This window comes from Lissotriton helveticus, chromosome 10 (genome assembly GCF_964261635.1).
Source record: "Lissotriton helveticus chromosome 10, aLisHel1.1, whole genome shotgun sequence".
Classification (NCBI taxonomy): Eukaryota; Metazoa; Chordata; class Amphibia; order Caudata; family Salamandridae; genus Lissotriton; species Lissotriton helveticus.
The window spans coordinates 253,680,711-253,824,889 of NC_136071.1; the positions used below are offsets into that span (position 1 = coordinate 253,680,711).

The 144,179-nt window shown below is 45.5% G+C and overlaps 1 protein-coding gene across 3 annotated transcripts; it reads left to right on the forward strand.

The window, feature by feature from the left end:
- The first annotated feature begins 58,226 nt into the window (after window positions 1–58,226).
- Window positions 58,227–119,015, forward strand: LOC144786223 (xin actin-binding repeat-containing protein 1-like). 3 transcript variants are annotated; one of them, XM_078665251.1, is made up of 4 exons: window positions 58,227–58,753; window positions 92,471–92,622; window positions 96,920–96,973; window positions 109,644–119,015. In XM_078665251.1, exon 4 carries the CDS (start codon window positions 109,654–109,656, stop codon window positions 117,367–117,369), a length of 7,716 nt encoding a protein of 2,571 aa, XP_078521377.1. In that variant the 5' UTR covers window positions 58,227–58,753; window positions 92,471–92,622; window positions 96,920–96,973; window positions 109,644–109,653; the 3' UTR covers window positions 117,370–119,015. The 3 variants fall into 3 exon arrangements, with proteins under 3 accessions (XP_078521377.1, XP_078521378.1, XP_078521379.1); XM_078665252.1 differs by having other exon boundaries at window positions 58,227–58,741; XM_078665253.1 differs by lacking the exons at window positions 58,227–58,753; window positions 92,471–92,622 and having other exon boundaries at window positions 96,929–96,973; window positions 109,649–119,015.
- Window positions 119,016–144,179: the final 25,164 nt, after the last annotated feature.

A 144,179-nucleotide genomic window follows, 5' to 3' on the forward strand; every position in this document is an offset into this window, starting at 1 on the left:
AGCGCGAATATCGCTGAAAACTAACGCCTGCTCAGACCACTTCTTAACCTTTATATCCAAGGGGAGTTGGATATTCAGGTTAAGACCCTATTGGCGTTAATGCCTGAATATCGCTGGATTTCCAGCGATATATATACGCATTAAGCCACTATCGCCGGATATTTTATCGCATTTGAGATAAATGTTGCTAATAGCACGTTATCTCTGTGATAAAATACGGCGATGCACGGCGATAAAAAAATTGTCGTTAAGCTTATTTAGCGATAAATATCACTAGTTGTTGATAATATGCCCCAGTGTTCTTTCTCCCTCAACTGAGTTATGTGAAGATCTTTCTGATTTCTTTTTTAAGAAAATTCAAGCCATTTACCAGCAACGTCCTGTGCAGGTCCCTCCTGGCTATGGTGCTTTACTTTTTACTCCACTTACTAGGTTTGACCCTATTTCTTTAGATGACTCAGCGGTGGGGTAAATCGTAAATTTGGTTCCCCTCTGGACCCTTGGCCTCCCACTAATTTAAATTTTACTACTTCTGTGTTTAACCACGTCCTTAATAAGCTGATGAATGACTCTGGAATTGGCACTGGTTCCTAATAGTTGGAAGCAAGCTTTATTATTTCTTCTGTTAAAAAACACATCTGCTGACCCAAAGGTCTTAGGTAACTTTAGACTGATTTCTCTTCTTCCCACAGTTGCTAACCTTTTGGCAAAAACTGTCAACAGACCGCTATCACATTTCCTAGAGTCTAAACTCCTTTTGCATGACTCCCAATCGAATGTTCGTGCAGGCTACAGTACTGAGTATGCCCTACTTGAGGAATCAGAATGCATAAAGGAAAATCTTGACCTGAGCTCCCTTGTCATGGTTAAGCTACTGGATTTGACTTTGGCGCTTAATACTGTTTCCCATGCAATTTTGACAGATAGACTCGAGGGGATTGAAAATAGAGATCAGGCTCTGTTGTGGCTGAAATCTTTCATTAAATATCGCTCTCAAGCAGTCTTCCTCCCACCTTTTGCTTCCTCATCGAAACCACTTGAGTGTTGCATGCCTCAGGGTTCGGCGCTCATCCCCACACTTTTTAATATCTACCTTAAGCCATCAGCTGAAGCAGTGGAGGCTTTTGGGGTGCGGATGGTCTCCTATGCAGATGACACACAACTCTTTCTGGCTTTTAATGCAACCCAGAGTTCTTTCAAGCTCTGTTTGAAGACAGTGATGGAATGGATGAATGTAAGACGTCTTAAGCTTAATTCAGGAAAAATTTAGATTTTCTTCTTTGGCACCAAGGATTCTCCAGATTCTAGTATCAGTGGCTACCTGAACTGGGTGCTCCTCCCCCTGGCACCTTCAGTTAGAAACCTAGGGGCAAAATTCAATTTGAATCTTACTTTTGAGCCGCAAATCAAGTCTATCTCCGCTACTTCTTTTGCTACTCTTAGGTCACTTCGAAGGATGCTTCATCTAATTCTGGAGAACTTTTGTAAAATGATTGACCATGGCTTGGTAACATCCAAATTGGACTATGCCACCAGTCTGTATTTGGGTCAACCAGCTTACCTAATTCAATGGTTACAAACAATCCAGAACTCCACCTCATGCCTAATCTTAAAGATTCCTCTACGCACTCCAGTGTCCCATCAACTTTGCCATCTCCACTGGCTCCCAGTCAAGAAGATCTCATTTAAAGCGCTCATCTTTGCCTTGAGGGCCTTTATTCATAAAAAGTCTCACTACCTTAGGAAAAGATTTTGGTCTACCGCCAAGCCAGAACCCTAAGATCTAATAACCTCAATTATTTCAAGTACCCTACATTCGTAAGGATAGAAGGACCGGTTGATCTTTCATTTACCTGGCTTCCAAGTTATGGAATGCTCTGCCTCTCAGCTTGCAGTACAGTCTCTCTGAACCTGCTTTCAGCAAGAATCTTAAAACTCTGCTTTTTGACTCCTGTGGAGTGGGCATCTAATGCCGTGTTATTGTATTTTTCTTTTTCTGGAGCTTGCCACTAGCACCGGGACGGAAGGCAGCTGTGCGCTTCACAAGTGTATTGTATTGTATTGTATTCTATTCTAATCTATTCTATCACTGCTGTATGGTACTGGGCCATTGAGCAAGGGGTCACAGGAGAGTTTGCTGAATTTGTATGTCTATCTGTAGCAATAGAAATGGTTCATTGTCTCCGGTGCAGTAACTCTTAGAAACAAGACAAGTGCAGGGATTTCTGTATTTTCCTTTGGACCAGTGCAGTGTTCTAAAACGGCCCATGTAAAGTCCATTGAGTGTTGAAGAGAAAATATCTTTACGAGATGGAAAGGAAAAATCCCCAGAGCGGGTGGGGAGTAGGAAAAAGGTTTTCTCCAAGGGGAAAACATATTTTCTCTTTGGAGAAAAAACTAAACACGTTAGCAATTTGCACAAACGACACTTGTTTGGCTTGATTTGTGTATTAACGCAGGTAAAAGTGGTAGACAAAAATGTCTTACAGCATCATGTCTGGAAGCCTGTCACTTTTGCAGGTTTACATGCATTTTCTGGCACACCTTTGTGAATGGCACAAATAAGTAGGGACCCCACTGTGAATGTTTCTAAAAAAAGGCCATAGTATCCCATTATCCTTCTCTAGGGCTTTTGTTACCACAAGATTAGGTCATTCCAGGGAGAGGGCAGAAAATACTTGAATGTGTTCTTGAGAAATAACGTGAAAATGAGGACTTAAATCTACAACCATGCGAAATTTCAGTCCTAGTGTGTTTTGAATAATTTTTAGGTAAATCCTGGGCAGCGCATGCTCTGCGAGGCATGCAGTATTGAGGTACGGCATAGAAAGTCTGCTCATTTCTCACCTATCTTTTCAATTGCCTCCTGTTACTATCCTTCTAAAATCGTTACTTTTCATTTGTGAATAGACTTAGTAGTCCCTCCTTGGTACCGCCTTGTCTGCGTTTGTAACCTTCCATAACAACTGGACTTTTTACTTGTGTTGTTATACAATCTGCTTTATAAGTCGGTGAGCACTATTTTCTTTAATGATCTTCCCCTATTCCACCCACAACATCGCAGCAGGTTACCAGCTTTATATTATTTTTATTTAAATTATAGTGCGGTCAGCTTTAACTATGGCGGCCGTGCTTATGTAAATATTCAATTTACAGGATAGGAGGCTTTCAGTGTGGTGGCACACTTATTTCATTATTTGATTTACAGTGCGGGCCGCTTTCACCTTGGCAGCCGTGCTTATTTATTTATTTAATTAACAGCGCAGGCCCCTTTCACTGTATCGGGCGCGCTACAGAACCTTTTAAATTAATTATTTTTTTCCGCTTTGGGTGAAAGCGCACCATACAAGCTTTCACTTCAATATTGGCCGCGCCATTTTCTTTAGACGCTGCTCTCTGTAACCTGCATACAGTGAGCTGTGTCTAAAGAAAGGGGCGTGACCGCCATTAGAGTAGTCTCGCTTTTGCAAGAGTTTGAGCTATTGCCATTAAAAATTACAATGCCTTTTATATATGTGCTGCTTTAAAAAACAGATAAATAAAAGGCTTTGCCATTTACAATTCCAATAGCTTAAACGCTCACAAATGCAAGACTTATTGCACTGAAAATTATTGTTCTTTGAGATTTGAGTCCATTGACAAAAAGTTGGTTTTATCTTTCTTTAGTAAATCTATATCTGGTTCCCACCTTCTTTCTGTGCTGTGAAAATGAACTCAATTCAGGGCCTTTAAGTTCTGAATATACATTACAGCTGTTGATGTCTTTCCTGCAAAATCGAAAAGAAATGTAAATTATTGTTATTGTATTGCTTTGTATGCAATTTGATCTGGGTACTTTGTTTTTTTTAGGAAAACGAATCTGCTGGCAGAAAGGTTTCGGAAATAAGAGTTCAGGCTCTTCCAGAAGCATTAAGTGGGTTGACGAATCGAAAGCACTGTAAGTCTCTTACAATTAGCTGTACATTGGACATTTTACTACTGCGTTATCACAGATTATGGTACAAACACAGATTTCTGTGAAAGTAATTCATTTGTACAGAAATGCTTTTTTGCGTTTAACCGATTGCAAAACTTTCAGAAGTCGGTAAATACAGTTTTAAACAAATCTACTCCTTCTAGTTCCTAATACACAACAAATCCTAGAGAGGTTTGATTGTAATCATACGGCGATAATTGACTATTGCGGGAATTGTCTAAAATTACAGCGGGCCTCTTGCATCCCATTGTTAAAATATGTGAAAGACTTTATGAAAGACCTCGGGCACCCAGAATACTACAACAACCCTGGTACCATAATTTCGGTCACGAAAAATCATTTAAAAATAAATTGTTTGATGCTCCTTGAGACAAACAGATTCTCAACTGAAATATTAAAGCCAACGGTACTGGCGAATCAAATGATGTTAACTACTAACAGTATTCAGCCGTAACTTTAAAAATTCGTAGGTGGCTATGATAGAATGGTGTTAACAAGCTTTAGACTGGGGATTTTTCACAGGTTACCCAGTTTCCCCATTATGAATGATTGGGCTAGAACCATGAGTATGTGATCAATCAATCAATCAATCAATCAGGGGTTTGTAAAGCACGCTACTCACTGGGGGGGGGGGGGGGGCAGCTCCAGATCAGTCGAAGAGCCAAGTCTTGAGGCTCTTCCTGAAGGTGTGCAGCGTGGGGGAGCATCTGATGTTGACTGGGAGCTCGTTCCAGGTCTTTCCTGTGACGTAGGAGAAAGCTGTTCCACCTGCTCTGGTTCTGCAGATGCGTGGGGTCTCTGCCAGGGTGAGGTCAGCGGAGCGGAGGTTCCTTTTGGGTACGTGGAAGGGGACTCTTTCGTTGAGGTATTTGGGTCCGATGTTGTGGAGGGATTTGTAGGCGTAGGTGAGTAGCTTGAAGATTACTCTCTTCTCGATGGGGAGCCAGTGGAGGTCTCGTAGGTGCTGGGTCATGTGCTTGTGTCGTGGGGTTCCAAGGACGAGTCTGGCTGCGATGTTCTGGATGATTTGGAGCTTCTGTAGCAGGGTTTTGCTGATTCCGGCATAGAGGGTGTTACCGTAGTCCAGTCTGCTGCTTATGAGTGCCTGGGTGACTATCTTTCTTCATTCTGGGTGAATCCACTTTAAGGTCATGCAGTGGATGCAGAGGCAGTTGAAGCAGGTGGAGGCGATGGAGCTGATCTGGCGGGTCAAGGTGAGGGAGGAGTCTAGAATGATGCCGAGGTTCCTGGCGCGGTCCGTAGGGGTGGGTTAGCTTCCGAAGGCAAAGGGCCACCAGGAGCTGTCCCACGTGGTAGGGGAGGGTCAGAGGACGAGGACCTCTTTCTTCTCCATGGGCAGCAGCTGTCGCTCATCTAGGCTGTGACGTCTTTCATTCCTTCTTGGAAACCTAGTCTGGTGTCTTCGGGGTTCTTTGTGAGAGAGAGGATGAGCTGGGTGTCGTCTGCGTAAGATACAATGCTGAGCCCATGCTGTCTGACGATGGCGGCGCGGGGGGCCATGTAGATGTTGAAGAGCGTGGGGCTGAGCGAGGGTCCTTGGGGTACTCCACAGTTGATCTCAGTAGGTTCAGAGAGGAAGGGAGGGAGCCTGAACCTTTGGGTTCTGCTGGAGAGAAAGGAGCGGATCCAGTCGAGGGCGGTTTTTCGTATACCGGTGTTGTGGAGTCTGGCTGCGAGAGTGCAGTGTGAAACGGCGTTGAAGGCGGCCGAGCGGTCTAGTAGGATGAGGGCTGCCATATGGCCCTGGTCGAGTAGAATGCGAATATAATTGGCGGCGACGAGGAGGGGGATCTCGGTGTTGTGGTTACTGCGAAATCCAGACTGGGAGGCGTTGAGGGTGGCGTTCTCTTCGATGAAGGTGGTCAGCTGGGCGTTGATGAATCTTTTGGTGACTTTGTCTGCGAAGGGAAGGAGACAGATGGGCCGGTAGTTTTTGAGGTCCGTCGGGTTGGCCAAGGGTTTTTTGAGGAGTTGCTTGATCTCTGCCCGCTTCCAGTCATCGGGTAAGATGCCGGATTCGAGGGAGGCATTCATGGTCCAGCCTAGTTTGGGTGCTATGGCAGCAGTGGCTCTGTGGTAGATGTGCGGTGGGCAGGGGTCCGTGGGGGCTACTGAGTGGTGTTCTTCATGGTTATGGTGGTGTCTTCAGTGTGACAGGTTTCCAGGTGGTGATGGTTGGCTGGTTGTCGGTGGTGGAAAGGGGGGTGGTGTCCGAAGTCTATTCGCTGAAGTTGTCATAGAGGGCCTTGATTTTCAGGTGGAATTAGAAACTGAGCTTGTTGCAGAGGTCCTGAGATGGTGTGAAGTCCGTGGCTTCACTGGGGGGTTCGGTAAACTGCTGTAGGATGTTGAAAAGTTCCTTTGCGTTACTTTCATTGGTGTGGATTTTGTTCCTGATAAAGGTCTACTTGGTGGTCCTTAGGCGCTGGTGGTTATTATTCATGGCGTTCCTGTAGTTGTTCTGGTCTTCTGTGGTTTTCCTGTTCCACCAGAGTTTTTCGAGGTGTCTGCAGGAGCTCTTGGCTTCTTGGAGGTCGGTGGTGGACCATATGGCCTTCAGGGGGCGTTGTTTGACGGGGTGGCGGAGGGGTGCGAGCTGGTCGGTGCAGTTGGAGATCCAGCAGTGAAGTTCTTTGGCTGTGGAGTTGGCATCAGTCGTGGCGGAGGGGGAGTCTTGGAGGAGGGTGGTGTTGAGGTGTTCCTCTGTGATCTTGCTCCAATTCCTTTGAGGTGGGGCGAGTACGGGTGCGGTGGTGGTGTTGAAGGTGAAATGTAGGCAGTGGTGGTCTGTCCAGTGAGGTTGCATGGTGTGGCTGAAGTGGATATTAGTCCCTCCTGCGAAGATGGGGTTGAGGGTGTGTCCGGCTCTGTGGGTGGGGCTGGTGATGAGCTGCTTCAGTCCAAGGTTGGCGAGGTTGTTAAGGAGAGTGGTGGGGTCTGGGTCGCTGTGGTTGTTGAGGTGGAAGTTCAGGTCCCCGAGGAGGATGTACTCAATTGAGGTGATGGCATGGGGTGCGATGAGGTCAGCAATGGTGGTGAAGAGAGGGCGCGTGGTCCGGGGGTCTGTAGGTGAGAGTGCCGCGCAGTGTGTTCCTAGGGCTGGTCTGGATCTGGAAGTGGAGGTGTTCTGTGTATGAGAGGGGGTCGCTCGTGCTGGAGGTGGAGAGCCGGAGAGCGCTCTTGAATACGATGGCTAGTCCTCCTCCTGGGCGGTGGGGGCAGTCCTTTCTCTGGATCTTGTATCCTTCGGGGAAGGCGGTGGCGATTTCGGGGCAGAGTTGCCGTTGGTCCAGGTTTCTATGAGGAAAGCGAGGTCGGGCGAGAGCGTGTCGAGCAGGTCCCAAATCTCTACGCCGTGCCTGTGTAGGGAGCGCACGTTGAGGAGGATGCAAGTCAGCATTTTGGGAGTGCGGGCGTCCAGCGAGGTTTTGGCCATCTGGTGGACGTTGTCGACAGAGAAGGATTGTCGGCAATGTCGACAGGAGAACCGCCCATGGGTGGTGGTCGGTGTAGTAATTGGCAGTCGCTGTTTCTTCCGGGGTTGAGTGCGTGGAGGGCGGTGGAGTTGTAGCGGTAAAGGCTCATAGATCCAGGGTTCCTGGCGCTGGCCGCGGTCAAGTTGCGGACGATGATAAATATTTGCAAACAACAATGCATGTTCTTTTATTCTGTAAATTTTATTCAGTACCAAGAAAGAGGTGGATTCTACCAATTTTAAGACTGCTTGGCCACAGACAATGTTGTCCTGCATTTTTAGTATTACAATTTTTAAAGAACGAATATTTTACAAGTTCAATAGCTTTATTATTAAAAAGTGTAATCAAATACAGGAACATTATTTCTATATGAATTTTCTGTAAAATGCTATTTACAGTAGGGTTTTTAACTGTTGTTACTGGCAGTATTTGTAATGATTTTTACAATTGTATTGTTTACAATGTTGTGTGATATCATATGGTTGCAAACATTGAATGAAGTTATTTTGTAATTGAATTGACGATTGCCATGGAGTTTGAATGCTATGATAATTGAACATAAAATGGTAAACATGTACATATTCAAAGTGCAAAGTGATACACAGCTCATGCTAGACTAACACAGTATACTGAAATCCCTGCATCACCGCAGTGCTGGAGATTTGTCCTTTAATCAGCTGAGCTCCACTCACTGTATGTCCTCAGGGTTTTTTAGACAGGTGGGTACTTTTTATACCATGTGCCAAACCCAGTTTGGCTGAACCAATCCTTAGACTAAGGGGCATATTAGCAGGGGCTGGCGATATAATTATTGCCGCTTTAGCGTCCGTTTTTGGGCGATAAGCGGCGATAATTATATCGCAATATCATCAAGGACACGCTAGAGCGTGTTTCTTTGATGTAGAGCCCGATTTTTCACAGCCTCGCCTTGCATCGCTAATGAGATGCAAAGAAGGCGTGGCTGTGAAAACAGCACATCAAAATTTCGCGAAGGCAACTTCGCGATATTAACAAGGAGGTGCAGCGATAAAAACAATCGCGCTACCTCTGCCTTAAAACTGGAATTTAACATCTGTTGAATTCCAGACTAAGGCATACTAATAATGGTAGGTGGATTATGCTGATACAACCACAGGGTCGTATCAGCAATGTTATCGCTGTTTTCCATGGAACATCGCTAGAAAACCAGCGATGTTCCATGTTAAACACCGCTATCGCTGAAATATTATCGCCATAGCGCTATGTATTGTTAATATAGCGTTATCATGGCGATAATTTTCAGCGATAGCCGGCGATAATATTTCTACCGCTATGTGGGGCCAGCGATAATTGTCGCTGGCCCTTGTTAATATGCCCCCTGGTGAGCTGTCAATCTCTGGCTGTGATCGAGTCACTTACTGGTTGGTTTTGTCTAGACGCTTCTTAGAAAGCAGTTGTTGTGCTCTGTAAATGGCAATCATTAATTCATTGCACCCTTCTTGGCGACCCCTGGAGTAGCCCTGCCACTACAGCTCCCTCACTGTTGTGCGATACGGCACCCCAGCCAGCCAAGATGCCCATTGTAGGACTCAGCTGTCTCTCAGTGAGTCGTCAGCCAGACTTTTGACAAGTGTGTGTGAAGCATGCAGCTAAATCCTGTTCTACGTCACGTGCCCCTCAGTGTCTAGGCAGCTTTGTATAAAGCTGGCACTGATGCTATTCAAACGGGCATCCCACCTCGCTGTAGTGGTGAAAAAACCTAGCATTGTATACAGCTGTCCTGAAAGACCCTTTAGCATTGACCGGCTGCGCAATTTAACACCCTCCATAGGCAGCAGAACCCCAGTCTGCCCAGCCGAGCATCCCTCTGAGACTGGTAGGCTTTGCAACAATGCCTGCAGAGGCGGCTGGTGACATTTATAAGTGGTGAGGCATAAAAGTTCAGGATGAGTGCCCTGTGGTGAGCGGGAACACCGAGTGAGCCAGACCATCATTAGGGGTGGTTTGGGGGGGTTCTCTGCCTATAAACATTTTGAAAAAAGAGTGGGCAAAAGGTGCATGTTCAAGCAAATTTGAGAAAGCAAGAAGTTTAATAGGGATTTATGAAATTGTAGTTGTGACGTGAACAGCGAGATTTCATATGATAATGACTTAGGTAGCTGCTTATTCAGTATAACCAAAGAACTGAATGTTGAACTGCAGGCACACTGAATTCAATCCTGTATTGAAACACTTATGTTTTTTGACAAAATAAGCCCTGCAGGCAATCAACTTGCATCCTAAAATTATCCTTACAGCTAACTTGCATGTTTGCAATATTACTTGTACTTAGTACATTATCTTCAAGAACGCCCCTCAAGAACGCCATCCGCGAACACCACCAGCTGATCCGCTCCACCAAAAGGTCATCCTTCAAAGAACGGCTGGACAACAACGCCCACAACAGCAAGGAACTCTTCATCATCGTGAAAGAGCTCTCCAACCCCAACGCCAGCAACAACGACATCACGCCATCACAAGACCTCTGCAACTCCCTCGCCACGTTCTTCCACCGCAAGATCGCCGATATACACAACAGCTTCGGCCCTCTGACCACAGACCCTACCACCGAACCAGCGCCCCATACCACCATCCTCCGCACCTGGACCCCCGTCAGCACGGAAGACACCACCCACACAATGAACACCATCCACTCCGGCTCCCCAACCGACCCCTGTCCACACCACATCTTCAACAAAGCGGACTCCATCATCGCACCCCAACTCCGAGACATCATCAACAACTCCTTCGCATCCGCCACTTTTCCGGAGAGCTGGAAGCACACGGAGATCAACGCCCTCCTGAAGAAACCCACCGCAGACCCCACCAACCTCAAGAACTTCCGCCCCATCTCGCTCCTCCCCTTCCCCGCAAAAGTCATTGAGAACACCGTCAACAAGCAGCTGACCGCCTTCTTCGAGACGAACAGCTCCCTCGATCCATCACAGTCTGGATTCCGAGCGAACCACAGCACCGAGACCGCCCTCATCGCAGCCACCGACGACATCAGGACCCTGCTGGATAACGGGGAAACCGCCGCCCTCATCCTCCTCGACCTATCGGCTGCCTTCGACACGGTCTGCCACCGCACCCTGACAACCCGCCTCCACCACGCCGGAATCCAAGGAAAGGCCCTGGAATGGATAACCTCCTTCCTCTCCGACAGAACCCAAAGAGTCCGTCTCCCGCCCTTCCGCGCAACAGCCACCAAGATCATCTGCAGCGTACCCCAAGGCTCCTCGCTCAGCCCCACTCTCTTCAATGTCTACATGAGCCCCCTCGCAGCCATCGCACGCAAGCACAACCTCAACATCATCTCCTAGGCCGACGATACCCAACTGATTCTCTCCCTCACCAACGACCCCGCCACCGCCAAGGCCAGCTTCCATGAAGGAATGAAAGACGTTGCAGAATGGATGAAGCTCAGCCGGCTAACACTGAACTCAGACAAGACAGAAGTCCTCATCCTCGGCCCATCCATCTCCGCCTGGGACGACTCCTGGTGGCCCCCGGCTCTGGGCACCCCCCCCCAAGCCCACGGACCACGCACTCAACCTGGGTTTCATCCTCGACTCCTCCCTCACGATGACCAGGCAAGTCAACGCCGTCACCTCTCCCTGCTTCAACACCCTCCGCATGCTCCGAAAGATCTTCTGCTGGATCCCCACTGGAACCAGGAAAACGGTCACCCAGGCCCTCGTCACCAGCCGGCTGGACTACGGGAACGCTCTCTACGCAGGGACCACTGCCAAACTTCAGAAAAGACTCCAGCGCATACAAAACGCATCTGCTCGACTCGTCCTGGACATCCCCTGACACAGCCACATCTCCGCCCACCTGAGAGACCTGTCAGCAAGAGGATCACGTTCAGACTCCTCACCCACGCACACAAAGCTCTCCACAACATGGGTCCCGAATAACTCAACAACCGCCTCTTGTTATACACACCTACCCGCCAGCTCCGCTCCGCCAGCCGCGCCCTCGCCGCCGTTCCACGTATCTGCAGAACCACCACCGGAGGAAGATACTTCACCTACCTAGCAGCCAAGACGTGGAACACCCTCCCCACCCACCTACGGCTGACCCAGGACCATCTCGCCTTCAGGAAGCACCTCAAGACCTGGTTTGTCAAACAGTAGCGGACCCCCCCCCCCCCCAGCGCCTTGAGACCCTCGCGGGTGAGTAGTGCGCTCTATAAATTTCGTGATTGATTGATTATCTTCCCACCCCCTTTTTTGTTTAAAAAGAGCCATATTGGACTCCAGCCTTTAATGTTCTTAAGAAACAAATATATGACCTCACTCATATGTCTGTCCCCACACCATCTTCAATTTAAAGTCTATATTTAGAAACTAATTATCTATCAACAAAAAGGTAGAGCCTGGAAAGTCAAGGCAAGGTGTCGCCCATTATTATAGTTTTTTGCCATTTTAGCTCTCACGCTAAACATTCAATCAAAATAAGTGTATTTAGTGCAAGTTGTCTCATAATTGCTGCATATGGCAACCATGGACGTAAAGGTATAAAATGGATCCATTATCAAAGAGCATGTTTTAGATCTCAGCAGTCAGAATTAAATATCTACTGCTTCTAAACTGTGTAAGCAAAAAGGAGAATCGGTCACTGTTTGTTTATCTTAATGATCGATAGCAAAGCTGTTGTACTGATTCAGATAACACTTCACCCTGTTTTAATTGACTCCCATTTTCTTTGAACCTTTGTTCAAGTGAAGGAACAAGAAAAGAATCGTAAGGACCTAGCCCCAAGGAGGGCCGCATAAACATGAGCAAACATAAACACGTGCACGCACTTTAAAGAGTTAGATTGCATAGCCCTGTCGACAAGCAGGCAAACCAGGGGCATAGCTATCACTGCACCCTGATGAATGCTGTATTCTACTACCCCAACAGCAGTCAAATGGGATACTTTTCTTGTTTGCAACAGGGCAGGGCCCGTTATATATATCCTTGCTACGCGACTGATGCACACTGCACACATGTGTGTGCGCACTTTAAAGAGTCAGTCTAAGTAGCCTTGTTCTATCTAATAATACCCACATCAGTGAAGTCCATGTTATACTTTGACAGAGGGATTAAAATTAAAGGTTGGTTTTAGCTGTCTCAGAGCATTCTCCGTTAAAAGTTTTCCGTCGAACTGTTTCATTCTTTTCAGGCCTTTAAAAGATTACAGCTTGCTTTACCACGCAGTCTGTGGAGAATGCAATAATTGCAAATAAAGGATTTTTATCAAGGGAAAGCAGATGTTCGAGGAGCCGCAGGGAGACGAGGACAACAGGACAATGGTGGGATGAATGCAAAAGAATGTCCGAGACATGGAAGGATGTGGAGGGGACGAATGCTACAGTAACATGCAAGAAGCTGTGGGCGCCCTAGCTGAACACCACCCACTGAAACACGAGCCGGAAACAAAGGGAAAAAAATAGTCTCACACAACGAGCACATAAAGAACCAAAGCGTAAACATACAGTACTTTGGCTGTGCTCCGTGGGAGGAAACAAAAGACAAAAAGGAGGGACAAAGAGGAACGATTCACCACTAGCAAGCAAGCATTTTGGAAGGGCAATCCAAGGGATAAATAAACAGTAATGGGCAGGATTGAAGCCCCCAAAGTGTATAGACACAGGTCTCGAAGGCTCAGCCTATAAAGTACCTATTTGACTTCTGTTGGGGTAGAATAATACAGTAATCCTCAGAGCTCTGGTGCAACTTCACCTGCTGCACCAGTGGTAGATATGCCCCTGGTGTGTGTGCTTGTCGACAGGGCTACGAATCTGATTCTTTAACATGCGCATGCATGCTTATGTTTACTCGCATTTATGGGACCCTCCTTGGGGCTAGGTTTCTCACGGTCCTTTTCATGTTTCTTTACTGTGACATATGTTCAAAGAAAATGGGAGTCAAATAAAAGGGGTGAAGTGTTATCTTAATCAGTACAATAGCTTTACTATGGAGCTCTAATCAGTAGAACCAGAGATATTGAATTTTAAAGTTGTTAGTGAAAATAGCACTAGGAAGCAGAAAGCGCCACTCATGGTTATCTAGTCCCATTGCACAAGCGGAAAATCACAAGTTCAGGCCTACCGCGATAGAGTGCAGGTCAGTGACAGGGACCAGGCCAGTCCCTCAGAAGAGTTACCTTTTCAAAGACCAGCGCAAAGGGTTCCGTTTGCATCGGAGGATGCCACAAAGAGGTGGTTTTTGGTGCTAAAAGCAGGTGGAGCATCACAGAGAGTCGTTGCTGTAGAGCGAAGACCCAGTCATCCTGAAACTTGGCATCAGTGGTCGCTACACGCTGTTGTTGCTGTTGCGAGAAGTGCAGGTCTCGCATTGCTGCTGGTGGTGGATGGTAACTGTTGGCACGAAGAGCAGATGTCACCGAAGCGTTGCAGGGGCGGTCATTGCGGGTGGCAGAGCTTTGGCACTAACAGCTCCATTCAGGTTGTGAAGACCCCAAGCTCCAGGATTTTCACCTTCTTCTTGTGGAGGAGTTCTCACTGATACCAAGCATGGCTCCAGGACCTGGAAGGTCCTCTCAGGTCACAGACTTCAGGTCCAGCCCTCCTCTGAACTTCCACAGGTTCATCAGGTGTTCTAAGGAGGTGCCTTGGGGTGCCACATTTATGCCTGTCACCAGCTAGTGGGTGGAGGTGACTCCAGGGCTTTCACTAACCAATGGGGTTAAAGTTCCCAGGGGAAAGGCCTAGCCACTTTTTCAGCAGTTTCTGTTTGCCCTACTGCAAACAATTCCACAGTGCACCTAACTCTCAAAATCCATACTGGGTAAACCCTTCTCACCTTGTGAGAGCCTCTGTGCCCACCCAGAAGTGTGGCCAGGGTAAGGACCCATCCCCTGCTCTGTGGTTACTGAAAACTGGCTTTGGTGTAGTCCTCCCCCACTGGGTTTGGTGCCAGCCTGACTATAAGGGCAAAGGCTGTAACCTTTCCATGTGCCACCTAACACTCACTTGTGTCAGGGAATAAATAAGGTTCTTGGACCCACCTCCAAATGGTCTTCCTGCCAGGGAAATTAAACAACTTCCCACTCCCAGGCTATTGTTCCTTCTCTGGGAGCAGTTTTCACACCTCCTTCACACCTAATTCAGGCCATGTTCCTACTGGACAGTTGCTGGATAGCTAATGCTAATCTGTCTTCAGTGGCTTCAAGCAGGGTAAAGGCAACATTCTAAAAGATATATTTCCCATATATTTCATAATAATCTGACTATACCGTTAGATTGGATTTTTAGTTTATATGAAAAATAAGCTTTTGAACGGATTCTGTAGCTGGTACAGGTCAAACGTTATATAAGTGTATAATATATCATTTGACTTTTCCTATGCTCCAGTTTCAGCCTAATCAGTGACAATGTCATTATGAGCGTAGACAATAGAGGAACATTTATAATACCACACATGTTCCACTCTTAAATGTAATGCATCCTACCTTATGGCCAGCAAGGTGTACATAGGGGTGACTTATTTAATATTGAAAGTCAGGTTTTCCTACCTGTTAAAATTGATATTTTGACGGGTCTGTGCACCAGAGTTCAATCTGCTGCTGTCAGGCTGCACATGGTAGGCAAGACGCCATATTTTCCTTGTCATGCTAGTGCACTGCACAATAAGTGCTGCAGTCCACAGGTAACTGTGTAAATGGATGTTATTTCTACACCATAAACTATGGCTTTACAGGAGAGTTACATAGGCCAGTCGTGTATTAAACAATATTTACATGTTTTAGGTTATCACAGCACATATACCGGGCACGGGACAACAGTGCCCCAGTTTGCAGAGTCTAAAAACCATCAATAAAATTCAGCAAAACATGGGGATGATCACACAAAAATGTACTTTTTCTCACAACACTTTCTCCTTAAAAGCTTTTGCTTTTTCTGTACAAAAACGATGCTGCAGCATTTCCTGAATGTTACACTGTCCTTAAAACCATGAAAATGTTTACAGACCTGGAACGTCTGCAAGGGAATAAATGCATTGTTTGTTGGGCACAGAGTTCCGTGGTATGATGGTGTGCAGTCTTTCTAGGGTTGTATTTGGAGGCGGCAGGCTCTCGAGCTGTGGTATCCCAATATGACACATCCACGTGTGCCTCTATGAAGCTACTCATATGGCTTGACTGCACCAATAATCATGTGTGCATGGCTCCTATGTTTCAGCATAAAGAGTGTAGGGTCACAGAACGTCTCTCTTAAGTTGAGGCAATTCTTGTAGTCTTCCTGGAGTATTAAGGACAGTGGGCACAAATCACACACACAAATAACAAACACAAAACCCAATCTTGTTGCTTGTGTCACAGTGGTGCCCCCTATTAGTGCCACCACAGGTGGCCATGTAGCTAGAGTTGCAAGTTCAGCCAAGCCTGCATTAACATAAGATAAATCATTGGCAGTAATATTAAGAGAGTGTACAGAAGCGGGGGGAGTGGGGTGGGAGGGTAGTGAAGAAATGTAGTCATCATTTTATTGAAACTTTTACAAACAATTAATATATTATTCTGAGCCATACCACGTCCCTTTGTATTTTTTTTCCTCTTTTTGTCTTTTTACTGTTTTGTTACCTTCTACTAGTTAGGAGACTACAGGCTTGTGTAGTTTAGAAGTCACAACTTGTTATGATTTTCAAAATACAAAATGTAGTGTCTATGATGAATACTTTCGTGTTCAGGGTCGGATTGGCCCACAGGGAGAGTCAGGCAGTGCCTATTGGGCTGGTCTCACGGTCAGTGTGTGAGGCATTTTTTGTGGCTATTTGTGGGGCCTTTTTAATGCCTGCTGGGCCAGTTTTTACTGCTAATTTTCCTGATATTAAAACAAACATTGCCTGCAGAAAGCTCAAATCCTTTCAGTCTTCCAGACCTTGCTAAAACTGTTACACGGTGTGTCTTTACAAATTCAAAACTTCCCCCAATGGCAAACATGGACAGCTTTTTTTGCTGTCTAAGTATTTTACGAATGGGGCCACTTTTGTTTTAGTGCCCGGCCTATTTTTTCTGACCTAGTCTGACATTGCGCGTGTATCTGTGTTCCTCCTAGATATTTTTTTGTATATGAAAACCTAATAAAAACTCATAAATAAAAAGACGATATTGAGCGAGTGCCGTGTCATGCCCGCCTGTGCTGTGTCATACACGCTCGAATTATAACGCGGGCCAAAGGAAAGGCAGCATGAGAAACAGGCCTCTTTTACCATGACGGTCATCTCATGTTTATAAATAGCTAGTGTCCGCGTGCCCCATTTAGGCTGCGTGTTTGGACTGTTTTCAAGATGAGAACTGTATGACTTGCAGTCGCTCACCTGGTCAGAAATGGCAGTTTGTTCTGGGACGCTGGCGAGGCCAGTTCCCTTGACTTGGTTCCAGGCATATCTTGTTCACATAATGACGCACACTAGGTCTGCAGTGAGTAAGACACACGTGTCTGTGAGGACACTGTGGAAGCTGAAAATCTGGTCATACTATGTGCACTTATGAACGACTGGGCTGCAATAGGCTAGGATTCTGAGTGGCCCAGAAAAGTGTGTGGTATTCACCCCCTTTGGGAAATACCAGTACCGCTGGCTAAGGGAAGTACCCCATTATTCGAGTTTTCCTCTAGGAAATGAGGAAATTACATTACCAAATTCAGAATGTATTAGAATGTACCTGATAAATTTTGGTAGGGCAGACCTTCCAAAATTTGCTGTGGAAAATTTGCGGGGTTGTAAAATGATCACATTACTCAGAATAATTCACATCTATACAGAAAGTCCTGCTTGCACAGGGACTAGGATTTACCACATGGGCATAATACGGACCTTGGTTTGTTGATTTACCACTTACTCCATTGAAACTCTATGACTGCTTTACTGCTTTTAGAATTCATTTTCTGTTTTTGACTACACTTTTTTATTGTTTTGTGTTGTTTTCTGATAGAAGTGAAAAATGCAATAGCAGAGCCGGGTCTACATCCAATCTCCTAACTGAAAGACAATGTCGTAGAGAATCAAGAAAAATAAAAAAAACGTATATAAGAATTATTAGCATAGATATTGCCGTTAACATTATTTTCCAATGTATCATGCAGGAAAGCAGCATTTGTTAAATCCAACACAGGGGAATATAATGCCAAAACTGCATAACACTATAAAACATCACTAAAACTGTTTAAACTGAGCTAGTCATCAAAATATATCATTATGTTTCATGAGACTGGCTAAGAATTTACTCCTAACATTTTGAGAAAAACAGTTTTAATTCCTTCCTGAAAAGGTTACACTTATCCTGTCTTGCTAGTATTCTAGGATTTCTAATCCCACTTTTATCATTGAAGTGCATGTTCATCTTGCACCTTCTTATTTTTAAATCTCCCATATTGAGACCTGGTGTGTGTTTTTGCCCAGGACTTTAAAAGCAAATCTTCTGATTAAGATAATCTTGCATCTCTATAATATGAACACAAAGTAAGCCCAGAATTAAAGACCACTGATGATACATAACTGATTGGTCAGAATAAAAGAGGAACTTCTTTTATTATAAAAAGTGTACAATGCTTGCTTATTTTCTGTTGAGTGCAATGCAGTATATTTGATAAAAACTATTTTTCTCAGGTAGTTAGATAGGTTGGTGTCAATAAAATGGTGTACCTGTGCTTCCACGCAAGGCAAAATCTCAGGGCCCAATTAACAGCGAAACATTTGTCTGTATGCGTACATTTATTAACCAAATTTACCTTCTTTTTCGCCTGCTGAGGAATTCACAGAACAATTTCTTGCAGGCTCAACTGCATTTCTAGTACATATTGAAGGAAGCTGGCTCTGTATATACTATACCAAAGAAAGATATAGTGTGCACAGAGTCCAGTGGAACCCCGGAGGCTTACAGAGGCTTAAGTAGATAATACTAAAAGGTCTGTTTGTGGTAGGGCGGTAGAGCAGTTTTGCTTATCAGAGGGCTGTGTTAAGAATTTGTTGTACACACTAAGGCAAGAAATGATTACACACACTCAAAGATTGAATCCAAAACCAATTGTTTGGTATAAAAAAGTAATTACTTTGCTATTTTATTTTAAAACCAAGAGAAGCTCAGTTGCAGGTAAGTAACAGTTTCAAGATCCGCAGTAATACTTTTCAAGATGCAGTAGGAATTGTTTTGCAAGGCAGTAAGAATGCTTTACAGTAATAGAAATACTTTTGTATTGTCAACCAGAAACAGTAGAACTTAGCAGTTGTAAAACATTGACTTTAAAGTACAATAGGAGAAAATGCAATGCAATCCTATGGGAGGAAAACAGGTATATGCATTAACAGGTAGGTACACAACTTACTCTTCCAGTCTTCTGGGGTTTAGACCAACACTGGGCAAGGTTCAGTTTAAGGTAGATACAGCACCACCAGCGGTGCGGTGGCGACATGGTGCAGAGGTCACTGAGTTAAATGTTAATCAATGGAGACGGGGGCACTGAACAAGGTGCAGATTGCAGGTAGGCACCAGCGGTTTCAGGGCACAGGCCCAAGGATTAAGGTAAGCACCCGGGGAGGGGGGGGGCACAAGGCAGTACCAAAGCTACACCACCAGCGGCTCAGGGGTGGCCTGGTGCAGGGTGCAAATCAGCGTCAGACAACCAATGCAAACAAATGGAGGATCTCAGTTGCACAAACAGGATGCCGGCTCAGGCCAGGAGGCTGAATGAAGGTGACCATTGGCTGGACAAGTAAGTTGTGATGCAGGGCAAGGCCTGACCACTGCCGGCTGGGCTCCCCAAGGTTGGGAGCCTGAGGATACGGGGTGCCTTATGGTGTCAGATTTTAATTACGAGAGCATGTTGAGGTCTAGGGGACCCTTGGTGTTGAGGCTGCAGGCGACTTTGTGGGGTCCAGGCGAGGTCAGCCACCGATGGAGTAGAGGTCTAGATTGCCAGTGAGACGTCACTGGACAGGTATGCCACTCAGACTCAGGCCATCGGAGTAAGGTGCAGAGTTGGCAGAGGTTGCGGATCCTCCTGGATCTGGAGTAGTTAGAGTGTTCTGGACAGGGCCACTTTCCTTGGGAGATCTGGTCTTTGTTGAGGAGTGGCAGTCTTCCTGGGGTTCTTGGAAATTGCTGGCCACAGGACAGGCGTCGTCTTCCCTGCAGGCTCTTCAAGCTGGAGACTGGCCCGTAAGGCTGGGGCCAAGTCAGTCGTCACCTACAAGCTTTGCTGCACAGCGTCTTCTTTGTCCTTCTTCTTTGTAGGGTGCAGGAATCTGAGTATCAAGATTCAGGGATGCCCCTACATATAGAATTTAGGGGTGTTACAGGTATTGGCAGGTAGTAGCCAATGGGCTACTTAGTATTTAGGGGGACTACAACCTTTGTATGTCCCCTCCCTTTGGGCAGAGGGCATCCCCTAGCCTGATTGGGTAGAACTCTTTCATTCAAGGTGGAGGATTTCCAAAGAAGGGGGGTCTCCTCGGAGGGCAGAGAGGGGACATACCTCTCCTGACAAGTAATTTTCCCACCGACCTTGCCGCCAACAGTTGGGCTTGGTCAGGGGTGCGGGCATCTCCACTAGCTGGAGAGGCCTTAGTCAGCAGAGCAAAGGGCCAGACACCTTTGAGCCTCACTGCCCTGAATGCTGTTCCTACTTGGGTGTAGGTGAGAAGCACCTCTACCCCAACCAAGCTTTGTCCCTGACCAACGAGAGCACAAGGGCTCCCACCTCAGGGGGTCAGAAACATGTCTGTGGGTGGCAGACTGGTGCAGACCAGTCAGCTGCACACTAGAAAGTTGGCTGCTTTTCAGGGAGCATCTCTAAGATGCCCTCTGAGGGCATTTTGAATCAGTGGGGATTTATTATGCTGAGGAGTTTGATGCCAAACTCTTTAGTATACAGTAAAGCCATCATGGAGCTGTAGAGTTCATGACAAACTCCCAGCCCATTTACTTAATATGGTTCCACCGAACTTACATGGCTGTGAATGGGCACAGACACTATAGGGGCACCTTGCTCATACAGCTATGCCCTCACCTGTGGTATAGTGCACCCTGCCACTAGAGGGGTGAATTACCTATACCACAGGCAGTGGTTTGTGGGCATGGCACCCATGTGTGGGTGCCATGTCGACTTAAGTTTTGTCTGCACAAAAACACACAGTCTGCAATGGCAGTGGGCATGGGTTTGGTGTTTGGGGAGGGGTCTCTGAGGGTGGTGCAATACGTGTTGTAGCCCTTAGAGACCCTCTCTGGTCACAGGGTCCTTGGTACCAGTGGTACATTTTTACAAGGGACGTACATGTAGGCCAGAGGTGCGGCAATTGTGAAAACAAAGGTACCCTTTTTTAGAAAGAACACCGGCACTGGGAACCTGATTGGCAGGGTCCCAGTGCACACTCAGTGAAAAGGCTTCACAAATCTGGAGAAAAGTGTGGGGGGAAAGGAACTGCAACAAAAACCGACTTTCCTACACATATTTCTTCTCCATGAATGCAGAGAAAGCCTCAATAGTAAATCCCAATCCAAGGGTAGGAAGTGGGTGGTTCAAGGTGCAGTTTACCTTGGAAGTTTGGGAACACTAAACATTTGTGAGCATTTTGAAACTCCTCCCTAACCCCCATTAGCACCCTAGAAATGGTCAGAGATATACTCCAGCCAAGGGCTAAAGTTACTCCCTTCTAGAATAGCAGAGGGTAATTGATTACCCCCAGATTTGCTGGAATATATGGGAACTGGCTTTTTTCTATGGGGACAATATTTTTTCCATGCATATTTTTTAATTAACATTTCCACAGTCAGCTTGGCTCCTCCTGTGTGGAGTTCTCCTTCATGGAGAACTCCACACAAGGGAATAGAAGCCTTAGAAAATGTCACATAACATTCCCAGAAGTAGGCCTGGAAGCCTGCACTTGCTGCATCTTTCCAGGGATATTTCTACACACGTACGAATCATTGGCTTTTTATAATGCATGTGAAGTAGAGTACTGACACCCTCCACTGGTATGAGTAGCGATAGAAAACACATGAAATGCATGTGAGAGAGGGCCTATGGAGAGATGAGGGGCATTGGCGGAGCATGTTAGTGAGGGACTTCATGGAAAAGGTGTTTTTTGAAGGGAGGGGGGTCACCAACATAGATTGTCACACTGTGCGCCACCAGTTCTATAGCCAGTCCTGCACAAGATCCTTGAGAGGGAAGTGAGTTGAGCAGCGCGGCGAGGAACTGTCTCCTGCTGTTTGTTGGTATCATTTATCCTGTGATGACTTTTTAAATTGAGCCCCTGTTCTTTCTTGGCTCCATGACTATGGAAGTGCCTTCCCAGTGTGTTCTTGTGGTTTGAATGGTCTGCCATTTATTGAAGTATTATCCTTCTACCTGTGTCTGGTACTCTTTTGTAACATGCACACGTCACTTTTCTCTTGTAACACACTGTTTGCTACCTCTTACATTTTGTTTGCTTTAGATACTTGCACATGTGCCACCATTGCCTACGTAACGTGTGTTCTTGTGTTTGAGTGTCTGCCATTTTTTGCAGCATTATTCCTCTACTTGTACTTAGTACGCCTTTGTAACTTGCACACATGTCACTTTTTTCCTCCTGTAATGTACCGTTTGCTACCTCTTGCTCACAATTGTCACTTTTACCTCATTTAACTTAACGTTTGCTTTTGTAATTTGTTCACATGTAATTTTCTCCTCATGTATCATTAACGTTCCTATTGTGAAGCGCTCTGACCCCTTCGTGTAAAGTCCGCGCTATATAAAAACGCATAAAATAAAATAAAATAAAATAAAAATAAAATAGTGATGTGGGCCTGCTTCTCTCTGCTCGCCGGCCCATATAGACATGCGTTCTCATCCTGCCTGCATCACAGTGACTTCTTTGTAGGCAGGCGATGGAAGCATATGGCAAATGTGCTGTCCTGTCAGTGCTGGCCCAACAACACAAGACAACTTGAAGGTTGGCTCTGTTTCACCACTACTTGCTTGTGACCAATTATTACAGGCACATACTGTTGACATTTTTCTTATTACGGATGTCTAACACGATCGTTAAAAGCTATTAAATGGCACACTTTTACAAGTAGATTACTATGTTCCTTGCCTTATATATCAAATTTAGTTCCAATAGATGAGACCAAAAATACAATTTTGCAGTTTTTGCCCTGGTCATAATTTATTGTTGCAACAAAAAAAGGGGGATTATTAAATGAATATCACTGATTTTGTTGAAGAGGACACATATTCCAAATATTTGACTCATGACATAAACATACTGGGCTTCGTAAACTACATTAGAAAAGCTTGTTTGGTCATGTCATTAAATTAACTGTGGTGCGCATCTGTCCTGTGTGGTGTCTGCTTTTTGTTTCTGAAGGAGTTCCAAAGGCCTTCATTGTTGGGGGTCTGCTTTGGCATGTCTCATGTGTTTATGACTGGGTCGAGGACGGAGGACGTAGAGGTAATGTCCTGGTTACTTACCGGTAATCCTCATTACTCTTAGTCCTACTCTTCCTCAACCAACACAGTCATACTTCCCACCCGCCCTCCAGGTATCAGGCCTTTGTGAGCATGGTATTTTCAGGAAGTGCTAAGGTGTGGCTAGTGTCTTATAAAGCTTAGCAGGAGAGTGGGTGGAGTTAGTAAGCGTTTCCTGTTTTGTTTCCTGTCTGGGATTGGATACTACCTCATGTTTTTATGACTGGGTCGAGGACGAGTAGGACTAAGAGTAATTAGAAATACCAGTAATTAAACAGGACAACACCCTTTTCACTTGGCATAGGTGAACTAGTAAATACTGATACTTAGGAAAACAAATGTGCAAGATAGATGAGTAGCTTGATGTCATATGTAACAACTTTAATCAATCCTGACATTTAATCCAACACACTTTTGCTTTCTAGATCTTGTATTTTTTGTTTTGACATTATAGCCAGGGCGTATACATCCCAGAAAGTCAAGCTACTCCCTGATGACCATGGCTGGTTGAAGGTAGGGCTGGGCGTAGTTTGTGAAGTAACGCTACGCGAAGTGCACTTCGCACTACGCAACTGCGTAGTACCCTGTTTGCACTGTGCAAGATGCCGTTTTCAATTATTGCACAGTGCGGACAGGCATCCGGCACTGTGCAATCATTGAAAACTACATCTTGCAAAGTGCGAGCTGTAGTTTTTTGTAGTTTTCTGCCGCTCAAGTAGATTTTTATTCGAGCGGCAGCTTTCTCAACGTGGACTGGTAGTTTCTCATCGCGAGCGATGACCACTCGCAATGACCTCCTCCCGTTGAGAATCTCGCCGGAAGGTTTATTTTCCACGCTCGCGATCGGCAACTTGATGAGGAAAATGTCTTGCCGGGATGTCATTTTGCTTGCTCGCGGTTGCCAACTTGACGTTGAGGACCGCGAGCAGGCAAAAAATGACCGCTGCACTACGCTACGCTATGCGTGTTTGCACTGTGCAGTTCGCGTAGTGCAAAGTAGTGCAAACTTCACAAACTACGTGAGCGTAGCGTAGTGCTTTGCCCAGGGTTAGTTAAAGGTGGCACACAAAATATGAAGACTTAAGTGACTTTAAATAACTTGTATCATAAGGAATAAAATACACCCCGGAAAATGTTAAATGGATATTGCAAGTCAACTTTGAGTACTGTTACTTTATAGTGGCACTCGACGTGGCATTTCTATACGGTCTCAGAAATCCTTGTTGACCAGCAATACACGTGTAATGTATCCTTGGATGTACTTAACCCCATATATTATTTTTTTTACAGTGAATTCTACAGTTGATGTTCCGCACATATATTTACCATTGTTTATTGCAATTCTTTTATTGTTTTTTTGTGACACATGGTGGTATGACTCCTCTCAATCACCTCAAAGTGCTATGGTGGGTTGAGGTATATACATTGATGTTAAAGCTCTTCGATGCAAGGCCAGTCAAGATGATGAAGGTGTGTGGCTGTTCGACACTTCCGTTAGTCCTTAGTGATGTATGGCACAGATGGGCATATTCACAAGAAAATGTTGGAGCATGGAGCTGTGCCAACTTTGGTAGTGCCATGCTCCGACATTTTCAAAATGCAGGGAAGTGCCATATTCACAAGAATCAGGTGCACCCATGTGATTCCCCTAAACTTGCTTAAAAAAATGCTGCCTAGCGCCAGTGCTGGCACCCTGCAGCCATGTTGCAAGGGTCGATTGTTTATGTGCAGGAAGGGACACCTTCCTGCTCATAAACAATCAATAATGTCCATTTGCGGGCGTGGCTAGCAGCCAAGAAGAATGGCGGCTCACTAGTAAGGCTCCTGACCCCCGCCTTATATCCTTCACAGATCCGGATGCCTACTGTGTAAAAAACCTATGCGAGGTGGAGTACCGGTCCCTGAACATATCGGCAGCAAGACAGAGCTCCGCGATACCAGGGAAAAGCTCCGTAATCGGGCGGCCAAGGCTGGGCTGCACCAACATGGTGGCGGCGTGAGCAGCGGAAGAGGCTGTGAGACCCCCCCCGGAGGACGCAGACTCATCAGACCTCCTGGGAGGTGACAGTAGGGATAGCGGGGCACAGAGCAACCTGGAATCGGGCTCCCGGGGTCTCCGCTGCTATTGTAGTGACCTGGAGGTGGGGTGGGAAGTGGTGGAGAGCCACAAAGAACTGAAATTGAGGCCCCGGCGTTGGGGGCCTGCTGGGCCCGTCTGATTAGCGCCCTACTGGTGGGCCCTGGAAAAGTCAGATCAGACCTGGCCTGCTGCTCGCTTGTTCCCTAGTGCAGCTCATGGCACCCGCAAGTGATATCCATCCACGTCTGGGGGTGGGCTGCACTATTGTGGCCTAACTGACATGGACTCCTGGTTAAGGACCCCCCCACTCCCCAGGCTTGCTGAAATTGTATCACTGAGTGTGTGAGGTGCGGCGTTCTGACAGACAGTGCGGGACCGGCATCCCATGTACAAACGGAGCCGGGTGGAGCCTGAGGGGTGGTTTGATGGCCTGAGGAAAGTGGAATCCTGCCGGCGACCCCTACATCAGTGATTTGGCTGAACGCACGGGGTGAGAGAGGAGACCAGTCGTCAGACCCTGTTCCCTGGGTTCTACCGGCCACTTGCCTCCTGTGCAAGAGCCCTACCGGCCACCGGAGGGATGACAAATATCCAGATAAAAGAAGGTGCAACTCGCAGTGTACGAGCCCGCCACGTAAACGCGGGGCGGGGGGTTGGAAGTGGCCATGTCGCTGGTGGCTAGACTCCGGGAAACCCGACAGGCCACTAGTGGCACTGATATTTCCCCCGGGCAGGTGCAGAGACTATCAGGGCTGGTTTTGGGGGCTGTACGTGACTCGCCACACCAAGCCCGACAATGGCGAGCTGCAAAGGGCCCAAAGCGTCGGCTCAAAACAAGCTGGCCAAATTCGCCTTGAACAAAGCAGGTGAGGGGCAGGACACAGATTAAATGGAAGCTCCAGAGAAACAAGGTAACCCCCAACCTCAGCAAGACCTCACACTCCATGATATAATGGAAGCAATCACTGGGGTTCGTAGCTCCTTGGAAGCCCTCATTGACTCTGTGAATATTGAAGTGTCACTTCTCTGTGCAGATCTTGATGAAAAGGACGCTAAAGTAAAAGATCTGGGGGACACAACAGCTGACTTACACAAAGATACTTCCCAGCTCTAACAGCAAGTAAGCAAACTTCAAGACCAACACACCGCGATAGAAAAACAATTGGATGAGTATGAAGGCAGAGCGCGTAGAAACAATATACGCATCCTAGGTGTCCTGGAGCCGGCGAAGTGGCCATCGGCAGACCTCTTTGTGGAGGATTTGATCCTGAAACACCTACAGCCTAAGAGGCTGTCGAGCTACTTTTCCATTGAGAGGGCCCATCGAGTTCCGAGGGGGGGGGGGTGGGGTGACCGAGGCCAGGGCCACCCCCCCCCCGACCACGCATTGCAAGTGACTTCAACTATAGGGACCGCAACACAATTCTTCAAACAGCACGGACTAATCCTCTGCTCGAACTGGACAATAGTGTGGTCACTTTTTTTTCCGACTTTACCGCCAAGGTCCAAGTCCAGCGCCACATTTTTCTGGCAGTGAAAAAGGAGCTCTGAGACAGAGACGTAAATTATGCCATGCTCTTTTCAGCAAAGCTTCGTGTAGAATTGGAGGGTAAGACGTGGTTCTTCTCCTCACCAGACGACGCCTGGGACTGGTTGGAGGGTTGGCGCAGAGTTGAAAAACCATGTCGAGAACGCAACGGAGGACACAGGTCGAACAGATCCACCCAGGGCACGGAGCAGGGCAATGATCCATCCCAGGCAGGGATGGGAGAGACGACGCGGAGCTGAGCAGAAGGGTCTTTGGAACTGGGACTGAGACGTACTGGTCGCAGATAAGTGGCCTAATAGAGGCGGGGGGACAGGGGGGACTTCCGAGACTTTCCTCTTAGCCAAGGGCTAGGGTAAGCAGGGATGTTGAGTTTAAACCGTCTGCATGAGTATAGTTGTGCACTAAAGAGACAAGCTCTGAACTGGGAGGACCTGGATGCCAATCCTCAGACATTTTGAAACACAATATAATGTTTGCTTTGGGCGAGGGAGGGAGGGCTGCTTGCCAGCACCTAGGAGTATTTTGGGGGGAAATAGGCACTCTGCCTGGTTGGGGTGTGGGTAGTTCTAAATCCACTGGCAGGGGGACAGGGAGGGGGAGGGGCAGGAGTTGTGGAAGGAGAGTTTGGGGAAGCAAAGTTGTTTGAGTTTACAAGTCACAGAGTATATAGGGGCATATTCTCAATGAGCTATCGCCGAGTTAATGGCACTTTATCGCAGCCAAAGTCGCAATAAATATATCACCCATTTCACAAGCTGGTGCTAACAGCCCATTGCACTAGTTTACCTGTGATAGCAGCCACAAAAAACATTGCTACAGATGACCCCCGCAACTATCGCTAATGAGATGCAGAGTAGGCATTCCCGAGCAAAAAGCTACGACAACACCCCTCCGCAACATTCTGAACGACCAGCCAGATCGGCTATAAGATCACAAAACATGCGATAAGGCGCGTTAGCAGCAGGAAACTAACACCTGCTCTGACCTGGTGTAAAGTCGGACCACAGCCTGCACCACAAAGGGGAGCCCCGCCCAGAGCCACACCTAAAGAACAACAGATGCCATGTAGCTTCTGAACATGCAGCCCAGACACACAAGAGGGCCAAAACACCCACCTCCACCACCCCAGGACCACCCCTTACCCCCTGGACCCCCACTGACCCCCCCCACCCCAGACCAACACAGAGGCAGCGCAGGCAAAGACAGCGACCCTCCGAAAATGCACCAACCTCACAGACCCAACACCAGAGAATGTCAGTGCCCACTACAGGCTCAAAAGGACAACTCTCCTCCGCATCCTGACCTCCATTGTACACAGGCTGATGGTACGACCACAGCGGACTACCAACATCCTACCTAAGACCAAGCTGCTGGCCGTGATGCACCTGTGGCCACTCGTACCTCCCAACCAACAGCCGCCAGAGTTGGAGGAGTCACACAGCCAGCCCAATCCAAGTCCCTCACAACAGTCATGTATGACACCATCAGCTTGGTACCCCAATACCTATACTTCCCACACACTGGGCAGGAACAGCCGGAGAACAAGCAAGGTGTCTACCCCACAGCTGGCTTCCCACTCTTGTCAGTGGGCAATTGACTGCACACATGTCCGATTTGTGCCCCCTGGCAACACTGCACACCATAAGCGCAACAGAAAGCACACGTAACCCACCAATGTCCAGGCAATATTGGACCACCGAAGAATCCCCACCAACGTCGCCGCCAACACCCCAGGCTGTGTGCATGATTCCTACACCTTCCGACAGTCCATCAACAGCCTGCCCTTCCAGGATGGCACCCACGGAAATGCACTGCTCGTTGGCCAATACCAAATGAACACACCATACACCTCAACTCCACAATCGTGCAAATCACAACTCTGGGGATGCACACCTCACAAGCTCACATACAACATGTACAAGGACCGTTGAATATGAATGTACACAATGCCAAGTGTGGTGTGGTTGTGCTGGACAGACTGCATCATGCAGACCACACACATATCCATGTCAACAGACCCATCTGGTGTATGGAGTGTAGTGGACAGTGGAGGCAACCATGTCACCCCAGGCAGTGGGTGAGATCAAGGAAAACTAGCTGTTACGTTCCCCCTGTAAGCGTGAGCAGAGTGGGCTGGCCCCGCGTACACAAGGCCAGCTTAGGGGTGTGAATAAAAGGCACGTAACTCTGGGCGTGGTCCTCTTCCGGAATGCCGAGTGTCTCTGCCAGGGCGGCGCCTCTCACCCCGGCATGAGGCCGACGCCGTTCGCGCTGGTGCCTGTGATCCTGTGCGCCTGCTGCACCCTGGACCGCTTGTCCCCAAAACCTTCATGCCGCCCCTGTGCACCCAAGCCTCAATGCCCACCTTCCGACACCGGCGTGTGTCAAAGAGGGCCCACCACGTGCCAGTGCAAGCTCCAGGCCCGAGGCCCACGACCTTGGCAGCCTCCTCGGACCATCACGGCCTCCGCGACAGGCCCACAGAACTACATTCTCGTTGACGTACTCAACCGGCATACACCGCGGGCAAGTAGGACACACAATTGGAACTGAGTCTTGATTACACCATGGCAGGGAACATCATTTAAGGCTGAGATTAAGTCACTAAACTCCTTTCAACGTGGTGCCACCAAGTCTAGGCATAGCATCACAACTACACATGTCTGTGGGCCCACGCGGACTACTGCTTCCGGGCCACACTAAGCTCGAGTAGGTCACACATTTGGAACTGAGTCTTGATCATGCAATGGCCAGGTACACATGGCAATGCAGACTTTACATCACTTTACCCCCTTCGATGTGGTGACACCAAGTCTATGTATAGCACCACATCCACACGTTTCTGTGGCCCCTTGCTGGAAACGCCTACCGCCTAGACTGCGGTCAAATTGGTCGCACCATTGGAATTGAGCATCGATTTTCCCATGGCAGAGTACATATTGCATGCAAGGAGAGGTGGAAGAGGATGACGCGTTGCAGTCAGGAGCAAAAAAGGATCATTGTTACGGAGGTGATCGAACACTACCGACAACTGCCCTGATGTCACTAACTCTGTGCATCGCGAGCCAACGACACATGGCTGTGGGCTACTGCTGACCGCTGCCGCTGGCCTACTCTGCGGTCCAGTAGGTCACACATTTGGGACTGAGTCTTGATTTAGCAATGACTGAGTTCATATCAGTGTACCGGCATCATCGCAGACTGCATCCCCACTCAGCCCCGGTGCCACTATGTCTGTTCCCCGACATTCCTGGACACTCACTGGTCGTACATTGGTGGTGTCTGAGTCTATGGACTAGGGGGTAATTTCATCCTCATGTAGCTGATACCGAAATTGTACTGGCAACGAGGCTGTCGCTTTCCAGCCCATTATTTGCTGCTTTCAGATCAAATCAAACCTTCCACATCATGCCCTGGAGGACACCTTCCACTGTCCCCCACAACCCTCCGCCACATTCACCTTTAAAAAAAATATTTTAATTGAAAAATTGCATGACAGACAACACCGCTGTTCCTTATACAATACACATTGCAAGTTACATTTATCACCGTACTGAGGACCAAGGCCGAATTAACATACATCTTAAACACTGTTTTCCCCATCCCTTTGCCTTCGTAATTCCAATTCTACCACAGGCAATACGCAAATCTCCCCCTATATAAATTCCACCGGGACCATTTCCTGTCCCACATCTTCGGGCACCCCCTAGCAACAAACACTTCTTTCTCAGCTATCATGCATCTATCAAGCTCTTTCTGCCAGACCGCCACTACAGGAGGCATCGCTCCATCCCAGTCCCTCGCAATTTCCCTCTTGAGTAATGTGAAACCTAACGTCACGAACTGCTGCTCCGTCTCAGTAAGGTCAGTAGCTTCCCATATATTGAGCAGGCCCAATCGTGGCGTCAAAGTAAGGGTTTTCCCTAGTGCGGATTGTAAATGTAAATGTATTGCAACTTATATAGCGCACGTATCACCCGAAGGCATCAAGGCGCTTGCCTTGGGAACCCGTCCTGGCTATTCCCTGTGAGATAACCCCTACTGGGTATCCCCAGGGTGAAAGCCAGGCATCCCGCAGCCAGTGGGCCGCCGTAGTGGAGATTAAGCAACTATTGCCCAGAGTTGCAGCGTGGGACCCCATGATTAGAATAGGCACCGAGGCAAGAATTATCGAGTCCGTGGACATTTTTGGGCTCAGGATTGCATACGTGTTGTGATTCTGTCCCATTGTCTTCGCACCAGCGGGCAATCCCATATCATATGATAAAAGGTGGCCGACTGTCGGCAGCCCTTCAGACACAGATCATCTGTCAGGTCCCAGTTACCCCTGTCAAATATGAGCGGTGTAAAATACGAAGTTGAATAAGTCGAAATCTAAGTGTGATGGCAGCCTCTCTAGATGACATTAGCGCCTGTCTCCAAGGTCCCCCTCCCAACGCTCCTTAAGCTTCCCGAAGGAATCAGGCATATTATTACTGAGTTTCTTATAAGTCAGGGAGATCGCCTTGGAGTGCAACTGCCCATCCAGCAGACGATCTTTGAGAGGGGACGATTCAGGTATATCCTCACAGTTGGGGAGCGCCGTCTGCAAAGCATGGCGGATTTGTAGATATCGAAAGACCTCACTCTGTGCCAACCGATAGGTCTTCTGTAGCTCCTCAAACCGGAGAATCTTACCCTTTTTGATCAGGTCGTGAACTGGTGAAATACCAATCATATCCCACCTGTCGAATCCCGGGTGATGGGAAAGTATACCGAGTTTCTGCGAGTACCATAGTGGCGTCGCTTTAGTAAACACGCCTGTCCAGCCTAAACGGGAATTAGCCAACTTCCAGATCTGCACCGTGTGTTGAGTGGGACCTATATAATGCTGCCTCCTAGTATGGGAGTAAAGAGCCCCAAGATAACTGGATGGATCCATCTGATACCTATCCAGGGCACATGCCGGGTCATCCGGCGGGGCGTATCGCCACCTATTTACAGTCACCAATTGCGAGGCCCAATAATACAGCCGTATATCAGGCAATGCGATGCCCCCATCATACAATTCTTTCATTAATTTCTGAAGCGCAACCCTCAGGGCCTTACCATCCCAGAGTAGTGTACGTACCTCCCGTTCTACTGCAGCGAAGTAAGTATCTGGAACCCTATGCGGGCAATTCTGAAGAATATATAAAACTCGTGGAAAGGCCAGCTTCTTAAAAAGAGCAGCGCGACCCACCAGTGACAATGGCAGTGGCTTCCAATGCTTGATATCGGCCCGCAGCCTTGCCAGCGGGGGCGCCAAATTGCGACTAAAAAAGAGAGCCGGATCCTGTGTGATGCCACATTCACCTTTGACATCGATGAGGACCTGCCCAGTCCGCATGGCCCTTCTCAGTGCACCCCAAGTCACCGTCCCGTGGCAGGGTGCCTGTGCCAGTCACTGTGCATCCGGGGCCACTAACTCTGTGCAGCTCAAGTCAGGGAGCCTGTTTGATTCAATATTTGATGGCCTCTGAGACGATGGCCTTGGGGGCGTTAATGTCATGTGTCCGCTGCCTCCGGCTTCAACTGCGATCCACCAGGGCTAACACATCAAATCGAGTCCTGACCGGACGGACATGGCATCACCGCAGGAGGCACACCACCATCACCAGGAACACCTCCAACCGCCATCTGCCAGAGTCAAAATAGTGGTCCTGACAGACTAACGGATTTGCTCGCACCTGTCGTGGATGCCATCATCTGTATGTAACCCTGCTAAGCACTCCAGGTGCCCCTAACTCAGTTCACCGAAACCCATGGACCATCACTGATTGAGTTTTGTGCTGTGGAGAGGTTGCGCAGCAATGTCACCTCAGGCAGTGTGGGAGACCTGGGAGTTGAACTGGAAGATTATGCAGGTCTAACACACTCAACTGCATCTGCATTAGGAATGTCCCAAAGGGACACAATACAAGCCATTTTCTTCACATGGGTGCGTTCAGCTCTAGTGCCCGTACCTCAGTGCACTACAACTCATGGACACTTCGGTTTGTATATTGGGTGACCTCTGAACTTGCTCCGGTACCCTCCATGTTGCTCAGCAGTTGACTCTGGTTTGCAGGTTTCTATGTTTCCGTTGCACTGGTGTCCACTGTTCAGATTGTTGCCAGCACTGAACACTCCGTGTGGGCTGGCTTACACTCACCACACACACATCAAGCACAGGCGTCACTGTACATGTGGCACTGCCAATAAAGGGGCCGGGCGCACATGCCCGTAGCAAGTTCGACATGATATCTGCGTGTGTCTCTGTGGTCTTGTTGTATGCATGAGGGCCACGGGCCCTAACACATTACTATGTGCTGTGTACAGCGGATGCAACCATGTCACCGCAGGCAGCGGGTTGGAGCTTGGAGATGCAGCTTTGTCGATAACCACTCAATTTGTAAGGGGAGTAGACTGGGCTGTCGTACGTAGAGCAAATGTGGGTGTGTGACTGATGTTTGTGTGCCCATGGGCGTGGTTATGTACTGGGTATGTGCATCTGCATGTGTCAATGGCAGTGTGGGTCTCCTCTGTGGGGTGTAGGGGGTCCCTGAAAGATAATGGACACCCAAGTCTGTGATCTAGTTCGCCTACCATGGGTTCGGACACCACCTGCACCTGTTCAGCCACCTCCTTTTGGCGTTCTGACACCTGGCATCTGGGTGCCATGTGTGGCTCGGTGAAGTGTTGTGAGCCAGTCGTGCTTGCGGGTGCTTCCTGCTGTGTGCTCTGTTGCAGGGTCTGTGTTCTCCTCTGCGAGTTCGGCTGCCCTGGTACTGGTGGTGGGTTGCGTGGGATGTGCATGAGCTGTTGCATGGCGTCGTTGTCGAAGGTGTGGAGGTCCTCCCGGCATCACTGATGTGTGGTCTTCTGTGCTCTGCTGTTGGTGTTGTGTGTCCCTCCGCAATCTGAAGGGGAGATGCATGTTGACATTGTGTTGACATGTATGTTGGCGCATTGTTCTTGTTTACATGCAGGCTGTATGACAATGTACATTGTGACTGTTTGGGAGTTTGTGGGACCATGTACATTTGGACTACATGACGGATGTGAGGTTGTACGCATACATTTCCATTTCACAGTTTCCAGCTCTGTCAGACGTAGTAGGCCTGTTTCTGCATATGTGCGGACCCAGTTGTGTCCTCTGTTATGCAGAGTTGTGTTTGCGCATTGTACCACATTGTCGTCAATGTGGATGTGCTGTTCATGATATGTGTGGGTGCTGGAGTGTGCTATGGGGAACATGGACATGATCCTGGGTCATTGTGGGTGTGCAGTGTGCTACACCTCATTGTGAATGTGTGCCACTGTGCCCATCTCCCCTGTCCGCCCAGTCCCTGGTCGTTACTCACCCTGTGGATGTTGTGTAAGGTCCTCCCGAGCTGTGTCTGCACTCCCGACTGATGACTGTGGCCTCCGTTTCCTCGTGTGGCGCCGGACTCCCGCCTCCTGTTGCTGTTGCTGCCTTCCTGTTGGCAGCAGCTTTGTGCCTGGTTTAGATTTTCACATCATGCCAGCGCCTCATGGCATCCTCCATTGGCCTCCTAGACACTCCGACTGCATTCCCGGAAGTCTAATTGTGAGCCAGTTGATGGTAGTGTTCGGTGACGCTGATCTGGTTTTCCTGCGGACTGCACCCCGTCTTCCTTTCCCTCTTCTCCCTGGCCTTCCCCGACCCTGTTGTTCATTACTGGTGGTCTGTGGGGGTTGTGAGGTTTGCGTCGGCCTCTGCACTTGGTCAGGGTGCATCCATGTTGCTACGCACTTTGGATTGTTTCTGGTGTGTTGTATTTGTAGCTTTTATAGTGCATTTTCCTGCCTGACGCGTGGGATTTGCAGACCTGTAGCTGTTATTTTTCTGATTTCAGTATCGCGATTCGCCTCAGCGCAGCTTTTTTTGAGTTCGTGTTTCGCATTTTTGCGGCATGGCGTGATTTTAACGCGGTTAGTTGACACGTTATCTGAAGAATATCGCATGTGATCTCGGTATACCTGCCGCTGGCGCTTGGTAAGGAGGTATTGGTAGACCTTGGGAAGACATTAGCTGACCTCCCTATGGGCACCTTGATCTTGGGCAGGGACTTTAACATGATAATGGATGACCAGAGGGATAGACACCCACCACGACCATCAACACAACCCCATACATGTATGGGAGAGTTTGCTACAGCTATGGGACTAATTGACGTGTGGCGCTCATTGCAGCCAGAGGGAACCCAATACACCTACTATTCTAATGCACACAAGAGCACATCCCGCATTGACTACTTTTTCACACATTCTGCATCAATCGGCCATTCCTGGAACCCCCACGCGCTACCGAGGGGTATCTCAGACCACTCCCCGGTGTGGGTTGACCTCACGTATTTTAGCCGCCGACCCCGGGCCACCATAGTCCTCATCCCCTGGCTGCTTAAAATCCCTGATTTCAAAGAGGAGCTACTCACACAGACCATTATTTATTTCAAAGAAAACGTAGGGCCAGTGGACTTGGCGCAGACCATATGGGAGGCCTTCAAGGTGGTATTAAAGGGACAAGTCCTAGCACTAAAAGTGGGGTATACAAAAAAAAAGACACCAGCAGATCACACAACTAGAATGTGAACTCCGGCAGTCGGAGGAGGAAAGTATCAACACTCCATCGGAGGTGGCTACACATCGCCTGAAGCTCAAACAATCGAAATATAGGATGTTGGTGAGGAAACATATGAGGGCCAAGCTCCTCCATACTCAGCATAGGCTGTATGAACTGGGGGATAGGGCGGGTAAGCTACTGGCATGGTTAGAGAAGAGGGAACAGGGAGAGAGATGGGTGCCCAGGCTGGCTTCTCAAAGACGGGACGCAGGTCACGGACCCAAAAGAAATGACGGACGTATTTGCTGGTCAAACGGAACAAATGTACACCCCCTCAACCACACACATGGCGGCGGACTTCTGCCAGCTCTTATCGGATAGTAATCTGCCTATACTCTCTGATACTGACAGAGACGCTCTGGACGAAGAACTGACGGACGATGAAATCCCAAAGGCAATAAGCAAAATCCAGTCGGGGAAAGAACATGGGGCCCAATGGGATACCCATAACATTTCTACGCCTCATTTGCTGGCTATGTATGATGAAAGCTACGAGAAAGGAATTCTGCTGGATGAACAGCGGCTAGCATTGATAGTTGTTATTCGTAAGCCGGGGAAACCCGCTGAGGAATGCGGCTCGTATTGACTGATTTCTTTAATCAATGCGGAAGAAAAATCCTAGCGAAATTGCTGGCCCTACGCTTGGTCGCGGTCATTCCATAACCGGTCCACCCGGACCAGTCTGGCTTTATGCCGGGGATAAGTACGGCGCTGAACATTCGGCGCCTTCATAATGTGCTCGCACGCCGAGCGTTTATAGAGGAAGACACAGTGGTACTTTCTCTTGAAGCTTCAATGGCATTCGACTCTATCGAATGGCCATATCTATTTGAAGTCCTGAGATGCCTGGACTTCGACCCGAAATTTCTGGGTCGGGTGCAGCTGCTGTTGACGGGCCTGCGAGGCCAAGTGCGGATAAATAATTATACGTCTCGAATATTCTCATTAAAAAGGGGCGCTTTGCAGTGGTTGACAAATAAGAGGAAATTAATACTGAAGACAGGAGTGTCGGTAAAAAGAGGAACAGTGGATAATGCTGGAATGCATAGAGATGACCTAGTACGCTGCGAACCACGCAGCCGATTTGTTGAAAGTGCAAGGGAAGTTGAGGGAGGGGGGTTTACAAATTAAAAGGGATGTTAAGAAAACGAAAACTGCAATACCATGTATACCTATGATCCTTATGTACAATGCAGAATATAATGCAAGACATAATGAATACAAATATTGTACTACTAAATGACTGACGCAGAAAATAAAAATATTTACAAAATAAAAAATAAAAAAGGGGCGCTCAGCATGGTTGTCCCCTGTCCCCCTTAATCTTCTCCTTAATGTTGGAACCACTAGCTTCCTGGGTGAGAAGAGATGTCACGCTGCGGGGGTTGAAATGGGCGGAAGGGCATGATGACCGAATATCACTATATGCCAACGATATCCTACTGTATCTTGCTTCCCCTTATAAGTCCATACATTGTGTGTTGAACATAATCACAAACTTTGGTAAATACTCAGGGTATGCGATTAATTGGAGTAAGTCTGTACTATTTGTCCTTCGGGGCCCGGTTCCCCGGCTCCCCTTAGGATGGAGAGTAGAGGTTGCCCTCGAGGGCTTTCGGGACATGGGAGTCTTCATAACTCCAGGCTCCCAACTCTTCTACGATCACAATCTGGCCGCTCCCTTAACCAGGCTGCGCAATGATGGCAAGCATTGGAGGTCCCTGCTCCTCTCTCTAGTGAGCCGAGCCACTCTATTTAAGATGCTGGCCCTTCCACATTTCCTTTACATCCTTCAGAACTGTCCCCATAAGGTCCCAGATGCATATTTCTCGGGAGTGGAAGTGAGGTCAGGCCACTACCATGGGACGGTGGATCCCTTCGCATAGCAATGAGGAAGCTACTAAGGGATGGTATGATGGGGGAATTGCCCTCCCTGACATAAGGCTCTATTATTGGGCATTGCAGCTAACGGTGGTGAACCATTGGGTGTATCGCTCCCATATTGATCCGGCCTACCTGCTGGATAGATATCAAATGGGTAGTGAGGGATACATGGGGGCATTGTACTCGAAGGCCTGGAAAGGACAGTATCTCAGAGGTCACAACACTCCTGAGGCAGAAGCCGGGAGCACGCTCGAATTAAAAAAAATTATTTGTTGGAACTTTAAAATTGTTTTACCTGTTCTTCACTTTCACCCTGCGCACTCTCCCGCCCTAATCACTGCAAAACCGCCGCGCAGCCGATATTAACGCGGCCACGGCACCGTGATTTTCGCCGCCATTCTTCTTCCTGAGCCCACAGGCCATGCCCACGGCCCTGAGGCCACGCCCCCTCTTGAACCTCCTACATAAGCCGCGCTGATTGACAAAGCCCGCAGTCAGAGATCACAACACTCCTGAGGCGGAAGCCGGGAGCACGCTCGAATTTTAAAAATGTATTTGTTGGAACTTTAAAATTGTTTTATCTGTTCTTCACTTTCACCCTGCGCACTCTCCCGCCCTAATCACTGCAAAACCGCCGCGCAGCCGATATTAACGTTGCCACGGCACTGTGATTTTCGCCGCCATTCTTCTTCCTGAGCCCACAGGCCACGCCCACGGCCCTGAGGCCACGCCCCCTCCTCTCATATAAAAACAATGTGCCTTCACCGGATGCCAGCGGACGTGCGCAACCTGCGCGCTGAAGGCGCGCCAAAGGCAAGCCCGTCTGCGCCCGTCCGCGGCCTGCCGGGGCAAGGGGCCACCCCCCTTGTCCAGTCGCCCCACCGGGTCAGAAAATATAGCCCAATCTCCCTCCTCCAGTTAAGAAAGGATGCTGCCCCACCATGTCACCACTCCTGGGATCTATCCATACAACACCCCACTTGCACTCAGTGCGGATTCTATCTATCACCTCATGCAAAAATGGAACCCATACAATACTCCATGTTCTTGCTTAATTGTAGATCCCTTCCCAAGCACACCCTGGAAATCTCTTTACTGATAGAGGATGCAAACCCAGACATCCTCTTCCTCACAGAGACTTGGCTGCATGAACAAGCAGTACCTGACCTGGTGCAAACTCTCCCACAAGGATACCAAATGTTCCGCCGTGACCGCAAAACAGGAATCGGTGGTGGACTAGCAGTGATCTACAAGATAGGCTATGAAATCACTAGCACCCCCACCCGTGTCCCAGACAGTGAATGCCTTCCCTCCACTATAAAATTCAGTCCCACTAACACGTTCTCAGGCATGCTTATATATCGCCCACCCGGGATGCAAGGACAATTCCTCTCTAACCTTGCCCCAACAGTTGCAAACTTTGCTCTCAGCTCTGCTAACTTCACGCTCCTGGGCGACCTGAACACCCACCTTGATGACCCTAATGACTCAAACGCCAGAGAATTATCCTCTAGTCTAGGTGCCCTCGAACTACAGCAACTAGTCCTTGGGCCCACCCATCAAAAAGGCCATCTTCTGGATCCTATATTCAGTAATTGCCCGAACCTACAAGTTGGAAACCCTTCTCCCCTCCCCTGGAGAGATCACTTCCTTATTCCTCTCACATGGACCCTTCCCAATCACCCCTTACCAAAACCCACGACTGTCCAAAAGTCACGTAATTGGTCCAAACTTCCCCAGCCGCTATGGCTGAAGAACCTTGATTCGACCAAACCTACCAAAACCTCCAACCCTATAGAGGGCAACGAGAATTATAACATCTGGATCACCAAATCTCTAGATCTGGTACTCCCATTCAAATGTACCAACCCCAAACGGGGGAACGCGACCGCCCCGTGGTACACCACTGATCTACGAGACGCCAAACGAAATTGTAAGAGAATTGAGAGGAAATGGCGCCTCGACTACTTACCAACGGGAAAAACAGCCTACAGGGCAGCAATCAAAAGTTACAAAACTAGTATTAAACTAGCGCAGGCAAAGTATTTTGAGGAAAAAATTGACAAGGCAGCCTCTAAGCCCAAGGAGATATATCGGATAGCAAAATCTCTCCTTCAACTACCAGAGACATCCAAGGAGCACTGCAACACTCAAGCTCACTGCGATGAGCTAGCGGACTTCTTCTATCGTAAAATAGAAATCATTAACTCCTCTTTTACGCAAAACGCCCCTCCGACTAGCTGCCCCCCAGACACAGATCTCGCGTCAGTATCACCCGCCACCCTCACATATATCCCGCCCCTGGACCTCAGTCATTTAGAGAGTATCATGCAGCAGGTCAAATCAGGATCACCCACTGACCCGCCCCCCCCTCCCCCCGCGAGCTATCATCCCGATCACTAGTTAGATCTCACCCACTATTCGGGACCTGCTTAATTCCTCTCTCCATGTTGGCATCGTCCCGCCCCCATGGAAGCGAGCAATGGTCAAGGCCCTATTAAAGAAACCAAGCCTTGATCAAAACAACCCCTCCAACTATAGACCTATCTCTCTGTTACCCTGGCTTAGCAAATTATTAGAAAAGTATGTCAATTCAGTCGTGACACATTTTTTGGAATCAAATGCCATACTTGATTCCTCACAGACGGGCTTCCGGCCCCTCCATGGAACAAAAACAGCCTTGGTTGCAGTGACGGAGGAGGCAAGAAGGATCCTGGATAGCGGTGGGTCATCGGCCATCGTTCTCCTCGACCTTAGTGCCACCTTCGACACTGTAAATCACAACATCCTTCTTCACCGTCTCAGTAGAATAAGCATCTCGGGAACGGCAATCACTTGGCTGAGATCCTTTCTCACAGATCGTTCTTTTCAGATATTCGAGAAAGATTTAACTTCTGCCAGCAAACCTCTGAATTGTGGGGTGCCCCAGGGCTCCTCCCTGAGCCCCACCCTTTTTAACGTTTACCTTAGCCCACTGGCTGATGTCGTCCGCCCTTTTGGAGTGAAAATTATCACCTATGCGGACGACACACAGCTAGTGGTAGCACTGGATCGCCCTCTCAATTCCCACCACAGCCTACACAAATGTTTGGAAGCAGTCGCCGCCTGGATGACGGCCTCCTGCTTAAAACTAAACGGGGAGAAAACAGAGATTATGCTCCTGGGAAATACCATCACCAAATCCATTGATTCCATCTGGCCCCCCTGTCTAGGCTGTCCCCCCGTACCCAAAGAACAAATCAAAAGCCTCGGCATTTGGCTGGACAGAACACTCAATTTTAACTACCAGGCAACCAAACTTTCCGCCACTTGCTTCGGGCTCCTGAGGCTACTACGTAAGATCCTCCCCCTTCTTCCTCTCCACTCAAGACGGATTATGGTCCAAGGGCTGATTCTATCTCGCCTTGACTGCGGAAATGCCCTATACCTCGGGGCCCCACAGTCCACGCTTAACAGACTCCAAATTGTCCAAAACTGTGCCGCCAGGACTCTTCTCAATATTCCCCGACGAGTCTCAGTCAAAGCCCGACTGAAAGACCTTCACTGGCTCCCTGTAAAATCGAGGATTGAATTCAAGGCCATGTGTATTGCCCATCGCTCCTATTGGGGAACAGGCCCCAATATCAATCGTCCCCTTGTAAAAGCTTACCATCCCAATCGACACCTCAGATCCGGGACATCCTATCTCACCACAGTGCTTCGAATCAAGAAAGCGAGGTGTGGAGGCCGTTCACTCTCCTACAACCTAGCCAAGATCTGGAACACGCTCCCCCTCACAAACAGATCAGAGCCTAAACTACTGACCTTCCGAAAGCTCCTTAAAACCTGGCTTTTTAATAAACCGATATAAGATGTAGCGTACTCTCCCTTAGCCCAACCTCTGCAGCACTGGGACGCCCCAGGGTAGCCATCGCGCTATATAAATTATCTTTTTCATTTCATTTATTTCATTTCATCTCTGCCCCACAGCCCACACAGTCGCAATCTGGCACCAGGCTAACTCCTGTTTAGGTTGGTCGAATATATTGACTAAGGCCACGCCACTGTGGTTCACCCAACGGCTTGGACTATTATGTCATCAGCCAGGGTTTGATAAGTGGGACATCATTGGTATCTCCACTATAGGGGCCCGGGTGAAGAAGGGTGCAATCCTTAAGTTTGGGGAATTGAGAGAAAAATACGGTATGGCTCCAGGGGAGGTATTTAGATACCTGCAGATTCGGCATGTCCTTACCACAGCCCTTCCTGACATGAGCAACATAACAGAGTCGTCCTCCTTGTAGGATCCGTTACTAGATGGCCCGTTGCTTAATAAAGCCATATCACATTTTCCACAAACTCCGTGAGAAATGGAAGGTGGATCCTCGGGCCCATTGACGACGAAGAATGGCAGGCGGCGTTAATGTCCCCGAGGGAAGCAGCCCTCACCCTTCGTTTCCGACTAACGAACTCCAAATCTGGCATAGATCTTATATCACGGGGGTAACACTGGCGAAGATAGGCTCAAGGTCTGATGCACTCTGCCTATGTGGCTGCCAGGAAGATGCAACTTTTTACCATATGATTTGGGACTGTCCAGTTGTACGACCCATATGGGAGGGTGCCACAAGACATATCGGAGATGCACTGGGGAAAGGACTCACCCTTACAGCACAACTGGGCCTTCTAAATATGTGGGAACAGACAGACCTTACGGTAGTGGAACAGCAACTAACCATACTGGGCTACACTTTAGTTAAGCGTGAGATTGCGCAACAGTGGGGGGTTGCAGATAGGCTTTCTCATCGGGTGTGGCTAAGGGAGTTAGATAAATGTATGGTAGCGGAAAAGGAGGTATTCAAATCGAGAGGGTGTCCTAAGAAATGGGACAGAAAATGGGGCAAATAGAATTTATATAGAGGTGACTTGTGTGTTTCCCGTTCTGTGGAAATGGAACAACAACACACAGGAGAGCGGCCTTGGGAAGCGCCGAGACTGCACTGGCTTATTTTCCTTAATGGTTTTATATATTGTATAACCTGCCCAAATGTTGACCAAATGCTGTATGTGACTTTTATCACTGTGAAATTAATAAAAATATATTTTTAAATTAATAATGGTGATTTGCACCTTCTATGGAAAGAGCAAAAAACAAGGAGAAATTAATAATTTCTCCTCGTTGCACCATTCTAACGCCTGGTATTGTATGGCCCTGCCTCAGCCTTGTAAATCTGGGGCAACATCAAAAAGCAATGGGTGTTGCGGTGATACGCCCACAGCAACACCCATTGCAGGCCCCTGCGGCCTGCGGACTGCAGCGGAAAGGGGTATATTTACATTAAGTGGCTTAGCACTACCTTGTAAGTATGGAAAAGACTGCTCTACAGGGCGTACTATTGACAACTTAGTCACTACACCTTTATGAATGGAAATAGAGGGTTCCTACATGATGGGGAAGTTCTTAAATGTAGAAAAATAAAAAGGTGGTGGAAGGTGAAAGGTTTTGTTTTTTTCAGTGCATAAGGAAAGTACGACTGGAGGGTGCCCAACGAGTATAGAGTTGAGATGGTCTTGTAGAGGACTCAGTAGGATATGTAAGTACCGATATCGATAGTGATATAGAATGAGAGAAGCATGCCATCTTGGCAATGATGCAACACTTTTTTCACCTGTCACTATCAGGGTTTGAAGGTGGTTGACACTTCTGCAGCTCGGTTGCAGACCATCAGAGCGACAGAGGAAAGTGCATCCTCATCGGCTGGCAGTCTGAGCATGGCCCATCGCGCCACAGAAGATTCAGCACCACTTGGCACACCATGAATTGGCTTGACCCCAAATCTATGTGAAAAGAAAGCAGTAAATTACCATAATTTCCAAGTGTGTTCACCTTCTGCAGGTCACAGGTTCAAAATCCAGTGAACCCATATCAGTTGTAGTTTCTTCTGAAGTCGATAAAATGAGTACCAAAGAAAAAGGTAAAAGTAAAGCCAAATAATAATGACCCAAGAAACAAGTTAGGTTTTAGTGCACTCTTGATTAAATTAAAATATTAATGCCTGCCCTTTATTCTTGATAGGCTAATAATAGTTGTGTTTTAGGTCACCTACCTGAGGTGGGACTGTTTAAGTTTTCATGAAAAAACAGAAAGAGGCATAAACCCCGCTCCTCAGTAACCATGCAAGAACACAGATTTAATAACCTTAAAAGCCTTTTATGTTAAAGTACCCCCTCCACCAGTCTCCAGATATTTACAAGGAAAATGTGCAATTACTGGTAAATTGATGTAGCTTGATTGATAGAAAAAATTACCACAAACGAAGTGAAGAATTCCTCTGAAACAAGAAGCATTTAGCATGCATATGATAAAAATCGCTAATCAGTCCATATCTAGACCCGGGCCTCATAAATCATCATGTTCATAGAAACAGTATGTGTCAGGTTAATGCAGTACTAGCTGATCCAGTCACTCGACTGATTAGGCAATGTTTTATATTCAAAATTGCCTGTCATTACTCATATTGATTCGACTCTAAATGGTTATTAAAATATTGGTATTTACTTTGGAGAGAAGAACAACGATAGTTATCCAGTATTGGGGTATCTTTCATAGATTCACATGCCTGAATCATTCCCCGTCGTCGAGGCGGGAGTCCCACGGTAAAAATATATACCATAGCAGTGCCTAAAAATTTCTTGTAGTAGGCTGGAAAAAACTAAAAGGCCTAACTAGGCCCAAAACTTAGCAGCCTATCTACCTCATTATGTAAAAAGACCTGAAAAAATAGTCTCAGCCAATCAGCATGATCTCACCCTCTAGAACCTTCCCAGCCCAGGCAGTTCTCCTCAGATTTTCACCGCACTTCGTGTGTAAGGGAGTCTCCCTGAGTGCCTACTCAGTTTTGTCTCTTTTTTCTTCAAAAATGTCTGAAAAGAAGGCTCTTTTCAAGGCTTGTGGAACCTGTAATAAGAAGAGGGTCCATGTGGACGACCAGCACTCCGACTGCATCTATTGTCTACACCCCTCACATGTTGTTAAGGATTGTAGAATTTGCCGTACCTTCCCTACTAAAACTATCAGGGATAGAGAGGCAATGGTTCTTTTATGGTTAAAATCATCTTCTACAGATGATGAGGACAAGGCCTCTACCTCCAGCAAGAGAGCCAGATCCAGGGAGAGCTCTTCTCGTGAGAGAAAGAAAAAATCTAAACCCTCTCAGAGATCCTCAGAACCCTCAAGGAGCACCTCGTCTCCATCAAGACCGTCCACTGTGAGTACAGCCCAGACTAAAACTATTTCTCTGGTGTCTCCTCATACTACGACTTTCAATTCTGCTTCCTCAACCTCTTCTGCTACGGTCACCACTTCGGCTATTACTTCTCCTTTGGTGTCTGCAAAAATTTCGTCGGTGTCTATAAAGACTCCGTCGACGAAAAGCCTCTTGCCGTTGACATCCTCGTCGACTATCCCGTCGACGACGGCTCCGTCGACGAAGAACCCTTCAGTCACGTCGACGAAGGCCCCGCCGACGAAGACGACTAGCTCGTCGACGAAGACATCATCGACGGCCTCGTCCATGAGGGACTCGTCGACGAAGACACCATCGACGGCCCAGTCGACGAGGGTCTCGTTGACGAAGACACCATCGACGTAGACACCATCGACGGCCCCGCCGATGAAGGTTTCGTCGACGAAGACACCATCGACGGCCTCGTCGACGAGGGACTCGTCGACGAAGACACCATCGACGGCCCCATTGACGAAGGTTTGGTCAACGAAGAATCCGTCGACAACCTCGTCGACGATGACATCAGTATCGGCAGTACCGTCGACGACAGCTCCGTCAACGGTAACACCATCGACAATTCCATCGACGGCAATTCCAGTGACGACACCGCATTCAATAACAAGCTTGTCATCATCGTCTTCTGCAAAAGCTCTAGAATCAGCTCCACTTTTGCTTCATACACCTCCAACGAGAGTGCAGTATACCCGTTTCCAAATGAAAACTTATCAGAGACAGGACTACTCTCACATTTCTCCACTTTTACCTTCTCACATTTTGGAGACATATGTGGAGGATGATTCTGATGACGAAGAGGAAGATGAAGGCCCTTTTGGGGTTGCCCGTCACCCCTTAACAGTTGAACATTAAGTATCAAGAAGAGGAGGAGGACGATGAGCAGGAGCCTTACGGCCACGTGGACTTCTCAACGCCACATCATTCGCATGATTCAAGACCTCCACGTTCGGAGGACTAAAGTCATCTGCCACCTACTTTGATACAGGACTTTCAAGCCATATTGCCAGACTATCGCCAGAGATTTCCTCTGACTCCAGTTACACCTTTTGTGCCGCCTGTGCCGGTTGAGATGCCAAGGCCTCCTTCTCCGCAAATCTCTTTGTCGCCAAGGCAGGATACAAATCCTATTCTCCAAGGTGACACGGATACCTCTTCTTCTGACGAGGCTGATGGCAGGGAAGAGGGTGAGTTGCCAGATGTTACACCTACGGATCCGTGGGATGATTATGTCATTCCCATGCCTTCACCGCCTACACCGCACCCGTCAGATTCTCCGCCTGAGGATATTGGCGGATTTGACAACATTATGCAACGTGCGGCTACCAGGTTTGAATTGCCTGTCACAGTGGAGCAGTCTGACTGCTTTTTGCACGACTTTAAGGACGGATATCGGAAAATGACCAGGGCTATCCCAATAATTGACTACATATGGAAGGAGGGCCAGAACATCATGAAGACACCCGCTTCCATTCCGGCAGTCCTTCCAAGAATTGAGAAGAAGTATCGCGCGCCACTTGATACTCCATCTTGTTTAATAGGACACCATCGGCCGGACTCGGTCATTTCTCAAGCGGCGCAACAAAGGTCCAAGAACCCTTCAGCTCCGATTTCAACGCCACCTGACAAGGAATGTATTTTAAAGAACAATGGTCCCTATTTTGGAAGGAAAAATAGAGGAACACAATAATCATACGCTTAAATGTATCGTATGTCTTTTGTCCAGCCGGACAAGAATTTATTTTCATATAGGTTCAATTAATTGTGATTCAAAACATTAAATAACAAGTGGGCACATCCGTGACCCACAGAACATAAGACAAACCAACGAAAAACAGAATGGCCAAAGGCAGGGTATAAGATGTGTCTGTATGTTTGTAATCATTTATGACAGACTTAGATAACCAATTACACACCATTGATCATTACAATATTATAAAATCATATTGCATATGGTGTTTTTAGTGTCGACGACGTTTCGATGCTATTCACAACAGTATAAAGCATCATCTTCAGGACAAAAGATAAATCATTGTTGTCTTAAACTTAATCACATGTATAGCCTATATCGCATTACTGTATCAACATTAGCAAGGGAATAAACAGGGGGAAGGAAAGATACAAAAAATTAGAAATAAGTAAAACTGAATTGCTAGACATCTGATAGGTGACTTTAGTGAGGGTGAAGGATATCTGCTTTTGAACTGGGATCTAATCACGCAGTCCTCGTGTGGCTTTTAAGCTGGGATCTAATCGCACAGTACTAGTGTGGCGCAGTGGTTTATAGTTTAAATCCGGCAGTGGAGATTGAAGCCGTGATTGCAGTGAAGGCGGCGAGGTTTAAAAATGATGGGGGAACCAGTGGGATAGCAGCGTATCATTCATGAGTGGTGAATCACAAGTGGCGGTGGAGGACGACGCGATGCAAGTGCGGTGAAATTTAAAAAACACAACAACTGATAGTGCCTTGGATTTATTAATAATCGAAGCAAGCATTAATGTTACGTTACTACTGTTGGCCATGTACTATTCGGTCCGATACAGAATTTAGAACAATCCTAACGTTTGAAGGAACAGGTAGATGTACCGGTAATGGAACGCACATTGCGATCCGTAACTAGCGACGGCAGCCACTAGATCTGGGGTGACAGAAGGTCTATATTAAAAACGGCATATAGATGCGATTATTTAGAATGTGCTTGAAGCGGCGCAGTGAAAGGTCATTTACCATTATTAGGCCGTCGGCCTTCCTCGAAAAATTTAATTCTTGATATCGATATGAGTCAGTGCCGGATCGCACTTGGGGCTTTGGGTTAGATAATATTTCCACTGGGTGCCAAGTTGCACCTCCTAAAATACAAAGCATTCAATACTTAGGTTAGATCTCCTGATTTTTAAACTAAAGGGGATGCTTACAAACATGGTCTGCCAGTGTTACTTACTTGAATAACGGCGGAGGGACAGGGCACGGAAGCTCCTGCTCGCGCTGAATAGTGGGTGACCTGAAGTGGAGACTCCAAGTTTGTTTTATGTTTTTGGAGCCAAAATTGGGTAATGGAAAGAGGCAAAGGACTGGCAGCCTCGAGGTCCAGGGGCAGTGGCCATCGTGGAACGGCAAATTTGCTATCTACGGTGGCGGCCATCTTGGAACACCAAAGAGAAGTGGGAAACAGTGAAAGTAACTGTGGTACTATAGGCGCATGTGGCAAAAACCAGTGAAAGTGGTGGTGTGTTAAAAACGGCGCAAGTGACATAGATTATGCAATTTTTAACATGATTTTCTACAACACATTGAGTCACATGTTTCATTAGGATCTGGTTTCTGTACTTGAAGGAGTATCACTGAATGTCTGCTATAACAAAGAGGTCCAGTCCTCAATACGATTGAGTCCATTCCTAATGCTATTAGTCCTCAGAATCCAGTGAAGTTCCTCCTTGTTTAGTAACGTTGAGACATCAGCACCCCTAGGGGGGGGGTTTATCATAGTTATGACAGTCCACCTAAGATCTCTCTCATTGTGTCCTTTTTCAGTATAGTGATCTACAAGAGGGGCGTTGGCTGTCTTGCAGCGTATCCGACTCCGATGTTGTCCAATCCTTAGTTTGATCTTCTGTGTAGTTTGACCTACATAGATGAGATTACAGGGACATAGAATTGCATATACCACATTGGGCGAATTACAGTTGGAAAAATATTTTCTTAGAAATTTAATGTTGCCATATTCAAAGCATTTCCCTTCTATGGTTGAGTCGCAGCAGATGCAGCTGTCACATTTGGCATGCCCTGAAAGAGTTGGAAAACCCCATGCATCATTGAGTGTGGTCTTTACTGATTGTTGTGGTAGGGAAGCACGAACTAAGTGGTCTTTTATGTTCTTGGCCCTCTTAAAAGCAAACATTGGATGCTCGAGATTCAGCAGGCCGGCGTTTAGGACCGGCCAGTGTTTTAACACACTTTTTTTAATAGCATTAGATGCTGGAGTGAATGTGGTCACACATATTAGCCTGTCTTGGGGTTGTTTAGATTTTGGTTCAAGGAGGGTTTCCCTGGGGCAGTACCATGCTCGTTTCAGAGACCTACGTACCAATTTGCGTTGGTATCCTCTATTCCTGAGTTTTTTGCTCAGAACTTTTGCCTCTGTGAAGTAATGTTTCTTGAAATAACAGTTTCTCCTGATGCGTAGAAACTGCGAAAACGGGAGAGAGTCGCGTAAGGCACGAGGGTGATGGCTGGCATAGTTGAGCAGGGTGTTTCTCTCTGTGGGTTTGTGGTGTAGATTTGTTAAAAGGCAACCCTCAATGTGTTTTATTTCTAGGTCTAGGAATGGTAGTGAGTCTTTGCTGGAGATAAGTGTGTATTTCAATCCTGCACTGTTGTTATTAAGCCAGTGGTGGAACTGTGTAAGGCTGTTTAGGGGTCCTGACCATAGTAAAAAGATGTCGTCAATATATCGTTTCCACATGGCTATGCCACTGTGGAAAGGATTTGAGACATCCAAGATGTGGAATGTCTCCAGATGGTCCATGTACAGAATGGCCAGGTTTGGAGCAAAAATAGCTCCCATTGAGGTGCCCCTTACCTGGCCATAGAACTGACCTTCAAATAGAAAAAGGTTTTTTGTCAGACAGATCTCTAACAATTGGAGAATAAATATAGATGGAACATTATGTGGTCGGGGCGTGTCTCAAGAATTTTTTCAATGACACGTAATGATTCATACTGAGGAATGTTCGTATAGAGTGATTCCACATCCAGCGTACACATGGTGCTGGATGTGGGATCAAACGGGAGGTCCTCTATGATGTTGATCATGTCCATTGTGTCTTTTATGTAGCATGTGGTTGAAGCTACAAATGGTTTTATAAAGAAATCGATGTAATGCCCAAGGGGTTCAAGTACCGAGCCACATCCAGAGACAATTGGGCGTCCCGGACAAGGAAGGCAGGAGACTGGATGCAATACGAAAGAAGTTCTCTGCAAACGCAGCAGCCGCCATTAAGGCAGCTAATTCGTTAGCAATTCTGGACCGTTATGACAGACAAATGTGGTCAGATCTGTCAGAATTCCTTGATCTGATCCCGGAGGATCGCCAACAGGAGGCACGCAAAATCGTGCTTGAGGGAGAAAGGGCTGCATCGGAGATCATTGATTGTGCCCTTGATGTATCTAACACCAATTTTCGACAATTGGCGGGAGCAGCAGTCCTCAGACGTCAAGGTTGACTCAAGGCTACCTCTTTCCGACCTGAGGTCCAAACGAAGATTTTGGACATGGCGTACGATGGGGACTCACTCTTTGGCAAGCACATTGATGATGCTTTGCTGGCTATCAAAACGGATACGGACACTGCCAAATCATTAGGTACCCTACAGTACAGAAGGGGATCCTTTAGAGGAGCGCGAGGCCGTGGTTACTCCTCCAGAGGGAATTATTCCAACCAGCAAAATCGACAGTACCAGCCTCAGTACAAGCAGCCGTACTATCAATCATCCTACAGACAGCCTGCTTCTGGTGGTTTCTCTCGCCAGGGAGGGAAATGGCGCTCGAACAATCAAGGGCGTGATTCCAACAAGCGCCAATGAGCTTTGCCGGACGTCAGTCATTCATCCTCCCCTGCCCGTGGGCGCCAAGATTTCCGCCTTTTATCAACAGTGGCGGAGCATAACTTCGGATCAGTGGGTCCTGGATCTTGTCAGGAATGGACACACTCTGGAGTTTTTGCAAAAACCACCAACAGTGCCGCCCAGGGGTCCCCCTCCCTCTCATCTTCCCTTATTGTTCAAAGAGGCCTTAAAGATGCTACACAAGAATGCGATAAAACGAGTTCCCTCTACTCAGAAAGGGAAGGGATTTTATTCTTGCTTCTTCCTCGTAGAGAAAAATTAAGGAGAGTGGCGGCCAATTTTGGATCTGCGCAAGCTCAACAAATATCTGAAGAAACAGAGCTTTTGCATGGTAACACTAACAGATATTCTGAATTGTCTCAACAAAGGGGACTTTATGGCTTCTCTGGACCTGGAAGACGCCTACTTCCACATCCCTATCCATCCAAAACACCGCAAATACCTGAGGTTTGCAGTGGCTGGCGTCCATTTTCAATTCAAGGTGCTCCCATTCGGCCTGAAATCAGCACCGAGGATATTTACCAAGTGTTTGGCCCCGGTAGCGGCCATGCTGAGGTCTCAGGGAGTGCAAGTTTTCCCGTACCTCGACGACTGGCTCCTAAGAGGACCATCAAAGGACTCCACAAAAGAAGCGGTCAAGAGTGCCCTTTCTCTGTTCTCCAATCTGGGACTGACCCTCAATGCGAACAAATCTCAACTCCAACCCCAGCAGGAATTAACCTTTCTGGGAGCGGTGTTGGACACACACCAGTGCAAGGCGTTCTTGACTCAGGAGCGGCAAACCAAACTGTTAAACCTGGCAAAACAGATATTTGCAAGACGGTCTCTTTCGGTCCGAACATTTGCTTCCCTTCTAGGGATGTGCTCATCTGCAATCAGTCTCATCCCCATGGCAAGACTCAGAATGAGGCCACAGCAGGAAGAATTACATCGGCAGTGGAAGCAAGCGGACGGGTCATTCGACGACCGCATAAAAGTTACATCCAAGATGAAGCAAGCCCTTCTTTGGTGGTCAAAGAAACACAATTTGTCACCAGGCCTCACATTTCTCCACGACATACCAGAGTTCACCCTGACAACGGATGCTTCCATGGAAGGTTGGGGAGGTCACCTCCAGGACCTTCAGATTCAAGGGCGGTGGTCTCATCAGTATCAGCAGAAACATATCAACAGCCTGGAGCTGAGAGCCATTTTTCTGTCCCTACAAGCCTTCCTTCCACGGATTGCGAATTCCTCAGTCCTGGTGCGCACAGACAACACCACCAGCATGTACTATATAAACAAGCAGGGGGGAACAAAATCTCTCTCCCTCTCGCTGGAGGCTCAGGAGATGCGGGAGTGGGTCTTACACCACGGCATATCCCTCGGAGCAGAACATGTGCAAGGTTTCCAGAACTCTCGAGCCGACAACCTCAGCAGGACTTTCACAAGCAGTCATGAATGGGAACTCGAGCAACAGCAAGTGGAGAGAATCTTTCAAATATGGGGAACACCAACTCTGGATCTGTTTGCTACGCAGCAGAACCGCAAATGCCTGTTTTTACGCCAGCAGGTTTCCTCAACAGGGATCATGGGGAAATGCCCTTTTAATGAGATGGTCCGGAATATTTGCATACGCTTATCCTCCGATCCCACTCATTCCGAAGATACTGCAGAAGATGAAGAGGGAACATTGCACTCTCATCCTCATTGCTCCCCGTTGGTCAAGACAGTATTGGTTTCAGGAACTCCTTCAGCTCTCCCAGTAGCCTCCACTTCGTCTCAAGCCGACAGTGTCGATGTTAATGAGAGATGGAGGCCAGATCCGACACCCGGACCCTCAATCGCTGCACTTGCACGCCTGGCTCCTGACTTCCTAGAGTTCAAGGATCTTAACATCTCTCCAGCTTGCAGGGCGATTCTATCACAAGCTCGTGCGCAAAGTACCATCAGGACATATCATTTTAAGTTGAAGCAATTTTGTTCTTGGTGTGGAGAAAATAATGTTCATCCACTCCAGGCTCCACCTGAGGACATCCTTACTTATTTACTGTCTTTAGCTAAAGCAGGTCTGGTTTTCTCGTCCATTAAGGTACATCTGGCGGCGATGTCCAGATTCAGAAAGAGTTCCAACAAACCATCATTATGTTCATCCTCATTGGTCAAACAATTCCTTAAAGGTTTATTCCGAGCTTTTCCTCCAGTTCGGCCCCCCCCCCTCCGGAGTGGGACCTCAATATTGTTCTATCCCAACTGTTAAAGAGGCCTTTTGAACCCATTCACAGGGCGGAGCTGAAGTTCTTAACTCGGAAAGTGGCTATTTTACTAGCTCTTACTTCCGCCCGCAGAGTCAGTGAGATACAAGCCTTCACGATTACACATCCTTTCTTACAATTATCTAAAGACTTTATGACGCTTAGAACTAATCCAAAGTTCATCCCGAAGGTACCGACCCAATTCCACATCAATCAGCCTGTCAAGCTCAGAACCTTTTTCCCGGATCCTAAAACTCCGGCAGAAAAGGTATTACATTCCTTAGATGTGAAACGATGCCTTAAGTTTTATCTTCAAAAAACAAAGGACATACGCAAATCTAGTCAGCTTCTTGTTGCTTATGGCCAAGCCACTATGGGTCAAGCTGTAACAAAGGCGACTATAGCTAGATGGTTGTCATCTACAATTCTCTTCTGTCACGAAAAAGCTAACAAACCTTTAACAAGAAAGGTTAAAGCACTTTCCACCAGAACGATGTCAGCGTCGACGGCCCTTTTCGCTGGAGTGACGCTGGAGAACATTTGCCGAGCTGCTACGTGGAAAAGTGTGCACACTTTTACGAAGCACTACTGTCTGCAGTTGGCAACTCATGATGACACAGCGGTTGGAGAGGCGGTGCTGCGGCATCTCCTTCACTAAGGTTAGATTTCTTACATATGTATTTCATTACAATGTTCTAATATTTTCAAATGCTGTCCTACTCTATATTGTACTATATGAAGGTTTTTTAATGCATATGTTATGTTAACATGTTTGTGCTCTATACCTTCCAGGTTGTGTGGGGATGGTTACGTTTTATTTTGTTTCCCACCTTCCTCTAACAACAGACATGATGTCACTGCTTGATACTCTGATTCAGGCATGTGAATCTATGAAAGATACCCCAATACTGGATAAGAAAACAAGTTACTTACCTGTAACTACAGTTATCCAGTATTGGTATCTTTCATAGATTCACATGCACCCACCCTCCTCCCCGGCAGGGCAGTTCTTTTTTATGGATACTTACTTCTCACTTGTGCTGGGAAAATCTGAGGAGAACTGCCTGGGCTGGGAAGGTTCTAGAGGGTGAGGTCAGCTGATTGGCTGAGACTATTTTTTCAGGTCTTTTTACATAATGAGGTAGATAGGCTGCTAAGTTTTGGACCTAGTTAGGTCTTTTAGGGCCAGATGTAGGTAATCCCCGATTACGGATTCTTAAATACCGAATCATACCGATTCGGTATTTAAGAACTGGCTTTGGGATGTAGGTATATTTACCGAATTAATTACCGAATCGGTATGATTCGGTAATTAATGAATCGGTATTTACCGAGTCTGTAACTGCCATTGTTTCCTATGGGCCTTGAGGCCCATAGGAATCAATGTCAATTTACCGAATCGGTAAATACCGATTCGGTAATTGTGGGAAATATTGAAGGGTGGCAGGGTGTCACCTTGACACCCTGTTGCACCCCTAAATTGTGCATGGGTGCACATGTTGCTGACATACATGCCCTTAGGGCATGTATGTCTGCAACATGGCACTGTTTAAAAAGCAAAAAAAATGCTTTTTAAATGGTTTTCTTAATTTACCACCAACTAATAGTTGGTGGTAAATTAAGAATTCGTAAACCCTTGTAGCACTGAAAACAGTGCTACCTACATCTCAAATTACAGAATCGGTAATTTGACCAATTCGGTTCTTTACCGAATCGGTAAAATTACAGAATCGGTAAACTTACCGATTCTGTAATTTTACATGCTCCTACATACCAATGTCCAAATACCGGTCGGAAACGGCCGAAAATCGGTATTTTCGGCCGTTTCCGACCGGTATTTGGACACCTACATCTGGCCCTTAGTCTTTTCCAGCCTACTACAAGAAATTTGTAGGCACTGCTATGGTATATATTTTTACCGTGGGACTCCCGCCTCGACGACGGGGAATGATTCAGGCATGTGAATCTATGAAAGATACCAATACTGGATAACTGTAGTTACAGGTAAGTAACTTGTTTTCTTCTCTAAGCAAATTTGGTCCTGAGGCATGGCAGTTTTGAGGGTGGATGCCAACGGCAGATTTAGTGATGATGTATTATTCAAACAGCCACTAGGTGTAGCTCATTCGAACTGCTAACATAGAATATAAAGCCAAGAGATTGTAAAATGCATTTTGACTGGTCAACTGCTGTTCGTAACCAGGCCACATAAATAGGGAATGACATCTTCAGAATATTGTGCTCTCAAGTCTCCATAGATATTCCCTCCATATTTGTTAAAAAAGCGCTTACCATCTATTTATTCAAAGCGAGGTGAACATCATAATCCCACTGGAACTGTCAAACTTGTAGAGCCCTCAGCGTTCATCATTGTTTTAAAAAATGCTCCAATAAACTTCATTTTCCACAGCTGGGCTTGAATATATAATTTACATTACTGCCTTGCACCTTAATGTGTAAAATCAACAAATAATGGATGGAATGCTTAATGAGTCAAACATTCTCTCCCAGTCAAGAGATCCCATTGTTCTTTCGCCCACTACGCCACCCCAGTTTGGACCCAGCCATATGCAAATCGTCTTGACCCTGTGCCTCATGGGAACAATCCAGACCGAACTGCCAAGCCAGGTCCTCCCTAGACTGGAAACAAGCATCCTGGGACCGGTTTCGGGTATGTCACCCTTCATCAGCCAGGCTAGCTTGATTCCAGTGGCACAGTGAGCAATGGACCCTCGTCTGGGCATACCCGTCCCACTTGGGCGAAAAGTGTAACTGCAAAAAATGGTGGACGGAATGCTGAATGATTCAAACATTCTCCAAAAGTCAAGGCATCTGGGTTAAATCTATCGTTCTTTTGCCCACTACGCCACCCCAATTTGGACCCAGCCATATGCAAATCAGTCTTGACCCTGTGCCTCATGGGAACAGTCCAGACCGAACTGCCAAACCTGGTCCTCCCTGGACTGGAAAAAAGCATCCTGGGACCTTCAGACAAAGTATTGTGTTATTGTTTTAAGCAGAAACAACCCATGGCATGATGCCACAGAAAACAAAGTGACTGTTGCTATGCAAGTGTAGAAAATTTAAATTCTCCTGTATAGCTGAATAGAAAAAGTCCCGCCAAAAAAGAAAAAATGAACATCTCTCATCTATTGTATGTCAATATAACAGGTTTTTATGTTCCTACAAAAATGTATATTTAGCTTGATGGAATGGAGTAGTTGATATTCTGGACACAAAATTACGTAGGTCAATATAAAATATGGATAAAATGATAGAGCTCCATCAGAGGAGGAAGCTGCCACCAGAGCCAGAACTTCTCCCACAAGCAGTCACACTGAGAGCCCTACTTTCCAAGAGTTCTCAAGGCCCAGTCATCCCTGACTCCCAAAGGCACCCAACATATCAAATTCCTCTTTGGCCATCAAATCACAGCCATCTGCGTTGACCTACCTGAGGTATTCCCACCTACTTTCTTCCAAAGATACTTCATCATACTGCCCCTCTCTTCACATTTCTCTGTATACTACCTTCCACAAAGCACCTCCCATCCATCCATCCATTCCCCCAGGTTGCTTCCAAATGTATCCGTCCACCAAGGCACTTCCCTGTCTGCAACAGAGAAACCCTTACCCTCCTCGGCCTCTTCCAGGAAGGTGAGAGGAGATCCAGGGAGCTTGCTGAATGGGATAGCACTGGAAGACAAGGATTTGAAAAGTATTTTACAGTCAGTCAGTGTGTGTGTGTGTGCCTCTCTGTTTGCACCTGCCTGCCTGTGAGTGTTGTAGAGTGTGTTTTTATGTGCATGTGTCTATGACTATGTGTTTGTACATGTGTGTGTACTCAGTCATGAGGCATGTTTGTGAGTTCTGCTGCCCACTGCCAGTGGCAAAATGCTGTCCTTGGCACAATGGTGGTAAATAGTTGCACTTGCGCACAGCGGCAGTCATGTGATTATGCCCATTATCTACCACTTGTAAAATACTGACTCTCACATAATAGCCATAATGTACGCAATTTATTGGCAATCAAGGCAAAATTGTATCATTTCTTAGCAGTATGTGGGCATCCATAGCATGATGCCCACAACTTATAGGATGCTGGCCCTGCCATAATGGTGGTAATTCTTGGCAAGTTGTAGTCATGCCCACTTCTGGTAAACTCCTTACATAATAAAGGTATTTCAAGGCAATGCGTGAGTACCCATTTTAGTTCTAGGAGAATAGTGGTAATGTGCGGTATATTGTGGGCATCCCTGTTATGACGGTGTGAATTTCAGACATAATGTGGGCCCTGGCGTATGGCAGTTAAATCAAAGGGCAGCCTCTCTCTCTGGCACAATGTTGGTTCTGACAGACTAGTTGTCATTCTTGATATACTTTATCCATTCATGGTACAGTGGTGCACACCCATGGCATAATTGTGGTCTTGGAAGTATGTTGGTCATTTCGCTGGTATAATGGTGACATCCATTGTACAATGGTGTACAACCGTGGCATAATGTTTTCTCTTCTCAGAGTCTTCTATGACCAGACTTGAAGAATAGACAAGTTAAACATGTGGAACGTATGCAAGTGTATACACTACTGTACAAGCTTAGCTAACTCTCTCTCTAAAACCTAGGGCAAGATACATCTCTGCTAGAGAGGGGATGGGCAAGACTAAACCCACTGCATTTGTAAATGAGTGTATTGGATTTAGAGTTGTGTGGTGATTGAGGACTTAAAGAGACTGAGTGAATATATGTTTGGAATCAATCAATGATTACTTTTAGTGATTGTTAGTTGAAGTTGAGCAATTCAATTAGCATGTGTTACTCTACAGCAGTGATCAATGACGCATTGCCTCCCCACAGTTCAGAAACAGTTTAATACTCCTGGCTCAGCTGAAGGGTTGGTCGATGAGCCCTTGTCCTGCTGTTCAGATTTCAGATCCAGCCAGACAGAGCTGCACTTTGGATTCAGCCACCTGTGCAACACGTCAGTCAATTAATCAATCAATCAGGGTTCTTGTAAAGTGTGACTACTCACCCGTTAGGGTTTGAAGGTGCTGGGGGTGGTGGATTTGCGGTTCATTCAAAGAGCCAGGTTTTGAGGTCCTTCCTGAACTGAGGCCGAGACGGTGATTGCCTGAGATGTAGAGGCAGGGACTTCCAGGAATTCGCAGCGAGGTAGGAGAAGGATCTTCCTCAAGTCGGGGATTCTGGATCTGTGGGATGGTCTCAGAGAGGCATTGTGAAAGGAGTGGGCTTGTAGTTTATACTCTTTTATTTCCACATTTAGGCACCAAAAAGGTGTCATCACTTTTGGTATCACTTCTTGCACTTTCTCAAGAAATTCAAAACATCCCATGAGGCGATAACATACCCAGTGAGGAAGTTGGTCTCGAAATTAACTGTATGTTTGAAATATTGACATGTGGCCTAAATTGGCCTTGTCATTACTTACTATGAAGGTAAATTCCCTTTCCACCGCATAACTTGAGGTTGTCAAAATATATAATACGCAATTTCAAAATTCACCTGCAACAATATTCACAACAAGATATCAACTTGCATAAAATTGTGAAGGTAAGCAGAAATACGGCAATGGGGGTGTAAGAGGGTTATCTGCTTAATAACAATTAGTGTAAATGGGTACATTTCACACTATTGTAGTTTCTCAGCAAGCAGTGGGCATTATCTCCAGCAGGGTCTTGGAGCCCAAGCCTATGACGTCACATCTGAAACCTTCATGACAGTGACTCAGGAAGGAGTTCCCACCCCATCACCTAACGTGCTTAAAAGAAACATTGACCTCACGGAAGTGGCAAGGCCCCTGCTCACCATTCCAGACTCTTTTAAGATACTCCAGCGTCACCTCCCGCCAGTGTGTCTAAAAGATGGCCTTTGACTCAGCCTGCAGGAATTGTCGTTCCAAGGGGCCCTATAAATAGAGCGCTGGCCGGGGCTCCTGACACAGCGCGCAGCTCCCAGTGACAGAGCCAGCTGTCGGGAGCCAGAGAGAGACCAGGGACAGACAGAGGACACGGGGCTGAACGAGAGGCCTTCACTGCAGACAACAGAGCGGGCAGGGCTCCTCAACTGCCAGCAACAGGACTGGCCAAGGATTCTAGACTGCGGAGGACAGAGCGGCTAGGGCTCCTATACCTCGAGGACAGAAGAGGACAGGGCTCCTAGACTGCGGAGGACAGAGCGGACAGAGCTCCTCAACTGCCAACGACAGGACAGTCCCAGGCTGCAACACTGCGGAGGACAGAGCGGGGTAAGGGCTCCTCAACTGCCAACGACAGGACAGGCCAATAATCCTACGCCACGAGGAGAGAAGAGGCCAGGGCGCCTAGACTGCGTAGGACAGAGCGGGACAGGCCCAACCCAAGGAGGACAGAACTGGGAAGGGGTCTTCACTCTGACAATCCTCACGGATACTAAAAGCATCAAAGCAAGGAATACCCCACCTAAACCCGAAGAGCAGGCACCGGCTTTCCAGGTAGCTTCTTCTGTATGTAAAAGCGTCTGATGTGTGTGAAGTGTGAGGAACAATGTACTAGAAACCCATGCGCGTGATAGAATTTGATACATTTATTGTAACCCGAGGTGTTTGAAGAATGTTTTCTTTGATGAAACCCATCAAATGCTTAGTGTCCATAATCCTAAAAAAAAATCTAAAAAAAAGGCTTGTGAAAGGTGAATAACTTTATGTGCAGTGTAGTGCAGTCTGGCTTTTTGTAGCAGTGATTAGAATCGATGTGTGTGTTTTTTGCAGTATGCTTGTGTTATTTGTGAAACTATTTCATCAGTGTCCAGTGTGTATTGTTATTTCGTTGGTCCCTTAAACAAGAAGATTATTCTCGCCCAACCTTAGTGATCATTTAAATAAGACACTGGATGAGGAGTGCCCTCTCCGGATTATAATCAGAATTTCTTCTTGTTCACATGGCTTTCAACATCAAACAGTAAATATAATCAAAACCATAGGGCAGTAAAATGTATTCATGAAATATATTCATCAATACATTCTTAATTATGCCCACCCTTTATTAGGTTGTCATTTTGACCCTGTGTTACCTTGCACACGTGCTAGAACCCTTTAAATCTAAAAATAGCAGTTTGTGGTAGATACAGAGGCAGCTGTAGCTTAAGTTACAGGAATGCTGAGAAGAGACCAGTCTTGAAGGACTGAGGAAATAGAATTTTAACTTCGACATTCCAAACCAGAAAGTCTGACCTAAAAACGGACTGGTCTGTTGAACAGGTTGGTGGCTTTTAAAGGAGGGTGCATGTGCGGCACGGACACACATGTAGCAAGTGAGCTTGACTTGGGCTGGACTCTACTCCAGCCGTACTGGCAATTCAGAAGCTCAGACCAAATCTATGACGGAATTCTGCATGAGTTTTTCACGCATGCCTTAGGAACTCCGTCATTTGAACGAATGCGTCTTTGGCAAGTATTTGTTCTGCACGCAAGTCGTTTTAACGACTTGCCTGTGGGGCGCGCTGGATATTGGAATAGTTTAATTTACTAATCCAACTCCAGTCTGTGCGACAGTAGGGAAGGTGTTGGACTTTAATTTCAACACCACTCCAACATTGCTCCCCCCTAAAGCAAGTGATGCAGACCGAATGTGTGCTAAAGATAAAATGTGTTCTGTTGCCGGCATTGTGAAGGTACAACGTTCGTCCGGCTTCGTCCTACAGGGCATTTTCCGCACAGACCTGTTGGAAACTCTCAGTGTCTGGGAATGACTGCCAGCGCCACAGGCCTTCTAGAAAATGGATACCCAGGAAATCTCCTGATGACTATTGCCATCTCTCCCCTCTCTCTGCCACCCATCTCTAGTGGCAGAATCACCATCCAGTAATGACAGCATCCAGTTTACCAGATGGGCCAGTTCTGAGCACAGGCACTTACTTGAGTGAAGATTGTTTACACTGTGTATGCTAACAACTGAACCACCCATTGACTTAGTGGAGAGTGGAGACTGGACAGTGCTAAATTGTGTCAATGCTTGCAGTTGGTGGTCACCAGTGCTAATCTTTGGAGACTGTAACTTACTTTTCATCATCAGACATTGACACAGAGCAAGAGAGAGAAGGCGGAAAAGGAGGAAGAAATATGAAAAACTAAAAACTGAGAAAGCAGGGATGAAAAAAGAACCTGAAAGATTGAGATAAAGAGGCAGGAAGTGTAGGTGGTGGGAGGAAGAGGCATGGGATGGAATAAAGACTAGACAGACTTGTTATACAGTGACTCTGGCCAGGACTGGACAGGCCCTTTTTTCCACCGGCATTTCCCCGGTGGGCTGGAGATCTTAGAGGCTGGTTTGGAAAGCTCAGGGCAGCTCCTGGTGCCTCTGTCACTGTCCTCCAAGATTAATTGGGGATGGCAGGGGAAGCTTCAAGAAAGAAAGAGACGGGGAGGGTGGAGGTAGAGAGAAGGTGATCAGAGAGTGAGAAGAGAGAGAGAGAGAGAGAGAGAGAGAGAGAGAGAATGGATAGAAAGGGAGAAAAAGCACAAGGAAATGAAGGGAGCGGGAACATTTTTGCTAGCCCTGCTTTTGGTTCTCTAGTCCAGCCCTGACTCCGGCATTCGGCACCACAGGTAGGGAGCCCTAAGAAAAAGTTTGGTTCACTCCATTGATAGTTTTTGTAAAAATTAATCATGGTGTGCGCATCGACGTTGATTCACCAAAATGCCTGGGGTAGCAGAAGTTACATCAAATGCCCTTTCACCCTAGTGACCTCGCAGGAAGTGGCATCACTTGACCTTTGACCATGGCCATTTCACAGAAAGTGATGCTACTCAATCATTTACCCTGGTGCCATTAACAAAAGTGACATCACAAGAATAGATAAAAATGAAACCAACAATATGTGATATTGAAAAACAACAAAAGTATAGTGAAGTAGATAAAATTGTGTTTTTGTTATCAGCAAAAATCACTAGGCTGTTGTTATGGTGTTCTCTGGGCTCTCTGCAAAAAGCCAGCAGCACAGACTAGGAGAACAGCTATCATAGACCAGGAGAGCAACCATAATAGACCAAGAGAAGAGGCATCGTAAACCAAGTACAACCATCATTCTCTTAACAATATCTTCAAATGCTCAGACACAGGCTCACACGCACCCTGACCTCTGCCTTCATAAGTCAACCATAATTTTCTTAAGCATGCCATAACAAGCCTAGACATGTCCTTAAAGACCAAAATATAGCCTCAACATCCCAGGCAGAATCAATGTGGCTGTGCTGAGTTATAATAACATAACCGTTAATCAAAGGCAGACCCTGGTTGGTACATATGTGTAAGCTCCCCTTGTAGGTACTAATCTGCACACAGAATGCATCTGCTGAGACTAAAGAGCAAATATACCCACCAAAACAAAAGTAGTCACACTATTCCAAATCCGTAGGTTTTTCTCTAGTCAGATCTGACTGCGTGCACAGGAAATCTCTGCGCCTATTGTTGGATAAGCGTTTTAGCGTACTCGCTTATTTGTGTAGAATATCCTTACCTTTGAATCCTATTTTTTTTATTAATTGATATTTTCAGGATAACCACTTTATTTTATGTGCATAATAAAAAACCGGCACAGAGTGGGCCTTCCCTGACCTGCTTTGGACACCCATTACATACATGAATCATGTTCGCCTAATATTCATAACCCCCTCTCATAAGTGGGCTTCTAACCATTCTTGTCTGTGTGCATATAACTTTATAACTTGTATGGACCAATGTTTCTAATAAGTTTGCATACAAGGCCCCCAACTAGGCGCACCCAGCCCCCTCTCACATGCAAGCACACGGGTCTCCAGTCACAGTTATGCACCTAGTGCTCATTAATAGGTAGGTACAAAGCATCCTCTAATCTGTGTCCTGCAACCCTTCCTAAACTTTGGGCATTCACCCCATTCACATTTTACACCTGTTCTGTATAGCCCCTAGACTACAACGTGCGGCTGCTGGCAGGCGACTTGGGACCCTCTGGAAATAGTGACCTTGTTTTTGTGTCTCACTCCAAACAGTATATCTGTCTAATACTGGAGGTGTAAATGAGTGTTTTTTGAATGTGTGCTTTGGTGCGTGTTTAAGGAATATGTGTTGGTTCTACCTATGTTAGACAATGTTTGTGTGTGTATGTGTTTTAGGAATGTGTGGCAGGTTGTGTGTCAACAATGTGTCTATGACTGTGACCATGTTAGATATGAGTGTTTAACATAGTCACAGTCATTCACATTCTTAATGCATACAACCTGGCACACAATCCTAAAACACATACACACACACACATACAAATACACCCAACACATTCATTACACATGCAGCAAAGCACACATTAAAAAAACACCCAGTTACATGCTCACGGTTTGACAGCTATACCATCCTCATAGCTGCCAAGGTTTCAGTATGAATATGTGACAATTCTATGCTTGCAGTATACCTATGTGTGACGTTTGCATACTTCGTGTGTGACACTTTGAGTGACACTATCGGCCACATGCATCATTGTAAGGTTTTGCGATTCCTTATTTGCGATTTTTAGGGAATCGCAAATAAGGAATCGCAAAATGGGATGCATGATTTTATTCGCATAATATTTGCGATTCGGTAAAAATCGCAATTTTTACCGAATTGCAAATATTATGCGAATTCCTAATTGCGATTTCGCAAATTCTATTGATTCCTATGGGCCAAAAGGCCCATAGGAGTCAATGGGAAGGCATTTACAAATTGCGAATTTGAAAATGCGATTCGCAATTTGTTAATGCATTCCAAGGGTGCAGAGGGGGGTCCAAAGGACCCCCCCTGCACCCCTGAAATGTATTTTAAAGTGCATGTTTCACACACACATGTCCTAAGGACATGTGTGTCTGTAACATGAAAGTTTAAAAAATGCATTTTTGAGCATTTTCATAACTTTTCGCAAATTACCACGAGGTTCAACCTCGTGGTAATTTGCACCCCCTAATTGCTAATTCGCAATTTGAAAAACAATCATGCATTGCTTTTAAGGAATCGCAATTCCTTAAAAGCAATCGCATTTTTGGAAATCGCTAAAATAGCGATTTTCACAAAAATGTATGATGCATCCCAAAAACTTATTTAGGAATCGCAAACGGCCGAATTTACCAATTCGCACCGTTTGCACTTCCTAAATAGGTTGATGCATGTGGCCGTATATCACAAGCTATTGAACATAAAACAATGCAGGTTCGTAGTTTTGAATGGTGGTGTCTATAGTTCTGTGTTCCCAATGAATTTAGCAAAACTAAAACTACCAGAGTACAATAGAAAAATTTGACCAGATTAACTAATCACATCTGTTGTCGTTCAAGGTGATACCCAACCTACTTTGTTCTTTATGGAGAAAAAGAACACAACACTTACTGACATTCCTGTCTTGAACTCAGAATAGATGTCTTTCCTGGTGCCTGGTTTCTAAAGAAAGTGTCAGTCAAGGTCAAACCTTTTGTATTTGTAAGTGCTTGTTTTGGGAAGGCTATCATATTTTGACTGTGTGGTGGCGACCAAGCATGGAGAGCTTTCCAATTGCTTTTTTAATGTGGGTATACTAACAAAGGTTTAAAATTATAGAAAGAAAAACTAGTCAATTTCTCATGGTTAAAAAGTTGCTTCATTATTATTTTCTTGATGTTGATACTTTATAATTGCCAAGACTTTAGAAAAGCATCATTTGCATCAGTCTGCAATAATCTGATGTGGCATCTTTTAGTTGGAAACCATAAAAGTGTAAGTTTGGTGAAGCGAAGTTAAAAATGTCCACTGTAGTGGAGCTTTTGGGACTTATAATCAGCAAATAAATTGGCAAATTCTAGCACCTCGGATTCTCAAAACTCAAGAATTTTTCGGACTGGCACAAAGAAAGGGAGCTTGTAAAACGGGGTGTCTGCCTTTCCAAGCTTACGGAGGAACAAGCAGTTATAAGCAACTTGTCAAACTGTCTTATAATTTCATAACAAAAACCATATACTTATGTCAGTAAGATCCAAATAGGAAATCCTCCTGCATCATTTACTTTTACTTTTTCTTGCAAGATCTTGACATGAGTGTTTGCCTTGCAGCAGCAGCTGCTGACTGTCTGCTTGCCCACTAATAAACACATAAATAGGACCGTAATATTTGAAGGATTGTTATCACTGCATGACACTGTTAATCTGTGTCTATAACACAAAAATGGGAGGGGGGTGGGGTCCAAGGGAAAGTATTTAGACATGCAAGGAAGAAAATTCCCCTAAAGAATACAATAATAACGCAAACAAATCCTTGCGTCCTCACCATTTCTATTAGAGCATCTCTCATCGGTAGGACTTCGTGTATCCTACAAAGGCTAGGCTCACTCAAAACATCCCTGAGCTCCCTCTCCTCAGAGGAGGGGTTGTAGCCCTTAGTGGGACTAGGTTTTCCCACTAAGAGGAGATACACAGATGATGAAGCATGCCACCCCTGGTGGCTGAGGGTTTTCGTTCTGAAAGGGATTTCTCCCACAAGGGGATTGTGTGAGATTCTAATCTGTCACTCTACGTGCTTAGTTGTGTAGGTTTAGCCCCAAGGATTTGTTTGTGTTATCAGTGTTAATATGGGGAGCTTACGGCAATGCACAGAAATTGTGCAAATGCATTACGTTAACCTTTGACTCTTGGCAGGGCGGCATCTTGAGACACCCAAACAATGTCCCTCTCTCTCTAGGGGGCCTAAGCAGCCTGCCAGGGGTCGCAAACTGCAATCTAGGGATCGTAATTGCACCCCCTGGTGACCCCTTAATGACATCCATGGGTGTGGGCTGTGTCATTCATTGTAGGCTGGTGATGTCTTGACTGGTGGCTCTTGCTTTACGTTATCCGCCAAACCTGTGGGCTACTGGTTCATGACTATCAGACTGCTTTCATGCCCTCCATTTCTTTGTATTTGAACATCTCATACTTTTAAAAGTATTTCTAAACTAAAACCAGATTACTTAAACATAATCTGTTTCACAACCAGTGACAAACACCTCTACAACAAGTCTCTTAGCCAATGGCATGTACGTATGTACGACTCTTGAAATCAGAACTGGTCTCACTGTTGATGACATCGTCAAGGTTCCATGTCTGCCAACCAGGCCAGGAATAACCGCTGATGACATCATCATGTGCTTGACTCCCCCACATACAAGCTTGTTCCGCGGTTAATCACAACATCTGGAGGAGACCAAGCTCTCCAAATCAGGTCATGTCTCACTTCTGATGACTTAATTGTGTTTCTTATTCCCAAAATCAGGGTATTTCTTGGAGCAGATAGCATCATCATGTTCCGACTCCACCAACAATCCACATTCATTGTTGATGATATTGTGTCCGTTTTCACCACCTCGACCATGTCTCAATAGAAATAACATGCTGCCTCTCTCGCCAGCCAAAACAAATTGATTTACACGGCTGTTGATATCCTGGGGTGTCCAGCTTTCCAAATCAGACATTATTTCAGTGCTGGTGACGTCATCATCACGAAGCTCAAATCATTGATAATGACATAATTATGTCCTGATTCAGGCCATGTGTAAAGATAATGACTTCATTGTATGAGCTACTCCCCAAGTGGAAGTTTGTCTCATTGATAATGACATCATCAAATGTCTTGTCCTCAGCCCGGACCATGGCTTACCACTGCTAACACTTATGCATGTAAAATGTGCATTTTTTATGAATTAAGTTTAGAATAGGAAACTTCAATGTGCAACTGAATGTTTAAATGGCTGAGTTAAAAGACAGGTTACTTTAAGTGTTTTGCTATTTCCAAAGAGTAGGCAGACGCTTAAGAAATACACAGTAAATTGATGTAAAATTAACACCTGCACAATGCTAAGGGTGACTTTTTTCATTTGCATAGGGATTGTGTGCACTCGGCAAATTAAGCAACGTCTTAAAAATGAAATAGCACAGACTAAAAGGTCCTTAATGGATATGCTAATTGTGAGAATACAGATGGGGAGCACATTTTGTATGCCCACTGTTTCTGGGTGGTCCTTGCGAGGGGGCAAAATAGGTCTCAGAAGCACCTCAACTTGCTTTTTCTTGAGATTGGATATCAGTGCCACATTATCAAAAGTACCCCGGCGGCATAGCTGTGTGCACAGTTGTGTGTGTGAACCTGATTTTTGCACTGCTGAGGCACTTTGGTATCACAGACACTTGTGCAGCCCCTACTGTAATATAGATGACACCAGCACACATATAACACCAGCGTGATCTCAAGGGAGACCATCCTTTCATTTGCATGCGGTGTGACCCCATGCAAATGAGAAAACACTTTGCCACTCCACCCACTTAGTATTATAGACATCTATCAGCAATCCAGACATCATCCCCCAGGTGGGTGAAGTAATGTACTGCTCCCATCTGCAGGGAGATATCTGCCCCTGCTTCCAATGTATGTGGCCTCACCTTCTGCAGAGTGAAAGGCAGGCCGGTGCCCTCAAACAGCTGGTCTGCTTTTCATTATTGTGCAACTCCCAAAGCAGGTGTATGTTTGCAGCAGCACTGTGGTAGCTCATTGCTTGTAACAGGGTGCACTGATCTTGTCTGCACCCGAGAAACCCCATTTTAGGTGCATCCTGACGCAGACAGGGTGATGCACCTGATCTGTAAAATGGGCCCCCGATCAAGTATATACAAACTGTGAAGCAAAGTGTTCTGGGCCTGTGTCTTAAGCAGGCATAGTGGGTTTAAAGTATTGTTTGTGCAAAGGGACAAGGTTTGCCCTCCTACAAAACAAATCGTAATTAAAAGGGTCTTCCCAAGTGCAACCATCACCACAAACTGGTCTCCAAGGTCTGAGTAAGGCTAAATTGTGGTAATCAACTACAGCTGTGACAATGTGGAGCTGTTGGATCTCAACGGTTACTTATAGAGCTGGAAATAACCTAGTCTTAATCTGTTACCTGATTTGGAGATTGTATTCCTTTAGAGATCAGGTCCAAGAAGTAGTGACCTGCTGCCCATGCTGAAATGTGAGGATTGGAAGGCTGCATGAAGATAGTGAAAGGGCACTCCTAATGGTTGGTAGCTTTGAAATGTACTGTGAAGAAATGTGTGTCTTTCCGATCGAATCGACCATGTACCATTCAAATCCCAGACCATGCCCCTACCCACTAGCCTTTACCACATTACTTTATTAGTTGGCACATGCATCGTTTCTGTTGAGTATTGTGTTGTTATGTGTTCTGAGAAAGAGTAAGATACGTCGAATCTTGTAGTTCTAAAAGTCTTGTAGGGTTTAGGAATTTCCACCACAGGAGAGTCCCCAACGCACACTATGCATCGGTGACCCTCCAGTGGTGAAATCTTCATCGTGTCAGGAGCCCACCTCTCCCAGTTTCCTGTGTCACCTATTATATTTGTTTTTTTTAATTGCCCGTCCTCCATGTATTGCTGGAAGAGCAGCATCCTGGGATGGCTTGCAAGAGCAGACTACGTCCTGTAGGGAACCTGATTACAGTGAATCATCCCACTTTGTGTTGCTGGTTTTTGTACGGGGTACCCCACGATGCCAGATTTTTACTTTCTTATTCTGTAAAGGGTGTGGCCACCATAACTCTGCTTTTCAAAATGTGTCATGGTCTCGGCCGTTATCCTTCTGAGGTCAATGAAACAGTCCCATTGACTTGGTAACAGTAAATATCTGTATCTGTAATCTTTCCAGAGCCAAGAAAGCCTCTCTTACCAAAAAAATGTAATCTATAAAAGTATCTGTTATACCTTAAAGGTGGGCATAAAACAAGCCGTGCAGGTCTCGAGTCAGGCTCAGTCCAGATGCCTGACTCCGGATCAACTCTATTTCTATGCTACTGGCAGTACTAGTGGCCAAGACCCGCAGACTATGCCCACCTCCCTCTCTAATTCAGTTTTGATGGGAAACTATTGCTATTACTTTCAATAGATGTCTTTCAAATCAGTCATAAAATCTAAAGTATTAAATTGAAACATAAAAGCTGAATTTTTTCCTCCATTTTAAAGAATTCTAAAGTCTCTTTACCATATTTTCGCATGTATTTTTGTTTGTTGCGTATCTATAAGGCAAACTTGGCTAAAAGGCGGAGGCAAAGAAACAGTTAATATGATTGGAGGCATCGCTGATTTCTAAGAGCGAGAGTGGACGATTAGTCCATTGTAATGTGTTCTCTAAAGAGGTGTGTCTTCAGTTTTTTTTTCCTAAACTGTAGCTGAGTTGGGTCAGTCTTGATGGATACAGGGATATGGCAAATCGTTTGATGGCTTGGCTCGTGATTTGACTCAGAGTCAAAAGAGACGACTGGCCAGGCTTTGGCTTGGCTACCTCAATGAATGTGCTGGCCTGCTCACATCTATCTGAGTGAGGCATGATGTCAGTTACATTCTTTGCGAGCAGAGTAGACAAGGCTCTTGCAACTCTCATCTGACATTTCCACAAATAGACACCTGGCTAGTATCATATCACAGAGGCTCGCACGATTCACAAATAAGAAAGACACGTTAACCTTATCGAATTTACAATAGGACCCCATTCACACCTATCTGTTGGCCACTGCTAGAAAGGTGATAACATGCCACGCTTATCAGTCAGCAGTCACTCTTCAGATATCTGTAACCAGAGTGGTAGGCGTGTGAAGGGTTAATAAATAGAGTGATAAAAGAACATCATTAACAGACTGTAAGGTTGGTGAGAGGAGTCCACTGCAATGTATATTTTTTAGTCTGGTCTGACAGTGCAGCAGACTGCTAAGTCTGCTAAGTCTAATTGTCTATTGTTACTGGTTCTTCTAAATATACACAAAAATTCGTTTGGTTTGCGCCCAGAGTGGTAACACTCTTTCAGTACATGCTACTGGCTATTTGGTGTATCATGAAGTTCTGCATTGCCGGGCTCTAAAGACTCTTTAACATCTCAAAGGTACTCTGAACCATCACCCAATAAATGCTGTAATAAATCGTTTTTTCTTTTGTTTTTCTTCTCTGTAGGCTTTTTAAATGTCTTGGTCAGCACTCGAAATGCAAACGAAAGCTTCGGAGGTTGGGAGCTTGTTTATAGAGGCCATGTGCACAGACGAATTCACTGGTTTAGGAAAAACGTTTTATCAGTGCATGGATTTGAAGTTTCCTTTCCAAATATAGACACTTTTGGAAAGTTTCTGGAACACTGTTCTTCTTTGAAGTGGGACCTACGACCACTTTGACCGTCGCCCATTATCATCCTTCCAGATGGCAGTAAATAGCTGGGTACCTATATTTTAAATATGGGCAGTGTGAAGATCAAACTCGCACAAGGGATGTGTCCACTCCCCCGTAAAGATACAGAAAAAGAGGGGAGAGGGTGTAAAAGGTTGGATATGGTTCTGCCAATGCAAACTCGGAAACTCCAGAAATTCATCAGCTACAGTTTGTAACCCACCATAACTCCTGCTGCGTGCCATATTTTACACTTGGTAGTTAGCTTGTTTCCCTTGTATCACTTGCAAAGTGGTGTATTAAGCATGTCAGGTGTCACGAGTTATGCTGTGTGTTGCACACCAACACTGGTGATTTTCAGGGATTTTCTGGGTTTGCATTCGCTAAACCAAACAATTGTTACCAGTGCTTTTCCACTGAATTTGTTAGTTTTTTGATTGTGTGCTTCATTCGCCTGCCACGTATTCGTTCGGTGCTGCGCAAAGCCTTTGGCCGAGTGTAATAGGAGTTGGCTGCAGGCTTTGCAATCTAGCAACCATGGGTGGCCAACACATTCTACACATGCTCTTTGGCCATGTGCAGGAGGGTGTGCCATGTGCCCAGTCAAAGTTGCTTGGATCTCCAGCCAACCCACTAAAAGAGTCTAGACATTTTTATAGGCAAGCTATATTTTTGGATAATATTCAAAAGAACTGTTGTTTTTTAGGTTTTTTATTTTCTTTAGTATTTTGTTGATTTTGACTGTCTTTTTTTAAAAACTTTTTTGAGTCAAACGCCACTCCTCAACCTTTCAACTTTTTTCTTTATTGCTGAATTTTTTTAATAATGTTCCTGTCTCCCCTCAGGTGACTTTAAGTGTCAGCACATGGTAGACATTTTTAAATGGTGTTCTCTCATCCCCTTGCTGAGCTTTTGGTCAGGTGAGTTGCAGGTTAGAGAGCATTCATCAAGCTTCTACTCCCCCAATGGATGCCTTGAAGACCTCCAAAGCGTCCGAGTCATTCTCTGTTTACTTTTCTGAGGCATTGGACTTCTTCTTCTGTCTCCTCTGCTACAGCAGAGGACGGTCCAGGAATCTCGCCTTCAGGTAATGGAGTCAAATTGTTTCTAGCTAGAGCTGTAAAGAATACTATTACCGGTTTAGGCCCCTACTGTTTAGGTCTTGCCTAGGCAGCGCTTGCGCTGTCTCTTTGATACATGCTGTATTCAGGATATGGGCATAAATCTCTGCCTACTTTCCGCCCATTTTTTTAATTTGCTCCTGTCCCTGACTTTTGTAAATGGTGGCTTTTCATTGGTCATTAGGCTTAGTAGTTCCTCCTTAGTACCGCCTTGTCTCTTCTTGTAACCTCCCATGAGGACACCCCCGTTACATGTGTTATTACGCCCTAGGTTTTAATTACAGCATCAAGGCACTATTTTCTTAAAGACCTTCAGACAGGACACTCACTTGGTCCTAAACTAGGTTGGCAGTGGTTACTTTACTCGCTAGCACATCTCACATTTATATCAGACCTTCTATAAATTTCCCTTCTTCAGCTCCACATAGAGTACAACCTAATCCGGAATTAATATAATAATTCTTTTGTCATATTTCAAAGCTACTAATTGTATATATGTGTATAGCTCTTTGAATGTACTTGTGGTACTATCTTGCATGCAATGCATTATGGGTGGGGTGGGTTTCAAATATCTTCTGCAGGGTGCAGTACCATATGTGACCAAACGTTTATGATGCTCACCAGGGACCTCTAGGAGCAGCTGGCGGTACTGTACTTAGACAAGCAGTGTCGGTGCCTTGCTCACTAGGGTCCTCTAAGAGTAGCTTACGGTAATGCTCCTAGACAAGCAGTGCGGGTACCTTGCTCACTAGGGAACTCTAGGAGCAGCTTGTGGTACTGCACTGAGACATACAATGCTGGATCCTGGCTCACTACGCAAGCATTTGCAATGCACTAGGTCTCGCATTACTAAAAGTATGAGCGATTGGGGTTGCATTATTATTTGCAAAGCCAATACCTCAAACTATCAGTAATGCGAGACCTATTGCATTGTGAATGCTTGTTTTAAAATGGTAGATGAGCCTCCTGTTGCCAAGGAAAAGGTTTTTGAGCTCTCAGCCAATGATATAATGTGTATATTTGTGGACTTAACAGACACTCCATGAACTACAAAGGAAGACGTAACGTGATGCTACGTGCGACAGAACTGCATTCTTGTGAGATGACTCATTGCATCAAAAATTTGAATTCACTGTTTTCATCTCTCAGTTCTGAGACCGCAGACCCAAAATGGACAATGGGAGCAGAAAGATCCCTCATCTGATGGGAGACCCTTCTTTCTATAAATTTAGGTTGGCGAACAGTCTGTGAACTGGGTCCACATACTGTCCATGGACTAAAATGCCCAAGATATACAAAAATGTTAACCCTTTCAAGCCCACCCGGCATCTAACTAATTAATTTTCACCAAACCAGCAAAGTTGTGCTAATGATTGGACTATTTTCTTCCAGTTATATGCAGATATACAGAGTGCACTAGGCTATTTGTTACCATTGTTGAGTATGAGGGGGGCCATGGATTGGTGGATGAGTCTTGAGTTGTACATCATATCCTTCACCTCTTTCAACAATACTAATAAACAGCTTATTCCATTTTGCAGATCTACACATATGATGTGTGCCATGGGAGTCTCTCGTATGTATCAGGGGCTGCCTTAGGCATGTGCAAGCTGTGCACCTGCACAGGGCCGCCAAACCCCAGAGGCCGCCACGCCAATATACATCCTTAATATAATAATCTTCTGAGGATGGATACATATTTGCGTGGCGGCCCCTGGCAGGGATTTGTCGGCCTCCGGCTCTGTTCCACTTCCAAACACCCTGACCCCCCCCCGCCCTCTACACTGGCCTCCGCGCCTGCGTTCTTCTGGGGGCCCCCTACCTACTCACCCTGCCCAAGGCCGCCATGAGCCTAGAGCCGCCCCTGTATGTATTTCTTTAAAAACATATTTAACTGAAAACACACACACACACACTCCCTCTCTTTTCTCTCCCTCTCTCTCTCCCTCTCTCCACATATATGTATATATATTTTCAAGGTGCGTGGACGTGAAGTTAACCATAGTAAACCTAAACTTACCTGAATATAATTGATAAAATGTTCGTAGTTGATACTCGATTCGGTATTTTGTAGGACTATATTTTTATTGTTGAAGGCCTGGCAAAAAAAAACTTCCCTCAAAGGTAGGGAGGGAGTTTATGAAGTTCACCTCTATTAAGTATATTTTGTATCGCGGTGCTTGGGCGATTTAGAATGTAAGTTTAGGTCTCGCCAAAACGTCAGTGCGTGCAGAGCACTGACAACAGCTCCATTGAGCTGTTCAAGGTTCCATGTGCTGCCTTTTGACGGGGATCTCATCTTTTCAGGTGAGCGAGAAGGCACGTAAATACAACACTCATTGAGTTCTTGGCCTCGCTGCTTAAATTACCCCCAGGGCTGATGAATTACAGCAGATGCTATGGTAGTTTCTGACAAAGCATTTGACTCATAGTACAAGCAGCAACCAATTAATTCACATAAACTCTGCCACATTCGCCAGAAGAGTCGTCCTCGGTGTTTAATGTTTATTAAAATGACACTATACGTAAATAATGAGGCGAAAAAGTGCGCCGCACCACACCACATAATTTGCCTTTCCTTGCAGTATATTTTAAAAATCACTAGATCATAATTTGATCCTTCATTGAAACACACTCCTAATGACTCTGGTTTTAAGACCATCAACGGAACTGTGGATTCGTTCCATATATCGATTGTAAATCACGTGGCATGCCTATCAACTTTCGCAAGCCTAGGCATTTAAGGGCCATATGTATGAAGGTACCAATTTGCGATTCTGAAATAGCGATTTTTAAGAAATCGCTATTTCAGAATCGCAAATTGGTATGTGTGTACAAATTCGCATTTTTTTAGCGAATTCCTAGTATTCCTTAATTGCGATTTGCAAATTGCGAATCGCAATTAAGGAATACTTTCCCATTCATTTCTTTAGGCCAGGAGGCCCATAGGAATGAATGGGAAGGTATTCTCAATTTTGCGATTCGCAATTTGAAAATCGCAAATTGAGAATAATTTCAAGGGTGCAGGGGTGTCCAAAAGACACCCTGTTGCACCCCTGAAATATGCATGGGTGCACATGTGGCGCACATACGTGCGTCACATGGCACTTTGAAAAATGCTGAAATGTGCATTTTTCAAGGAATTGGCAACTTACCACCAACTAGAAGTTGGTGGTAATTTGTGATTCCTTAAGGGCATTTTGCAATTTTTTTTTGCTTCATACATTGCATTTAAGGAATTGCAAAATTTGCGATTCCTTAAATGCAATTTCAAAATAAGGAATTCCAAATTTTGCGATTCCTTATTTTGCACCAGATTTTACTTTATACATACCATTTTGCAAATTCGCATTCGCAAAGGCCGCATTTCGGCCTTTGCAAATGCAAATTTGCTTCATACATATGGCCCTTAATCAACAGCGGGAGGCATGATGGGACTTGAAGTGAAGCTGCAGTTCCAGATGCTGAAAAACCAGGGCTGGCTGAGTCTGAAAGTCACTTTCCTGACACGGAGCATGTTCCAACAGGGCGGACACAGAAAAAGTCCTCAAGTGCCTGGCTCTTCTCCCCAGCTGCCTGCTTCTTATCACTCCCAGATTTGGGCCCGGCAACCGGCAGCTGCCTCGTCTGAGACCTCTTCACATTTCTCACCAGGAATAGCGCCTCGCATTCCACTCGATGCCATCCGGCATGCGACCAAAATAAAGCACGCCTCTGCTGCAATCGCAAGTTTGGCATTGCAGTTGTGTTTTGTCTTTCTGCGGGATGCCTGGAATGCCTGTGGCTTTTAATTATGGTATAAGAAGTGGGCCCAGCTATTCCACGCCGTGCATCAGGGCCTTAATATACCCCAGTCATTTTTAGTTTATGGGAAGTGGGTGGTCGAATTAATAGAGCCAATATGTACGATGTTTTTCTACATGGCCTATGTACCCACGAGCTATTTAAAAGATGCTCATATGTGACATGTATAAACGTGTAAACGCTTGATTTTAATAAAATCAGAGTAACCCCTTTCCATGCCAAGTGGCAGCTTGTAATGTGAGGTGCTTTTTTACGTTTTAACCCACGCTACTAGGATTTTTTGAGTTTATACGTACGATTTAACATAAGAAACTACACGTCACAGAATGCAGCATGCTGTCAGCTAAAACTGGCATTAACATGATGGAGACTCTTGGCAGCTATGCAAACAAATCCCTCCAAATCACTCCAAGGTCATTTTAAGAATGGCGTGCTGTTCTTTTAGATATAATAGTTTCAATGTGTGTTTGAAGAGTGCGTTGGTCCACTTTGTTGGATTTTAAACAACCCAAGGCTGCCAAAGGAGTAACCTGAAATGACCTCCCCACCTGCGAAATATGGGGAACAAAGATCTCAAACTTCTCACAGGCTCAGGTACTAGTAGCTCATCCCGGTCCGGGTTTTTCTTTACATTCTGGGAATTGTAGTTCTGACTTTATAATGTGATCAAAAGGGCCATAAACCCCAGGATGCAAAGAAAAAAAGCTCGCCTTGATGAGCTACACACACTGAAACTGAGAATCTTGAGATCTCTGCCATAGGGTCTGTAGTGCCTTATGTTTAGGGTGACCAGGTTTTGATTAGAGAAAACCGGACAGTCCAGAAATAACAGTAGAACTAAAGTGTTTACCTTACTTTTATGTCTGGCCTGTCCAATTTTGCGGAGCCTTGTAAATGCGTGCACGCACACTCGCACAAACACACATGTGGTAAGTGTGTGGAACTATATATATGCTGGGAACTCAACGCTACATGCAAGCAGGTCCCATCCGCGCCACGTCATAGATAATATACCCTATGGCGAATTACTTCGTCTAAAACGTATCTGTAGCAGTGAGGAGGAGTTTGAGAAATGCACTGCTGATGCAGTAACTAGATTTAAAGCCAGAGGATACAATGACAAAATCCTCAATATGGCGATAAACAAAACAAAACAAAAATCTAGAGAATCGCTGTTTCTCAAGAAGCCCCCCACAAACACAGAATCAGCTGAATGTAACATCAGGTTCATCACAGCATTTAGTTGTCAGGAAAGAAAGATCAGGGCGATTCTAACTAAGAGTTGGCCCATTCTGAAAACAGACGGAGTGCTGGCACCCCAGCTTCCCAACAATCCTAATGTTGCATTCCGTAGAGGTCCTTCCATGCGGACCCTAATATCCAATTCCTTCCCTGAGCTTCCTAAAAGTACATCTTGGTTCAAACCCCGGCCGGGGTTTTACAAATGCTCGAGCTGCAGAGCTTGCAAGTTCGGCATTAATACGACTCATTACAGCACCCCCTTCAGTACCATTCCTGTGGCCATCAGGGACAATTACAATTGCAAGACGGAGTATGCTGTATATGTTCTGGGGTGCACCTGTGGCCTGAGATATGTTGGGAGTACCAGGCTACAGGTGCACGCCCGAATATTGCAGCATCTCCGGGCAATTGTTAATAATGACAGTTCTTACCCTGTCGCAAGACATTTTAAAAGTGTACATGGCAACAATCTTGAATGTCTTTCATACTATGTACTCACCGCAGTACCAAAAATGCGTAGAGGCGGCGACAGGGATAAAAGATTACGCCAACTGGAATCTAAAACTATATTAGAACTGGACAGTAAGGTCCCGAATGGGCTTAATACAACAGAAGATTTGTACCATTTCCTATAGGGCCCTATAGGGAATATGGAAGGGAAGTTATCTGATATGACTTGTTGATCTCGAGGTATATGCTGTGGTGATGTCTCTCCTTGAGTCTATGCCTTTAACATTTGATGTCGCACTACGAATTGACATTACTAATTGAAATGATCTATGCTGTTTTTTTTTTTTGTTTTTCCTTATCTATTTTGTATTTGTAAAGGAAAATAATTTTTGTTTTACACCTAGGGATGGATACATACACATTTACTTTATTTCTATATGGTGGTACAGTTTTGGTTTATTAAATCCAACTGTAGGGGCACACTTTACATTGACAGGGTCTATGGGAACTATCTTCTAGAATTTCTTTGTTGCTGGTTTCACGGCACTACTTTATCTTTAATATCTGGTGGTCCTTCTATTTTTGTTCGGGCCTATAAACATGAAGGGGTTGCCATCTATATAAGATGTCCCCAAGCAATTTATGCATACTAATATAGACTGAGTAACATAACAGAGTTTGAGGTTTCAATCCAGAGACATAGCATATAATAATGGTTTACATTGCGATATTTTGCACATTTCAGAATATGGAAATAACGGCTTTTTTAGAAATTTTGATATTTCAATGTGTTTTTTAGGTATTTATTTGGTACTTTTTAACACATGCCGGACCATCTTTGCACGGTGCACTTTGTATAAACTATTGGCTCAATGCAGTGATTTGCACATTTGCACGTTGCACTTTACATATATTGTTTACATAACGCAGTAATTTGCACAGTACATTTTTTGCTGCTAGACTTCAATGTTCTCTGACCAATACATATGGGAATTGATGAGCCCACTCAAGTCGAATAGATACAATGCATTTATGCAGATATTATTTGCCATTTGTAAATATATTTATCTACGTGATAAGTTGTGGAACCATTTTGCAATATTTATACAACTGTAATGAAATGTTTTTAACATTTATATGAAGTATCCCAGTTGACCCTGCAGTATTTTGTTTACTTCTATTAATCACATGGTGTATTTCACAACGTATATAAATCAGGCTTTTTAACATGCATTTCAATGTGATCAAGGGCATTTGCCCGAAACGCGTCAGTCCGCTGTATGCATTTGAAGATTGGTGCTTGAAAATAAAACATCTTGCCTTAACTTCTGGATTCACTGGTCTCTGTTCGCCACTGGTTGGAGGTTCGGGATCGTTTGTTTGGAACTATATATATATATATATATGCCACATTTACAAGCTACATATACATAATATTAGCTATGCCACGACCCCTACCCTGAGCAGCACCTTCGCCCCGTCCTCCGTCCCCACTCTGTCTCCCCATCTGCTGCAGTGTGCATGCAGCCGCTGTCTGAAAGAAACTATTTACTAAAGGAAAGCATTCACTTTCAGGATGACTTGACCTTTGTCGCAAAACCCGGGACATACATTTAAAATTAAGGAAGTTGTCGGGACACCGGGACAACCCTTTGAAAACTGGGACAGTCCGTGACGTCTGGTCACCATACTTATGTTACGTTCCAGGGAAGTTCTACACCAGGAGAATGAAAGCCCTGAACTGGAAAGGTGTCCTGTTGTCTTTGTAGTATTGTGGGCCCACGGCCCACATGCTATGAAATAAAGACACAGACGCCGTATGTATGATTGATAAACTGGCCACGAGCACGTGCACAAGGGCCCTTTTATTAACAGGCTTACGTCACTTGTGACGCCTGTGATGGATGGGTGTGAGGTGCATGTGTGTCCAGCCCTCGAGGGAGTGTCTGGGAATACAAGTGCCTGCTGAGACACTAGAACGTGTCCAGTAGGACACTACAGTCTTGTAGTTATCGAGAAACTTTCTAAACGGCATGATACACAGATCTGTTATAGACATTTTGGGCTATGTAAAAGGTAATCACATCACACCATATCACTAAGGACACAGATATCCAGTCCTTCATTTTTATTGATGTGATATCTTTAGCCAGACCTTGTTATTGCTTCTAGCATTCAGCAAAAAAAATGACTATCCGTCCTGCCACTGGCATCAAGCATAGGGGCAGATTTACAAGGGAGTTTTGCAGCGCGGCAACGCAAGCCCTTTGGCTGCACCACGCTGCAGCACTTCCAAAGCACAGGAATGCAACATATTTACAATAATTTGTCTCATTCCTGTGCTCTCCCCTGCGCTGGCGCACAAACTGCTGCCATGCGCCGACGCAGGCATCCTTGCACCATGGTGCAAGGATGGCTGCGTCATGGGGAGATTGTTTTTGTGCAGGAAGGGGCACCTTCCTGCCCAAAAACAATCACTACAGGCATTTTCTTCTTTTAATGCGTGCTGTAGGATGCAGCAAGCATTGAAAAAGTAAAAAACGAGGAGAAATGGAAACATTTCTCCTTGTTGCACCTCGCTAGGTCACACCTAGGGTGGCGTAGCATTCAGACGTATTTCCAGATTTACGATTCCTCGTAAATCTGGAAATGTGTCTTGTTCCATGGGTGTTGGATGGGAACACCCACAGCAAGACCCATGGAACACCTGTTTCACGCAAAGTGCTGCTTGTAAAGGGGCCATATTTACAAGGATGGGGAAAGCAACGCAGGGTGGCTTTTCCTGTCCTTGTAAAAATGTAGCCTTAACATACACCACCAGTATGTCACCAAAAAAAAGTGAGGTACTGGTGGCGCAGGGGGCTTGTAAATCTGCCCCATAGTATCTTACCCATTTTCAGAAATGTTCAATATTCCAGTCTAACGTGAAGCATAGTCTAGCAGGTGGTGGGCACTGTCACTCATTTTGGGGGACTTCCACTTATTTTTCACTATCAGATTCCGACCCAGAGCAAGAGACAAAAAGACACCACTGAAGCTTCTCTAAAATGACTCATAAAGTGGGCATAAATCCGTCAATGTCCAATACGAAAGTATTATTTTTCCTCTGAAAATGTGTGATTTGAAGCAAAACAAAAAAACGTTGGAATATTTCTGAACCTCTAATACAAAGTTTTAAAAAACAAATTGTGTGAGAAAGCTTCCACTAAAAGTCGATTTGGTATAGAAAAACAGCAAGAGGCTCGCTTTTTGTAGAATTCCCTTAAAAAAATACTACGGCAAATGAAGCCAAGACACAACCTTCACATTTCACAAAGATTTCGAGATGGCTGACAAAGTCCCTGAAAGCCTGCAGGTTTCAAAAGCCCAAATTCGTATACCTCAGTGCGTTTTGTTTATCGTCGTCATTCACGTCACAATCATTTCTGGAGCTGGCAACGTGGTTCAGTGAATTAACACTCACTGCTGACCTCTGCAGTGATCTGAAGGTAACAAGATTGAATGTTGGCAAGGTAGCACAAGCCTTTCATCCTGCCGAGGTCGGTACATTGGACAATTATAGGACTTGCTTTAGAAAAAGCACGATATTCATATTTGTTAGGCCTTGTAGTACTCTCGACAAACCTGAGGATAATCTCCCGTTAAATGAGTCAATGTTGCCAAGTATTTTTGTGTCTGGTCTGTGTTTACTCATTTAAGTGTTTGGTTGTTCTGGTTGGTTTGTAAGTGGTTCTATTGCTTAGGTATGTGTGAGTAAGTCATAGAAGATGGTCAGCTTCTTAAAGTGTAATGGTTTTTCATTTCCATGCAGCTTGCTGGTGTGTTTTATTTGTTTGGTGGTCAAACTAAGTGGCCCTGTGCTGTCTGTGTGAGGAAGTAAGTCGGCTGTCGAATGTGGCCATTGTGGTTGGGACAAATGTGTTAGATAAACTGGACTGACAGCAACAAATTTGTACTATGCCATATTTAGTTAAGTACAAATTAAGGACTTTTTTACTTATCTGAGATTGCTGCAATCCTACACATTTTTAGGAGATTGGTGACTTCTAAATAAAGCACATCAAGATTATCACGTCTCTATAAACTACTTAGTGTTGACAAATGGCCGAGGAAGAAGTGGACGGAGTATTTTCAGTTCATTGCTGGTAATGGCCCAGAATATCTTTTTAAACAGAGCTTAACACAGCTCAGAGGCAAGCATTGCCTTTGCAATGTGATCTGCATCGCCGTGAAACACTACATCACATAATTACCAATTCAAAAATGTGTATAGAGATAGTGGTCCCCCCTCTCGACAATAGAGGGGAGGGGAGGTAGCGATCTGGTTATGGACAGACACATAACGCAAGCTGAATGTATGACCCCTGAGTGGGGTTTGGACTCGTTGTCATTGAGTTGAAGGTTGGACAGGCATATAGGCAAGGCCACTGGCAATATGCGATTGTGCAGTGATTTGCTGCAATAGTCACATAATCCATCATCTGCCGCATGATTTGCAGGTCCTATAAAAAAAGTATTTTGCTTGTAGCTCCAAAGGTTCAAAAGTTAGTAAAAACGCAGCTACACGCGCATGGAAGGGTCCTTTGCAAAGGTTGTCTGGTCACCTTTTTGTTGCTTATTGCTATATTTGGGGGTTAGACTGGTACTAAGAGGTGCAACTAATTAGCAAACAGTGATAAGAAGTTTAAAAATGGCAAAATAAAGAAGTAACAGTATCACAAAAAGTGCAGCAAAAGGCTGCATAATTTGACTTTTCTTGCCGCATAATCTACTCAACTCTGCCTCATAATTTGACCCTTCCTTGCCACATAATTTCAGTGACCCTGCACATAGGGCAATCAAGCTGGTATAACGTCAGCGGGAGTCGGTTTTTTGGCTGTTGGTGGGCCTGTTTATGGTCTTTTTGGCCGGTTTTACTGTTGATTTCCCCGATATTAAAACAAGCATTGCCTGCAGCAAGCTGAAACCCTTGCAATCTTCCATAGTTTATAAAAACACTTACATGTCTCTAGAAGTTCAAAACGAACCCGATTTCAAACATAGGCCACTTTTTGCCTATCTAAGTCACTAATAGGCGCTTTTATTTTGCTGCAGGGGGGTTTTTCTGGCCCAGCCCGACCCTGATTGACTTCACCGGACCAGCCTGGTGCCCTGTGGTGGACTGAGCCCGCACATTGACGTCTCAGCCACCTATTCTCCGTGCTTAGCCATCTGTGTGAATGCGACAGGGCAGGCCGCGTGAGTGGCGCCAGCGCGCGGTGATCTCTTTGTTGGGGGTGAGATGTTCCTGCTATGACATAATAGGGGAGGGACTGGGATGTGGCCGACCTCGTCTGATGCTGACTCCCAATGACAGATACATGAGCCAGAGGCACGTAAATATAGATTTCAAGTGAGTGCAGGTGTTGATGTTAAATGTGCAGACCCAGTCATAGCTTCTCTTCAGGTATCCTGAACACAGAAGAGAGTTTTCAATGGTAAACCTCTCAAAGGATTGGACTCCATTAAAACAGGTGGATGCAATTCACGGGTCAACCATCTGAATAACGGCAGGACTGACTCAGCATGTCATCCTTCTGAGATCGAAAAAATAAGTGCAACGGATTAGGGTATTAATAGCAATATCATACCTGCTGTGCTGAAGCGAACAATCCCTCTGTGTGTTGTATGCTTTAAGGAATGCGTGACACCATGGTTCCCATTGCAGGCCAAGTGTTTTTACTTTACTAGAGGTGACAAGCTAGCATCCATTACAACGAGGATGGTGGATGGCAAGGAGGGATTATTTGGGGCACTCACATCCCTCCAGCCCACAGGAGTCACTTGATTGGGTAGATCAACGAGCAACGGCCCGACCCACCCAATTCTTGAAATCCTCTGCCAGGTTATAAACTCAGAGAGCCTCTCTACTAAAATGCTAACGCGACCATGGGATGGCTCGTTCCTGGTGATGTACCACCTCTACTAGGTGGAGAGCCTCACATAGCCCTGGGAATGTGTGCTCATTAATCTGAGAAAAATTCCCGAGCCTCCCATTGTGTAAAAGAGCCTGACAGTTCCCTACCAGTCAGGCCTCGCGTTACAGGAATGAAGTAACCATGTTCAGTTCTCCAAGTATAATTGTATTTTACTTCTTGAATGCTCCCTGTACTAAGACAAAAGGCAATTTTTCTGTCTAATTGCTGTGATTTGGCCCCACCACTATCAGGTGCTATCAGACGGACATCTGACCTCACCCTATAGAAGGCCTAGTCATGCTTGGGTGTCAGCAGGACACTTTTCTGACTGAGTGAAGGACAAGGGGACACTCCTGACATCCTTCCCTGACTTTAGACTGATCGGCCCTCCCCAAAGCTGGTGATAGGAGAGCCAGCAGTGAAAAGCATCATTAGTGGCCCATTGCCTGTCTGCCAGCAGAAAAAGTCACCTTTTTGGTACAGCCAGTGCTTTTAAAAATAAATAAAGCGCAGGTACTCACTATTTAGAGGACCTGCCCTATCCTGAGAAGTGTCAGCACCCTTCTATTAAATGTATTGCAGCAGTGCTGAGAAGTGCAGGTACTCTTCCATTAGATTGCAGCAGTGCTTAGAAGTGCAGGGACTCTTCCGTTACATGTATTGCAGCAGTGCTGAGGAGTGCAGGTACTCTCCCTTTCAAATAAAAGAAGTGCAGGTATTCAGTACCGGACAGTACTTGCCCATTTAAAGCACTGACTGCTGTCTGTGACCTATTGTTTCCAGTTTTTCCACAATTACATAGAGTGGAAGCTAACTCATCCTCAGAGAAGTTCGACTTCTTCACCTTCTGATAATGGCTGTTTGGTGTATCATTCCACCTCCTGTGGAATGCTTGCTTTGCAAGATTCGAGGGACTATTTTCGGTCTCAAAAGGACACTGACTCATCACACGTTAACTTTTTTATCTTATAGATGCATTCTAAACAGAAAGCAAACACCTGTCGACAGTGTTCAGCGCAGTGGAATTTTTAAAGTTTTAATTTAGGGCACACAATGAAAGCAAGGCCTATTGGCTTTCCCAGTGCTTTTTGTAACCCAGCTCTGATGACACCAAGAGTTGGAGAAATTACATATGCTCCATTACCACGGTGGGTGGATGGTTAGTTTCCAAAAGATGGCCCAACGTTTTGACCTTATCCTTTACATCCATCCAGGGGTAATACTGACATAGTCAGAGTGTTTCATTGCCTCCCATTCTCTCTTAGAAGAACTTGTAGAGGGAACCGAAAGCATTACAATTTTACACACTGGTAAACAATAAAGACGAACCCGTGGTTTTTTATTTTTCTTCATTTTAAACTTGACCCGAAGTTATTTGAGGGTTTTACACGAGCACCAGTTATGTTACACAGGGACACATTCATTTTTGGTAGGCATGGGGAGATTAAGTGATTTGCCCCGAATCACAGGATGTTCAGCCGACGCCCGAGCTCCGGAGCTGGCAACTCTGGTCGTTAAGCCACATCCTATCTGGGTCGTAGGGCTGTATGTACTGACAGACACAGCAGAGGCTTGTCGCTGGCTTAGCCGCTTTGTATGTTGGGCCGGACAGTGTTTTCGGATATGACTTCCGATGACAAGCCCTTGGCCGCCGGCTGCACGCGGGCTGCTGCTGAGCTAGCAGCTCCTGTTTTACAGGCGCGCGGCCAGTCACTAGACTAGACCGCTGAAGGTGGTCGGAGGCAGTCAGCAAAAGCACACTCCGGAGCGGCGATGGAAGCGAGCAGGTGGGTGCATTTACTTCAGGGCTTATTTTTTTTTATCATTCGTTGTCCCAGAGCACTGAAATATCGTGAATTTAGCGCCTGCTGTGAGTTCTGCGGCCTCGGGGTTTTCATAAGAACAGGAGTGACGCCCTGTGTAAGGCCAGGCAGAGTTAAGTAAAGCTGCAACAAGGGGCAGAGTCAGCGAGGCAGATGGCCTGTAGAACTCCGGAGAAGGTGGGTGTTTGTTTTTACTTTCCTGCTTCTGGCGCAGAGAGTGTACCGGTGACTGGAACCATTACCCTCACAGATTCTGAGGGAACGTTCTACCCGAAGGGCCAGGCATTGTCACTACTTGCTTGTAAAAAGTTATTGCACGTGAGTAGTGAGAATTGTCTTTAAGCCATTTGCTCACATGTTAGAATGCACTTGTAATACGAAAATAAAGAGTGTGATTTATAACACATCACAATATCTTCACATATAACATTCATAGTTTTGCTCCCAACTGACCCGAGAGATTTCGGGTCAAAGCACTTATTTAACGCTGTCCCTAAAGTAGTCCTATTCCAAATTATGATTTTGAGATGCTCCCTTCCGCTTAATCTATATGCATCATATTACAATTTGTGCTGGCATATTCTTCATCTGGACCCATCATCCCCATTACCTTTGCAAAGGGACTCTACGTCCCTTATTAGAAGCGACTTGGGCGATTAATGTATGCAATGGTGTGGCATCCATTGGTGCATCAGGTGCAGTGGCAGCATGGCCCAGAGGCCTGAGGCATCCAGCGAACCCTGATTATTGCTATATGCCCAGTTTAGACAGGGGCCAGGGGCCCTTTCCTTTTCTTCCAGGAGGGCCCAGGACACAATGGCTACACCACTAACGTTGGGCCTGATTACGACTTTGGCGGATTGGAGCCGGCGGCTTTTGTTTTGACATTCTCACGGCGGTGCCTTAAAGTCATTGCCATGAAGGCTGTCAGTAATAGGACTATACAAAATATTAGGCAAAATAGAAAACGATCTAAGTTCCAAATGAGCAGCAAAATCAATATGAAATGGGACAGTATCCCTAATAGCACCAAAAAGTCACCTGGCTCACCCAAAATGTGAGGGTTTTTGTAGGAAATCGTCCCATAGTATAAATGGAAAGTGCAGATTCATCAAGGTGTGAACAAAAGGTATACAGTTTCAACAAATCAGAACATTAGATTAAAGAGCATCATACAGTTTTACCACCTACACACTATCCCTCTAATTAAATATTGACCCAGCCCCCTCTGAGCTAATGGCATCCGGAGATGTCAGAACAAACTAGTTACAAAACAACAGTGCACAATTGTGAAAGAATGAAATACATACAGTGTGCAGGCAAAAAATCCTTGAAGAAAAGATACACTGCTGAGCCCATGCTAGAGAGTATTTCGAGAACAGTGTCATTTGGAAACAAACACACAACTTGCTTGATTGTGTGCCGCAAAAATAATAAACAGTGAATGTGACATGATGAAACATCCATTTTGAACAAGACGGCATCGAGACCTAGCTGAGACTTCCATAGCATAAGCCAAGAAATTGCACTTTAACAGGTCACCTAAAATTCTTTTCAAAGGCAATAACATGCTAGTGTACAGAAAGGAATTTGAGTGTAGATTACTATTTTGCACATTCTTAATAACACACATTTCTATTAATGCACAAAAAACTTCTGATTGTGATATCGGCCCAGGAGCATGACGTCAGGCTGTGACCTTCCGCCGACACCAGCCATCTGAGTGTGACATCACTCGAGGAACCAGATGCCAGGCTGTGAAATGACCACAGACACTTCACACTACACTGTGATGTCATGCCAGGAAGCTGTCATGATAGTGTTACTTGTGCCTAGCAACCAACCATCTGACTGTGACATTCGTCGAGGACTTAGATATCAGACAGTGACTACAACAGCATAATTTCAGGTTGAACCGTGCAGCCTGACACATTGTAACAACCGTCCACGGACCACACCTCCTGTATCAGTCTGGGACATCACTCTAGGAAGCAGGCTGTAGGTTGTGAAATCACCCCAGACTGTGACTGTAGCATAGAAACATACTATATGCCATAGATAAGCTTTTAATCTATGGGGTTCACAAAAGATGTTAATATTAAAATCCAAAGTTTGTTCTTTAAAAAATTAACTAAAAGTCGACAAAAGTCCAGTGAAAATAGCAAGAGCAGAATTAAAAGTATAATGAACAGTTGTCTATAATATAGACATTATATTTTGCTTCCAAAGGCCCTGTCTTCTTTACCCCTTCCATGACTGGAAGAAGGGGTGAAGGGGGTGCTGCAGCAGCCCCCCTCCAAAAACAAACATGCTGGAGTTCGGAAAGTGTATGAGCATTAACGATGCCTTTAAATTGTGTGTTTACTTTGTCGACTATGCCTTTAAATGTTGTGTTTATTTTGTCGCCATTGCTGTGCGTTCAAAGACAAACTTCAAATGTCAGGCTATGCCTTCTAATTGCTGCTTATTCAGAAACTGCTGGTTACTTTTATTTCTCTGACTGCAAAGTGGAAGGATTTTAGGTGACCTAGGTGACAATCTTGATGGGGTACACAACATGCAAATGAAATAGACACATATTTCCAAATATATCAGCAATTAGTAAAGCACAAATAAAGCACTTTTTTGTAATTATGGAGTGTGATAGCAACAAAACGTTTAATAGGATCAAATCAAGCCACTTTACTTGGTGATGCACAAATTATAGTCACTAAAACCCAATTTAACATATTGTGCGCTAAATAGTTTTACTAGCAAAAACACATGGCTATGCAAATCTAGTGGCCATTTCAACGGAAAACGTGCTGTCTCTAAATGACAGTGCACTACCTCACCAGTGCTCCAAAATGCATCACTGGCTACATACCACACTTACCATTCACCTGCCAAATGAGCATGGCTCATTTACTACACCTGTTCTGTGTGTGCCGCTGGGATTTTTCACAGTTCCCATCACTTCAGTGATGTCCCATTGATCGCAACACCCCCAGTCTGGAAAGTGTTCCAGCACCACTGGTGTGCACCCAGTAAAATTGGGTCCACTGTTTCCGCATCCAGTAATTCTTGTGATTGGTAGGAGTGTATTCTACCTGGGATACTTCACTGCCTGATCTGGTGCTCATGTAAAGCAGCAGCGGCCCGTGCAGGTAAGAGCGGTGAGATGGTGGGCTGGGGGGGGGGGGGTGCGATTTCGACAAACAACAACGAGGGAAAGTCATTATTTATTTAATTTTCCCTCGTGGATGTTTGTCAAATCCCCCCCCCCGCCCCAACCTGCATGGGCCGCAAGCGATCTGATACCTTCGGGTCAAGTTTGCGCTATATAAAATTGAAACAAAAAAAAATAGCAATAGTGGCCAAAGAATTCAATCCGATTTCAAATTGGTTACCGCGTACTGCTCAATAGTGCTTTCCTTCTAACTTTTCACCTGAACCGGACTTTCAAGAGCTCTGCAAGCCACCCTTTTTAATGTGGCAAGTCCTCTGGCTGGCCTTCCACTGGCTCTGCCGCTGGTGATATCAGCGGTCATAAAGAAAGCAACATGGGTAAGAGTGTATGCAGGGCTTAAAAATACATATTTACTTTTTGCCAATACTCCCAGCCAGGGCTTTCAGTGGGATGAAAAAGTGGGGGGTCTCTCAAAGTGGCGTGGCCAATGTATTTAAGGGTGTGGCTTAAAAACATGTCAGCTAAAAATCTGTGATTAGCGTAGTGTGCCACCCGACTTTTATTTTGCTATTTCTGTCATTGCATCCAGATATATGATACAAGAAGTAACATCATACCTACAACAAGTTAGGACTATTTGCTTTGTCAATGGTTGTTAGTTGCATAAGATAAATAAGCAGCAACTATGGCTTGTATATAATATTGAAAAAGCTTCCACTTAAAGCCCTGGTGACACCACAACCATGTTGCTGCTCCTGAGTTTAAAAAAATGAAGGGAAATCCGGAGAGATAATGACTCTGTTTAGTTTTAAATTTGTTTATTGACAAAAAACCTGGGCAGAAGAAATCAAAATCAAGTTCGCCTACAACCATGACTCTCTTTGAAGGATTTCCCTTCCCCTACGACGCTCACCTGGCATGACCTAACTTCTCAACTAGTGAGAAGTGAGCAGTGTGAGCACGCGCACAACCATGTGCCTTCTGTCCAGGGCTCGAGTCCGGGTACCACGCGGGTGGATGGCGTCCACCCACTTATTTTACCGGGTGGACGCCGTCCCCCCTGCCAAACAGCTGGACTTCACTCTTTGCCCTCTCTGGGATGAGATCGGAGCTCACAGGATGTTGCACACGCGCTGGCTTCGCAGATGCAATCGCATCTAAGGGGTGAGCGAGGAGAGGCAATGAGCCCAATGGTGCAAGCCACCTTTCGTGACGTCATTTCCTGTCGTGACATCACTTCCGGTGACAGCGTCCCTTTGCTTCTTTTTGTAGGACTTGTGCCCTGCTTCTGTCACTGCAGTTTGGAAAAAACAGACCACCTGTGCCAGGGCACAAAACAGAGCCTGATAGAGACCCGTTTCGAGGCCCCCTTTAAAAAACTGCCGGTGCTCAGCACCGGTGAGACCCGGGCCCACTTAATGCCCTGCTTCCAGCTTATCATCATCAGCAAATAGTGGACTTTTAATGCGCTAATGGTAGGACAAGAGACCCACCCTATTTTTTTATCAGAATCAAAGGGTGTATGATGTTACTGCTGCTGTCCCTGACATTGTGTTGACTTTAAATCCATGATTTTAATAACCAGTGCTTAAACAGTGCCGCTAGATTCAGGTGATGGGCATTAGCACTTATTTTCTGCGACCAAAACGTATTGAGACTTTGACACAGAGCAAGAGGGAGAAGACAGAACGCGGAGAAATAAGGGCAAGGAAAGATAGAAAAACTGTTGCAAAGGGGGGAAACAGGGATGAAAAAGAGCCAGCGATAGTGAGATAAAGAGACAGGAAGTGTATGGAGGTGGAAGGAAACGGCATGAAGTGCGCTCAAGGTTTCAAACCCCACATTCGGCTGTGTAGGCCGTGGGCTGCTGAGAAAAACTTTGGGTCCCTACACTTATTATTGGAAACCTTAAACACTGCTAATCATATTCAGTAAATAAGTGAAGGCTCAATCCTCACATAAAAGAACCGAGACTATAAAACCAGCTTCAACAAGCAACTGGTTTGCCTAGTCTTGTTTTAGCGCTATATAAAAGCCCATAACGTAAATAGAGCAGGATCACCAGCTCCTTCTAAGCCATGTATCAGATGGACCCAGTGTGAAACATAGGACATAACTGGGAACAAATCCAGTGGTATGCATAGGATAAGTCCACTGGTTTCAGTTGATGTCACACCACTGTTTGTGCTCTGGTTATCAGTTTACGAGAATAACTGGCTGCTGCTTCTTCGGTTGGCGCATGCCCATAATTAGCCATTGAATAGACGTAGGTGATGATCATTTTGTCATGTGATAGGTTTGTCCCTGAGATACTGATCATTACTTGAGAACAGTTGCCTTTATGGGCTGCTCTTTTTAGCTTTTTGTATCTCAGGCATGGTGTTTTGTACGGCTGGTATTGCTCTTGCAAGTGGTTTTTGCATTACAGGTATGTTTATGGGTGTCTTGGTTCTCTTATTTTATCAAGTGGTTTCTATTCCAGGTATATTATTGTGGATGGATGGACAGACAACAGTTAGATAGGTGGTATGAATGAATAAACAAAGCACACATGGTCCAAGTGCGCAGATAGGTGGTTGGGTTGATGCGTGGATTGGTGGGTGGACTGACGGATGGGCGGATGCTTGGATATCATCTAGAGCTCCACTCAAAGTGTGCCCATGTCGACAATTGTGGCGCAAGGTGATAAAGAGAACTTGTGTTTCATTTCTACATCATCTATCCTGTATGCAGCACACAGGTGGAAGTTGGGCGCTTACGCATCCGTTTACCAAAATGCTAGTCCTAATTGAAAACTGATGACATCACAGGGTTGACCCCATTGTTCAACCCTCAGCAGCCTCCTATCCCTGGGTTATAACTCAGTGAGTGGAACCCTCACTGCTGGCAAATGCGTGACCTGCAGTGCTCAAATCTGAATCCCAGCAAGGCAAGTTTAGCCTTCCACCTTTCCGAGGTCAGTAAACTGAGTGCCATTACATTTAGAAATAGCAACACCGGTTATGTAAAACACATGGAAAGGACATGATTGTGGAAAAAACGCCCAGCTCATGCTCACTGTCAATCACAATCCTGAAAAGATTAAACCACAAAGGACTTGTCTTGCTAAAGGCTTCATTGTAGTCAAAAGTTCCATTATAACAAGTAAAGGATCCAGGGGCAGATTTACAAGAAAGTGACGCATCTGTAGAGATGCGTCACTTTCCCCGCGCCACCGTGAGAAACTCTTGCACCACCATGGATGCTCCGTATTTACAATACGGCGTACAATGGCACAAGGATTGATAGATGCATCAGAAATTCTGATACATATGTTGGGGCAAAAGTCTTGCATTGCTGGAGTCGTGTTGCAACCACAACGCAACTCCAGCAATGCATTTTGAGGCCTATTCCCACTACACTGTGTCACTCACGCATAAGATTTTGACGCAGTGGCGTCCCAGAAGTCATGCAGTGAACTCTTGTAGATTTCACTGCGTCACCTTTACAAGGCTTTCCTGCATGGGAACGCCCACCCTGCATACATTATACCTGATGCAGGAATAATGTGACGCAGGGCTTTACAACATGACACAGCTCCTAAGATGCATCACGTTGTGAATTGGCTGCATTTTTTAGACCGCCGCTGCATCACAAAAGTGACGCAACGGCAGCGCAAAATTATGGCAAGGGGCTTGTAAATCTGTCCCTCAGAGTTTACATTCTGAAAGCTTGTCTTCCACTCTAGAACCGTGCTCAGGCTAGTCCGCAAACAGTGACAAGAGGGGTTAATTCATGGAACCTTACCACGCGTTGGAATGAATGTCAAAATGTAGTAAAAACACACCAAATATGGCTGCCAGCAATGAAAACTTTTGTCTCATGCTTTACACTACTGAAATCTTCCTCCTTATAGAACTGGCCACTCTGTCCTCCAAGCCTTTTCTTTGTTAGCGAGTGTTTTTGAAAACGAAATGGTTAGCTATTCAAGCTGCCCAATCCAGCCGTCCTCGGCTGATAATACTGTGGTAAACCTGCTGTATACTGTTCTCAACGTGGTATGCCCTCATGTCTCCAGAAATGAACATTTCTTGCTTTGAAATGGAGGACTTCAGAGGATCTCGCTAGAAACATCATATGGAATGTATATAAAATAGAAAATATTATTGGACATTCAATTAGTTAATGTTAATGAGCAGAGCCAGCTTTAGCGCTGGTGGCTCCTGGTGCGACATTCAATTTTGACGTAACTCCCTTTCTCTGACCATCACAGTCATTTGAGTTTAGAGAGAAGCCAGAAGAGAAAGTGATTGAAAAAAACAAAACAGTAGGGATAGCATTATGGCTGGGCAGCCGCATAAGATAACTACATGGATGGTAGGGCTTACTAGCTAGGAGACAATTGGCATAATGAAGCAGGAAGACATATGGGGTCCATAGTTGTATGATGCAGTCTGCACAATTGAAAGAAGTAGATGGCATGTCCAATACACAATATTTAAATATGTCCTAAAATAAAAATAAATAAAAAAAAATCTCCTAAAATGCCATGCTATAGGGAAACATGTAGGTATATGCGGGACCCTATTGTAAGACTCCCCTATGGTGGTTCGTGTAATACCAAGGAGAATACTCAAAAGTTCTATTTCGTCATATATAATACATTAGTGGGCAAGGCACCTTCTCTGTTTCACAAATTAAAGCTGAAATGGCGAATTGATGCGGGCCACCTAGATGAGGACGATTAGATGAAAGCACTGAAATAGCCAAGAGAAGCAGTTATAAGATCAGACTTTAGACTAGTGCTTCATAGGGTTTTCTACACCAAGGTGCAGGACCAAATGTTTGGATCGGTTTCAACAGAGAAGTGCCTCTGGGGTTACGGACAGGAAGCTGCACATATACATTTACTTTTTATGTTTAAAGCTACTGTCATTTTAGGCTAAGGTGCTAAGATCTTGCATTTGCAGAGCTGTTTGTGGATTTGGTGGTTTTAGGATTTTGATATGATGCTAAAATCTCTAGGTAGGATATATGATGATGTAGCGTTCACTGCCGAACACAAAGCCATTGTGTGCATATATTGAGGCCCTGAACCTCTGTCAATAGAATCATGAAATGTTAACATAGATTGGTGTAAGGCAGTGGAAAAAAATCAAACCTATATGAGAAGGGAAAACCTCCAGTAAGCAGAGTAGGTGTGGGGACAATGGTTGAAACTTTTCGCCTGGATAAGTATCCAGTGAGAGTTGGGGAAATAGAAATAGGTTTATAAGAAACCTGGTCTTCCATGAAAGGTATAAAGGATGGGCCAAAACATTATATCTCTGATATAATTGACGGACGATGACATTAACTGTGAATCAAAGTGACAGTTCTTTAATATGGATGTATTCTAAGTGGGTGCTGATACAGAAAAACGTAATAATGTTTATAAAAAATTTAAATGTTTTGCTTTTCTACATTTGTTTCAGATAGGAAGGCATTGCCGCACTTAGAACACTTGGAAGAAGCTCAACACATCCATCTAAAAGGGCTGACGAGAGCCGTCCCATCTGTGAAAGAGCGATCCGCTCTCTACCTATCGAAAGCAGCTGCTACCTCCAAAGGCAGGCTAAAGGAGTCGGTAAGAATGTAATACTTTGCACACCAACCCAATATATTGCCTTGGTAGCCACCTAGAACATTCATCTTACAAAAGTCCTCTAGAGATTAATCTCTTTGAGGCAGAGCAGAAAATGTGATTGGTTTGGCAATAGCTGCGGCTCATCTATCCAAAAGGTCCTTAAGCTCCTTTGTTATGCAATGTCAGTATTGTAACTTACAAGAGTGTATGAAATCCCAAAGGGCTCAGTGTGAAGCATTGACTTTTCATTTGTCCATCATCACTTCAGCTATATTCTCAGCTAAAAAGGAGGTAATTGGGAGGAGAAGCTAAGAGCCACTTTTCCCCACATCTTCTTTGGTGGGACCGATGCAAAGTTTGCGACAAAATGTTGCAAATACATATTGAACAGATGAGGAGCACTAGAGAGTGGGTGGGCGTCTGCACATTAGTGCCTTTGGCATGCAGTGGCACGCTTTTTGTCCTGTAGTAGAGTTTGTAGAGTGACCCAAACTCGCGGGCAACTAAAAAAGCAGCATGCTCAAGATTGCCCTCAAGGAGATCTTAACTATTGCACCCTGGCTCTGGGGTGAGAAATGTGCGGGGAGGATTTGATAGGAGGCACTGAATAAGACCCCTTCTTTAAAGGTGAAGAGTGGAGGCCAGGGACCTTATGTCACCCCTCACAGCTCTTTTTGGGGAAGAGCTTATCCTAATACACAACACCAGAGCAAGACCTGACCTGGATTCCAGTCATATGAGTGATATCAACCCTGTCAGATTGTCAAGAGGTCATGTACACACTCAGCCTCCCTCCTGCCCTATGTCCAGCACGCCTTATTTTGCGTAGCGATGCAAACACATGTTCAAGTATATCATTCGAAACACAGATATAGACGAAAATATTTGCACGTGACATATCACTCCCATGTGACCACAAAGAACCAGGCGGTCTTAACCACATTATAGAGGCCCCCCGCAAAGCAGTGCACTGTGCCCTGCCTACACAACCACTCGCAGGAATACAAATGTTTAATGGAAAATTAGTGTTACATTCTGGTCTGCATGGGCCCCTATGCTCGTGGGGCCCCCGGGCAACTTCCCAGTGTGCCCATGTGTTAAGACTGTATTGGTGCACCATTGGGATAGTAAAAAGAGGAGGGAATTTCCAAAACCTCTTGTCTTGCGATTCCCAATCCCCTGTGAAAGATCCCTAAATATAAATGTCAACGTACGACTACAGTTACAAGTGAACCCACATGGTTTGATAATTCTTTAGGTATTTGTTACATTTAATTCTCTGAACCGAAGAAAATATATTTCCCTTCACACAGGCTTCCATTACGTTAGTGTCAACTGGTTAGGAGTTAAATGTACCTAGTAGCTGCCCCATCATGAAATTGCCTTTGTGACTGACACATAGACAAAACAATGAGGTGACCATATCTTTTATAATATACAGAATAGCTCAGCATCTACCCCAAAGTTTAAGTGATTAATGACAAAAAGCACAATATCTAGATTGATGATTGCCGAACATGAAATAATCTCCCGAAAGAATAGTTTGAGACTTCAGAATCTTGTAAGAAAATATCCTTCTTTTATTCTTTTGTTTGATGATTCTTCATTAAACTTCATTAAAAACACAATACAAGTTCATAGCCAACGCGGCGCGTTGTGTTCCCACAGAACTTTTTCAAGGCTGTTTGTGTTTTTATTTGTTCATGATCGTAGTGAACAATAACAATTCCTGAGTTATCCAATAGAGAAATATTATTTTTCTTTTTTACGACAAATGTAATTCTTATTCAAAGTTAATGTCACTGCTGTTGATATCAAATGTTGAGATTCAAATGATGGAGAGTATTAGTAACCCACCTTTCTTATGGTGAAAAACACCACCTATATCATTTTTGTAATTTTAGTTTGTTGATCCTTCTAAGGGGTATAGTCGCCCCAAATTTGAAAAAGAACAGAGACACGTATGGTCCGAAGTCCGGGTCTGAGTTGTCTTTACTCAGACCCGGACTTCGGACCATACGCTCAATGAAGCAAGGAATGACAGATAAGTCAGGAATCCTGACATATCTGTCGGCGCAAAAGTCACGCATTGCTGGAGTTGTGTCGCAAGCATGAAGCAACTCCAGCAATGCATGGGGTGCCCTATTCTCATGGCACTGCGTCACCCTTACGCCTGTTGTGAGGCAGGTGTAAGGTTGTGACGCAGTAGCGTCCTAGAAGTGGCACAGTGAAATATGATAGATTTTACTACGCCACTTTTACGAGGCTTTTTTGCGTGGCAACACCCACCCTGCATACATTATACCTGACGAAGGTATAATGTAATGCAGGCATTTACAAAGTGACGCATCTGCTTAGATGCATCTCTTTGTAAATATGGCGCAATGTAACGCATTATTTATGCCGCCGCTGGGTCACAAAAAGTGACGCAACAGTGGCATAAAAGTGTTGCAAGCCTTCAAAATAAGGCCCTAAGGGACTCATTTATAGATTGGTGGGTGGCCCACCATCTACCAGGATAGTGGAGGGCATTACCTCTGACACCCTGGTGGACTACCACTCGCCATATTTAAAGATCTCTGTCAGCCTGACAGAGATCTCCGTGCCTTCAAAGGAACCAATGTCAGGGCAGCTTCCCTAAAGGAACTAAAAGTTTGCTGAGCAGCTGTCATGTTTAATTCAGCTTCTCAGCAAACGTTTTTGTTCTGTAAAAAAACAAAATAGTAATGAACTTGACACCCTGAAAGTTTACTCCCATGGTGTGGACTCGAAACTCTAAGGATGCGTGGGTCATTTTTCCTTTCGGGACCATCAGGCTTTCCCAGGTGGTTCCAAACAGCAAAGAAAAGATGGTCTGATGTACTCACTTCGACACCCCCATGTCCGTCAGTGTAATGTTGCTCCAGTGAACCCAGCGGGTTCCCCGCCAGCACAAACATGACAACTTCTCCAACTCTAAATAGAGCGAGTGAACAGTCAGTTTGGCAGGCATGGGTTTCTGCCACATTTGTTATGGAGAAGGAGAACCCTGTCCGCCAAACTCTAAATAAGGCCCTGAATGATTTTGCGTCAGCCTATCTAATACTGTGTGTAATACCATAATCACTTACATACAGGGCTCGAGTCAGGGTACCACGTGGGTGGACGGAGTCCCCCCACTTATTTTACTGGGGGGACGCCATCCCCCCTGCCAAACAGCTGGACTTCACTCTTTTGGCCTCTCTGGTACGGGGAGCTCGGCACCTTCCGTGACGTCACTTTCTGTCGTGATGTCACTTCCGGTGACAGCATCCCCCCACTTTTCTTTACGACTTGTGCCCTGCTTACATATGTGTTTTCTGTACAGGGCGGACCTCGTAGCATTATAAATATGCAAGTCACTATTCCACTCTGTGGCAACCAGGTTTCAAATCTGTGACTCTCTGGTTAAACACACAAACATCTGCAGTGATTGCATTAACCAACTGAGATTCAATAATGTAAAAGAGTGCGTGTCCCACCTATTAGTTTAACTTTCACTTATTTTGTATTTAAAGTGTATGCATTATTTTGATGCATTATTTTAATGCAATTACCTGAAGGTGAAACCAACAAACTAGTGACATAATATTTTGTTCTTTTTCAGCTTGTCTTTGTCCCGACCCCTAGACTCGCTGGCCCCGCCCCATTGCACCAAAGATCACAGTTCCCATTCTTTTCTATGCACTTCAACCCCATCCATCTCAATGCAACAATTACATTCCACCTGGGAGGGCTCACCAGAACCTGTTTTTGATTATTTTAATTACCCTGACAATATTTTAATTAAATAACCCTTGCCTTTAACTTATTATACATAACTTACCTTGAGCAACATAATTGCAGGCGACTGCAGTGGAGGATATCTAGTGGCAGGTCGATGTAATGCGGGTGAGGTAGTGAGGATGTACCTTCTCTACTTTTGCCTTCCCAATGTATACATGTATATCACATTCTGGGGAAACAGGGCAGGACCAGGATTGCTTTGCATAAGACTGGTCTCTGTCTGACGTGACCTTGTGAGTAAAAAACTGTGGAATGGAATGCACCCCGTGCGATTGCCAGTGGCTTAGGGTTTTGCAAGAAGTGCACCCATCACCTTTGAGTTTTCCTCCAATTCTTCGACCCTGGCCAACACTAAGTAATTGTGATTGCACATGCACCGTGGCGTCTTCAGGTTTTTCTAAAAAATGGCAAGTATTTACTGCTATGGAACAGTAATTGGTGCCCATTGTGTTTTTCTAGTATTGATGCCCATTGTGTAAATTGTGTTTTCCAGCAAAGGACAACAGAGGACACTGCTTCCGTTAACAATAATTCACAATTAAAGAAGGTAGGACATGTTTCCAATGCATCTTTTTTGTAAACCTAAACAGTTCTTCATTGTTGTGTCACTGAGCACTTTTTAAAATGCAGATTGGCTTCTGAGAAAGTGTACTCAAGCGTGAAACTACAGCTTTGTCTGCTATAATTAAAAAAACGTATTTATTTATTTGGGATAAAATAGAGCATGTTGTATTAAAACATGTACAATTCAGGTGCTCTGCTTAAATATTTAGATATAATATGCCCCATTGTGGCAGCTGTGAACCTATTAGCCTATTATGAATATCATTTTCTACAGCAAGGAGGGCTAATTCTATTCACTGTTCCCTGAGCGTTTGCATCCATTTCGGATTTTGACCAAGATCCGAAAATGTGATTAAAAAGAGGCTTCTTCCACTTTTCACATTGTTCTATTTAGTGTAGTATTCACTTGAATGTGTGCAACTCACTGCAACTTGCAGTGCTGTTTGTAAAGTCCTGATGAATTTAAAGGCGGTGTTAAATACCCACAACGCCAGAGAAGTGATGAAAGCAAGCTGACAGGGCTGGCGGCACCCTCTGAGGGGCATTGCACCCTACTCCAAGGGGCAGTGGCAGGTGTGAGTGGATACCTATTCATGCTTGGTTTCTGCTCCAGTTCAGATGGCCTTGTAGTCATGCAGCTTTGGTGAACTGGGATACTCAGAAGATGTGAACAAGTCAAATACCCGAAAAAAGAAAACCCCAGCTGCATTAAAGGAATTATACTTAGCGAAAGATAATGTTAACCAGAACCCTCTAAATGGGGCGCTACCATCCAAATATTTGAATTATTTTGATCTGGAGTCCTTCCTACTGTGTATTCTAGAAAGCCCTTTAACAAGCTCAGCGGCAGCCTTGGGGCCTCGTTTTGGTGCCTAAAGCCGCTAACTGCCCATAAGATCCTAAATTGAATTTGATTCTGATGAAGCACAGTCTCTGCTGCGGCAGATTTGCTGGTGCCCTTTCATGGTGTTTATGTGAGGGGGCCTATGTCAGACAGGAAGTGACGCCTCCCAAATATGGTGGCACCCAGAGCGTTCAGTGTTTCATGGGCCCTAGTGCAAGGAAGGAAAGGGGCCTTTTGAATTTTAAAATACAGCATGAACCAGTTCGCAGTGGGCCTTCAGCCCTCTGGGCCCCGGTGTCACTGCACCTTCTGCACAATTGGAAGCTAAACTCCTGTGAGCTATTTAAATAATCAAATGCTCAATGGAGTCTGCAGGACTTCCTAACCGTAATAAAACGGGGGTTAAAGTTCACGGTCATTTTGTTATACAGCATTAATATTCATATGTGGGAATACGTCCTACAGTTGACTGCCCAGTACATCAAGCATGACCTTCTTCACAAGTGTTTTTTCAAGTGTGTGATTTAATTTGTTTTACTAACACGTTTGTTCAGAGTTAACATCAATAACATAACAGATTAAAATAGGCGTTTTTTGTTTGCTGTGATACGAAGTTATGCTTTTTTTAACATGATATGACTATTCAAATCGTCAAGGTTATCTCAAGCAATTTCCAAATTGGATTTAATTATTAAGAATCACAAAATACCCTTTAATGATGCCACTGAATACGGACAGATTACCGGTTTTATTGTTTAACTAGCAGCCCGTCCCGACGTTGTCTGGGGATGAAATCGAATATCTGCAATGCTTTCAATTTGCAAGGCAATTTATTTTTAAAACTTACTCTGAATCGCCACATCACCGGGCTCAGGACCCGCGTTTATTTTAAAACCTACCCTGAATCGCCCCATCACAGGGTTCAGGCCTCGCGTTTTTTTAAAATCTTACTCAGAATCGCCCCATCACCCTGCTCAGGCCCCGCGTTTAAAAAAAAAACTTACTCTGAATCGCCCCATCACCCGGCTCAGGCCCCGCGTTTAAAAAAAAACTTACTTTGAATCGCCTCATCACCCGGCTCAGCCCCCGCAGAAGAATGCGTCCTCTGTGAAGCTGTGTCCTCAATGCAATATGGGAACATTTGTGTCCGCTGCAGACGCAAACTTGTTTGTGCCCTCCACCTGACGCTCCGCTCCAGCCGATGGCAATTAGACACCCCACATCGCATCAACATGCAACGCCCACAACAATGGTAAATGCAACGCCCACTTGTATTGGGACGACGCCCACTCGTATTGGGACGGCTCGGCTCCATCCGACAGAAATTACACGCCCCACATCGCGTCAACGGCCAACGCCTACAACAATGGTAAATGCAATGCCCCCTCGTAGTCCCAGCAGGCCGCGCCCATCGCTCTATGCACACGCCCATGCACACGCCCATGGCTTTCCAGCAGAACGCCCATGCCCACAACGGACTACTTTTCCCCTAACGTTCTTTCTTTGGCCCACTGTTGCGGTAAATGCCACCCCCCTCTCACTTAGCGCGGGTCCACGCCGAGATGGCGTAACCATGCGCTTTATAAAAAAGAAAAAAAAAATGTATATGGTGGCCAGCTGTATAGCCTATGTCCTTCTGCTACAACTGTCCTTTCCAATGCTGTATTGGGTGTTGTGATTGGTGCTGTGGTTCCTGAGATTACCCGCTTCAAAGGTTTGGGCTCTCTCTTTATTATATTAGTATAGATAATAAATACCAGGCAACATGATCAGGGGCAAGCAAAAGGTTTGATTTATTTATTTGATATTTTACATAGATAATGTTAAACTTAGGAACTCCGAGTGTTAGAAATAAAACGGATTGCCCCAGATAGCATTACATTGATCATTAACGCGTGTTCTGATTCTAATTCAACATTTTTTGGGGGGATTTCTAAGTTTGTGGAAATGTAGGCAGTTCCATTTCCGTCTGATTAACTTTGGTTGTCTGTCTGGCATGAGCGTAGTACAAGTTTAAAATAATCTATCAAGAGTTTGAGAACTCACTAAAAGAATATGTCAGAAGAATGAACGTGCGTAGGTGCATGCATACACACACACACATACATTATTGTGACATACTCTTTTAAGGAGTTCTCATGCTATGTGGCATTGCTCATAGCATATTGAAACATAGAGCAGATCTGTTGCTCTCTATTTGACTGGGTTTGGACTTTAATTGGAGTCAGCAGGGCCTGACTGGCAGTAGCAGGCATCAAGCTATTCCCCGGGAGGCTGGACTGGTGGCGGTTGGTTTTGCAGCAGAGGGGGCTGGTTTTGCAGCGGTGCTACAATATCAGCTCCACGGTGCTACAATATCTGCCCCTAGGTAGGTCGAGCCTGGGCAGCACATGCGCTGCTCTGCGAGGCATGCTGTATTGAGGTACATTATAGAAGCTCTGGCTATTTCCCGCCCCTCTTTCTAATTGGCTTCTGTTACTGTCCTTGCGAAATCGTTGCTTTTTATTTGTGAATAGGCTTAGTAGTCCCTCCTTGGTACCGCCTTGTCTGCATTTGTAACCTCCCATAACAACTGGACCTTTTACTTGTGTCATTACACAGTCTGTTTTATAAGTCGGTTAGCGCTATTACTGTAATCATCGCCTCCTCCAGACCACGGGGGTGCTTAACTCATGCAATGGGAAGCTGCCCTTGGACGAGGACCTGTCTCTAATGCACATAGCTGTTTCTCATTAATGCAACTCACGGAGATTTATTGCATAGACAAACCGATCCTTGTCAGTGTGGTGTGCGCTCTAGTCTACGAGCGTGAACGCGATGACGCGTCACGCCGTAGGCAAGAGCGGAGTGCGCACGCATGCGCAGTGAGGAGAGATTGAAGGTGCGAAGCGGGGAAATGACAGTTGGCGACCGGAGCTCTACCTGTTAAGACGCTCGGCTCTTTATGCTTACTTATAACTTAACTTACCTTGAATAAATGGTTCTGCAACCAAAGCGACTCACAGTGTCTGATGTGGGGATAGAGAGGAACATTATATTGGCGACGAGGCTGAGACACGAACACCACCGAGCACAGTGAAGAGGAGCGACCTCCCCCGCCACCATTACACGCTGGCCAGCGGGAAAGCAGTACCATTTACCTACAACAAAGCGTAAAGCGTGGCAGTAGCGCAACAGTCAAGCGGGCAACTACCCCAGCACTAGGAACCAGGTCAGTGTGGCCCCGGGGACAAAAAGGCCAATAAGCCAGCAACCTGGCAGGCAAAGGCAGCGTCCCACAACTAGAGGAGGGGGCGCAACTAGATAACCCCACGCAAACAGCAAGGGACAACACCCCAGGCAGTCCAAGGGGGCAAGGCGACACCACAGCGAGTGCAGGAACGTCCAGCGCGCCTGACCAGGTCAGATCCCAAGAAGCAGATCACCGAGGTGAGGCCAAGATGGCGAACCAAGCATCGGCCCTGATGGCCCCCATCCCATTCCTGCCCAGACCAGGGGAACCACAGTTAAAATGGGAGGATTGGAGAGAATACTTTAAGAACTACATAGAGGCACGTGAGGACGACAATGGAGAAGAATACACGCCTGAAAGAAAAAAGAGATTGTTACTCCACAATCTAGGGCCAGAAGGGGTGAGAGTGTTTGCAAACATAGTGCCCAAGGAAAGGGGTGCAACAGAGACGGATGTCTTTAAAAATGCATTGGATGACCTGGACAATCATTACCGCCCCGCAGTGTGTGTCTCAATAGACAGGTACAATTTTCAACAAAGGAAGCAAGAGGCTGGGGAGTCTATTGATGACTACGTAGCTGCGCTCCGAAGTTTGGCCATCACATGCCGGTATGGGACGTTACAGGAGGAGTATATTAAAGACCAGATAGTTATGCATACCGCCAACAGGGCGGTCCAGGACAAACTGTGGGCACAGAGTGAAACCTCACTTAAGGAAGTCATCGCGATGGTAAAGAAGGCAGAAATGTCGAAACGCTGCGCAGAAGCAGCCAAAAGGGAAAGCACGCAGCGGCAGATGGTTAACAAAGTAGATGAAGCGCTAGCATCCAATAGACAAAAAGGATCCTATGGAGAACAGAGGAAGGAATCCAAATGGACTGGCAAACAGGCGGGCCGCACAGCCACGGACAACAGATTCGCTTGCTATAGATGTGGCAGTGCTGCGCACTCGGCTCAAGATAAAGGGTGCCCGGCGTTTCGTGCCAGATGCGCGTTCTGTGGCCTGGTCGGCCATTTTGAAAAGGTGTGTCGAAAGAAGGGGAGGAGGACCACTGTCAAATGTGTGGAGTCAGCGATGTCAGAAGTTAATGAGGATGACCTAGACGATGGAGAAATGGTGCTGTGCATAGAGGATCAAGTGTTGGAGGTGACAGGGAAAAGCAGAGACAAGCCCCGCACGGACATGCTCATAGGGGGTGTGAAGGTACACGTGGCGGTCGACTCAGGTTCCCCATGGACCATAGTACAAAGAACCATATGGGAGGAGGATTTTGCACCGGTGGTTGGTCCGGACCTATGGCCTCCCGACATCCGGCCTATCTCATACACAGAGAACGCCATTCCCTTGGTAGGCTGTCGAGACTTCATGTTTGAGTTTAGGGGCAGGACAGCCACCTGCACGCTATATGTCGCAGAGAAGGGCCCATCAGTGCTAGGATGGAGAGATGCAGGGGATCTGGGGATCATACTCAATCCCGGAGGCAAGGAACAGATAATGTTGACGGAGGAGTGGCCTCTCTCCAAAAAGGAGGATTGGAAATCGGCCTACCCCAAGGTATTCGAGGGTACGGTAGGGAAACTGGACAAATTTGTACACAAAATGGTCGTCAAGGAAGGAGCCATACCAGTGATGCACAAAGTCAGGAACATTCCCATATCCACCAGTGAAGCGGTGCGACAGGAGTTGCAGAGACTTGAGAGTCAAGGCATCATAGAGCCAGTGGACAGCGCAGAGTGGTTATCCCCCCTGGTGGTAGTCAAGAAACCAAATGGGAATGTCCGCCTCTGCGTGGACCTCTGCGAGCTCAACAAATGCCTCATAGTGGAGAAGTTTCCCCTGCCAAGAATTGAGGAGATGCTGGCAAAGACGAAAGGCATCACGCATTTTTCCACTATAGACCTCACGTCTGCATACCATCAGATTGAGTTGCATCCCGCAAGCAGAAAGTACACCTCCTTCATCACGCCCTTTGGGTGTTACCAATTTCGCAGGATGCCTTTCGGTCTGGCGTCGGCAGCCGCTGTCTTTCAAAAGTTAATGCATCGGCTTTTTAAAGATATCGCTGGAGTGCAGTACTTTCAAGATGACATATTGGTAATGGGCTCCTCCAAAGCAGACCATGATAACAAACTGACCAGGGTACTCGAAGTGCTACAAAACAAAGGATTAACAGCAGAGTGGAGTAAATGCAAGATAGGGATGCCCTCTGTCACCTATTTGGGTCACGAAATTGGAATCCAGGGCATATCGCCGAAAGAGCAAAATGTGAAAGCCATCAAGGAGGCCAGAGCCCCGAGTACTAAGGAGGAAGTGCGGTCATTCCTTGGAATGGCCGAGTACTATAGCAGGTTCGTGAGACAGTTCGCAACAAAAACGTACCGAATGCGGCAGCTCATCAGGGACAAAGCAAAGTTTGAATGGGATGGAGAAGCACAGACTGAATTTGAGACGGTGAAGAACTGCATCTGCCTAGCCGTTCCCTTGCAAGGTTATGTCTCGACAGGGAACACCATAGTGACAACGGATGCCAGTGACAAAGGCTTAGGGGCGGTGTTGGCGCAAGAGAGGGAGGATGGTTCCGTGGAGACCATTAGTTTTGCGTCAAGGGCCCTTTCCCCGACGGAACAACGGTACAGCGTCATTGAAAAAGAGATGCTGGCAGTCACCTGGGCTATGGGCAAATTTAGACAGTTCATTTGGGGAACCAGGTTCAAACTCCAAACAGACCATAAGCCCCTGGTCAAAGTCCTGACGTCTTCAGGCCATGACACGGCGACTCCGAGAATTGCCAAAATGACATTGAAGCTACTAGATTACACTTACGATGTGGAGTATCTGCCAGGTACTCGCAACAGGGTGGCGGATTACCTGAGTCGGGCGTCGGCCATGGAGGAGGCACAGGAGAATGTCCTGGACAAAGAGGAGATGGTAGCCAGCATGGAAGATCATGAGGAAATGATTAGTAGTCAAGAATGGGCAGCTGCGTATCAGCAAGATGGGGAGAAAGAGGAGATTAAAGGATACCTCACATCAGGATGGCCGGACAAGAAAAGGCTCACGGAAAGTGTAAGGAAATTCTATGAGATGAGAGAAGAACTGTCGTTGAGCGACTCAGGGATCTTTCTGTACCGAGGAGAAAGGGTGGTACCCCCAGAGTCCCTTGTACCCCGACTATTGAAACAACTCCATGAAGGTCATCTGGGCATTGTAAAGACAAAGGCACGAGTCAAGCAAATGTATTGGTGGCCTGGAATGGACACCCAAATAGAAAGGCAAGTGAGAGAGTGTGTACAGTGCCAAGGAGCGGACAAAATACTTCGGCCTCTCAGACCTGCCTTGGGGAAGTTTGAGACCCCTCAAAATCCTTGGGAGAACGTGGCCATTGATATACTGGGCCCTGTATTGGATAACAGAGGCGTGAACAAATATTTGTGCGTAGTCATTGATAAATATTCGAAATGGCCCGAAGTCGACATACAGGAATCTATGGACACTGACACTGTTTTGAAGTTCTTGACGGCGCTATTCTTGAGAGAAGGCATACCAAAATCCATACTCAGTGATAATGGACCGCAGTTTGTATCGGACAAATGGGTGCGATTCATGAAGAGAAATGGGATTGAAACGAAGCACACAGCCATTTATCACCCAGCTTGCAACGGCCAAGCGGAGCGGTTCAACCGGGTATTAATGGGCTCCATACAAGCAGCCATATCGCAAGGTAAAGACTGGGAGACTGAAGTGATGAGTATGCTGTGGGCTTACAGAATAACCCCCACAGTGGTGGGGTATAGTCCATTCCAAGTGCTTAGAGGCCGCCTTCCTTTCACTAAGGACAACGTGGTGTGGAGGGAGAAAACCATAACCAGTAAATGGTCCCCGGCCGTGGTACAGCACAACCTGGAGAAGGCCCAGAAGATATATGCGGCCCATTATGACAATAGACGCAAGGTGAAGGAAACAGAGCTGGAAGAAGGCGAGTGGGTCAGGGTAAAGCTGCCCACCATGCAAAGGAAAGGAGAAAGCAAGTACAGTCAACCCTTACAGGTTAAGGAGGTGAGAGGAAGGGCGGCCCTCCTCAGCGACGGCAAAGTATGGTCCCAAGACCGCATGGCAAAAGTCAACAAGATCCTAACGTGGCCTAAATCAGAGAGAGAGGAGATACAAGTGGGGTCGGAGGACATGAGGCCTTCCTGTGTGCAGAACTCTAACGACCAGTTGGATGAGGCAGGAAAGGACAGAGAAATGGAAACTTCCATGGCTAGATTTACCAGTGACGGAGATACACCTGCCAGTGAAGAACAGGGAGAAGATCAGAGAGACGGTGAGAGTTCACTGGGAGAGAGATCGATGATGGAAAAGATGCCGGTAAGGTGTACCCGCAGTGGCAGGGCAGTTAAGGTGCCCTCCAGATATCGAGACTTTGAATTGAGTGGACACTGATCTGTGGCGGATCCACCTCAGCCACATTTATGTAAAAGGGGGGAGATATGTGGTGTGCGCTCTAGTCTACGAGCGTGAACGCGATGACGCGTCACGCCGTAGGCAAGAGCGGAGTGCGCACGCATGCGCAGTGAGGAGAGATTGAAGGCGCGAAGCGGGGAAATGACAGTTGGCGACCGGAGCTCTACCTGTTAAGACGCTCGGCGCTTTATGCTTACTTATAACTTAACTTACCTTGAATAAATGGTTCTGCAACCAAAGCGACTCACAGTGTCTGATGTGGGGATAGAGAGGAACATTATAGTCAGGTCGTTGATAGGGCGCGGGATCACACTGAAAGGAAAATCTCTGCTGCTGTAATGCTCAGAGCGATGCCCACTTCAGGGACACCACGCTTTCTGTTTTAATTTTTTTTCCTTTAAAGCTGATCGCAGCGCCCACTTCAGGGACCTTGTGCTTTCCATTTCAGCTTTTTAAAAATCTTTAATGCTGAGCGCAGCACCCACTTCAGGGACACCGCGCTCTCTGTTTCAGCTTTTGAATTTTTTTGAAAACTTTAATGCTGAGCACTGCACCCACTTCAGGGACACTGCACACTCTGTTTCAGCTCTGTTTTCAAAAACTTTAATGTTGAGCGCAGTGTCCACTTCAGGGACACGGCGCTCTCTGTTTCAGCTTTCCAGGGCAATAGGTCTCGCAATTATAGGATTTTGAGCTATTGGCATTGTAAATGACAATGCCTATTAAGGGTTTAAAAAACCTGCAATAGTAAAAGGCAATGTCGATAAAATACCAATAGGTCAAAGTTCCGAAAATGCGAGACCTATTGCATTGCCAATGCTTGTTACAAAAGCAACAGTGCTTCTCACTTGCAATCCCCGGGGGGCTGGTCCAACAAAATTGCCAGGACTGCTTTGGGTTCCCAGTCCGGCCCTGAGAGTCACTCAAAACTGTTTTGTCGCAGCTGTGCCGTTTTGATATAAAATGTATTTAGTCCCTGATTTTGAGCCAGGTGGAGCAGAATTACCTCCTGGAATTCTGCTCGGCCTACTGTTAAGTGAGTTGGTTTTCCCACTTTCCCACTCCTGTCTTTTTCCGGGTGCGAGAGAACGAGACACAATATTACCATACAGCAATTCCACATGGTGAACTTGCCCGAGGTTTTCAATGCAGTAGTAGCAAAACCTCATTCTCCATTGTTTTTCTGACAGGGGCGAGCATTGAATGCTCCCCCTGCCAGAAATAACCTTACCCTTCCTTCCCCTACTCTCCATCCCCGCTCCCTTCCCCTCCATCCCACTCAGTGGTCACCGCATATGCATTTATCACCTACTCAGACCAGGAGGGAAATGTATGCATTAAACCCCACCGAACTAGAAATTCTGTTTGGTATTACTGACTAGAAAAATTGGTTTTACATCAATTCCCTCTGCCATGGAGTTTTACTTGTAATTGTATGGTACATGTGGTAAATCTGCCACATTCACATGCAACTCGTGAGGAGGATATAAGACTTGCAGTAATAATATTCATTCAGTTACTTATAATGATCGTGTGAATAATATTATTGTGTGAATAATAGAGGGCAGGTCAATGTGTGAACATTTATGTGAATGCAGATGGCTTTTATATTGTAAAAGCTATGGCTGCACAATAAACTCGGCAACTTCAGTTACATGGTTGTAATCACAGAGAGGCCAAAGAAAACTGGTAAACGTGAAGCCCCCCGTGTACTTTGGTACATAGGGGGTTATTACTATGGTGGCGAGACTGCCACGACAGGCTGTCGGTGTAGCGGTCTCACCGCCATCGGGACGACCTTCACCGCACGCAACATTCGGATGGTGGGCGGGGTGATGGCGGTCAGAAACACTGACTGCCAAGCATCCGTCGAGCTCCTTGAGCCCGCCTGTGCGGCAGAGGGCCTCACAAGCCCTGCATTGATGTCGCTGCCTACCAGGCACTGCGGTAGGTATTACGATGTCCCTACCCGCCAGCCTTTCCATGGTGGTTTATCGCCATTGAAAAGCTGGCAGACATGGACATTGGGGGTCTGCAGCCAGCCCCCCTTGCCCCCTGGCCCTATGCTGTGGGCACTGGTGGGCACCTATGGTGCTCCCCTACATGTCCCTGCACCATGTGGCAGGCACCGCCACATAGTGCAGGGAGATGTGTGGTGATCCCTTTTGTCTTGCAGTGTGTGCTGCAGCCAGCAACACATGCTGCAATACAAAAAATAGGCAATGCGATCACCTCAGTGGCAATGCATCATAATTCCTACTGTGGGACTGCGCATTGTAGGCAAGCAGTCCCAAACAGGAAACGATGGCGGACGGACTGAAGTCCGTCCACCATCGTAATTAGGCCCATAGTTTTCAATACCTTGGGGCCTATGAGGATGGCGGTCTGACTTTTTCCGGCCACCACTGTAGCGGAGATTGGGTCCGACCGCCATGCGAGCGTCGGTCCCACCCATGGTATTATGATGCGACCGCCGCACACATGGCGGGGATTGGGTCCGACCGCCATGCTTCCAGCGGTCCCACCCGTTGAATTAGGATGGGCCCGCCTCCGCAGCGATCGCATTCCACGGCGTTAACATTGTGGCGGGCGGTGCTGGTAGCAGCACCGCTACGTTGCGAAAACAAGCATGTTGTGCATTTCACTGCACTACGTGGCAATCTCTGTACTGTGCCTACCACTTGGTGCAGTGAAAAGTAGGGGGTACCATGTGGTACCCCCCCTAGTGCACCAACACGAGCAGGGCCCGCAACGGGCCCCCAAACACAATCCCAGTCAGCCTTTCCATAGCGGAGAGACTGCTGCGGAAAAGCTAGCTTCTGCATGCATCCTAGTCCGGACGCTAGGCACCGGCACATTTTAGCGGTCCAGCTCCACCCGCCAGGCCAGCAGGTGGGTTTCTACCGGCGGAAAAGCGGCGGACGGATTTTCACACCACCGCCATCATAATCTGACCAACATTTTTCTTGGTCACGATCGTGGTGTCGAGGCCCCTGCCGGCCCGGCGGTGGAGATCCGCCTGGCATTGTAATAAGCCCCCTGGAGTTTAATGCCTACTCCTTTCCCTTTTTTTCTTTCTCTGTCTTTCTCTCATTCTCTGTCACACTCTCTCTGCCTCTTTCTCTTTTCCCTCTCTCTCTCTCTCTTTTTCGCCATGTAGCTATTTCATCCTCTGTTACATCCCTCTCTGATTTACATATCCATCTGCAAAGAATGCCACATATGCTCATCTTCATGGAGGTGCTCATGACCTCTTTTATACACATAAATCAAAATGAATACTTAAGACTAGAATCCCACTATAAACAATGTGTGTACATAAAATCAACAAAAACGATTTCTAATACAATTGCTACCCTAGACTATGGAGGAGTGATTTAGCTGAATTTTATGCTATTCATTAGTGATTTACAGTAGATAAGTGTCCTGCTGTTTTAGGAAGTCCACTTTTAGAAATTCCTTAAGTATTTAAGAAAGAGTAAAAAAGTGGTAATTTTGCATTTTGGGAAGTGCTGCACTGAGGGCACACCTCAAGGCAAAAATCCAAGAAAACCGAAAAAGACATAAGGGCAATTTGCAAAATTGCTGTGGTGCTCTAAATCCTAAACTTATTCTTGTCATTGAAAGCATTCCTTGGACTCATTTTATGGAAAGCATTATTTCAGAATTTTAGGTTTGGAACAGCTTGAGTTAATGACCTTTCTTTAACACTGCATTGTGTGGATCTAACAATTTAACATCATCTGATCAGTAAATGATTTGCTGTGGAGTGATGCAAGGTTTGATTTGTGTATCGAAGGTAAAGATATGGACTTCCTACTAATATTTACCGTAGTTTGCTTGTTATAATGTTCATTTTGTGCAATTACAGTCTGACTTGGACACAGATAGTCTTGGTAAACCAAAGTGTTGTCCTGGATAAAAATTCTCCTGGAGTATGAGATCATGTCTAAAGATCACAACAAATTGTATATAACTTGATTTATTGGACACAGGAGGATCAGGTTTGACTGTTGTTGCCCTCACTCCCCCACCACCACATCGTGTGTTTACTAACATCTGTGTGGGGCATCAGTAAGAAATTACATTGACATTTTGAATTTTATTCTAAGGACAGCAGAGATGGAGATCCAGATGTCTTCTTCTGTGGCCGGAAAGGGAGTAGAGGAGGATCTGCCCCCACCACCACCACCCCCAGACTCCTTCCAGCCTTTGGCTGAGTTGTCTGGAAGTCAAGATGCAAGTGTTTTGCCTTTGCCTCCTCCAAAAGAATCATTTTCAAAATTTTACGAGCAGCGCCAAGTTAACGAACTGAAGAGACTTTCTCGCCACATGCACCCTGAATTGAGGAAGAACTTAGAGGAGGCTGTGACTCACGACCTTGCTGAGATCCTAACTCCTGATGATGGGAACCAGCAAACATCAGTTGACTCAGACCCAGTGGTACCTGGCGATGTTCAATCCATGCGCTGGATTTTTGAAAACTGGTCACTTGACTCCATTGGGGAGCACCAGGGTATCAAAAAGCTGACAGAGGAAGAAAATATTCTCACTGGAAATGTCAAAAGCACATCTCTGCAATTTCAAAACCAGGCACCCATTGGAGACTTGACATCTCAATCTACTGCTGAGTGTGACAGGGAACGAGCCAAGGGAGATGTGCACACAGCCCTGTGGCTGTTTGAAACTCAGCCATTGGACTCTTTGAATAAAATGTACCAACAAGATATGGATGTGCAAAAAGCAGTTCTGAGAGAGCCTGTGGCAAGGGGAGATGTGGGAGGTACCAAAGTCCTCTTTGAGACATATTCCTTGGATGAAATTGGCCGATGCACATCAGTTGAGGAAAAGAGCCTCCTTCAGCTCAAATCTGAAATACAAGAATCCAAAGGGGATGTTGAGAAAACTGTCAGGCTCTTCCAGACAGATCCTCTTTGTGCAATTAGAGACAAAATGGGAAAAATACATGAAATTAAATCCATTTGCCGTGAAGATATACAGAGCAATGCAGTGAAAAGTGTGCGCTGGTTATTTGAAACTCAACCCCTAGATACCATCAATAAGGACACTTCCAAAATGCAGCTAATTCGAGGAATTTCTCTAGAAGAGGCCCAAAAAGGTGGAGTTCAGGCAGCAAAATGGATGTTTGAAACACAGCCATTGGACACTATTAAAGAGCAGGTAGATGAAGCTGATTTCCAGGCCTCCACAGACAGCATAGAGGGGGCTGATGTGACCAAGCATCGTCTCCTATTTGAGACTCAAGCTCTAGACTCATTAAAAGGAAATGAAACTGAAGATACAGCAATCAAAGAAGATGTGATTGGTGGAGATGTCAAGTCTACGCTTTGGTTATTTGAAACCCAGCCTGCAAAGGGTGCCAAAAATCACTTGGAAGTGGGACGTTTACAGAAAGTTGAAACGCTGGAAGAAGAAAAGGGAGACGTAAAGCAAAGAAAACACGTTTTTGAAACCTGTTCCCTGGCACATATTGCAAAGACCTTCTCTGATGATCTCACCAAAGCCAATGAGATGCAGGATATTGTTAAGGGTGATGTGAAATGTTTCAAACATCTGTTTGAAACCCTTCCACTGGATAGCATTGCATCTTCTGATAAGGATGTATCCATACAACAGGAAGAGATAATAGCTGGAAATGTTAAGGCCAACCAGCATTTGTTCGAAACCACACCCTTGTATGCTATAAAGGATAGCCTGGGAAACTTCCACAAAGTGACATCTGTTAGCCGAGAACAAACTATGAGTGGTGACGTAAAAAATTACAAGTGGATGTTTGAAACCAAGCCTTTGGATCAGTTTGATGAGAGTGCCACCAAAGTGGACCTCATCAGAGGCATCACCAAACAGGAGGTCATGGCTGGAAACGTGGGAACAGCAAAATGGCTCTTTGAGACACAACCTATTGATGTTATCCATCACCAAATGAACAAAACTGAAAAAGATGCATCAGAGAAAACGGTGGTCTCCGAAAAAGGGGACGTGAAGAAATGCAGGTGGTTATTTGAGACACAGCCAGTGGACATGCTATATGATAAGACAGACACAAAGCAGGAGGAAGAGCAATTACCTCGAGCTGATGTCAAATCATACACTTGGTTGTTTGAGACCCAACCACTGGACACACTGAAAGAAAGCGAAGATCAGTATTTGAAAGTTAGTGCTGCAAACCAAGAAGACTTCTGCAGGGTTGACGTGAAAACCACCAAGCATCTGTTTGAAACTGAACCCCTTATCAACAGCCAGAGCACTGCAGAATCCAAAAGAATAATCAGATACTCAAGTCGAGTAGAAATGCCGTCAGGGGAAGTCTCCAGGGTGAAAGAGATTTTTGAAACCAAGCCCTTGGGAACTGCAGGTAATGCATCTGTTTTCACTTTGAAGGACGCAGCTGAAAAGGAAAGCATTCAAGTTGGATCAGTGAACAAATTTACATGGCTGTTTGAAAACTGTCCAATGGATTCCATGGGAAACAATGCAGGTGTTCAGGAAGTACTCCCTGATAAAGATGTCCAGGCAGGAGATGTCAGTGGTAAAAAGTTTGTTTTTGAGACATATTCCTTAGATCAGATCCATGAAGGGGCTGAAGAGACTGAGTGTAAGGACATTCATGAAGATACAGTGATTAAAGGGACTGTTAAATCTAGTAAGATGCTATTTGAAACTATGCCCCTTTATGCCATAAAAGACAAGGAAGGGGACTACCATGAAGTGACCTCAGTCAAGAAAGAGGAAATCATGAAAGGTGATGTAAGAGGTGCCAAGTGGCTATTTGAAACCAAACCTCTTGATCGCATCAAGACTGGAGAGGAGGTCTTTGTGATCAGAGCTGTTACACAGGAAGATATTAATAAAGGGGATGTCAGAGCTGCTCGCTGGAGGTTTGAGACTGAACCCATTGATTCGCTTTCCGAAAAGGGAACCCCAGTGGCTAGGACCATTGAGGATGTTCAAAAAGGAGATGTACAATCCAATAAGCACCTCTTTGAATCCCAGCAGATGAGCCAAAAGAAGTTTGTACGCATGGTGAGTGTGAGCGATGTTCAGCAGGGAAATGTTAGGACCTCTAGTTGGTTGTTTGAGAATCAGCCAATCGATTCTCTAAAAGGTGACCCTGAAGAAGCATCTAACCTAACAACAGTTCAGAGAGAGGATATCCAAAAGGGTGATGTGAAGAGATGTACATGGTTATTCGAAACTCAGCCCATAGATAGTTTGAAAGACTGCGACGGTTGTCAAAGCCAAGGAGCTCCAGAGTTGGTACCTCAAGCTGATGTCAAAAGCACAACCTGGTTATTTGAGAGCACACCACTAGATAAATTTGACTCTAAACAAAGTACAGAAACAGAGATAATAGAAAGAAATGTAAAGGAAACCTTGGAGACACTGTGTGCTTGCAGTGCTATTCAATATGATGGGATTATTATTGAAGGGAATGAAATTGAAAACGTAAAAATGGCAAAATACCAACTTAAAAACCAAAAAGCTCCAGAAATTCTAAAAGAAGAGATTGTGGGGGGAACTCTAAGGCGGATTATGCAGCAAATACTTCACAGGTCCAATGTGGAGAACCAGGCTACCTTAGCTGAAGAGAACGAGAACGGCATCCTTCAAGTAAGTTCCCTACATCTATTCACTCAAACTGAATCTGACTTACAGAAGGAGGAGGCAAGGAATGACATGTCGAGGGTTCTCAATATTCTTCTCAACCAAAATCCCTCTATCAAAAAGGGAATTGTAATGCAAGAGACTGAATTAGGAATGATCAAAATTGCCATCTACTCTCTCGTACAGCAACATGCACACACAATTGCCCAAGAAGAAGTTGTCAAAGGCGATGTAAAATCAACGATAGGAAATTTGCTTGCATCCACTCAAGAACAAAAACTTACCACTACTGTCAGGCGTGAGGACAATGAAAAAGGTAATGTGCAACTCTATGCAACCTGCATTGAAAAAGGGAACCTGGGGTATCTCAAAAGTCTACAGGAGGAGGCTGAAATTAATTTGATTGATTTTTCTCAAGATGAAATTCAGGAAGGAACCTGTAGAGATGAGGAACAACTTCTAAAACACAATGAACATGACATGGATCAATCTAAAATCACAGTTCCAGAAGAGGTAACTACTGAAAGCAGAGGAATTAAAAGACTTGTTACAGCTGAAAAGCTAGCAAAATGTCCTTCAACAAGTAAAGGTATATTTGACAACACCCATTCAAGTTGTACTACGCAATTTCTTGGCCAATCTGGGCCTGTCAACTCGAAAGAGGATAATTTGTCAAGTGGAATCAAAGAAGGGACGCAGACATGCCAGATGTCAACAAAAGTAAATACAAAAGTAGACACAGAAGTAATTACCTCAAGAAATATAGAAAACATACAAGATAAGTACACAGGAACCGTACCTGCCAAAAGCACAATATCGAAAGGTTTTGCATCCAAGCACCCACCATGCCCAATTTTGGATGCAAGTCTCATAACGCCGGTGATAGATGACCCAGTTGGGAGTGAACTACAAGCAGCACTTCAGAGTCTCAGACAAGCTACAGCAGAAGCCGAAAGCATACATCAGCAAGTCAAAAATAAGTTGCACAAGAGCACTGAAGAAATACATCTTTCCACTAAACAAGCCACAGGGAGTCAAGTGAAGGATGCTAAGATGTCCGTGCCATCTTCACACCAAGGAGGTGCAGTCTTGAGGCAACAGACCAAAAGTGTTTCCACCCATCAAGAAATGCACAAGTCTTGTTCCAGTCTGAAGAAGACGATGATGTCCTCAAAAAAGGTTAGTGCTTCAGAGACAGAGCAGGGGCAACTGCTATGCGATGCTTGCCAGGAAAGTAAAATAGCGCCTGGCGCAAATAGTAGAATTAACGATGGTGTGTATACAGCCAAGCCTGTGGGAAATTTTTATAATCCATTTATTGAAGCTGATTATAATGCGATGTCAGTGGCTGAAGAGGTAGAACCAGAGGAAGTTGTCAGAGGAGATGTAAAGGCAGCTATTAGAGCACTGCAGAGTGCGACATCAGAACAGAAAGAAGTAGAAAAAGAGGATGTCGTTCGGGGTAACTTACAAGCTGCGCTCCAGTCTCTGGAAAAGTCAAACATAAATGTTTCCAAGGGAGATTTTAAAGCCGCTATGATTTACAAAAATGCAGGGAGATCCTATTCAAATTGCAAGCAAAGCTCTAATGATCAGGCACTTAGAAAACAGGCGCTTTCAATGCCCATGTCACCGTCTGATAATGGCTTTCCTCCTTCTTCAGCTTCTGTGATGGAAAATCAATGCAGTCTGCCACAGGCAAAGACAAGAGAAAGCTGCACTGAGCAAGCAAGCGATGGAAAAGGAACTCAAGGATACTTGCCAAATACACCCACATTGACTATACAAACTCAAAATTCCAGTTTTTCAAAGGCAAGTGGAACATTGGGAAGGCCAGACCAGACCCATGCGACTCCAACAAGAGTGCTGCCTAACAAAAAGCCTGCGATTCCTCCGAAGCCAGCACATCTTACAGGAAATGCAGGGCGGGGTCCATTTACGGACAACAGAGTTAAAATGGCATCACCAGTTGCCTCTCTTTCCTCTTCTGAGCAAACAGCCATAAGTGATACCAACTCAGTAATGCATTTAAGCCAGTCAAAACCTTGCATTTCTGCACTGCAATCCAAGCAAACGGAAGGGCAGTCCAGAAACCCTAACTCCTCCTGCTCTCCATTGGATGTCAAAGAAAATCAAACCCCAGAATTAAAAAGAGAGAAAGACAAGACACCCCTCCAAATTGCTGAAGAAAAATATAAAAAAAGAAAAGAGGAAGAGAACAAGCCAGCATTATGCCAAGAGAAAGAGCCACAGGATATGGCAAATTACAAAAATCTAAAAAAAGTTGAAAATGTAGTAAAAGCCTCTGATAAAGAGAACATATTTTTCCCTAAAGCACTCTGTCTGGCTCAGGAATGTAAGGACAATTTACAGTCAGGCCTGGTGGACAGTGTAACGAGGGATGAAGTCCCCCACAATTTCCATGCCACTTCCAGCCATTTTGAAGATCAAAGCTCTTATCAAACTAGTGAAGCCTGTGCAATGAAGAAATGTGTCATGGTGACACCAGGCACAAATGTGATGTCTGGTAAAGCACATGTGCATGTTTTAGAGACTTCCAAATACAAGGGTGCCCAGGAAACCTCACAGACACCAAACAACGAAAAGCAAGATGGGCTGTTTACAGACTCTGTTTCTTGTTTCAAGCAGTCACAGGAATGTGACCTTCAAACTCTCCAGAATGTTCGACAACAAAGCTTGATGGACAGTGTTAAGGAATCTATGAAACAAGAGACTGTTCATATGTGTCAGGAAGAGGCTAAAAAGCAGGTGGTGATAATGAGACAGAAACCATGTAGGGAGTCAGAAGATGAACGCCGTAAGCGACTGTCAGTTCACAAAGATGAAATTGTGAGGGGCAACGTGAAGGCAGCAATGGATATTTACGAAAATCTGCGAAAACAGGAAGAGCTACAGAAAATTTTGTCCAAGGTGGAGGAATTTGAAGAGGAGACTTCTAAGGTGGATGTCAAGTCACTGAAAGGTCTCTTTGAAAATGTGCCTAAATGGGTGGTGAGTGGCCAGGATACAGTTCACCAGACAGACACTAAAAATCAAGGCAAGGTCACACTTTCTGAAGGAAGATCAAAGGACGGTGCGGAAAGTCTGTCCTCTGTTGAACTTGCATTTGGGGACCTTGAGAAGGCCAGCACTGAGATTATCCACTTGAAAGAGCAGACATTGGCCAGGCTGCTTGACATTGAGGAAGCAATCAAAAAAGCCCTGTATTCAGTCTCAAATTTGAAATCTGAATCTGACATTGCTGGTCTTTCGGGCCTTTTCAAGGAATCTCTTGGGTGTTCTCAAAGTCCCTCAGCCAGCAATAACATCCGCAAAATCAGCATAGTGTCTAGCAAAGCAAAACCAGAGAGAGGAGTGCAAGTTACTGAGGGTAAAAGTGGAGATGGTGAGAAGTTGACAGACAAGCATGAGATAACGAAACAAGAGTTGGAAGTATACAGTGTTCCACAGCGAGGGAATTCGCCAGTGTCCCCTTCATATATTTCAATTGAATCTGCGGCCAGGAAGCCTGCAGATGTACCAGACTCTACCCAATACCCATTCAATCTTGAGAAAAAGACTGTGAAAAGAGAACAACACAACAAGGACAATGCAAATGTTGTGCCATATCATTATGCGGAATGTGACATGAGCAAGTATGTTCCCATTGTTGGGGAGCATGAAGAATACACAAAGTTGAAACAAAGAGAGAATGTTACCCAGTGCATAGCTGGAACTTCAACACAACTCAGCTCATGCTCTACCAGATGTAGCACAGGCTCTTCGACTGATGCTTCACAGGGTTGTCCTGCTAACAGCAAAAGAGATGTCTCATGTGAATATAAGCCCAATATGCCTAGCAGTCCACTCAACCAAAGGCGCCAGAAAAGCGTCCTGGAACTCAAGACAATTCCTGAGTTGCCCAAGGTCATTGGGACAACGATTGTGACCGAGGAATATGAAGAATATGATCAATTCGGAAACCAAATAGTCACATCAAAATCCTCTAAAACTGTTACAAAAAAATCTGATTCTAAATCAACCTCTACTTATGAAGCAGTCTCCGCTCCAACAAAGTACAGTGTAACTGCTTCCCCCCTTCTAAGGAGGCATTTGCACAACATTGGGGAAGACTATCACTCCAATGGCAATGCAAACGAAGCCGGTGTTGTGTTTGTCACTTTCGGAAACTCAAGTCCTGTAAAAAAGTAATGTTATGCACATATAGTCAATGTAAAGCATAACACAGCAAAGTAATGTCTTTATTTATTTCAAAAGTAAAAGAATATTTGTTTAATGTTTGCGAACAAGTGTAATTTGTACATGAATATGCATTGACTATCACCTACAACATTAAACACCATTGTTTGTCAATATTATTTTCAAACTCTTCTTACTGTTCTCAAAGAAATAGTTTGGATTTTTTCAAAATTCTGGAAAATGGCAGTGTCATAAAAATGTTTTTCATTAGCCCAAACAAAATAAATGGTAATGGTAATTAACGCTAATCAGATGATCAGTACAACCAATTGAAAACTAACTAAGTGTTATGTAAGTGAAATGACTGCTCATTCATCAAAAGTTGGGATAATTCCACCAAAAGGTTGTACACACCATCACAAACCTTAGCAATTATGAAGTTCTTCTTTCCATTTAATTTGCTATGTTGGCTAAATTGACTGAACATGAAAGCACCTCCAACTTTGAGGCTTACACCTTTTATACTGTGACTGAAGGGGAACATTGAAGAAAAATGTGCTCCCAAAGCATTTAAATCCCTTATTGTTAAAATTTTTCCTAGTTTGAGCTTCTGTATGACCAGTACCAAGCTGAGAACTATCAGATTTAGAATTTTTGGAAATAATTTTCATGTAGCAAAGGAAATGGTGATTACACACCAATTCAAGTTTATTTGGCCTTCTTGTAAAAATAAATAGCATTTTTGAAAATCTATATTAAAATTAGTACAGGAATCATACAAACTGTCTTCTGTCCAAGTTGTGAAGCTATTTTCGAATTTACTGGAAACACGTAGCGATTTTTCCCAGCTGTTTTTTACAAAATACTAATTTATGATGTTCAAAGGTGCCTGAATCCATATGATTCTTAATCCTGGGATCACCTTAACCACAGGCGTTACATCTTTGAGCAGATAAGAAATCAAAGACACAAGGAGATGAAGCAATTTGAGAAAACGATTCTATTTGGGCAGCCAGGAAAGCCTCGATTAGAACTCGGGTTTCCATGAGCCGCAGCCTACAGTTAGCCACAGGAGTATTTGTATACGTGTTAATATAGTTTAACAATCTGTCCTGTGATCCCGAATGAGTTCTCTTATTTTATCTTACATACTGCCTGATTCCTGCTTTATCCAGATTACCACTATTTCGAGCATAAAAGCATCAAATTTCCTCAATCTCCTCTCTTCATCTCAACGCTCTTCTATTTAACATTTCCCCATTGACTGGATATAAGTTTCCATTGTGCTGCAGCTCCTTCTCAATATGTATGCTGCATTCTACCCATTCTACTCGAAGAGTTTTAACTTAAAAAGATGTCTTTCATATCCTTTTTGAAACAGACTTTTGTTTGCCACTGTCTGCTCTAGTAAGAAGTCCACCCATTTAGTGAGGCTGAACCCAAGGCTATTTCAAGCTTTAATTTTTATATTAATACATTTCAGATATTTAAGTTTATATGTTTTTGCTACTTTTCTGGATGTGTTTGAGACCATTGTAAATTCACGTTTTGTTTTATTATATCACTGTTTTGTATGTACTAGACTAAACAGTTTTGGAAAATGATAACTGTTTATTAAAATATTGTTGTACATTAAAAGCAAAACATTATCTTTGAAATCAATTGTTTGGACGTTTGATTTTACCTCATGAGGTGGTAAATGTTTTGTATATTGGGTTTTTAGTATTTAGTTTTACCTTTCAGCTACACCAGAGTGCTTTGAGACCATAAAAAGATTTTAAAACACTAAAGAAGAAACATAGGGATCATAGGAGAAAGGGCGATAAGGCGACGTTTGGAAGTTTAAGGGGCCCAAATAAGGCTCTATTTAATCATAGTATTTAGAGCACTCACTGAAATTATATTTTGCCCTGTGCATTGAAAATACTTCCACCATTCCTGATCAAAACAATACTAGCGAGTGTGTGGGTGAAGGGCCAAGATGGGAGTAATGGAAGAGAACGGCTCTCGTAACCATAGAGAGCAGAGCAGAAGAGAGAAGGGTTGTGATTGGAAGTAAGGAATGAAAGCCCGGAAAATGGGTACAGGAACAAGCCAAGCCCTCCATTCTCCGGTCTCTAATATATGTACACAGCGGCAGCAGCCACAACTGGAGGTGGGATCCGAAGAGGATCTTGAAAGCTAACTGAGACACAAAAACATAATTTATTGACCTATTCGGAGCTTGTGGGAGGGGAGGATTGAGACCAAAGCGCAGAAAATGAAACCTTTCCTGGAATGTTGAGGGAGAGGCATTGACACTCTTCTATCTTCTATCCAACATCAACTAGACCTAGGCTGCCGGAGTCCTAGGCCTAACTCCAGGTTGCCAGACTGGCTGTTCAGGCCAGTGTCCAATTGTCTACCCCTGACTAGGACTGTACACTCTGGAGCTTGTGGCCCCTTTGAGAACGTGGTGGGGACACACTGGAGGACTTGGAGCTCAGAACTATGCCAACTCAAAAGGTAGTCGTTTGTAAGAGAACACGATTTTGATAAATCTTCGATCTCTTTTGTTCGTAGCATCCCTTTTCATTCCAAATTTTATTTTCAAGAGCTCTTTCATAATTGGACTTTCGAGAGTACCTTCACCTGCAGAAATACCTTATTCATCTGCCTTGAAGTAGTAAAGTAAAGCATGCAACCCCTGACTAGCCAGGCATCATAAGAGGCCACAATATTTTAGCTCCTATAACATTTTCTAAGGACGCCTGATGAATCAGAGAATACTGATTTAAAAATAGTTTTCACATTTAGGCTCACTGCCATATCTGAAGTTCTACTTTTAAGCACCAAAAGCCATGTATGCAATACATTGCAGATATTGGGATGGTATTTCTTTAATTTTAGAAAGGAATACCATCCCCCCAACTTATCAAGCAGACATCTGAGATTAGTAGAACCTGTAGCCAATTTGCCCCGACCCCCAAAGTATGCTCTGGAAAGAGCAATCGGGAAAACCTTCCCGAGGTAGAATCGCATCGTATTGACAGTTGAGTCTTAACTCTTTTTATGGTATAATTTTATTACTGTATGTGCTGTGCCCAGCGCTCTCATACGCTGGCACTTTACATATGAAACCCAGCGTTCCCTCCCAGTTAGGAGCTTACTCTGAAAATGGACCTCATCGACCTTCTTACGTCAATATCCACTCAGGAACCATTTACTTGTAAAGGGGTGGGCCCAGAATTTCACTGCAACAGTCTTTTTAAATGAATATGTAGCCCTTAGGTTGGCCAAATATCAGATTTTTCTGGTCTAGAAATGCCTCTGCATTCAATTTTGGGGAATCCATAACTGAGGTCTGGGTGACTCTGGTGTGATGTATTCTGTGTATTGTGGTCTAGCCTGACTTTGCTGGGTGGCTGTTTCATGTTTAATGAGCTTTCAGTTTGTGATTTGTATGCATGTGAGGGTAAAACCATGCAGGCCTAGCTGCAAGAAACCTCTATGTCATGTGTGATTTAATCAGTCAGTCCTGAGGTTTGGTCACCAAAATCTGGCATCCTGAGATTTTTACACCTTTAATTTTGTTTGTTGGTATCCTGAACAAGATAATCCTCTTTAGTAGCATTCCGAATTACTTTAATTGATCCTGCTCCTCATATGTTCATAATCAGTGTTTAGTTTTCAACCTAGGTACATACACTCTAAGGGGCTGATTAGCATGGCGGGCGGACTTTGTCCGCCCGCCATAGCCCCGGGACATGGGACCGCCGCATGCATTGTAGGCGGTCCTATTCCCCGGGGCTATGGCGGGCGGACATGCTAATCAGCCCCCCGCATTTGCAATTTGGATGCGCCCGCCACACTGGCGGGCGCATCCCGCATTTTTAACATTGCGGCGGGCGGTGCTGCCAGCAGCACCCACCGCAAGGTTAAAAATGCAAGTTGTACATTTGAATGCACAACGTGACAGGCACCGCGCGATGCCTGCCACGTTGTACATGCAAATGCAGGGGGTTACCATAGGTACCCCCCATGTGCACCCCCCATGCCCCAAATTACCTGGAGGCCCGCTACGGGACTGTATGCCGCCATGGCCTTGCCGCCACAGGGAGGCAAATCCCCGCATCTATCCTAATATGGATGGCAGTGTCTACCAGACACCGCCACTATATTAAACCCTTTTCCTCCTGGTCGACTCATCAACCGAGCAGAATACCGGCGGACGGTCTTTCTATCCGCCGGGGTCCCACTGACATAGTAATGTGGCAGGGGGAATTGGGTGGCGGACGGTGGATTATGGCGGGCGGATTGCCACTGCCATGCGGGCAGTGGCGATCCGCCGCCATTGTAATCGACCCCAAAATGTTTTGATTTTTGTTAAGATCTGTTAGACCTGTCAGACTGAGGGTGGCCTTTCCTGAAACCCTTTTCCTGCTTACCTCCTGTTTTTGCTGAATCTTTTCTATTGGCCTTAGGACTCTGAGCACTTTACCACTGCTGACCAGTGCTAAAGCGGTACAAAAGGGGGTGGTGATGGACGGAGCATCAGAACCAATCAAACACTCACACCCAGTCAAAAGATCTGGGTTTGATCCATCACCGTTCTTTAGCCCACTCTGCCCCCCCAGTTCAGACATGGCTATATGCAAATCAGTCTGACCCTGTGCCTCATGGGAACAGTCCAGCCCGAACTGCCAAGCCATGCCTTCCCTGGACCGGAAACAAGCTTCCGAGGACCAGTTTCTGGCATTCCAGCCGTCTTCAGCCCGGCTTGCTTGAATACAGTTGCAAAGTGAGCAAGGGACTCACGTCTGAGCATACCCTGCCACACTTATGGCGGCCAAAGCGGTACAAAAGGGGGTGGTGATGGACGGAGCATCAGAACCAATCAAACACTCACACCCAGTCAAAAGATCTGGGTTTGATCCATCACCGTTCTTTAGCCCACTCTGCCACCCCAGTTCAGACATGGCTATATGCAAATCAGTCTGACCCTGTGCCTCATGGGAACAGTCCAGCCCGAACTGCCAAGCCATGCCTTCCCTGGACCTTTTGTACCGCGTTGGCCGCCATAAGTGTGGCAGGGTATGCTCAGACGTGAGTCCCTTGCTCACTTTGCCACTGGATTCAAGCAAGCCGGGCTGAAGACGGCTGTAATGCCAGAAACCGGTCCTCGGAAGCTTGTTTCCGGTCCAGGGAAGGCATGGCTTGGCAGTTCGGGCTGGACTGTTCCCATGAGGCACAGGGTCAGACTGATTTGCATATAGCCATGTCTGAACTGGGGTGGCAGAGTGGGCTAAAGAACGGTGATAGATCAAAACCAGATCTTTTGACTGGGTGTGAGTGTTTTATTGGTTCAGATGCTCCGTCCATCACCACCCCCTTTTGTACCGCTTTGGCCGCCATAAGTGTGGCAGGGTATGCTCAGACGTGAGTCCCTTGCTCACTTTGCCACTGGATTCAAGCAAGCTGGGCTGAAGACGGCTGTAATGCCAGAAACCGGTCCTCGGAAGCTTGTTTCCGGTCCAGGGAAGGCATGGCTTGGCAGTTCGGGCTGGACTGTTCCCATGAGGCACAGGGTCAGACTGATTTGCATATAGCCATGTCTGAACTGGGGTGGCAGAGTGGGCTAAAGAATGGTGATGGATCAAACCCAGATCTTTTGACTGGGTGTGAGTGTTTGATTGGTTCAGATGCTCCGTCCATCACCACCCCCTTTTGTACCGCTTTGGCCGCCATAAGTGTGGCAGGGTATGCTCAGACGTGAGTCCCTTGCTCACTTTGCCACTGGATTCAAGCAAGCCAGGCTGAAGACGGCTGCAATGCCAGAAACCGGTCCTCGGAAGCTTGTTTCCGGTCCAGGGAAGGCATGGCTTGGCAGTTCGGGCTGGACTGTTCCCATGAGGCACAGGGTCAGACTGATTTGCATATAGCCATGTCTGAACTGGGGTGGCGGAGTGGGCTAAAGAACGGTGATGGATCAAACCCAGATCTTTTGACTGGGTGTGAGTGTTTGATTGGTTCAAATGCTCCGTCCATCACCACCCCCTTTTGTACCGACCAGTGCTAAAGGGCATGTGCTTCTCCCCTAAACATGATTTGATGACTTATCCACAATTGGGATATTTAATGTACTTGTAAGCCACCAGTAAACTGCATTACCTGTGCCCAGGTCCTGTAAAATACATGCTAATAGTAGGCCTGCAACATTGATTGTGCCTCCCACACTAATATCCCTTTAAAAATGTTGCAGGTTTGCCACTGCAGAGCCTGTGTATTCAGATTTACTGTCATTTTGACTTGGCATTAAAAACCCTTTGCCAAGCCTTAAACTCCCCTTTTATCATACATACATCACCCTAAGGATAATAAGACCGCGGTAATGAGACAGAATATCAATGCAAACAATTCGTACTCCAATAATATCGAGTGAGAAATATTGTGGAATGCAAATACCGAATACAAGAATATCATTGTGAAGAATATTGAATTGAAGGTAAGTAATATCGATTTTAAATATATAGAAGTCATTAATATTGTTTGAAAAAATATAATTGTTTAAAATACTGATTTTTTAATTAGTGTTATGCATTTTAGAATATATTTTGAATGGATGTGATGTAATTTTTTTGTATGAATTTTCTTAATGTTTTTTTAAATATATGTGTTAAATTTCTAGTAGTTATTACATTTAATTTAATACAATTTTGCATCTTTTAATTCCGTAGTGTGTTGTGGGTTTATAGGGGAATAGGATGAGAAGTAATTTAATTATATTAAATTTAGGATTCTTTTTTATTTAATTATGTTTATTTTTTCACCGCTGCGTTTGCCCCGCACAGGGCTCCGGTCTGATGCTTCCTGTCCCCGCTGCTCCCACCCGCAAGCTGCGATCACGTGTTATTGGGAATCAGTAACAGGGGAACTCACTGAGGTCCTGGGCTGGGAGCTGCCCCTTAACCCACTGAATGTGCTCCTAGGCATCATAGAGTGGTTGGATGGTACCAGGGCTGAAAAACTCTTTCTAAACACATCACTGATGGTGGCCAAAGAGACATAGCGGCTAACTGGTTGAACTCGACTACTCCTACCATGGCGCGCTGGCGCAGGGGAGTGGACTGGTGTGCTGCGCAAGAACAGCCCCTGTATGAGGCCAGAGGGTGCTCGAAGAAATTTAGTAGAATGTGGGTCAAATGGGTTGGCGTGCTAGAGGACTGAGGTTTTTAATATGCAACCAAGGACTGGGGTTGGCGCGTCGATGTCTGCTTGTCAGCAGCTGTGTGTAATGTGCTCTTGTTTTTGCTTTGTCCCGACAACTGTAAACATAGCTAGTATTGTTATAATTTTTTTGCTGGTCTCTCAAAAAATCTATAAAATGGGTAAACATTTTTTTAAATGTTTATTTAATTGATATTTAATAGTGTTAATTGTGCTTTTAATTTTGTGGGGGTACATTCTTTGTGTTGGTTGTGGGTTTTATAGGGGAAAAAGGTGGGAAGTAATTTATTTGTAATGAATTAATAATTAGTTGTTAATTAATATTAAGTAATTCATTGATAAATATTTATGGTAATTGTGTGATTCTTTTAAGTGCGGGTTGTGTGATTTATGGGGTAAAGGTTGGAAAGTAATTTATTTTGAATAAATTATGAATTAGTTGGTAATTATTATCAATTAATTGACAAATAATTATGGTAATTGTGTAAGTTTGTTTTAGATGCAGGTTGTGGGGTTTATAGGGGTAAAGGGTGGAAAGTAATCTATTTTTAATTAATTAATACTTGATAATTAATTTTAATTAATTGATTGATAGTTATGTTATTGTTTAGTCAAATTTTTTTGGGTGGGGGGTTTGGGATTTTAGGGGTGAAGAGTGGGGAGTAATCTAATTTAGCTTAATTTATAGTTAGTTGTAAAATACTATGAGTTATTTAATTGAAAATTAATTTTAATTTTGTAATGACTGTTTTTAAAGTTCATATTTTAGGTGTCAGTTGTAGGGTTTATAGGCGTAAAGGGTGGAAAGTAATTTAAGTTTAAGTAATTAATACTTGATCATTAATGCTATTTAATTAATTGATAGTTATGTTATTGGTCAGTTACATTTTTTGGGGTTGGTGTTTTGGGATATGAGGGGTGAAGGGTGGGGAGTAAACTAATATATCTTAATTTATAGTTAGTTGTAAAATACTATTAGTTATTTAATTGAAAATTAATTTTCATTTTGTAATTACTGTTTTTAAAGTTCATATTTTACGTGCGGGTTGTGGGGATTATAGGGGTAAAGGGTGGGAAGTTGATTAATTTGAATGATTATAATTTGTTTTTTAATTAATAATATTTGTTTCATTGATAATTAATTATGTTAATTGTGCAATTGTTTTATTTTCCTTACATTTTAGATGTGGGTTGTGGGTTGTGTTGGGGTGGGAAGTAAATCAATTGTAAGCAAATCATATTTATTTTTAATTAATAATGATTATAAATGTAATAATTAATTGTGTTGTCTGTTTTGTGAGGGTATATTTTGGGCAGTGCATTAATTATAATGAATATTTAATTAATGAAAATTAATTTGTTGATGAATATGGATATTAATATCGTAAATATTTTTTTAACTGCAGGTTGTGAGTTTTGTGGTGTTATAGGGTGGGAAGTAACGAAACAATTTTTTTGTAATCATTAATGTTTTTGTTAATAAATAATATCTAAATAAATATATTTATTTGTATGAAAATCATTTTAGTGTTTTATTTATAATAATATATGTAGGTATTTGTGATATGTATTTAACATTATCATTATGATATGTTTTTATTTTTTGAAATTTTTAATATTAAATATATATGGTTTTTCCAACATATTTATATATTTGTTAATTTACTATGTTTTTAAAATATTTTTATTTTGTTGAAGATATTTTGTTTGTTTTTAATTTAATTTAATTTTTAAAGTTTTATATAGCGCAAACAAGATCTTTGCAGATAACAGAGCGCTTTACATTTGCAAGGGAGGGTGGGTACATGAGGGAGCATAAAATAAAGATAGAAGGGAGTAATAACAATCGGGAAGGTCGGTAATACAGGTAGAACAAAACAGCTGTGCAAATGGATCGAGCACGAGTACAGATCGACGCAGAGTCTTAAAAGATCGGGGGTGGGAATTCATGTGTATTTAGCCATGAGGATAGCTTTAACTTCTTTCTTAAAAAGAAAAGAAGAGGGGATGAGCCTGGTTTCAGGAGGTAGTGAGTTCCAGATCCTCGGCGCCATTCCTGAGAAGGAGCGTTTGTAAGTTCTTTCCTTCCGGAATCTTCGAGGTTTCAGCAGAAGATTCTTTGCGCTTCTGGTGGATCTCGAGCCGCCTGAAATTGTCAGCTTCTGAGTGAGGTAGCTGGGTGAGTTCAGGTGTATAGCCTTGTGTGTCAAGCAGGCAATTTTCAGGTGTATTCTGGCTTAAAAGGCAGCCAGTTCAGGGACTTGAAGTCAGGGGTGATATGTGAATGTTTTTTTGATCCAGTGATGAGTCTCGCTGCCGCGTTTAGTGAGGCTCTCAGGGGTGCAGTTGTAGTTAGGGGGAGGCCGCAGAGAGCGATGCTGCCGTAGTCTATGCGAGGGATGATTAGCGCTTGTACTGCAGTTTGGAAGTCTTTGGCTGGGAGGAAGGGTTTGAGTTTCCTCAAGGTATTTATTTGGAAGTTCGCTCCCTTAGTTGCCTTGCTGATATGCTGTTGCATGTTGAGATTGGCGTCAAGTGTTATGCCTAGAGATTTTGCTGAGTCCACGATGGTCGGCTTGACATTGAGTGCAGTTAGGTGTTTAAGCCAAGTTTGAGTGGTAGATATTTTCGCGGGAGGTAAGATCAGAAGGAACTCAGTTTTCATAGCATTGAGTTTGAGGTGGTTATCGGCCAGCCATGCTTGGGTGCTTCTGATCGTTGAGTTCAGACGCATGATGTCTTTTGGGGATTGTAGTTTGAGGTACAATTGAGTGTCATCGGCGTACATGTGGAAGTGTACATTGGAAGCTTGTAGCAAGGAGGTGAGAGGTTCCATAACTAAGTTGAACAAAGTAGGGAATAGGCAGGATCCTTGAGGTACACCTAATGATACAGGTACTGGGGAGGACATCAAGTTGTTGCTCTTGAATTTCTGAGATCTGTTGTGAAGAAATGAGGTGAACCACTGAAGAACAGTCCCCGAGAGACCCATTCTTGTCTTTAAAAGTTCCAGTAAGTTCTCATGTTTCACAGTGTCGAATGCCGAAGAGAGGTCAAGAAGGATAAGCAGGCATGAGTCATTGTGATCTAAGATTTGGAGGGCATCGTCAATTATGTGAGTCATAGCAGTTTCGGTACTGTGCCCTGCTCGGAAGCCTGATTGATGAGGGTTGAGGAGATCAAACTGTTCTATGTGCTTTGTCAATTGTAGTTGAACGCATTTCTCCAACAGTTTGGCAAGAGTGGGAATGTTGGTGATAGGGCGGTAGTTGTTTAGATCAGTGGGGTCTGCTGTTGGTTTCTTTAGTAAAGGTGTTACTTGTCCCACTTTGAGGGAGTCAGGTATCATTCCTTGCTGCAGTGAGCTATTGATAATTTTAGTCCAGAGTGGAAGGATAAACGGGGTGAAGTCTTTTACAGCGTTAGCGGGAAGAGGGTCACTGAGGTGATTTGATGGTTTCAGGGTGCTGAGTAGATTGCCAATTTCTTCTTCTGAGTACGTGTCAAAGGATGACCATGTTGCATTGTTTTTTGGTTCATTGGGTGTTATGCAGTGGTGTGTGGAGTAGAGGTTTGCGTCAATGAGGAGATCGCTCCTTATGTTGTCAGTTTTTTGTTTAAAGAAAGCAGAGAAGTCTTCACAGGAAGGTGCATTGCCCATAGTGTCGACTGCTTGGGGTTGTTCCTTGTATTGGGATCGAATTAGCTCGAACAATTTTCTTGGACGTTTTTTTGCTTGGTCGAGCTGGAGTCTGAGGAAGTCTGACTTTGAGCGCTTTATTTTCCTGAAGTATGCGTTTCTCTTTTTCTTCAAAATTTTTAGGTGCTGTGCCGAGGGAACAGATCTCCATGTGCGCTCTGCCATTCGCATGGCCCGTCTGTCTTCATTGAGACTCCCGTCGTACCAAGGGTTAGAGATCTTGGAGGTGTCTCTTTTCAGTTGCATCGGTGCAGCCTCATTGATTATTGAGGTCATAGCGTTGATGTCGAAGTGACTGGAGTGGAAATAGTACATTTTACCCCTCTGCTATCCAACACTTTCCTTACTGTAGCATTTATTGGAGTGGGAATAGTAAATTTTACCCCTCTGCAATCCAACACTTTCCCTACTGTTGCACTGACTGAAATGGAATTAGTACATTTTACCTCTCCCCAATCCAGAAATTTCCTTACTGTTGCACTGACTGGAGTGGGACTAGTACATTTTATCCATCCGTAATTCAAAGCTTTCTCTACAATTGCATGAATTGAGTGGGAATAGTACATTTTACCCCTCAGCAATCCAGCGCTTTCCCTACTGTTGCACCTATTGGAGTGGGAATAGTACATTTGATCCCTCCGCAATCCAACACTTTCCCTACTGTTGCACTGACTGGGGTGGGAATAGTAAATTTAATCCCTTCACAATCTAACACTTTCCCTACTACTGTTGTACTGACTGGGGTGGGAATAGTCATTTTCATCCCTCCGCTATCCAACACTTTACATACTGTTGCATTTACTGGAGTGGGAAAAGACATTTTATCCCTCCCCAATCCAACACTTTCCCTTCTGTTGTACTGACTGGAGTGGGATTAGTAAATTGTACCCCTCCGCAATCCAAAACTTTCCCTACTGTTGTACCGACTGGAGAGGGAATATTACATTTTACCCCTCCTCAATCCAATGCTTTCCCTACTGTTGCACTGACTGGAGTGGGAATAGTAAATTTTGCCCCTCCACAATCTAATGCTTTCCCTACTGTTACACTGACTGGAGTGGGAATTGCTTTTTTGTTAATGATACATTTTATTGTTGTGTTAAGTGTAGTGGGAATAGTAAATTGCAGTATTTTGTAATGTTACATTTTATGTAATTTTATATTTATTGTAGTTAGAATAGTAAATCTTATTTTTGTGTGGTATAAACTAATTTGTTACTGTTGTGTTGTGTTAGGTGGGAGTAATTACTTTTATATTTATTTTGTAGATTTATTTTAATTTGTAATCATTTATTTTATGTTGTAATTTATATAATTATGTTTGATTTATTAAAATAATACTATTATAATTTGCAATATTGTTTGTGTTTCATTTTTATTTTAAATTCAATTGATTCTCTTTTTTAATATTGTATGTTTTTGGTATATTTAAATATGTTTACATACATTTTTTATGCTATTTAACACGTTTTCATTATATTATTAATTAAAATATTAGTTAATATTTTTATGTATGTTTAATTATATATATATATATATATATATATATATATATATATATATATATATATATATATATATGTGTTTACATTTTAAACGGAAGTTCATTTGTTGTATTTGTTAAAATAATATATTTAATTATATATTTCTTTATAAATTCAAGTTAGTATTTCATTTATGTTTTTTCAAACTTTTTAAATTATATATATTTTGAAATCGTAATCTAATACAACTATATTATTGTAAATTATATTTTTTCACTCAATATTTTTTACTTATATTTTTAAGTATAGTGAGTCGATATTTTTGTATTCTATATTCATACCTCTATATTTTTTACATCAATATTTTTGTAGTCGATATTCTGTCAGTGAAACGGTAGGCCTTAGGCAGCCCATAGGGCAGAGTGCTGTGTAAATAAACAGTAAGACGTGTATTTTTGAGTTTTGCATGTCCTGGTAGTGGAAAACACCTGCATTCGTTTTTCACCACTGTGAGGCCTGCTCTTGTCATAGGTTAATATTGGGAAATCCTTTCTACATTTTTAAGCTGTAATTGCTGATTGAGACGGAGCAGCGCTGTCATATTTTATATTTTTAGAATGGCATTCATAAATCCTTCTCACTGGTAAAGTCAGATTTAACATAACTTTTTTAGAAAGCCACATTTAGAAAGTAGACATTTCTCTGCTCTTAAAGCTTTGTGTGCCTGCAGCCCGCAAAACCAGTCTGGGGTGGGTGATCCCTTAACTTTGTGCATTCCATCTAGGCAGGGCATACACAAAGGAAGGTTAGTGTGTCATAGTGCCCATATGCATCCTGATGGCTCATCCTGACCAGGATGGGAATGAGGAGGTGACACTTTCACCTGAATAGACAGTGTCCTGTCCCCACAAAAAGAGTGAATTACCTCCCAGTAGTTAGTCTGGAGTCAGGGCTGGAAAGAAAGGACCTCTGTTCACTTCAAAGACCCTTCTTTGAAGTCATCCCCACATCAAAGGCACAGCTGGGTATAATTAATGGGTCGCTGACCCCACCAAATTATACACTTCTGCACCTGTTAAGAACCTCTATAAGAACTGTCACTCTGCCGGACTGCTGCTCTGGAATTAATTTTCTGCATGCTACCCTACTACCTGCTGCTCTTTGACCTTGCTGAGGGAGAGCTAGACTCTGTCTTGAACCTAGAGTGATCTCCAAGGGCTTATGGGCTTACCTCCTGTTGCTTAAGATTCAGGGATATGAATTGTTTTCTATTTTTCTAACCTTGTGTGGAGTCTGTTTTTGGTGTTTTCATTGTGTTACTGTGTGTTGTGTTACACAAATACTTTACACATTGCCTCTTCAGTTTAACCTGATTGCTCTGTGCCAAGCTACAAGAGGGCGAGCACAGGTTTACTTTTAGTGTGTATCTTACCCTGACTAGAATTGTGGTTCCTGCTTGGACAGGTTGCATACCTCTGCAAACCAGAAACCTCTATTTCTAACAAGATCTAACTTACTATCTACTGAAAATAGACTGTAAAGAAGAAATGCTCCATTCCTAGTGCGTGATACTGGCAGCTAAGTCAATATTCTGTGGACAAATCAACGAGGCAGTAGAAGGTAAGTACATGTCTCTTTATCCTAGATTCACATTAATCACCAGCACATCAGGTGCCACCACTGATCTCCTTTGAAACATAAACTCATCGGCTGAATAAGCATGAAGAAAACATTCCAAATTACATACAGTATTAGGCTTACAGATAAACACCACAACAATTCCTCATCTTAAACTCCAGTCATTTTTAACCATTACCCCTATTACACTTTGATATACATAAATGCTGCTGTACAGGGCCACTACACTGTACCATATTCTCTGAGGAAAATCAGTGTAGTCAGTAAGTGTGTCCTACACCACTGACATGACCTCTTCCTCTGACCTGGTCCACATGCCAATGTGCACATTTGTGTCAGGAGTGGGAGAGGTCTTTCCCAGTCTCAGAAAAAAGCCCAAGGGTTGAGTGTTGGAAGCAGAAAATGGAATTTCTGACACTGCTTCTCGTCCTTTAATTTCCTGACCCCATCTCCTAGCCTTTAAATATCTCACTGGATTATGAGGAGAGCTCAAAGAGAGGTTTGGTAGGAAACATTCCAACCTTGTTTAAAAAGCGCCAGGGTGCCAACTTGAGCATCCTACACTTCCAGCCATTAAACACCACGAGCTTTCCAACAGCTGGCAGTGCACAGTAATATATGTTAAAAGGACGTTAGCAATTATTATCCTGCTTACTGCAAACCAGTAATTATGAGTTTGCTAACTGAGAATTACCAAAGGTGTGCTCTTACTGGGAACTGACAATTGTGAGTGTGATAACATGGATCATGAAATGATGTGTGCTTCGTGTGAACTAACACTGGTGTAAAGATAGTAGGTCATGGAACTCAGACACCCAAGAAAGGTATCTATCAGCAACACATGAGTGCACAATTGGAGATGAGAGGATTGAAGAACAAAATCATGGAGTTAGAGAGAGCAAACACATAACATGTAAATGTAAATGTAAATGTATTTGAGCTTGTAAAGCGCACTGCTACCCGTCCGTAGGTTTCCTGGCGCTGTATACCTCTGGGGAACCCGTCCTGGCTTTCCCTGTGGGATGGTCCCTGCTGGGAGTCCCCAAGGTGGAGCCAGGCATCCCCGGAATTGATGGGGCCGTTGTGGAGATTAGGCAAGCTAATGCCCAGAGTTGCCGAGTGGAACCCCTGATTAGAGTAAGCACCGAAGCGAGAATTATCGAGTCCCAAGTCCACGACCCTGCCGCGTCGGGAATTGAACCCTGGTCCCGGGCTGACTTCTGCTCCCGGGTCCTGGGTCTGCCGCCTCTAACCAGTGAGCCACACTACTCCACTAAGGGAGATGGGAAGTCCAAAGGGGAAGGAGATCAAATGCACTGAAGGTAGGAATTGAACCACACACAGGAGAGGCAGTCCCAAAGGAAAGGGAGACAAAAGATATAGAAGCGTGGGGGAGTGGTGGGAGAGTTGTGAGACATAGAGAGATCAAATAGATGGAGACATTTCAGAGATATTGAGAGAAAGTAGAGCCAGGGCACGGAGGGGATGGAAAGCCAGAGCACACTCTGAGAGAAAAACAGAAGTAAAAGAGAAAGTAAACAAAAACTTCCAAGGCACAAAATTAAGAGAGAGACAAAGACTATTCTAAAGAAAACAAGAAGCTCACTGCCATCCAGGTGAGTGAGACAGGGTTGAAAATAAATAAATACTGAGATCCCAAAGGAACAAAGATTAAAAAGAAAAAGATGGGCATGCATCAAAAACTCATGAGAGGTGGAAGATGAAAGGTAGAGATATGAGAGAAAAATAGTTACAGATTGATGACTGTGAAACACTGAGGGGGCATTGGGGAAAGCAGGTGCAGACCAATAGTGTTAGATAGATTGCAGAAAATAAGCACTGTGCTACATACACTCTAAAACATTTAAATAAATTAGTGACATTCACACAAGTGTTTGCATCCATAACCACATTTCCAACAAAATTAAAAAGCCATGCAAAAGTACATGGCCTGCTTCCTGAACGTAGGAGCATATTTATGAGATTTGTCACATAGTGCAGCGCAGCAAGTCACCATGCTGCATAGCGCTGTGTGATAGAGGAATGTCAGGAATGCACTGTATTTAAAAGAATACAGCACATTTCTTCCTTTTCCCCTGCACTGTTGCCATTTTGGCTGCCTAGAGCCAATGCAGGCACCCTTGCACCAAGGTGTAATGGTGCCTGTGTTGCGTGCAAGATTGTTTTTGTGCAGGAAGGGGCACCTTCCTAAACAAAAACAACCCTGAGAGGCACATTCCTCTTTCTATGTGTGCTGTAGAATTCAGCACAGAACGAGGAAGTTAGGAGAAATAAAGATATGTCTCCTAGTTACGCCTCTCCTGGTAATGCGTGTCTATTTGGCACGTTACCAAGTTTATCAGTTCTGGTAAACCTGGGATGGGGCAGTGAGCTAAATAACGGTGATGGATCAAGCCCTGATCTTTGGACTGGGTAAGAGTGGTCTGCTTAATTCAGACACTCTGTTCATCACCATCCCCTTTTCTGAATCGTTTTTGGCCACTATAGGTGTGGCAGGGTATACTCAGACATGAGTCCCTTGCTCACTGCTCCATCAGGATTCAAGCAAGCCGGGCCGACGACGGCTGAATTGCCAGAAACTGGTCCCTGGAAGCTTGTCTCCTTTCTGGTGAAGAATTGGCTTGGTAGTTTGGTCTGCCCGTTCCCATGATGCACTGGGCCAGGGACAGACTAATTTGCATATAGCCAGGTTCTGAGCTGGGATGGGGTAGTGAGCTAAATAACGGTGATGGATCAAGCCCTGATCTTTGGACTGGGTAAGAGTGGTCTGCCTAATTCAGACACTCTGTTCATCACCACCCCCTTTTCTGAATCATAGAGCCAATGCAGGCACCCTTGCACCATGGTGTAATGGTGCCTGTGTTGCGTGCAAGATTGTTTTTGTGCAGGAAGGGGCACCTTCCTAAACAAAAACAACCCTGAGAGGCACATTCCTCTTTCTATGTGTGCTGTAGAGTTCAGCACAGAACGAGGAAGTTAGGAGAAATAAAGATATGTCTCCTAGTTACGCCTCTCCTGGTAATGCGTATCTATTTGGCACGTTACCAAGTTTATCAGTTCTGGTAAACCTGGGAATGCATCAAAAACCATTGGAGTTGCATGGAAGCACCCACACAATGTCCTTGGAATGCCTCTCTAGTGCATAGTAAGGCAACAGAGCGATTTTCACTGCGTTACTTTACTCGAGATTTATGAAGCTACTCAGGGCCATGCAAAGTGGCCTTGCATGATTTCATTAATCTAATTTTTAAGTTATGTTGCGCATGTACCACGATGCATTGTGCAAGCAGGACGCAACCCAGGTCATAAATATGGCCTTAGTCTGCAGTCATCTATATTAGGCCTGGGCATGAAATTCCACAATCCAGTATTAAGTTGGCCAGCGTGAGCAAGGAAAATCTTACTCCAGACCACTTCCTGGTGAGATTTCTCAATGCGGGCGGTCGCAGATGGTGCTCGCTTTGGGAAACCTTCCATCCGCGTTGAGTTAGCTGCCGCTCAAGTAGCACTTCTACTCGAACGGCAGAAAGAAGCAGCATCCGCTTGCGCTGCGTATGGTGCAGTTCGCGCGGAAATTCCAGCGTGGGACAAACACCAGGCACTAAAATAACAGCGCGAACGGGGTGAACTAACGCACCCTGCCGCTTGGGGGACTCCCTGTAGCCCGGCGGAGTTTTTGGGTCACTTGAGGAACAACGCAAACTCTGCCCATGCCTAGCCTATTTACCATCACGCCCGAACACACACACCCACACACCTTCGACAAGCACATTCTGAGAAAAAACAGTACATCCATTAAAATTTTTTATATGCATGGGATGGTTGATCTGCATATGTGCGCTAGTGCTTCAAAAGGTTATCAATGGCATGCATACTTATTCACCAAACACACATTGAAAAAAAGGAAATCCCTTAACACATACAAACTGACTTTGCCATAGAAAGCGAGAATCATAAAGATAAAACAGAGCAAAGAAACATTGTTACAAACCACTTATAAATAATTGGTGGACGTGTACGCTCTACTCAGATTGTCACATGTGCAAGGGTTCCAGTATTCACAAAATACCTACAGCAAGAGGCCCGTTATTACTTAACAATATACAAACACCACCCTACAAACACTATCCTGCAAACACACAAATTCCCACACAAGAGAAGTAACACACACACTGAAATTTACACTTACAGGCATCTTCTTAAAAATCATTGTATGCATACTCCTTACTTGTATTCTGACATACACTAGCCTCAGTAACCACAGAATACATATACCAAGAGATCTGTACCCATGTAAGGCCTGATACATCAAAGGTATATTTCCCATTCTAAGTCTACTGAAAAATGCTTCAGCATGAATGAGCCTTAGAAACGTGTGTACCTACAACAGCATGCAAACCAGCCGTGCCTAAAGACAGAGACATAGATAGAACAATCCCCCACATTCACTCACTATGTTGTCTATACCCCACCGATAAATTCAAAAGGCAGAATTAGAAAATGTATGGTTTTGCTACCTGTGCTCTTAGTATGGTGATATAGATGGGCACAAACCAAATTCACTGGACTCTTCGGAAGAGTGTCATCTATGTGCAGAAACAGACCGCAACCACTGCGTGCGTCTACGCATGTGAGGTCAGACACTCAATAACCACTCGAAAAATATCTTTAGCACCCAATTTTTTAAGATGGACATAATGAGAAAAGTTAGAAGAGGTACTTGGATTCTTTTCCTAAAGACACAAAGGGCTGAGATTTACTCAAAAGACAACTAAGGGCAGTGCTTAGTTTGAGCCTGTGGTTTCCGGGGCTCAGCATCAACATTTAATTGTCAGCACTGGCACTTATGGCAGTCTGCCACACGGTGGCACTGCTTGTCTAATTTGGAGATGAGTACAAGAACAGTTGTTTGCTAATTCAATGTATATTAAAAAGACTAAAACCTGCTACCCAAGACATTCTTATAGTTTTGAGTGCTTGGAATATTCTGAATTGTCACACTTGTAGGGTGTGATGGTTAGTAGATGCGTTGGTACTGTCATTGACAGTGCTGGCAGGGGCAATGGGTGTGCAAGCGGTGACGAGTGTCCCGGCACTTATTTTTTTATACAAATTAAGCACTGCATAAGGCGGATTGAAAATGACCAAAGAAATGCTCCTGATCGAGGTAGGCTGAAGAGAAGTTATTGTCTTATAGCACATTGTGGAAAGAGTCATGTCTTTGCAGTCTTCCAGCCAGTCTTTCACAATGATGGACAACTTTAGTTTTGCTGAATCTCAAACTTTATGGTGTTGCTATGTTTCTGTTTGTTAGTGGTTGGAGCCTGTTTTTTTTTTGACAGGGTTTTATATAGAGTGAACTTGACCCGAAGGTATCAGGTATCAGAGTGTTTACATGAGCACCAGTTGCGTTACATGAGAGCACATTCATTTTGTTTAGGCACTGGGAGATTAAGTGATTTGCCCAGAATCACAGGATGTTCACTGTCATTGCTTAGACTCGAACCCGGTTCCCCAGATTCGAGGCTGATCCCCCTAGCCGTTAGGCCAACTCCTCTCCCCAGCGCCTGTCATCGAAAGACAGTAGCCCACACTAGTATTTCTGAAACCACAAGTGCTCCATCCAACTGAGCAACAGTAGGAACCCCAAACTAATTAAAAATCTATACTTGGCTCATATCTGCCCCTTAAAGAGACTCACGCAGCACATGAGAGTCTAACCCTTGGAAGGCACATGCTGCTACGTGATTCAGAATGAAGAAAAAATCAGGGTCAGATTTACCAAGGTCTTGATTTGTCATTGCGTGATGCAAGTCATTGCAAGGTAACGAATGTCCTTAACTGAGATTCACAAAGCCATGCAAAGTCACTTTGCATTGCTGTGCGTGGTTGAGTAAATACAAAGTAATACAACACAGAGCATGGCGCTGCTTGATGTTACTTTGCATCAGGTAGGCGAAACTTGGGGGAAGCATAGGTGTTCCAATGCGTCTACCCATGTATTTCGATGCAAACACAGATTTACAATGACTTGTAAATCTTGGTTTGCGAGAAAAGGGTGTGCCCACCCGACAGAGGCAAAGCAAGGAACAATATCTTTATTTCTTCTCTTTAATTAATCTCTAGATATGTCCTGCATTCTGCAGCACACATAGAAAAAAGGAATATGCCTCTAAGGATTGTTTTTTCGCAGGAAGGTAACCCATACTCCAGTATTGGAGCTTTCATAGATTCACATACCTGAATCATTTCCCGTCGTCGAGACGGGAGTCTCCGGTACATAAAAAAGCAATGCTTAGTAGTATAGCAAACTGAAAAGAGGCCTAGGCCCATTGTCCTTTTGCAATCCATAACCTTCGTTATGTAAAAGAGACCAAACTTGTCCCTGAACCAATCAGAGCCCCTCAACCTCTAGAACACTTCAGAGAGAACCTTTTGCCCCTCGGATTTTCTACCGCACGTTGTGCTAGGGAGTCTCCTTTGAGCTCTGCTTAAACTGTGTTTTTTAACTTCATTAAAGAACTTTGTACTTAGGAATTCTTCTGGACTATGGATTATCTTCAAATTCATTCTTTAAAGAATGTCTGGAAAGGAGAAAAAAGGATCATTTAGAGCCTGTACAACTTGTTCCAAGACGTTGCTCTTCACTGATGATCCTCACACTGACTACATTTACTGTCTATACCCGCAGGCCACAGACCGCAAGGTATGTCGCATTTTCTCAAGTAAGTTCTGAGAGGTCGTGGAGGGTGCCTTTTAATAGGGTGTCAAACGCTAAGGCCAGAAAGGAGGTTTTCCCCAGTGTCAGTGATGAGGCGGCGTCCTCAACATCTAGGAGATCTCAAAAGAGATAAAAATCTCTTCAAACTCATTCCTCAGGGGAGAGTCCTGAGAAGGCCCTCAAAAAGACCACTCATGGGTCTTCTGGGCGCAGTCCTTCAAAATCTCCTCACTCTGTGGAAAAGGAGAGTAAAGGACATGCTTTTGGGGAAAGATCATGTTACAAAGATGACTTCTGAGCCATCAAAATCGCCTCCTCTGGTCAAAGAACCCTTCAGGAATCAGTCTTCTATGCCTCTGAGGTAAAGACTAAGAAACCAACATTGCTTCTCTGTCTACGACGGCGTCGTCTACGAGTTCGACGACGGTGGTCATTGTCTACGGTGGCCGTCGACGGTGGTCGTCTACGGTGGTCGTCTACAACGGTGGTTGTCGACGACGGTGGTCGTCTACGAAGGTGGTCGTCAACGACGGGTAGCTCTCTATGCCTGGTGTCGACGATGGCATAGACGACAGTGGTGTTGACGGCGATCTCGTCAACGGGCTCGTTGAGGAAAATTTCAAAATTAGAAATCATCAGCACCTGCTTGGACAGCAGGATTCATAGGAAGAGGACCCTTTGGATACGCTAGTAGTCCCTCACAATTACATGTGAAGTATGAGGAGAAGGACTGAGGAGGGATATGGGGAGTACCAATATCCTCAGCAACAGCACTAGCGCCATGAGTATCAGGAAGGAATGGTTGGTATGCCATCCTCCATGATGATAGATCTGCAGTTTATGCTGGCAGACTGTGGAAAGAGATTTCCGCCGACCCCAGCTTCTCAGGAAATCCCATCCCTATTACTCCAGTTAGAAACAGGGAGCCACAACTAGAAGTTAGGCCGGCAACTCCTCAAGTAATACACCATCAGAACCCGGTCACCACGGATGATGATGACTAGGAAGAGGGAGAAATAACAGATCCCATCATAAAATGGGATGATTTCTTGAATCCATCACCGGCATCTCCCTCACCAGGACTGGTGGATTCTCCACAGATTCCATAATATAATGGAAAGTTCTGCGAGAGATTCTAGCTTCCTATGTCGACAAAAATGGAATGCTTCTCATACGATTTCCAGGAGCCATTTAAAATAAATAAATAAATAAATAAAATCAGTCCAGGCTATCCCCAATTGTTAGCCATGTGTGGGAAGAAGGTTTAAAAGTGATGAAGACACCGGCGACAGTTACGCCTGTGCTCGCTAGATGGGAGAAACAATATAAAGCTCCTTTAGACGCACCAGCGTGTTTACTGGGACATTCAAAACCTGATTCTGTGTTTTAGCAAGCGGCGTAACAGAAATCTAATAATCCGTCTGCGCCTATATCAACACCTCCTGACCGGAAGGGGAGATGCTTGGACAACGCAGGACAGAGATTCTCATCCATGTCTGATCTCTTATTCAAAGCAGATAATGCCTTTGCTATTCTGGTCAGATAAGACAGGCATAGGTGGTGTGATATGGCGCCTAACATGGACTTCTTCCCTGAGGACATTAGACATGAGGCGAGCGACGGTGCTAAGGTGTCAGAGGTGGTTAAGGTCGACTGCCTTTAGACCAGAAGTCCAAAATTAAGATCCTGAATCCCCCCTTCAATGGAGAAGATTTATTGAGATACAAGTGGATGAGGCATTTCAAAGTATCAAAAGAGATACAGATACTACAAATACCCTGGGTACACTACGATACCGTAAGGTGCCTTTCCGAGGCGCCAGGGAAAGAGCCAGTTGTTAGAAAGGCGACCCCGGGGGAGGCAGAAGATGTCTGACTGACCACCCCTAGGTCCACCTCTCCGTCGAGACGTAGCCGAGCGTTATCGAGAGGCCTCCTGAATGAGGGCCCTCTCCTATGATCGTACAGCAGAGTAATTACAACACCACAAACGAACACCACACAGGAGGTCAAGTTCTCACGTTTTTATAGGTAATAAAGGTTGCTGGTTCTTGGTCGTATATACAGGCGGATCGAGGGATCCGGAAAGTCTCGAAAAAGGGGGGTAGGTAGCGGGACAGTCTAGCTCCTGGGAAGCAGAAGGGATACCCGGCGCACAGCTCTCAATCCTCGAGCTGGGGGGTTCCGAGATGTTCGAGCTGCGGCAGCGCCAGCAGGCTTGCAAGATGGTTCAGCAAGGTAGGCCGCGGCAGCGCCAGCAGGCTCTCAAGATGGTTCAGCACGGTAGGCCGCGGCAGCGCCAGCAGGCTCTCAAGATGGTTCAGCAAGGTAGGCCGCGGCAGCGCCAGCAGGCTCTCAAGATGGTTCGACAAGGTAGGCCGCGGCAGCGCCAGCAGGCTCTCAAGATGGTTCAGCAAGGTAGGCCGCGGCAGCGCCAGCAGGCTCTCAAGATGGTTCAGCAAGGTAGGCCGCGGCAGCGCCAGCAGGCTCTCATAAGGACTTCGGGGTACGGGGAGGATGAGTTCGTCTGGTGTCGGCCGTGACAGCGTCAGCAAGGCTTCCAGTCCAGGATACAACTGCCGTCCTACTCCGGGGCTGGCCCAGATATAGGACGGAGGTCCTTTGATGTCCGGACCCTCGCGCCTGGGGGCCGGAGGGGCCGGGTTGATGGTGTCCAGACACCCAGCAGGGGGGTGGAGCCAGCACCCAGGGAGGCCGGAGGGCGATCGATACCAGGCGTCCGGGGACGGCTGGGGGCCCATCGAAACTCCTCTTCCTCCGGGATCTGTCGAGTGGCCACTCGACCACCTGGGTGGATCTTGGTGCCTCGATGTCGGGGCTTCGCTGGGGCCTGGGCTCGGGCCGAGGCCACGTGGTTGTGACGTGGTGGGCCCAAGATGGAGTCGGGCACGGCCTCGTGCTTAGGTCGTGATGGGCCTACGCTAGGGTCAGGCCGGTGGTGGGGGACCGGGATGGTAGCCGGAACGGTGGTGTTGGGGCGTGCAGGATCGGGCCGAAGGGGCCGCCCGAGGTCCAGTGGAGGGCAGATGTCGTCCTGGGCCCGCCATGCGGGAGGGGTAGGACCACGCCATGAGGCCGGGTCCAACACGCATCCCCCCCAGCTGAAGGCAGGGGAGAGTCACCCATCCTCTTGGGGGTTCTCCTCGCCGAAGCGGAAGAATCTGGACAGGCCGTCAGCGTTGGCGTGGTCGTTGCCGGGGCGATTCTCCACAGTGAAGTCCATCCCCTGCAGGGAAATGGACCAGCGCAGCAGTTTCGGGTTTTCTCCCCGCATCTGCATCAACCACCGCAGAGGCCGGTGGTCGGTCTGGACTCGGAAGTGGGTGCCGAAGAGGTAGGGCCGGAGCTTCTTGAGGGCCCACACCACGGCGAAGGCGTCCCTCTCGATGGTGCTCCAGCATTGCTCTCTCGCCAGCAGGCGTCGGCTGATGAAGGCCACAGGCCGGTCGATTCCTTCGGGGTTAACTTGGGACAGGACTGCCCCGATGCCGTGCTCCGAGGCGTCGGTTTGGACCACAAACTCTCTGCTGTTGTCGGGGGCCTGGAGCACAGGGGCGGTGCACATGGCAGTCTTTAGAGTCTCAAAGGCTGTTTGGCACGCAGGGGTTCAGTGCACCTTCTGTGGTAGTTTCTTGGAGGTTAGTTCGGTGAGGGGCCCCACAATGCTCCCGTAGTCCTTTATAAAACGCCGATAATATCCAGTGAGCCCCAGGAAGGCTCGGACGGCGGTGTGGGTGACCGGGGGCTCCCAGGCCCGGATGGCGTCTATCTTTGGTTGGAGGGGAGACACTTGGCCGCTCCCCACTTGGTGTCCCAGATAGGCCAAGGGTCCGTGACCTATCTGGCACTTACTGGCTTTGATGGTGAGTCCGGCCTGCCGAAGGGCCGTCAGGACCGTTCAGAGGTGGGTCAGGTGCTCACCCCAGTGAAGGCTGTACACAGCAATGTCATCGAGGTAGGCGGCGCTGTACTCCTCTAGTCCGGCCAGCACCTGGTTCACTAGTCTCTGGAAGGTTGCTGGGGCGTTCTTCATGCCGAAGGGCATCACTTTGAAGTGATAGTGGCCGTCTGGGGTCGAGAAGGCCGATCGCTCTTGTGCACCAGGGGTAAGGCCGATCTGCCAATACTCCGCCGTGAGATCGAAGGTGCTGAGGTATTTGGCGGCCCCTAAGCGATCGATCAGTTCATCTGCCCTGGGGATAGGATGGGCGTCGGTCCTGGTGACTGCATTCAGTCCCCTGTAGTCAACACAAAACCGGAGCTCCGGAGCTGTTCCGGGGGCGGCGGCTTTAGGGACCAGGACAACGGGACTGGCCCAGGGGCTGTTGGAGGGTTCGACTACCCCCAGAGCTAACATCTTGGCCACTTCTGATTGGATGCAGGCCCGAACCCGGTCGGGCACTCGAAAAGCTCGGTGTTTTACAGGCGGGCTGTCTCCGGTGTCCACATCGTGGACACACCACCGGGTGACCCCCGGAGTGAGGGAAAACAGATCCGCAAACTGCCCCAGCAGCTTCCGGCAGTCCTGTTGCTGCTCTGGGGTCAGGGTAGAGGAGAGCCGGACCCCTTCGAAGGAGCCGTCTTTCTCGGTGGTGCTGAGGAGATCTGGTAGTGGTTCGGAGTCGTCTTCAGCTCCGTCATCGGTCGCTAGCAGCAGGCTCAGTTCAGTGCGGGCAAAGTGCGGTTTGAGCCGGTTAGCGTGTAGAACCCGGAGGGGGTTCCTGGGGGACTCCATGTCCACTAAGTAGGTGACGGGGCTCTTGCGCTCCACCACTTTGAAGGGCCCCGTCCATTTGTCCTGGAGGGCACAAGGTTCGACCGGGGACATGACCCAGACCTGCTGGCCCGGCTCGAATTCGATGGACGAGGCGTTCTGGTCATACCAGCGTTTCATCTCCTCCTGACTAGCCTCCAGGTTGGCCTCGGCAAGTTCCCGGAACTTCCGAGTCTGATTGCGGAGTGTCAGGAGGTACCGGTAGACATCTGGTGGGGCATCTCGAGCTGCTGTCTCCCAGCCTTCCTTGACCAGGCTGAGGGGGCCTCGGACCGGGTGTCCGTACAAGAGTTCAAAAGGACTGAACCCCAGGGACTTCTGGGGTACCTCTCGGTAGGCGAACAGGAGGCAAGGCAGCAGGACGTCCCATTTGCGCCGGAGTGGCTCTTCTAGGCCCTTGATCATCCCCTTCAGTGTTCTGTTAAATCGTTCCACTAGTCCATTCCCTTGGGGATGATACGGGGTGGTGAACTTGTAGGCGACCCCACACTGTTGTCATAGGGACCGCATATGCTTCGAGATAAAGTTGGAGCCCCGATCACTCACGACTTCTCGGGGGAAGCAGACTCGGGAGAAGATGCTCATGAGGGCTCGGCCCACCACGGGGGCTGTGATGGTTCGGAGGGGGATGGCTTCGGGATAGCGGGTAGCATGGTCTACCAGGACGAGGATGAAGCGGTGCCCCTGCGAGGTGCGGGGGTCCAGGGGCCCCACAATGTCTATTCCTACTCGCTCGAAGGGGGTGGTCACCACGGGAAATGGCTGGAGCGGGGCTTTGACTTTCCCCCCGCTCTTCCCGCTGGCTTGACAGGTCGGGCAGGTCCTGCAGTGGTTATGCACATCGGTGCGCATTTTTGGCCAGTAGAAATGGGTCACCAGGCGGCTGTAAGTTTTGTCCTGCCCCAGGTGCCCGGTGAGGGGCACATCATGTGCTAAGTTCAGGAGGAAGTCTCTGAATCGGAGAGGCACGACCAGGACCCGGCCGGCCCCTAGCTCAGCAATCTTTTGCTCACTGTAGAGAAGGTCGTTGTCCCAATAGACCCAGTGGGACCCCACGGGGTCTCCAGCGGCTTGAGTAGCGGCTTGCTGTCGGATCCCCTCGAGGGAGGGGCACGTTTTCTGTTCCTGCCGGAACTGTTCGCGGGTGGGGCCACCTTCTTGGCGCCATTGAGCGAGTGCTGGGAGGTGGTGGAGCTCGGTGAGAGCTTCCTGGTCGGGCCCTTGGGGGCCGTGTTCGGGGTCGGCGTCCTCGGGGACG

Bases quoted from the DNA above. Each gene is read 5' to 3' on its own strand.
- LOC144786223 (XM_078665251.1), top strand. From the start codon at position 109,654: ATGGAGATCCAGATGTCTTCTTCTGTGGCCGGAAAGGGAGTAGAGGAG.